Below are 103,945 nucleotides of genomic sequence, written 5' to 3' on the forward strand. Positions count from 1 at the left end.
TTTTATAAGATATTAATTAGATCAACAGAAAACTTTTTTAGAAAAAGGAAAAGAAAAAAAAATGTTTTATTCAGATGACAAGGGGAATGACAGACCACAGGTGTACACATATTTTCCACTATTTGTAGGTATTTGAGTTAATACTTCTCTCATATACGATCTTAGCCTTCCAGCATTTGTCTTAACATAAGATGACCCAAAAGTATTTTCCCACAGTTGTCCTAGATAATTGGCCAGTCTGTACTGAATAATTTGAACAATCTTTCTACATAGAATATACCTAAAAGGCATAAATCCTTCTAATGTATATAAGTTACAAAACATCAACATGGCCAGGTGCCAGTGGCTCATGTCTATAATCCCAGCTACTTGGGAGGCAGAGATCAGGAGGACTATGGTTCAAGGCCAGCTTGGGCAAGCATTTCATGAGACCCGATCTTGAAAATAACCAACACAAAAGAGGGCTGGCAGAGTGGTTCAACTAGTACAGCGCCTGCCTAGCAAACATGAGGCCCTGAATTCAAACCCCAGTCCTGCTAAAAAACCCCAAAACAACAGCAACAAAAAACCCATCAGTATGGGACTTCCCTGCTAAAAACAGAATGGGATTCACAAGAAGCTTGATTGGGGCTATCTTATACATTATTGTATCTTGGGCTATAAGAGATGACAATAATAACATCTTGTATGATGCAGAGTGCAAAATAGGTTCCAATCAATGTGTTAGGATTCACTGAGGTGAAAATTAATGCCTTGCACTTTTCTTGAAATAAAGGGACTTTTAGAATAGCAGTGGCATGTCATTGTACATTTGTATAACATATCTTAGATAATAGAAGAAAAAAATCAGTAAAATTAGATTATCAGGTATTTCTGGTTAAAGAGATAAATTAATTTTCAGATAGGTAATGATAGTTCAAATATTTAACTACTTAAAAACATCCTCCTGAATTGACATACTTTCTTAATTACTTTAAAAATTACATTATAAAATATATAGTAATGAGTGTTGGTAATGTTTATGTACAGTGTTTTTAAGAGAGTAATACAAAAGCCATACTCATTGACTGACCACCTTGCTTTGGAAAGAGAACAGGAACAAAACCTTTGAAGGCTGCTCTGTGCCTGTCTCAGCCCTTAGGTATTCAGTATTATATGGTTTATATCTATCTTTTTAAAAATACTTCATAGATATGTTTTTCCAACAAATATACTATTTATTTTTTCTATATTAAATATGCATGTATCTCTAATTTTTTTTAAATTTTGCCTCTTTTTTTTTGAACTTGAAAATAAATGGAATCATACTGTATATCTATGCTTGCTTTTTTTTTTCCCCTCTTTTTGGTGGGCCTGGGGTTTTAACTCAGGGCTTCACTATTGCAAAACAGGCACTCTTAGTGCTTGAGCCACACCTCAGTCCATTTTGTTCTGGTCATTTTGGAGATGGGGGTCTCATGAACTATTTCTTCAGGCTGGGCTCAAATCCTGATCCTCCTGATCTCAGTCTCCCAAGTAACTAGGATTTTAAGTGTGAGCCAGCATCATCTGGCTTCCTTGGCTTTTTCAAAATTTAAAATTACAATGTAAGTGGTCATTCTTTTATCCATGCTTTCAGTCACCTATGGTCAACTGTGGTCTGAAAATATTAATGGAAAAATTCCAAACATCAACAATTCGTAAAATTTAATCTCTCAATTTTGAAGGCTGGGGATGTATTTTAGTGGTAGAAAGCCTATCTGGAATGTGAGAGGCCTTGTGTTTGAGACAAAGCACTACAAAAAAATTGCAGTTCTGAGTAGTAGGATTTCTGATGAAATCCTATGCCCTCCTGCTCTATTCCACCTGCCATAGAGCAGTGTGTCTGCAACATATACTTTCTGCCTCAAGGCAGTTGAGAGACAGAAAACATATTTATACAACTTTTATTACAGTATATCCTTACAATTGTTTTATTTGATTATTAGTCATTAATAGCTTATTGTGCCTACTTTAGCAATACTCATGTATGTACAGGAAAAAAAAAAACATGTAGGGAGTTCAGGACTGACCTTGGTTTCTGACATCCAATTGAGATGCTGGAAAATATCCCTCTACAGATAAGGGGGACTGCTGTATAAAAATAAAAGTAATTTTAATACCCAGTCTACTGTTCTGATTCCATTTTTTCCTTTTGTTACTGCTACTTTGGCACCAAAGTTGCCACAGACATTCTTGGATATGAATATGTGTATATTACAAGGGAGCAATAGTTTATCTAGGTATATACCTGGCCAAGGCTGGGTCGTGGGATACACACATCTTTTGTTTGCTTGTTTTGGTCAGATTGGAGCTTGAACTCAGGGTTTCACACTTGCAAAGCAGGTGCTCTATCACTTGAGCCACACCTCCAGTCCATTTTGCTCTGGTTATTTTGGAGATGGGGTCTAGCGAACTCTTTGCCAGGCTGACCTTAAACTGCGATCCTCCCAATCTCAGCCTCCCAAGTAGCTAGGATTACAGGCATGAGCCACCAGCACCCAGCTAGGATATATACATCTTATAAGCAATACTGAATTCTTGGTCAAATTGATCATGCAGGTTTACATTCTCACTAGCAGTGGGAATGCTATGACTCTATCTTTGCCAATTCAATTTTTACTGATAAGGTGAGGACATACTAGTATCTCATTGCAGTTTTAGTTAGCATTTCCCGGTCATTGTGGTTAAGCCATCTCTTCATTGGTGAAGTTTTTAATTTAGTCATTGGTGGGTTTTTAATTTTTTTTTTCCTGGGTATTGAACACAGGACCTTAGAAATGTTAGGCAAGCACTCTACCACATAAGCCACACCCTCAGCCTTTTTTTTTTTTTTGAGATAGGGTCTTGTCTCCCTAAATTTCCCTGGGGTTGGTCTCCAACTCCTGATTCTCTTGGCTCTGCCTCCTGAGTAGCTAGGATTACATGCCTGCACTGCCATTCTCGGCTGTATTTTGTTTTTTGTAAAAACATATTCAGGTGTTTGCATATTTTTCTATTGGGTTGTTTGACTTTTTCATTGATTCATAGGGTTAATTATATATTCTGGATACCAACCCTTTGTTGGTTATCCGTGCTACAGGCATCTTCGTGACTCATGAATTTAATTATAGAACTTTGATGAAGAAAAGTTTAATATAATCAAATTTATCTTTCCTGGCTGGAGGCATGGCTCAAATGGTAGCGCACCTGTGTAGCAAGTACAAGGCCCTGAGTTCAAAGTCCAGTACTGCAAAAAAAAAAAAAAAAAAAAAACCCAAAAAACAAAAAAACCCACCTTTTCTGTCATGGTTAATGTTTGCTGTGTCTCACTTCTAAAAAAAAATCCTTCCCATGCCAGGCACGTGGTCCACACCTGTAATCCTAGCTATTCAGGAGGCAGAGATCAGGAGGACCATGGTTTAAAGCCAGCCAGCCCCTGGCAAATAGTTCTCAAGATCATGTCTTGGAAAAAACCCAACACAAAAAAGGTCTGGTGGAGTGGCTCAAGTGGTAGAGCTCCTGTAGAAGCCTTGAGTTCAAATTCCAGTACCACAAAAAAAATAGAATATTACCATTTTTATAAAATAGAACTGTCTTTAAACCTTCCAGAGGCAGATGATCATCTCACTATTTTAAGAAAGTAGAAAAAGCACATCAATTTAAAACCAAGAACGGATGGAAATTATATAACGCTGAAACTGACACAAAAAGAAAAACCTATAATGTGAGAAAAGCATGCAAGGCTAATAAAATTGACCAACCTCTGATGAGACTACGAAACCGAGAGGAGGCACAAACAACCCGCATGAGAAATGAAAAAAGAACCATGACTACAGAGCCCGCAGACATTAAAAAAAAAAAAAAAAACTACAGTGTTACAGAAAGTTTGGATTAAAGGGAGCCCAGAAAATAGAAAAATGATGTAAGGGGTGCGGTGAAGGTTAGCTGTAAAAGAAGGTCATGATATTTTCAGAAAATGGGCAATCTGAACACTGGTGGTATTTGACCATATTAAATGACTGTTTTAAAGTCTAGTAATGTCATCGTGGTTTTTTTTTAAGTCTACATTTTCTGGTGATTCAAAGAGAACCATTTGTAGATCAAATGATAAAGTTTCACTTTATTACTTGATGCTACAAAGCTTGCTCCCATGCCTGTGGTGAAAACCCCCTAGCTCAAGCCCCCTTCCTCCTCCTCTGCGATCCTCTTCCCCCTTGGCTGAGGCTTTTCCCGCCTTTTCCTCTTGGGAGCCAATCATCGAGCTCGGCCTCGGACCTGGGACCAATCACTGATCCGGCTCAGCTCCAGGCTCTTCCCCCCCACCAGGACGTCCTCGCGTCCTCGCTAGGCGGCGCCATGTTTCGAGGGCAGCGGGGCTGGTTCTGTGGTAGCGTCGGCCAGGACTTGAGACGGTTCTGGGGTACGAGGCTCGGCAGAAAGGGTGCATGATCCGGGGAGGGGAGCACCCCTCTTCCCTCGGGTGCTGCCGCCCCAGGGTGCTGCCGGGCCACCCTGTGCTCTTTTGCCTCCACAGTGGCGGAAGGCGGGACGATCAGCGATTCGCGGGCCGCGGACTTCTTGTTCAGCTGTGACGCCTCGCACCCTGACACGCTGAGGTACCCAAGGGCCACCTGCAGAGCCTCAAGGGTCACACACGCCCAGAATCAGGGATGGAAGTTGCAGTCCGCTTATTAAAAAAAAAAAAAATAGTGATAGGATAGGGTTAGACTGGAGACATGCAGGTTTTCAGGTCTAGATGGGGCCGGGATAGATCACCTTTCACCTTCCCTTTCTGCTGCAGTGACCTGGCCATCTACCTGGTCCTCCCACCCCAGCAGGTGTTTCCCGCTGTCTTTCCTCTCGGATCCTTGTAGGCCTCTGCTACTCAGTATGTCCAACCCAAATCTGATCACCCCATGCCTGAGCAAGTCCTGTGCCCCCCACACCTCAACCCTTCCTAACACCTTGTTTGCTTTTTGTTTTCTCTGAGACAGGGTCTTGCTGTTCAGCCCAGGCTGGCCTGGAACTCACCATCCACTTGCTTCTGCATCCCCGATGCTGGGATCACCGTGCACCAAGCCCAGCTTCACAGCATCTTTTCAATATCAAACTCTACCTCTCATGAATCTGTCGGTGGCCAGATACCATGGATCAGGACTCCATAATTGTTGCTATTTTATTAATTAATGTGTTTATGTGTTGCCAGCACTGGGGTTTGAACTCAGTGTCTCCCACTTGCTAGGCAAACGCTCTACCACTTGAGTCATGCCCCCATCCCTTTTTGTGTTGGTTATTATTGAGTTAGGATCTTGTATTTTTGCCCTGTCCGGCTACAGGACTGATCCTTCTTCCTGTGCCTCTTGAGTGATAGAGTTAGCTTGGAAACACGCAGGGTTGAGGACTACAGGTGTGAGCCACCTGTCAGGCTAATTGTTGAACCTTAACAATTACCCTCTGCTCAGATTGTCATGGTAACTTTCTAAGAGATTGCTCTGCCTGGAATCTGCCCACTGCCATTTCCCTTCACCCTCCTCTTCAGATTATGTTAAAAACAGATCTGCTCATGGCCCATCATCACTCTATCTATCTCTCTCCCCTCCTGATTTAGATCTTGGCTAGAGCCTAGCCAAGATTCATTTTCCCGTTTTTCTCATGCCTCCCATAGTTCAGTGAACTTGAACTGTGATTATTGTACCTTCATGTATGGCTTTTTCTCCGATCTCAACTTTTTGTTTGTTTTTTAAGTGTTCTCTTTGCTTCTTTATTTTTTAAATGATTTTATTAGCATATAATAGCTGTACATGGGGATACATGTGATATATACATATGTGTTTAAAATATATCTTAATTGCATTTACCTCCTCTATTGTTCTCCCTCTACCCCTACCCCTTCTTAGAATGATTTCAGCATGTTTTATTCTTCTAGATTCATATTCCTTTCACTTTTTTTTAAAGGTCTAGAAGTGATGTTTTCTGTATGTGAATGCATCCCTGGTTGTATACCCACTCCCTACTTCAGAATTAATTGATCTCTCTTAATGACAGTGACTGTGAGTATAACTCATAGGCTGCTGGTTTTCAATCTATGATGATGTCCAGCTAACTGGTGTTTTAGGTCAAGTTTTCAAATTCATATAATCATTTGCCAACTCTCTGAAACTCAGATATTTTTAGATTTAAACTCCTGAACTAAGGAATGTCTTATGGCAAAAGTTTTTATTCTTGAGTTGGGTTTGTAGCTCAGTGGTAGAATGCTTGCCTATCATGTTCAGGCCCTGAACATCCCCAGTGCATCCCCAGCACTGCAAAAAAAAAAAGTACCATAAATTTATTCTTGCTGGTCACCAGTGGCTCACGTCTGTAATCCTAGCTATCAGGAGGTAGAGATCAGGAGGATTGCAGTTTGAAACCAGCCTGGGCAAATAGTTCACAAGACCTTATCTCAAAAAACACCATCACTTTTGTGAGATTGGTGTAGTGGCTCAAAATGAAGACACTGAGTTCAAGCCCTAGTACTGCAAAAAACAAAAAGTGTAAAAAACAAAAAGTGTATTATGTAACCGTCCCCTACTTCCAGTTATTTATTCTTCCTTTTGAAAGGTTGAATGCACTCTTGTTTACTTCATAATCTAAAAGATTTCTGTTTTTTCTCCTAGGATCTATCAGAGCCTTGATTACATAGAAGATAATGCTACAGTTTTTCATGCCTGCTATCTCTCTACAGTAGCCAATGCTGAAATAAAAAGCTCTGTGGCTTTAGGTCATTTCATTCTTCCTCCTGCTTGTCTGCAAAACGGTTAGTAAAGATCGACCAACCAATCTCAGTTTGCCAGATTCAGCTAATCCTTGTTAGATATCCAAATCCAATTTTATTACAAACTTTTGTTCTCAACCAGAATTTAAGTTTTGCTTAATTTGATAAAGCAAGGACTTTGGGTCAGATTACCTTGAGTGTCTATCCTGGCTTTGTTTATTCATTCACACATTCATTATACTCTTTCTGTATGCCAGGTTCTAATCTAGATGCTAGGAATTTAATGGTGAATAAGACAGATGTAATCTTATCCAGCTAGGATCCAATACTTGTTATGTTTTGTAATCTTTAGTGAGTTATTAAGTGTCTTCCAAGTTGTTTTTAGGATAAAATGAGGTAATATATTGATTGTAGTGTAGTGACTGATAATAAGATTGGTTTCTTCCATAATTGATGTATCAGCAGAACTTAGTTATAACTTATTAAATTATTTTAAGAGGTTATACAAATTAATGACTAGATGAGAAAATTAATTTATTCAATACTTTTTTTTGGATACATACAGTCTGGTCTCAACTCTATTCAAAATACATTTGTGCCAATTTGTGAATACCCACCTTCAAGAAGTTTATAGTGGGCTGGCGGAGTGGCTCAAGTGGTAGAGCGCCTGCCTAGCAAGCATGACACTCTGGGTTCAAACCCCAGTACTACCAACAAAATAAACAAGTAGATTAAAAAAGTTTTTAAAAAGATAGAGACGGAAAATATTTTTAGTCAAGGAAATAAATTATTTATCTGGGTGCTAATGGCTCATGAAAAACCCTTCACAAAAATAGAGCTGGTGGAGTGGCTCAAGGTGAAAGCCCTGAGTTCAGGCCCCAGTACTGCAAAAATAAGTAAGTTTATATTGTAGAATAACTATCTGATCTGGTTTTATTTTATTTTTTATTATTCATTTATTCACATGTGCATACATTGTTTGGGTCATTTCTCCCTTCTGCCCCCACACCCACTCTCTCCCTTTCTCCTCCTTCCCTTCCAGGCAGAACCTGTCTGTGCTTTTCTCCAGTTCTGTTGAGAAGTAGAAATAAGCAATAATAAGAAAGACATAGCATTTTTGCTAGTTGAGATAAGGACAGCTATACAGAGAGATTCTTAGCATTGCTTTCATGTACAAATGTGTTACAACCCAGGTTGATTCATCTCTAACTGATCTTTACACTGGTTCCTGATCCCTTTCTCGTATTGACCTCTGTTGCTGTAAGGTTTCTGTATTAATTCCTCTGGAGTGGGGACATCAAATGCTTTCATGTTTTGGGTTTTCTATCTAACCCCATACCTCCTGTATAGGTTTTCCCCTTGTCATGTAACCCAAGTCTTACAACATTGCTGTATTTGCCCTAGATCTAAAGACCACATGTGAGGGAGAACATACGATTTTTGGCCTTCTGAGTCTGGCTAATCTCGATCAGAATGATGTTTTCCAGTTCCATCTATTTTCTTGCAAGTGATAAGATTTCGTTTTTCTTCATGGCTGAGTAAAATTCCATTGTGTATAAATACCACATTTTCTTGATCCATTTGTCAGTAGTGGGGCATCTTGGTTGTTTCCATAACTTGGCTATTGTGAATAGTGCTGCAATAAACATGAGTGTGCAGGTGCCTTTGGAGTAACCTGTGTCACATTCCTTTGGATATATCCTGATCTGATTTTAAATGATCACTTTGAATGTAGCATCTTATATTAACATGTATTTAAACAAAGTTTTTGGTGGTACTGGCCTTTTTTACTGTGGTTATTTTGGAGATAAAGTCTTGCTTTTTGTGATCCTCTTGGTTTACACTTCCCACTGTTGTTCCTGAGATGATAGGCATGCCACCACACCCAGCTTTTTTCCATTTAGATGGAGTTTCCTTGTTTTGCCTGGCTGGCCTTGAATCATGATCCTCCCAATCTCAGCTTCTCAAGGAGCTAGGATTACAGAATTGAACTATAGGCTTCCAGCTTAAATTTTGAAAAAAAAAAAACAACTTTAAAATGAGGCATATTCCTTTCTTTGTTTTTCTTTTTTTGGGTTAGACTATAGTTTAAACTCTGGGCTTCATGCTTGCAAAACAGGGGTTCCACCACTTGAGCCACACATCCCATCTGGCCCTTTTTACTCTGTTTTGGAGAACTACTTTCCCTGGCTGGTCTTGAACTGTAATCCTCCCAATATTAGCCTCCCAAGTGGCTGAGATTACAGACATGAGCCACCAGTGCCCAACTGAAACATGCTCCTTTTAAAAATAAAGTGTAGGGCTGGTGAAGTGGCTCAAGTGGTAGAGTGCTTGCCTAAGAAGAGTGAGTCCCTGAGTTCAAACTCACATACCACCAAAAAATAGGCAAAATTAAGTTTAAGAACACATTTTAATCTAATATATCCAAATTGTTATCATTTCAATGTATAATCTATGAAATTGAGATATTTTATATCCTTTTTTGATACTAAATATTCAAAATCCAGTGTTTATTTTACACTTAAAAGTACATCCATTTTGTACTAGCCATCTTTTTTTTTTTTTTTTTTGTGGTACTGGGGTTTGAACTCAGGGCCTATACCTTGAGCTGCTTCACCAGCCTTTTTTTTGTGATGAGTTTTTTTCTAGATAGGGTTTCTCTATTTTCCTGGGCTGACCTCAAACCATGATCCTCCTGACCTCTGCCTCCTGAGTAGCTAGGATTACAGGTGTGAGCCACCACTGCCTGGCTAGTCATCCTTTTAAAGTGCTCAGTTCCTATACTTAGCTAATTGCTACCATATTGGACAGCAAAGGTCTAAAGTAATGCTATCCATTTTGTCTTCTAGTGGGCTAGTGTGGAAACTTGAGATCTGAAGTTAGAATGATGAGAGTCATTTGACATATTTATCTTCTTTTTAGCAAAGAAATTAATTCTTGAGAACCTCTGCTTTATAAATTCATCAGTTTTATAATTGTTATTGTGACTAGATAATTTTCCTCTTCATTAATATTTCGCCTAGGGCTGAAGGCATGGCAAGTACAAGGCTTCCTGAGTTCACGCTCCATTACTGCCAAAATAAAAAAAATAAAATAAAAACAAGCAAACAAAAAACTAAAAAATAATAGAAAAATGTACTATGATCTTATAATATATTGGAATAACTGGGAGTTTGTTAGAAATACAAATTCTTAGCTCCTACTCAGTGTCTATTTCAGTAGAAGTTTGTGTTTTTAGCAAGTGTGTTAGGGTTTTTTTTTTCCTGGTTTTAGTTTAGGTTTTTTTTTGGTGGTACTGGGGTTTGAACTCAGGACTTCATGCTTGCAAAGCAGGTGCTTTATCTCTTGAGCCACATCTCCAGACTTTCAGAGGTAAATTTGATTCAAGTGGAATAAGACAGGCCTAGAAATTTCAGATGTCATGCAAAAGCCCATACTTGTTAAAAAAAAGTATTGGATTTGTTTTTCTCACCACAGAGATAAGAAGAAGAATTGGTAGTTTTATTTGGGAACAAGACCAACATTTTCTGATAGAAAAGGTAAGAATAAATTAAAATACTTGATTAGAACCTAACTTTAAAAATTTTCTGAAAGCAATATAATCTTAAAAATGTTTACTATACCCAGGCCCCCATGACTTCCTCTAAAAAATAACCATAGCAAAATGGACTAGAGGTGTGTGTGGCTCAAGCAGTAGAGCATGTTTTACAAGCTAGAAGCCCTGAGTTCAAACTCTGATCCCACCAAAAACCAAAAAGTTTTCTTGTGACCTGTTAGCACTAATGAGCCAGACTAGGGAATTTAAAGGACATACTGTATTGAATATCTTCTGGTTTGACATTGTTTTTACAGTAGTACATTGGTAAAACAGATATTTTTATATAAATGAGACTATTCACATAAGAAACTTAAATTTTTTCCTCAGTAGTAATAATAATAGCTACATGGTATTTACCAGTACTTTTATGCTATTAAAGATCCTTGATTCCTATGGTATATAGTTTCTTAAATGTTTTGAGTAACACTCCTCAATAAATGTATACAATATGCTTGCTAGTTTTTGTCATCTTGGTCAAATTTACCTATACTTTTGACTTCAAAAATCTTTATGCAATAGCCAAATGTGGCTAATTTTAGCATCAAAAATAATGACAGTAATAGATTATGATACCTTAAATAAAAAAGAATCCATTAGTTCATAGTGATAATCCAAAAGCAGAAAGAAAGAAGAAAAAGAAAGAATGGAAGGAAGAAAAGAAGGAAAGGTGGTTCAATTCCTAATACCGAGAAAGAGAGAGAGAGAGAGAGAGAGAGAGGTGGGATAAAGAAGACTTTACATTATAGGAATCATGATAGGATAGAAAAATCCCCAGTATAATAATTGATTTAGGCAAGGGCCATTAATAGATGCTCAAACCATGATCTCAAATTATCAATCACGTATTACTTATTAATTACAAAGACAACCAATATATCTTTACAAATGGACAGACTTGGAAAACACCACTTTAACCAACTGATCAACATTGGAATAACCTCTCATTATGTTCAGTCCAATGGCGTGTAATAAGTATACAATATTATTTATGTAACATTCTTTTTGTTTGTTTTCTTTTTTATTTACATAATATTCTTGTTTAAGATATTTAACCTGACCCTAAATATGAGTTAATCAGATAAATGCAGATTATGGATTATACCACAAGTTAGCTAACTGGCCTTAATGCTGCATATCAATGTCATTAAAATAAAAAAAGGAAAGAGGACTTGTAGCTTGAGACATAACAACCAAATATGATATATGAAACTTGGTTGAATTCTGTATTTTTAAAACAACAAAAAAGATATAAAAGACATTTTGAGGACATTTGGGAAAAATTTTTGATGGGTTATATATTAAGTGATAGTGAATTAATGTTAATTTTCTTATGGTGATAACTGTACTATAAATTTTTTTGGCAGTGCTAGGGTTTGAACTCAGCACGTTGCACTTGTTATTGCTAGGCAGATGCTCTACCACTTGAACCACAACCCCAAGCCTAAATAATGTGTTTTTTAAAGAAAATTCATGCTAGGTATCAAGGAATGGAAATGTCATGACATACTAGTTTTCAAATGGTCCAACAAAACTAAAGAGTGGGTACTTGAGGTGGCAAAAATGTAAATCTAAATGAGAGATATATGTAGTATTTATTGTACTATTTTTATACTTTTCAATGTGTTTAAATTTTTCACATTAAAAAGTTAGGGAGAAAAATCTTTGTGCTGTGTTCAAAGCCAAGCAATTATTGATATATTTTGTATTTGTTTCTTTGTTTTTATTTCTCAGAGTATCATCATTGAAAATAATAATTCTTTCAGTATCTTTGGCTAAGAGTTAATAATTTATTGCATGAAGGATGAAAATAGCTAATCTTTGACTTGTCACAATGTTTTCAAGGGACATGAGTGATAATGAATGGTTATTACTTGGTAAATTATTAAGTATGCCAGAACTGTAGAGTTTAAAAGAAACTTAAAGGTCATTAATTTAATCCTTTAGTTTAAATTTGAAAACTGAGGTAAACAGAAGGAAAAGACCTGTCTTCGTTCTAATATTTGCAAAGTAGAACCAAATTGTCTTAGCTCCAACCTAACCCAATGTTTTTTCTACTAAAACATTAGTATAACATGCTTGTACTATTGACTAAAAATTGTACCATTATGTAATAAAGGATTTTGTCAATCATTTCAAAGTACTGATCGATATTGAATATTAGCTAATTATAATAACATATAAGTAGAAGGTACTTTATCAAATGGGAGTATCAAGGATTAAATCTGGGAAGTAATTTAGGGAGCATTATTATTGTTTGGAGTAGATTTATTACCTAAATATAAAAATTTCCTGGTGACATATTAGGTAAATATATTATGTGACAGGTACCAGTATCTGAGTCACTTTTACAAAATCTTTTAGAAAAAGCTTAATATACTTTTAGTTCTTTCACAACTTCGCAGCTATATACTTTACTGTCACTTTGAAGTGGAACCACAATTTGTTCAGGTTCTTTTATATTTTTTGATTTGTAGCTCACAGGAAGCTTAGGAATCCTTAAATCAAGATTACAACCCAAGCGTTGTATGCACATATAAATAATAAAACAAAAAAATTTAAATAAACACTTTGTTTCCTTTTTCTTTTCTTTCTTTTTTTTGAGACAGAGTCTTGCTATGTATCTCAAACTAGACTGGCCTCAAACTAGTGATCCTCCTACCTCAATCTCTTAAGTGCTAGGATTATTGTCATAAACCACAGTGTCTGGCTGTTTCCTTATTTTTTATGAATAAAAAGTAATATGACCATCTTAAAGGAAATTCTAGTCTTCTTTATGTATCACAAGAAATATATAGTATAGTTATATGAGTGTGTATACAAGTTTGTAAGTTTCCCTACCAAACTAGATTGGATGGATCTAAAAGTATAAACATTTTTATGACTTTTGATATATATATATATATTTATATTCATATATTGTCAATTTAATTTTCCTTTAAAAATTATTGATTAGATTATTACTGTGCTGAATTTTAAAAATGCGATTTCTTTTGCTATCTGCAGCATGGTGAAGTAACATCAAATGAAATAAAGACGCTTAGGGAAAACAGTGAACTAGCAACAGAGCATAAAAAAGAATTATCCAAAAGGTATTAAATTTATATACTTTGTCACTATTCAATGTTGATATCTTTGAGCACCATTTTTCTATGATATTGATACCATTCCCATTTATAGAAAAAGAGATCTAGGATTAAGAAGATTAATTAATTTGCCCTAAATCATACAAACTTTTGTTGAGTGGGGTAGAAGTAGTATTTGACTGGGTGAGTCTAATTTGATGGCCCCTGCATTTAACCACTATGTTGTACTTTCCTTGCAGAAAGGATCTAGGGACTTTATGAATGTTAAAACAGTTTGTTACAATATTTTTACGATTCGTATTTGAAATATGAACTACTCTAAATATTAGTAGTAATTTGAAAATTGTAAGTGATTTTCTTTATCCTTTCCAAATTGTATGTAATGTTGTTTTATCTTAAGTTTTAAAAGATAAGCATGGATTTGCCACTGTGTTAGGACAAATCTATGAGGGTTCTCATCAAGGCAGACTTACTCATGATTCAGTCCTAATCCCATAATTTCTACTTCTGTTGTTTTTAAATATTCATAGGAAATTTAGTTATTCAGAAGTCTGGTATTTGGTTGCTGAAATAAAAATGACTAAATAGCACTCTTTCTTCCTATGAAAACTAATGGCTTAATTTATGTAATTTTTTAAGTTTTCCCCCTGAAGGCTAATTTTCTTAATTTTTAGGGAGTCTTGCAAATCTGATAAAAATATGTCCAATCCAATAACAACAAAACATGAACAAAATTCTGGGCACCCTGGTGCATGCCTGTAGTCTCAGCACTTGGGAGGCTGAGACAGGAGGATTGTGAATTCAAGGCCATCCTGGGCTATATTACAGAGAGAGAGAGAGAGAAGGAGACAAAAGGAAGGAAGGAAGGGAGAGAGGGAGAAAGAGAAGGAGAGAAGGAAGGAAGAAAGGGGAAAAAAGGACAAAGTGTGTGACTATACCATAGGTAGGTGTCTACCTAGTCTTTTCTTCATGGAACCACCAGAGGGTGTATGGTGAACATAAATAAAATATGCCCTGAACCTACCTATGGAGCATTTATTTTATTGGCATATGACTAATGAGATTGAACACTTATTATTAACTGGTAATCTATTCTTGAGTACTTGCTAAGTACAAGATAGTTGTGAGTTAAGCAGTTCACAGTTTTTGATTCTCTATGAGATAGGATTAACTCCATTTTACAACTGAGGAAAGATGTTCAGAGAACTAAATTATTTACTCAGTATTATTCAAGAACTGGAACTGAACTTGAAGAGAAGTGTAGCTGCTTAACTGTGCTGTTTTTCCTTCCCCAGATCTTCCCCAAATCTTTTGAAGTTACATGATCTTTTATTTATTTATTTAGGTGAGACTGGGGTTTGAACTCAGGGTTTCACACTTGCAAAGCACTCTATTCCTTGAGCCACACATCTAGCTCTTTTTGCTCTGGCTATTTTGGAGATGGGGCCTCACAAACTATTTGCTGGGGCTAACCTTGAACCTCGATCCTCCCAATCTCAGTCTCCCAAGTAGCTAGGATTACATCCCAAAGTAGGTAGGATTACAGATATGAGCAACCAGCATCTTACTGAGCTTTTATTGTTTTTTAAAAAATTTAGTTATCATACATGTATTGCATGTTATTTGTCAAAGTGGGAAATGTAGAAAAGAATAAAGAAAAATTTAAATTAGAAGCAATCCCACAGTCACCAGCATGTTTCTCTCCAGTTTTATACAATTATACAAAGTTGAGGTCATCTTTTAGTCTGTCTCTTGATTCTATATTTAATATTCTGTGGGCAGTTCTTCATGTTGAAAAACCTTATTCTGTATTATGATTTAGAATGGCTGCATATGATATTTCATCTTGTTTGTTTAGCTATCTTTTGTTATTTATTTTAATTATTTATAATTTGTTATTCTTATGACACCTTCATGAACATCTCTTTAAAATAAATCTTGCTCTTTCACTTTGTACCAAATAAAATTGTCAGTTAAAAATAAAATAAAGCTAAAACATAAATTTTGTTCTACTTTTTAGATAATTTCTTCACATAAATTCTTAGATGTGAAATTTATGATATAAAGAGATATGAATATTTTTAAGACCATGATGAATATTGCCAATTGCTTCTTACAAAAGTACAAATTTAAACTACCACCAGTGTTGGTCTCACCCCATCTGTACTAGTATTGTGCATTTTTTTGGAGACAGGATCTCACTGTGTAGCATAAGGTGATCTTGAACTTTTGATTCTCTTGCTTCAACCTCCCGATAGTCCAAACTCAGCACTCTTGAGTCCTGAGATTAAGTATTGAGTATCAATAAGAAGGTTTATGCTAATTTAGTAGATGAAAATGGCATCTTGTTTTAATTTGTATCTTTCTGCGGGGTGCCAGTGGCTCATGCCTATAATCCTAGCTATTCAGGAGGCAGAGATCAGGAGCATCATGATTCGAAGCCAGCCTTCGAATGAGCTGGGCAAACAGCTCATGAGACCCTGTATCAAAAAGCACCCAACCCAAAAAGGGCTGGTGGAATGGCTTAAGTGGTAGAATGCCTGCCTAGTAAGCATAAGGCCCTGAGTTTGAACTCTACTACCACAAAATGATTAAATAAATAAAAGCGGTGCTTCAGTGAATAATCTTGTAAGGTTATTTTGTTTATGTATCTATAAGGTAATTTCTTAGAAGGGAATTACTAGGTCAATAGGTAGGTATATTTGTATCTTTGATAGCTCTTATCAAATTGCTTTCAGTAGAGGTCAAACCAATTTACATTCCTTTTCATGTGTACAAGTAGATTTAGTTTCAAACTTTTTTGAGAACACCATTTTTATTTTTTGTAGTTATCCTCTAACTAACTAATATATAGTTTCTTTTGGGAGAATTTAAATGAAATCTAGCTGGTAGAATGGCTCAAGTGGTAGAATGCCTGCCTAGTTAGCATGAAGCCTGAGTTCAAACCCCAGTGCAGCCCAAAACAACAACAACAACAAAAAATGCCAAAAAAAAAAAAAAAAAAGAAAAAGAAATCTAATTGAAAAAATGAAAATAGAGCCTTTCTTTTCCTCAGTGTAATTTTAGGAAAATAATAAATTTAAAGATGACTCCATTTTTTATTACTGATGTCATTTTCCCTTCTTATTTTTATATAATTTTGATACAGTTATGTTAGTTACTGTTTATAGGTAGTTTTAGTGTAGTAAATGCTGTTATTTGTACAGCTGGAAAATAGAATGTTTGCTGGGCAAGCTTTTTTGAACTCAGAAATCCTTGCAATCTTATTGTACTTCATAGTTTTCCCAGACATTGTTTTTTCATTTGTTATGGTAAAGTATGAAAGCACTAGTTACTAGAGTTTCAAGTATTTGAACTATGAATACAAAAGTGCTATCTAGTATCTACTATGCTTTTCTTTAGTATACACATATGTATATCTCTATATATACACACACATATTTTTTGACAGTACTGGGGTTTGAATTCAGGGCTTCATGCTTGCTAGGCAGGTACTCTACCATTGAGCCACTCTATCAACCCATTTTGTGTTGGGTATTTTTGAGATAGGGTCTTTTGAACTATTTGCCCAGGGCTGGCTTTGAACTGCAATCTTCCTGATCAATGCCTCCTGAGTAGCTAGGATTACAGGTGTGAGCCTGGTGCTTGGCACCCGGCTCTTTGGTATATTTAAGATTACATGTATATGTATTTTATCTAACAATAAAGTATCATTGAATTATTATTGTGCTTTCAGGGATACTGAGAAAAATGACCTGGGCTTCTTACATGCTCAATAAACGTTTAGCTGTGAATATTTGGTTTGTGAAGTGGCAGTGGCCAAGAAAATAAAAAATATTTCTGTGGGCTCTTATCTTACTTAGCACAAAAGAGGCTTACAGTTAACTTTGTCACCCAGTAAGACTAAAGTCTAATCAAAGAGACATTAAATTAGTAGATAGTCTAGAATAAGTCCTCATTTGTAATATAAATTTAATGTGAATTAAATGTGATTTTTGGGGAATGGTTTGTTTCACTTTACAGCACAGAAAAGCATTTTATAAGGACTCCAGTTGTAGAAAAGCAGATGTACTTCCCTCTTCAGAACTATCCAGTGAACAACATGGTAACAGGTAACTTAAAATAAAATTTAGAGTAAACCTAGCCAGGTAAGAAACAAAGGAAGAGTGTGTAGAATAAAGCTACTAGTGTACTTTAAATGCCTAATAAGTTGAGCCCCCTATATTATCTATGATAATGGGAGAAACATCATTTATATGTTAAAAATTTACCTGCAGAATTGACTTAAAGATGGGCCTCATTTTCTCTGCTATAACTGTGGTCTTTAGGTAGGGTGAACAGTTACACCTGTTTAAATGAGACTGTTTCAACTTATGTCTATTGTTCTGACATCAGTTTTTTGTTTTTTTGTTCCTAGCGCACTTGCATGCACACAGGCCTAACAGATGAACTTTATGTGTAATTTATGGATACTAAACAGTTTCCTACATGAGTGCCCCACATAAGGAAACTGAAGTTGAGAAGGTAGAACTAAGGAAAACAATTGAAAAGTGGCCACTGGCATTTGGATAATTCTAAGCGAGGTAGATATTTGGGTAGTTTGATCTGTGTAGTATTCAGTGAGGTCACTGATAACTATTTTAAAAATAGGGATTTAAAATTAGTTTTAAAACAGCAATTTAAAAAGTATATGTTTATGAAAATGCATTAAAATAATTGGTATATTCACCATTTTCTTATTCAGCAGTGTCAAAACTGCATCTGACAATTAATCCATAAATTCCCAAAAGGCTGCTATCATATGTCTTCTATTCATTTCTTCTAGTGATTTGTTTATTTTTCTTCTTTTTCATTTGAGCAATAGAAAATGGCCTCTGTAATGCACTTTATGTCTTTTTTTTTTTAAACTTCTGCTTTCACGCCACAATTGCCACTGACACATATGTGGGAGTTTCCTCACAAATCAAACTATCAATTCTGAAGTAGTCACCAGCTAGATATCATCTAATCTGACTCAGTTCTGACACTGTCTCCCTGAGGTGGCATCAGATCCTACAGGTCGAGGGCTCAGTCCCCAAGGAAGCCCCCTCTTCAGATGCCAATTACAAGCCCCAGATTTCTTATCTGTACTTCTAACTGACTAAACATAAACTGGGGTTCCTCCAGCCCCCTCCTTGGGCCACTCACAGAACTCAAGGAAACGTTTACTTTTATTGACTGGTTTATTACAAAGGATATGGATGAAGAGATGCACAGGGTGAGGTATGGGAAAAGGGGTGAGGAACATCTATTCCCTCCCCGAGAGTGCACCTTCTAGGTACTTCCATGTGCTCAGCAGTCTGAAAGCTCTCTGAACTCTATCCTTTTGAATTTTTATGGAGACTTCATTCCAGGGCATAACTGAAGAATAAACAAATGTGTTGAAATGTGATTGGACAAAAAGAGTATGGTCAAATGCTAATAGACTGGTTAGAGACTAGGTGGCCTGACTGCTCTAGCATTCTTCTTAGCCTCTCTGTGCAGCACTCCTTTCTCCAGAATAGGGGGCAGTATCCTTCCAGAATGAGGAGAGTATTAGGACCTATCATCTGAAAGTGTAGATGAAAGAATTTCTTTATGGACAGATCCAAGGCAGAAAGGCAGGGGAAAATTAGAATTTTTATGACCTGTTTTGGGGAAGAGAAATTCTAGTTTTCATGGCCTGCTTTGGGGAGGGAATTATAAGCCAGGAACTGTGGATGAAAATCAAACAATATATATTATAATATCACACTTAATCTTATAGGAATATTTTTACTAACCTGATTTTTTATTCCTTTCCTTGCTTATCTTTAGAAACTTCAATGTACATGTGCAAGTAACTAAACAATATTTTTCTTCACTAGTTTATTTTACACAGATACTACGCCATTAGCCAAAGATCATGAACTCATATGGAGTATAGCAATGGTGCTTCAAACGCACTAATAAAGTAAATGACCATTATTAAAATATTTTTAAAGATACTAATCAATTTTATGTGGTTGTATTCATTAATTTTTAAAATATGAATTCATTTTTTATTATGAAAACAAACTATATACATAGATATCCTATTGTTATTGATTATAGTGCTAAATTCAATCATATTTGAGCTTTATTAGAATTTTTTCATAATGTTTACTTTTAAATTAGATTTCAATTTTTTTTGTCAGTGGGAGTTGAACTCAGGGCTTTGTGCTTACTAGACCACTCTACCAGTAGATTTAAATTTTTGTATAAACCACAAACATTTGCATAACACCTAAAATATAATCATTCAAATAGTAAGCAATTCCTATCAAGTTATTGCGTAAAATCAATGAGTTAAGGGCTCCATTTGGGTAGGGTTTCTTTTTTGATATTCATATCTATTTCAGATTATTAATGACATCAGAATCACTCACACCCGTAACCTTTGTTGACTAAGCAATAATATAGATTTTCTCATTAATTTTTCACTAAAGACTGTTATCCCAGTGTTTGTAGTACAGTAAAGTGTTGCCTGCTCTACTCTACTAGGGCAGAGAAGCTGTTTGTACTATTAGTAGATCGTTGGAGAGATACTTCAAAGTGGTTAGCCTCTAAGCCAGTTTTCCCAATTACTTTGTTCTAGGTACTTTTATGTTACAGCCCTAATCTGAACATCACACTCCCAATATTTAAAGTGGCTAATCAACTACCTGTGTTTTAAAATGTAGGAGGTTGTAGGGAGTAGGGAAGGAGAGTGTTCTTCAATGATCATCAGGTTTCATGGAGAATCTTCTCACTGGTATTATTTCTTCCTTTTATTTCTTTTCTAAAAAATATCCCTTAAAAATCTTAGCTCTAATAAATCAAGGACACTAAAAAAGAAGTAGTATGATAGGATTTCAAATATATATTTTTTCTTATATGTATAGGTTATATATCAATTGATGCCATGAAGAAATTCCTTGGGGAGCTATATGACTTCATTCCTGGAAGCTCAGGATACTTGGCATATCATGTTCAAGATGAAATTAACATGTCTGCTATAAAAAACAAAATGAAGAGGAAATATTAAGTTAAATTGTCCTTATATATTGGCATTTTATACAATATTATCAAATATGTGTGTAGTTTAAATGCTCCCCTTTGGGATTGGGAATGGGAAAAGTGAGGAAGAATTCTTCCTTTCCACAACATGTATCTTTAGGAAATTCAGAATAATTTTGGCTCTCTTTTTTGACTTTGGGCTGGACTTTTTCCCCAGCTTGTAATATGTTCACAATTTCTGAGTAAATAGTCATTACAGAATGATTGTCACTGAAACATATTTCATATGTTCTCTCTCTCTCTTTCTCTCTCTTTCTCTCTGTGTCTCTCTCTCAAATGATCATTTGGTTTTAATAGTCCATTATATTTTTTCTAGGTTCAATATGTGAATGTTTTATGATTCTGGCATTCTTATTTTGATTTAACAAAATTTACATTGCTATAGTTCTGAATTTCTGTTTCTAATTTGAAACATAGGGTGTAAGACATTTTAATAATTTGTTCTTCATGTGAATAGTTTCTGATAATAAATATATTGGAAGTGACAATATAAACAGACTATAAGTGCTTTGTCATTTGTGATGAACTTGCAACACACTTAGAATCACTGTACTAGAAAGGACCTTAGAGAAAGAGAACAATCTATTTACTGTTTTTTATGAGGAAATGAAGAGGGTGTCCTGCCATTGTGACTAAATGGGGCCTAACTCAAACTGGAACATGATTTTTCCTAGGCAGTACTTCCTTACTCTCCACCCCAAATGTCATATGCTGTAGTCTCTGTATCAGTTTCTCTGTATCTTTTTTTAATTAAATGTTTTTATTAGTATATGATGGTTATTCAGGGTGTTTTGTTGTGACATTTCCATACATAAATATAATACACCTGGGTTTGGTTCGTCCTCTCCATTATTCTGCCTCTTCCCACACCCCGCCCCCTTTTTTTTCTGTTTTTGCAGTGCTGGGGTGGAACTCAGGGCATCACACTTGCTAGGCTCTACCACTTGACCCATGCCTCTGGGCCTTTTTTTGTGTTGGGTATTTTCATGATAGGGTCTCATGAACTATTTACCCGAGCTGGCCTTGAGCTGCGATATTCCTGATCTCTGCCTCTCAGTAGCTAAAATTACAGGCATGAGCCACTGACGCCTGGCAGTCCCCACTCCCCTTCTTAAAATGATTTCAACAGGTTTCAGTGTTCCCTATTTATACATGTATAGGAAGTACCTCGACCATATTCATCCTCCTTTACACTCTTCATTTACCTCCCCCTCCTGCTAATACCCTCCTCTTAACATGACCTGTTTTACATTCCTCGCTCTCATTGTTTAAGTGTCTGTTCATTGTTCAGTGTGTCTTTTTTGGGAAAGAGTCTTGGCTGTATAGGCCAGTATACAGTATAGTAACTGTGACTATAGGCATGTAGCACTGTACCTGACTTGTCAGTGTCTTCTAGACAAGTATTGAGATGTAGTGATTTCAGGAAGGCAACTTCTTATCTTTATCCGTGTGGTCAAGCTATATAGAGTCTGGTGGGCTTATAACATTTTGGAGATTTAAATGACACTTTTGAAGCTATCATCTTGATAGAACCATTCCTCCTTCTGGAATTGCGTAACAGCTGTGGAATTATCTAAGGACACTGCATGCTTTCTAAAGTGCTTGGTTATTTGGAAGTGTGTGGGCCCTATCTTTCTCCCATGACTCAAATTTCATAATACAAAGTTCTGTCGCTTCTCAGCCTTTTGGCTAAGATCAAGTGTAGTATCTGTTCTTATTAGTTTAATATCTGATACATCCTCTATATGAGGACAATATATTAAATGGATTTTTGGAACAGGGAGATGGAATAGGAGCTTGCTCTGTCCACTCCATGTGTCGACCTGGGATTTCAGTACCTCCAGGAACAGTGCACCAAAAAAAAAGTTCTAACAGCACTCTCCACATCAGCATTTGAGAATTATACTTTTTCCATTTGGTAACTTTCTGTATTTATATTTGCTATATCTTTTTGTCAGTGCTAGGTTTTGAACTCAGGGCCTTGCACTTGCTAGGCAGATGTTCTACCACTTGAGCCATGCCTCCAGTCCTTCCTTATTTATATTTGTATCTGTGGTTCAGCCCTTCTGAACCTGTAAATTAAAAAGAAAGCTGCATGTTAATTATCTTCTTAAAACATATGAAATATTACCTCTCCTGAACACTATATCTTAGTCTAGTCATATTCTATTGATTCTTTCTTGTATTGAAACCAAGCCTGTCTGTAGACTTTAAATTAATTATTAAAAGGATTGCGTAAATTTAGACTAAGTTGTTTACATTGGGATTTCTTGGAAGAGTATTCAGCATTTTTCCAATATATGCATGTGTTAACATATCAGATAAAAAGTACAACAAGACAGAAGTGTTTCACAAATAAAAGTGATTATATTTTTGAGGTATGTGTATATATATATATATATATATATATATATATATATATATATATAAAAAGCCAAAGGCAATATATATATCCTTGAAATACTGCCAGAGACAATAAAATCACTTGATAACATAAACTTTTCAGGAATTGGAAACACATGAAGAAATAAAATGGACAAAGAAAAACTGTTTTGTTAAAAGTTTATTATCTTAATTAGAAATAAAAAAACAGTATGTTTTTAGTTACTGCTCATGTAGCCTATTTCTTTTCATTTGCCTTTGTATATTTGATGGATATTGCCTCTGGTTGTCATCTTATAAAAATCATCCTCCACCTTTGTAACTTTTGGCTATTTCTCCACTCTTTCAAGTATGTCTCCTCTAATGTTTTCAATTATTAAACATAGATACCTCTTATCCTGCTTACTTTAGTGTGTAGTTCTTATTTCATCTGGTTTCTTTCATCTTTTGCAATGCATTATTTTTCTTTCTAGATTTAAGTAGGGTTTTGCATAAATAAGTTATTGGCCAAGTCTGCTACTTATTTTCAAGTGTGTGTTTCCCTTTTTTCTATGATGAGAGAACCCCTTGTTTCTAGCTGAGAACATGCTACCAAGAATACAGACCATATTTTCAGTCTCACTGGAAACTAAGTATGGCTGCCAGGCACTGGTGTCTCACACCTGTAATCCTAGCTACTCAGGAGGTAGAGATCAGGAAGATCAAGGTTTGAAGCCAATTGGCCCCAGGCAAATAGTTTTTGAGACCCTATCTCCAAAAACCCCATCACAAAAAAAGATCTGGCAGAATGGCTCAAGTGGTGGAGTACTTGCCTAGTAAGCAAGAATCCCTAGGTTCAAACCCCAATACCACCCAAAAAAAAAAAAAAAGAAAGAAAAAAATTAAATATGGCTATGCCACAGTATTTTGACCAGCAGTTGTACAACAGATATGACTTCTAGGAACTTCTCTTAAAGCTATTTGGCATCTACAGTTTGTCTCTCTTTCCTTCCACTGCTACCCTTTCTGTCTGCTTGTAGTTTGTTGCTTGAAATGGTGTTGCAGTATCTACTGTTTTGAACCGTAAGCACAAGAACCATACCGTAGGCTTGATAAAGAAGTGATTGAAAGGAGCGTGCAAGATCCCAAGGACATTGTGAAGAAATCTGCCCTGAGTTATCTACCTCTATGCTTTGTGTGACTGTATTTTATGTCTATTACAATCAAACTACTCATTATTGAGGCTTAAGGCAGGCTTTTGGCCTTGTCTGATGGAAGAGAATTATGAGGAAGGTACCATTTATTTGCATCTGTAAAGTATTAACAACAACAAAAAAAGTATTAACAGATCTATGACCTTGAAGTTATGTAGATAGCCTTAGTGATATCACATGTTCAACAGATTTATAGCAGATATATTAAAGAATAATTCTATGAAATGGAGCACTTGGTTATGCTATTTAGGAGGGAGAAAAATTTGAAAATAACTTCAGTGTTTAACAATGAATAGAGTTGTGTCTTAAATCATGTTACATCAATTTAATGGAATGATTTTTGTCTTAACAGGTTTTAAATTATTATATAATTACATACCATACAATTTACCCCTATAAAGTATAAAGTACAATGGTTTTTTAGTATATTGACAGAGTTATACAACTATCACAACAATCTAGTTTTGTTTTGGGTTCCAGAAATTGAACCTAAAGCCTGTGCATTTCACAATTTAATTTTAGAACATTTTCATAAATGTTCTAAAGGAGGGGGAGGGAAGAAGAAAGAAAAGGAAGAAGGAGGAGAAGCCTATGAAATCTAATTTATCTGTATTTTCTTTTGTTGGTTGTAGTTTTGATTTTGTACCTAAGAAGCCTTGGCCCAATTCAAGATCATGTGGATTTAATTTACTCCTACAGTTTCTTCTAAGAGTTTTATAGTTTTAATTCTTACATTTAGGTCTTTGATTACTTTTGAGTTAGTTTATGTATTTGGTGTGAGGAGTCCAAATTCTGGGTTTTTTTTTTGGCAATATGGGGTTTGAACTCAGGGCCTACACCTTGAGCCACTCCACCAGCCCTATTTTTGTGATGTGTTTTTTCAAGATAGGGTCTCGAGAACTATTTGCCTGGGGAGCTTTGAACTGTGATCCTTCTGATCTCTGCCTCCTGAGTGGCTAGGATTACCAGCGTGAGCCACCAGAGCCCAGCTCAGATTCAACACCATTCACTGAAAAGACTATTATTTCCCCTATTAAAATTTAAGCATAATCATTAAAAAAGTGTTTTTCTGGAGGCTGGGAGTATAGCTCAGTGGTAGGATATGTGCTCAGCATGTGAAAGGCCCTGAGTTCAATCCTCAGCACCCCCAAAAATGTATTTTTCTGATTATGTATGATGTTTTAATATAAAAAATTAAACATTATTTACCTATATAATATATAAAAAGTAATGGTGTCCAGGCATGATGGCACACAAGTGTCCACTCAGGAGCCTGGGACAGGAGGAGCATGAGTTCAAGGCCAGCCAAGGCTATATAGTGGCTACATAGCCACCCAAGTCTCAAAAAAAAAAAAAAAAATTGGTGATACTATGAATAAGTGGTCTAGAATAATTGATCTCTGAGGTAACTTCTAGACTTATGAATCTATAAAATTTTACAAGGCAAAAATAATTCCCAGAAATACTATTTAGCATAAAATCCTATTTAGTGTGAATAGTTCCCCCAAAGTACTTAAATGAAAGGCCTAGTGGACCAGTGATAGATTTATCATCCTGTCACTACTGAATAGTAGGAAAAATGACCTGAAAATTTTAATAATTTTATTAAAATCCACAAACCTTTTTTAGAGTACTTATTTTTTGTTTACTTTGCTTCTACATTATACCAAAGCCAATATATAATCATAAATGATACCAGGGTCCTACCCTATGCATTAGAGAGGGCATCACATCTCAGAAGCAGTGTAAGGCAGTAGCTAAGAGCCAGGCTATTTTGGATTAAGTACAGCATTTTACCTAGTCTGTGGCGTTACATGTTTCTTAATCTGTCTGTGTCTCAGTCGTTTGATAAATGGAGATCCTGATGCCAAAACTGTGGGCAAATTGTGAGGATTAAGTGAGGTAGTATATATGAAGTGCTTAGGACAATACGTAATAATAAGTGCTCAATTCCATTTCATCACTACAGTAAGCCTGCCTTATTTGCAAACTTATTATGGTTTTGGTAGTACTGGGGTTTGAACTCAGGGCACTTGCTAGGCTCAACCACTTGAACCATGCATCCTACACACAGTTTTAACCAAATGCAGTCAAAATAAATAAATAAATAAGTAATCAGCTGAGCACCAGTGGCTCAGGCCTGTAGTCCTAGCTACACAGGAGATAGAGACCACAGTTCAAAGCCAGCCTGGGCAAATAGTTCTTGTGAGTATACCTCAAAAAAACCCTCATCACATAAAAAGGGCTGGTGGAGTGGCTCAAGGTGTAAGCCCTGAGTTCAAAACCCCAGGAATGCAAAAATGAATGAATAAATAAAATAATCAAAATAAATTCAAAAACAAAAATTTAAATTCCTGTGTGTGTGGGCGTTTACAGCTCTGAATGTTTATTACTGAGGGCAAAATGTATGTTTTTCAGGCAGCCTTGTATGAATGCTCTGAAAGGTAAAAGAGCCTGGTCTGTCTTCGTTCTTAAGTAAACATTTTGGGGGCAATAGGTGAAACTGAAATTTAAAAATAAAATGAGGCTGGCGCAATGGGTCACATCTATAATCCTGGCTACTTGGGAAGCTGAAATCAGGAAGATCATAGTTTGAGGCCAGCCAAGCAAAAAGTTCACAAGAACTTTTTCATTGGTTATTTCAACCAATGGCTGAGGGTGGTGGTGCATGTCTGTCATCCCAGCTGTGGGAAGTATGGTCCAGGTCAGCCCAGGCATAAATGTGAGATTCTATTTGAAAAATAACTAAAGCAAAAAGAGCTGGAGGTGTGACTCACATGGTACTGTGCCTGCCTAGCAAGTGAAGGCCTTGAGATCAAACCCCAGTACTGCCCAAAATAAAATTAAATAAAAAACAAAATCTGTTTTGTTTTTGAATCGGGTTCTCTCTGCTTTCCTTTTATACCCCAGCCCCAGTGCCAGTGTGGTTGCAACTTTTGTGATGGATACAGAGCCACCTACACAATTCAGGCCTGGAGTGGTTTAGAAAAAGCTATTATGTGTAATTTATACTCCAGCCCTGACAATCCCTGTGTCTGTGCTCCTTCCATCTCCCTACTCTGGGTGGATTTCCCAGCTGGTTGATTTCCATGAAGTACTAACTAGGCAGAACATTGCCCAAGACTCCTGTGTAACATAAAGTTCTTTCTAACATACTGAGCTCATGCTTTCTGTGCCACTCTAGGGCTTTGCTCAAATCTGATGTCACATTCTTTTTAAAAAAAATCATTTTTATTATACATATCAGTTGTACAGGGAGTTTCATTGTGACGTTTCCATATATACATATAATGTACCCTGGTTAAGTTCATGCCCTCCATTCTCTCTCTTTCTCCTCCCCCTTCTTTTTTTTTTAGCATAAAGATATGAAGTTTATTTAAGCAAAAGAGAAAAGAGACATAAGAAGCTCCTGCAGGGCAAGAGGAAACCAAATATATATATAGGGTTGCCTCCTCCCCCGCTTGTTTTTTTATTCTATTTACTTTTTGGGTTTGAACTCAGGGCCTCACACTTGCTAGGCAGGTCCTCTACCACTTGAGCCACTCCACCAGTCCTTTTTAGTGTTGAATATTTTCAAAACAGAGTCTCATTAACTATTTGCCCAGCTGGTTTCAAACTGTAAGCCTCCTGATCTCTGCCTGCTGAATAGCTAGGATTATAGGTGTGAAACCACCAGCCACGGGTTCTTGTCCCCCTTCTTAAGTCACATTCTTTAGGAGATTCCGACTTCCTTGACCTTCATTCCTCTAGTCCTTGCCACCATGAGCTTGTGACCTGGACCTACCTCACCTCCTTCTGGAATTCCCAATTTGAAGAGCTCTTCTTGGTTGTGGTAATGACTTACCAGGGTGCCTGCCAGCTGCTCTGAATGGGGTTTGTTCCCCTGTCACTCTTGTCCTTTTTTCTATGGTTCTTATCTTTATAGTCCATTCATTTCCTTGTCCTATTTAGTCTCTTCACCACACCTACTCTGTATTATTTCTTCCTCATTTGTCAAATTCTTAAAAGCTGTTTCTTTTCCTCCCTTCTTTCCCTCCTGTTTAAATCCTGACCTTCCTTCAGGCACCATCTCAGGATATTCCTGAATAAAGCTTCTTCTGCAATCCCCTTTTCTTATTTCCTTCTCCCACATGCCTCTATTCTCCTTATGGCACTTAGGTTACTCAACCTAAAACTATTATTTGTATATGCCTGTCAAAGTCCCTAGTACATTCTTTGGAACCTGACGGCAGGAATTATTTCTAACTAAAAAAAAAAAAATAATAAGCCAGGTGCCGGTCACTCATGCCTGTAAATCCTAGCTACTCAGGAGGCAGAGATCAGGAGGAGTGGTTATGAAGCCAGCTCGGGAAAACAGTTCTGAGAGATCCTATCTTTAAAAAACCCTTCGCAATAAAAGGGCTGGCAGAGTGGTTCAAAGTGTAGGCCCTGAGTTCAAGCCCCAATACTGCAAAATAAATAAATAAGACTAGAGATGTGGCTCAAGTGGTAGAGCACCTGCCTAGCAAGGTGAATCTGAGTTCAAACCCTAGTACCATGAAAAAAAGAAAAGAATTATTTGAAGCTCTCACAGCACTGTGCATAGTGCCTGGAGTATGGGAGTTATTCAGAAACAATTTGCTGAATTGAATTCATAAACATGAGAACTTAGAGGATAAAGGAAATAAAATATTTCCTTTAGCTCTCTGGATGGGACCCAATGGTGCCCTGACAGACTTCACTGTTTATTAGGAAGAGCTTGTGTGGACCTGGAGGTGCTAGATAAAACGAAGGTTTTCACAACACATTCATCAACTTTGTGGGTTGTCTCACTCATTCATTTAAGAAACATTTATTGATGACTAAATGCTAATCTCATAGTTGTTTTTCCCCTATGAAGAGAGAACAGGGAGTGGGACCCTACCATTAAGGCATTTGTAGTCCAATTTGGGAGTCTGAAGCATAAGAACTGACTGTAACGCAAAGCAAAGTACATGCCATAATAAATATAAGGCAAATTCTCTGAGGGCACTAGTCCTTGGTTCAGGAGGGGAGAGAAGAGGAATATTGGAATGAAAGTAGATCATGAGAAGAGCAATTTTAGCCAGGTGCCAGTGGCTCACATCTGTTATCTTAGCTGTTTGAGATTCTGAGATCGAGAGGATCATAGTTCAAGGCCAGTCCAGGCAAATGGTTCACAAGACCCCATCTCCAAAATAACCAGAGCAAAATGGTTCTGGGTAGAGAGTGTGGCTCAAGAGGTAGAGGCCTGCTTTGTGAGCGTGAAGCCCTGAGTTCAAACCTCAGTCCCTTAAAAAAAAAAAAAGCAATTTTAGTTTTTACAGTGGATTCAGTATCATCATGACAACAAAAAATGACCCTAAATTTTTCTGGTCTACCCCTCAAATCCTTGCCACCATCTCTGTGCCTGATACAAAGTGGCAGGTAGACTAGGAAGAAGGTAAATCATTAGTGTAGACGTGTGCTGTCCATTACAGAAGCCAGATGTCGCTATTGGGCACTTGAAACATGGCTGGTCTGAATTGAACCAGATATAAGTACGAAATACACATTGGATTGTGAAGGTTTACTTAGAAAAGAAACACTTTATATTAATGACATGTTCAAATAATATTTTGGATGTATTGGGTTTAATAAAATGTATTATTAAAATTAATTTCATCTGTTTCTTTTTACTTTTTTGTGAGTATATTAATCGTATAAGGGGGGTTCTTTTCAGTATTTCCATAGATCCGTACACTACAATTTGAAGAAGCTCATCTCCTCTAATACACTCCCTTAATTTCCTTCCTACCTCTCCACTTTTTAAAACAGTATTTAGTGCATTCTATTATGCTATCTATATGTATAATATACATATATGTGTGTGCATATATATGTAAAATACTTTGATCCTGCTCACCCTCTCTTTTCCCTCTCCACTACTGATTTCCTCCCTTCAGACAGTCTTCCCTTTGTACTCAGGTCTCATTACTATTATTATTATTATTATTATTATTAGGTCTAGGTTCCGCATATGAGTGAAGCATGTGACATTCGGCCTTTTGAGCTTGGCTTATCTTGATCAAAGTGATTTATGGCTGTATAATACTGCAATGTGTTTGCATACCATGTTTTCTTTATCCATTCATCAATTGTTGGACACCTAGGCTGCTTTTAAAGCTTGGCTATTGTGAACAGTGCTGCAGTAAACATTGGGTGTGCTCTCTTGTATGTTGATTTATACTTCTTTGGAAATATGCCCAAGAGTGGTATGATGGGGTCATAAGGTAGGTCTATTTTTAGTTATTTGATGAATGTCCATACTGATTTCCAAAGTGAGTATACTAGTTTACATTCCCACCAACAATATATGAGGGTCAAAAATCAGATGCCAGTAGTTATGTGGATTTATTTCTGGGTCTTATTCTATTCCATTGGTCTACATGTTTGTTTTCATGCCAGCACCACACTGCTTTTGTTAGTAAGGCTTTGTAGTATAATTTGAAGTCCAGTATTGTGATACCTCCAGCATTGCTCTTTTTGCTTCGCATTTCCCAGGCTTACCTGGAACTTACTACATAGCCCAGGCTGGCATCTAACTCACCATCCTCTGCCTTAGCCTCCTGAGTGCTGGAATTACAAACATATGCCACCAAGCTGGCTTCTTTTACTTTTTTGTGGGGGGAGGAGTTGTACTGGGGTTTGCTAGGCAGATACTCTACCACTTGAATCACTCCGCCAGCCCTCCTTTTACTTTTTTAACATGGCTACTTGACTATTTATTTTTGAAGACAGGATCTTTAAAAGGAGACAAGGCCCAGACTGGCCTTGTACTCACAACCCTCCTGCCTCTGCTACCCACGTGTTAGGATTATAGACAGGTGCTTCTACACTCAGCTACAATATAAAATTATATGGGGCTCATGTTATACATCTATTGGACAGTGCTGTTCTAAAGGCTGTTTCCCAAGTTGAGGTAGCCTAGAATCTTTAGAAAAGTCTTGGGGGAATACAGATAACTCTTAACATTGAGCCAGGACTCAGGCCCAATAGTATTTACCAGTCCTGACCTGAATCCAAATTCCAGGGACCCATCACTTGGGTCTGTGCTGGGGCAGAATGAAGTTACAGAAAGAAAACTTAACTTTCTTCTTCTGTGCTTCCCTGTGACTCAGACCACGGGGACAATATGACAGAATGTTGGTGTATTCTCTGTGTTTCTTTCAAGCAGCTTCTTTAAGAACATAATAGCTTCTAGGCAGGTGCTCTTACTGCTTGACTCACTCACCAGCCCAACATCATAGCTTCTGAATGGCAAATTTTTGGAGCCGATCTGGTGGAATCTTCCATAATAGCAACTAGGCTTTTGATCAATAGTCAGTATACTGCTTGCCTAGGTAACTTTTTTTTTTTTATCAATTTTTAGGTCAAATTACTAAAGACATTAGAGATAACATCTATTAGCCAGGCACTGGTGGCTCACACATGTAGTCCTAGCTACTTGGGAGGCAGAGATCAGGAGGATTAGGGTTCAAAGCCAGCCTGGGCAAACAGTTCATGAGACCCTGTCTCATACCCATCACAAAAAAAAAAAAAAAGGGGTTGGCAGAGTGGCTTAAGGTTAAGGCCCTGAGTTCAAGCCCCAGTACTGCAAAAAGAGAAAAAAAAAAAAAAGATAACATATATTACTAAAGTAAAACCCTGAGAGTATGAGGATAGCAAAATGTTGGAGCAGCTCTAGCCCTTGATAACTCAGCAAAGCTCCTCCATTTTTGGGTATCCAGTTTCCTCATCAGCTCTACTCTGCTACCTTCCTTTTTGGTTCTGGGCTTATATAGCCCTCTAACTAATGCTGTCAGATTCTAACTGCCCCTGATACCCTAACACCCTCCTGCCTCAAAGCCTTAACTCCTGATAATCTCCTTTGCCAATAATATTCTTCCGCTTCCTTTATGCCATAGTGTTTCATTATCCATTTAAAAAGTATGTATTAATTAAAGTCTTTTGCAAGGATCAAGGATCTGGGTGCTGGTGACTCATGCCTGTAATCCTAGCTACTTGAAGGCTGAGATTGGGAGGGTCAGGATTTGAAGTCAGCCCTGACAAACAGTTCGAGAGACCCCCCCATCTCCAAAATTGACTGGAGGTGTGGCTCAAGCAGTAGAGTACCTACTTTTCCAGTGTGTAGCCCTGAGTTCAAACCCCAGTCCCATTGGGAAGAAAGAAAAAAAAAAAAGAATCAAGGATTAATAGACTAACTTCAAGTAACAGGAGTGTATTTTAAGACTGTACTGGCAATAAAGAGTACAGGCAAACTATGGAAATCCACAAGTAGGAACTCTTCTGGGTCTGAGATTGCTCTAGGAATTTCAGTGGCAGAAACTCATGGATCTTCACTGTACTGCTCTGCCATTTATAAATGCCTCAACTACTCAGACTGCTTATAGGGAGACTTCTCTGTAGTTCCTGGTTTTTCTAACATCTATATTTTTTCTTAATCTCATCACTTTAGCTTATTCATAGTTCCTGTTTCCTCATAACTTGCTTCTGGCCTCATCTCTTCCTCCCTTTTTACATCTTTTTAGCCTTAGTTCTTGTCACTAATTGCCTGATTTCTCCCCTCCACTACTTATTGTCCATTTCAGATTCTTGCTGTTACTTTACCTTTATTTTAAAATATATTTATTTACTTTATTTTGAGAGAGGGGTTAGCTATGTAGGCAAGGCTGGCCTTGAACTAGTGATCCTATTGCCTCAGCCTCTCAACTGCTGGGATTACAGGCAAGTACTTTTTAGGCAGAACTTTCTCGACTAAGTTGCATTGTTAGTTACCGATCAGTTTACAGATTTGGCCATCTTTGGGATAGCAGGTGTTCACCCATGATTCAATCAACTGTGGACCAACATGGCTGCCCAACTTCCCTCTCAGCAGGGGCTGTGGACATGCCAGGCCCATGGCACCTCCTAGCTACTTTCACGTATGTCATCTCATTTTAATCCTTGTAACAATCCTGATAACAGTTATCATTCTATTTTCTGCAGATGAAGAAACTGAGGGAAAGGGGATACCCAGCATGCAATTCCAAATCTGCCATTAGAAATCACCATATACAGCAGGGCACGGGTGGCTCATGCCTGTAATCCCAGCTACTCAGGAGGCACAGATCAGGAGGATCTTGGTTTGAAGCCAGCCTGGGCAAATAGTTCAAGAGATCCTAACTTGAAAATACCCATCACAAAAAAGGGTTGGTGGAGTGGCTCAAGGTGAAGGCCTTGAGTTCAAGCCCCAGTACTGAAAAAAAAAAAAATCACCATATAGCAGCCTGGTTAGTACTTGATTGGGAGAAATCACCATGAAGCAGCCTCAGTGAAGCATTTTAATGAATTCTCTTGAAACAGAATTAGAGGAAGAGAACTGTCAGACATCAAAGAATACCACCCTTTGTTCCTTTCACAAATATATAAAGGACAGTTTTGCTAAAAGAGCTTGCTCTTGGTGTGTGTGTGTGTGTGTGTGTGTGTGTGTGTGTGTGTGTGTGTGTGTGTGTGTTCATGTTCTGTGGGTTCATACCAGGGTTAATACTTACAATAGAGTCTGATAGATAAACTTTAAGGCAGATCCATCTTTTACCATGATTTTTACCATGATCCAACTTAAGGTAAATATAGGTGCATTGTGATGGTTAATCTTGATTGCCAACATGACTGGGTTGAGACCTGCCTAGGAGATGAGTGTATCTGTGAGGGCATTTTTCAGAGGGTTAACTAAGGCAGAGAAGACCTGCCCTTCATGTGGATGCACCATCCAATAGGCTGGGGTCCAGGTGGAATAAAAGGGAAAGAGGGGATTGTTACTGTGCTATTCCTGACAATGCGGCTCAGAAACCTTTGGAACTGGTTTGTGGTAGGGGTTTGAAAAAGTTTGGAGGAGTGGGGTAGAGAAAGCAGAGAATGCTGTAAGCACAGCATTGTGATGGGAGCTCAAAATGCACAATGTGGAAAGGAATCCAGACAGTAAAGACTGTGCTCATGTTACACTGTGGCAAGGGACTTATCTACATTTTGTCCTGAGACCTTGTGGGTGGCTGAACTGTAATCCTAGCTACTTGGGCGACAGATCAGGAGGATCTCAGTTGGAGACTAGCCTAGGCAAATAGTTTGAGAGACAACCCCCTTTTCCCAATCTTCAAAATAACCAGAGCAAAATGGACTGGAGGTGTGGCTCAAAATACCCTGAGTTCAAGCCCCGCCCCCCCCCCCCCCCCCCCCCCCCGCAAAGTGATGGACTAATGTACTTAGAGAAGATTTCAAGGCAGCCCCCTAGTCAGGATGTCACATTGGTATGACTGACTTCTTTACCAGGTTGATATAATTATGAGCAAAAAAGCATAGCAGATTTGGAAAAACTTATAGTTTTCCCAGAAAAAAGTTGGGTCCAAGAAAGGCTTGGATTTAGAAAAGATAAGCGCCATTAAAAAGAAACCATGTACTTTGCACAGAACAATTGGGAAGATGTGTTGAGGACATTTTAGGACTTTTTTGGTCCCCATCCATCAGGCTCCTGGGTGTAAAAATGTAGACTTACTAAAAAGATTTCCTTGAGAAGAAAACACCACCAGGGCACCCTATGAGCACAGGATAGCCTAGAAAGTTGTTTCTCCAAGATTCATTTCACCATGGTTGCCCACCCAGGCACTCAGAAGCTGCTGAAGCTGTGGCACAAGGGGGCCCAGCTACTGTTCAGACCTTGGTGTTATCTATGTGATGTGGGTTTTGCAGGCATGCTGAATGCAAGAGTTGTGGGGTCCTTTCATAGCAAAGCCTGGGAGACCAGGCAATATGTAGCAGGCTAGAGTCTCTGCATGAACCACCACTCCCCGACGCCCAGAGGCTGATACTATAAGAGTGAAGCTGAAGATGCTTCAGAGACCCCAGGAGGAGGTTGGAAATGCCTAGAATGTGGAACATCTGCAGAGGAAAGTTGCAGGCTATGAGTGCAGTCAGCACAAGAGAGAGGCCACGCAGACAAATGACAAGGCCATAGAGGCATGGCTACTCAGGACCTCTGGGGCGCACGTCCCCTACCACAGTGTGTCCTAGATTGTGGACATAGAGCTACAGGGTTTAATGTTTGTCCTACTGGATTTTGGTCTTGTTTTAATCCAGTCCTTCCTTTCTATGCTCCCATCCTACCCTTTTGGAATGGGAGTGTTTACTTTGGGTCATTGCATGTTGGGAGTATGTAAATTTCTAAAAATAAATTTTTACAGGAGGTCATAGTGAAGAGATTGCTTGAGTCTTAGCACACATTTTGAACTTGAACTTTTTTTTTTTTTCCATCCTGCTCCCTCTGGACTTGGACTTTTGAGCAGTGTGACACTTTAGAGACTTTGGGGAAGGAATTAATGGATTTTCAGTTGTACACAGGATAGTTATATCATGTTAGGTAGAATTATGACCTGTTATGATCTTTATTTGGAGATTATGTATGGTATAAGGAGTTGTGTTTAGGTGTCAAGTTGACAAGAAGTAGACTTGGAGTGATCATCTTGACTGGATTGAAAGCTGCCCAAGAGATTAGTAACACACACTTGTGGGTGTGTCTGTGAGGGTGTTTTCAGAGAGGATTACTAAGGGGCAAACTGTCCCTGAATTAGGGGAGACACCATTCAATAGGCACTCTCTCTTCTCTCTTCTCTCTCTCTCTCCTCTCACTTCCTGACTGCTATGATGTGAGTTGCTCTGCCTTGCCACACCTTCCCTACAATGATGGACTGAGACCTCTGAAACTGTAAGACAAAATAAATCCTTTCTCCCGTAAATTGTTTTCTTTCAGGTATTTGTCACAGTGATTAAAAAAAAAAACAAACCAAAAAACAACAACAAAAAAACCCCCACTAAAACATGCACCATCCTCAACCAATATAAAAATGTGCACTTACAAGTCAATGAAAGTATATTTTTTAACCTGTTGCAATTTCTTTCACTCTGGACCTTGGGATATGGGATTGGTGGAGAAATAGTTTGGGGGAAAGTCATGACTTAAGGCTCTTCAGATCTCTTCTTGGCCAAGAACAAAGTGGGTCAGGAAGGTTTTGCACATGTGGGTATAGGGTACATGTGGTGGGGCCAACTAAGCATAGTAGATTAGTATGATCCCTGAATACACCTCACCACTGTCATTGAGGAGACTGGAAAAGGTGAGAGTTACAAAAAATAATACAAGGGAAGCCTGTAGAATAGTGCCTGGCTGTATTCATTTCTTCTGGCTGCTGTAACAAATTACCAGAAAGATAGTAACTTAAAACAATACACATTCATTCCATTTTCTTGCTGTTCTGGAGGTCAAAGTCTGAAATTAGTTTCACTGGTCAAAATAAAAGTATTTGCAAGACCGAGCTGTCTCAGAGGCACCAGGGGAAAACCTATTTCCTTTTCTTTTCCAGTATCTAGTGCTACATTCTTGCATAGCGTCTGTTATCACACTGCTGTCTTCTTCTGTAGTAAAATCTTCCTCTACCTCCCTCTTCTAAGGACACTTGTGATTACTTTTAGACAGCCCAGGATAACTTTTTCCACAGTAGAAAGCATTCACAAGTTCCAGCGATTAGCACCTGGATGTCTTTGGGGGCCATTATTCAGCTGGGGTAGATACTATTATGTGCTAAGCACTTCATATGTGCTCTTTAATTCTCACTACAGCCCCATGAAGCAGGAGCTGCCTCATAGAGGTAGGTATAGTTATCCCTATGCTAAAGAGAAAGGCTTAGAGAAGCATCTGCTTAAAATCAATGGTAGGTGAACTTCCAACCAAGAGACCAACTCCAGAGCCCATGAGCTTAGCTTATATCACATGCTGGTTTTGGGGAGAACACCTATGAGTACACCTGCAGTAAAGGTGGTGCTCCTCCTATTTTTCTACTTGAATTATTTGGGTTGCTGTATGTTTTCTTGGGGAGGGGCTGCCCTTCCCCCATAGAAAGTCATCTCCTTCAGTACAAGGAGTCTGTAATGCATTTTTTTTGTGGTTTGATCTACATATTGAAAATGAAATCGATATTGTTGATTTAACTGCCCAAACTGGAGAGCACAGGACAATTTAATGTAAAGAATGTTGACCAGCCAGGCACCAGTGGCTCACATCTGTAATCCTAGCTACTCAGGCAGCAGAGATCAGGAGGATTGTGGTTTGAGGTCAGCCCAGGCAAATAGTTCACCAGACCCTATCTCAAAATTACACAACATAAAAGGACTACAGGAGTGACTCAAGTGGTAGAGTGCATGCTTAGCAAGTATGAGACCTTGAATCCAAGCACCAGTGCTGCAAAAAAAAAGAATAAAATTCATCCTTACTTTGTCAATCCATAGAGGCGATGTAGTGAGAAGGATGAACTTCTAAAGGTCAGCTAGTTTTCTAGTGGCCTGGAACAGATAAAGAAAAAAACAAGAACCCTTCAGGAAACATCCTTTCATTTTGTTCTATGAAGAATAAATAGTGTTTTTTGTTTTGTTTTTTGTGAGACTGGGGTTTGAATCCAGGTCTTCAAGCTTGCAAAGCAGGTGTTCTACTGCTTGAGCCATACCTCCAGTCTACTTTGCTCTGGTTATTTTGGAGATAGGGTCTCAAGAAATATTTCCCTGGGCTGGCCTCAAATCAAGATCTTCCTGAGCCCAGCCTCCCAAGTAGCTAGTATTGCAGGTATAAACCAGTGGTGCCCTGCATACAGTGTTTGTTCACACAGCGCATTCTAGTCTTTCTGGCACAATGGGACTGGGATTAAATTCAGAATATTCTCAGAATAGATATCTTGCAATAGAAGAAAGAAAATCCAGGAAATGGATTGTGAAGAAAGAGATTCCACAAGGTCAAAGTGATACACATTGTAAGTGATGGTGGGAAAAAGCGCAGTGTGAAGGAAAAGGAAGAAGTGGAAGTATGAGACCTTGGAACTGCATTCCCAGAAGACAATAGAATGTGATGAAAGAACAGAAAGGAGGGTATGGCAAGGAGAAGAAGTTTCATTAATATAAAACTTTCTCTAAAACATGAGCAAAAGAACCAGAAATGACCATGAGAAATTTAAGTCATCTCATAATGGACCTGTTTTCCTTTGGAAGGGGGAAAGTACTAGTATTTGATAAGTCTGAGAAATCACAGTCTTGTCATTGGTGAATCCTGTAGCAGCTACTCCAGAAACATGAGTCACCAACATTTCCTTTTCCTTCCTCATTGCTATATAACTTGACTAGAATGGGTGAGAGAAAAAGATGGAAGTTGGAAACATCGTTGTCAGTGTCTCTAAGGCAATAGGGGGCAGTGAGGTGGCTAAGGTACCAGTCCTAGAGCTTTTAGATTTCCACTGATACAGCTCTAAGGGGATTGGATGGATGTGCTTGTTGGTTTATCAGTACTTCCCCTTCCTGACAGCAAATTTGTGTGAAGTCAAAATGTCACCAGAAGGTTACCCAGTAGCTGGTGTGGCGGTAATCTTCCAGTTAATCAGGAAGATAGAGACTTCAAGGCCAGCCTGGGCACTTTAGTGAGGCTCTGTCTCAAAAAATAAAAATTAAAAAAGGGGGAGTGTATAGCTCAGTGGTAGCATGCTTGCCTAGCATGTGTGATTCCCTGGTTTCAAAGGAGGAGGAGGAGTAAGAAGTAAGAGAGAGGAGGAGGAGAAGGGGGAAAAGGAGGAGGAGGAGGAGGAGGAAGTTGCTGATTAAGTATGAAACCTTGGAGGATGTGGTATGTTTGAGGCTTCCAATGGCTAACACCACCCTACTTCAGTGGCCTGATTCCTCCATGGCTGTTACTGAGATGTCCCTACTGTGGGGACTGGATCCTCATGCCCTTTATCAGGGAACTATCTCTCCAGGATGGTTTGGAGACAAAGTATCCCTTCTGCTAGCACATTTATTTTTCTTCCCGCTGTTGTACAATTGATTAAATTAAGCTTAACCCAATCCTGGAAATAATATACCCAGGCCACTTTAATGTGATCTGGGTGTTCCTGAGACTCCTCTATTATATGTTCACAAACAATCCCTTTGGCTGTTGTGTTAGTCACCTGTCTGGTACTAGAACAAGTACCTGATGTAGTCTACTTACAAATAGAAAAGGTTAACGTTTGCTCACAGTTTTGGAGGTTAATCCATGGTTGGCTGGCCTGGTTGCTTTGGGCCTGTGGGAAGCACATAATGGAGAGTACAGGGTGGGTAAAATCTCTCACCCATGGCTGGAAAGCAGAAGGGAGAAAGAGGGCAGGACCAGAGTCCCACTGTCCCCTTCAAGGATACACTTCTAATGATCCAACGATCTCCCACTAGGCCCACCTCTTAAAGTTTCCACCACCTCCTAACAGTGCCTCTAACCCATGGGTCTTTGGGTGACACTAGACATCCAAACCACAGTAGCTGTGTCATATTTTACTAGTGTCTGACCTCATCCTTTTTATTTGAGTCTTATTATTTATTCTAAGTTTTGGGACTACTTTGAGGTGTCATTCCAACATACTATTTGAATAAATACTGTCTTATTAATTCCACAAATGAACGTTATAGAGTAGTTGGTATTATTTTTATCTTAAAGCTAAAAAAAACTTGTCACTAAGAACTTGGATAACTTGTCCAAAGTTACAGAACTGTTAAATTATAAGAATTGTGGCTGGGTGTGGTGCTGCATGCCTGTAATTCCAACACTTGGGAGGCTGAGGCAGGAGGATTGGAAATTCAAGGGCAAGTTCCAGGCTAGCCTGACCAAAATAGCAAGATCCTATCTCAAACAACAACAACAAGGCAAAACAAAAACAGAAGAAAACAAAAGTGATTCCATCCGAGATCAGTCTGATTTCAAAGTTCGGTCTCTTTCTATATACCTGAAATGACTGTCAAAAACCAAGCTTCTAAACAGACCTTTTGATTGGGAATTTACTGTTATGTTTTTGATGATGATGTTTTATACCATGTACAACAGTGGTTCAAAACTGATCGCACATCAAATAATGTTGTTGAACTAATAAACACTACACATGCTTCTTTTTTTTTTTTTTTTGCAGTGCTGGGGTTTGAACTCAGGGCTTACACCTTGAGCCACTCCACCAGCCCTTTTTTTGTGTTAGATATTTTCAAGATAGGGTCTTGCGGAATTATTTGCCTGGGCTGGCTTCAAACCTCAATCCTCCTGATTGCTGCTTCCTGAATAGATAGGATTACAGGCGTGAGCCACCAGCGCCCAGCTACACATGCTTCTTTTTTTTTTTTTTTAGAACACATGCTTCTTAATATACAACTGCAATTCAATTTGCTAGTTTTTACACGTTAATTTTTTTTTTTTTTTTTTGCGATTCTGGGGCTTGAACTCAGGGCCTTCACCTTGAGACATTCTGCCAGTCCTTTTTGAGAAGGGTTTTTTGAGATAGGGTCTTGTGAACTATTTGCCAGGGTTTGCTTCGAACCTTGATCCTCCTGATCTCTGTCTCCTGAGTAGCTAGGATTATTACAGGAGTGAGCCACCAGCATCCGGCCTATTAAAAAAATTTTTTTTGAGACAGGATCTCTCTATATAGCCCAGGCTGGCCTCGAATTTGTGATCTTCCTGCCTCAGCTTTCTAAGTGCTGGGATTACAGATATGCACAGTTTTCCTAGGCATTATCATCAGTCATGCACAAATAATGAAACTGGTATGTTTTGTCTTCTCCCTTTGCCGTAGCTTCCCCATCATCTGTTAGTTGGTGTAAGTTCCTACTAGTTTCTCCAAGGAAGGCTCGTGGAAACAATATTTCTTGAGTTTCTGCATGTTTAAAACTGTCTTACTGTGCCTTTTCAGATACGTCAAGTTTGGCTGGGTATAAATGGTGTATGGCACTTACTGTCCTCGAGGATTTGCTAGGCATTGTTTCTAGCAAAGAATGTTGTATGGAGAATTCCAAGATAGGTCTAAATGCATTTTTTCCTCTTTCAAGTGACTTGATCATTTGCCCAGTTTCCGAAGGACTCTTTTAGCTTTGACATTAAGTAGTTGCTTCTCAGTGTTGCTACATTAACTTTTCCTTGGACACTGGGGACCTTTTGGACTTTAGATTAAAATATTATTTTATATTTCTGGAAATTTTTTTTTACTTATATATTGAAATTGGTTTTCTTCATCAGGGTATCCCTTATAAAATATTGAATCTTCTTTTTTGTCTGTCTTCCATGTGCATCATTTTCTCTCTAATCCTTTTAAACTTGTTCATTTCCATTTAATTTTGCTGACTTTTCTTAAGCCTCTCCTCTAGTCCTTTACTGTAGTTTTTGCAGTGTCGCTACAGTTTTGTGAAACTTCCAATTTTGCTTTCACTTATTTGATGGTTTTTATTCCACTGTCCTTCTTGAGGTCACATTTCTTTTTTTTCCTTTCTTTTATTTTATCATTTTTACATTTGCTTACATGTGTATACACCTCCCCTTTCCTTCTACCCTCCTCCCCCCACTTGAGGTCACATTTCATTTCTTTCTAATAATTCATCATCACTTCTTTTAACTTTTTCTTCTCTCCTTTATGCTATTTCTCTTTTTTATGCTATATCTTATAAAGGCAAATGAATTATTGAAATTTTCCTTCATATTTATTTTCAAATTTTATTTACAAAAAAATTTGCAAGTATAATGTAAAGAACTTTATTTTGTAATCCACTGAGAATAAGTTACCAATGTTATGTCCCATCAAAATCAGGAAATTAACATTGATTTATACATATTTATTGTCAGCCAAACCTCAAATCTCATTCAAGTTTACCATTTGCCACAATATTTGTGACAGCAAAAGGATTCAGTTCAGAATCAACTGTTGTATTCAGCTGTCCTTTTTATTTCCTTCCATCTGAAACAGCTCCTCAGGATTTCTTTGACTTATATGACATTGACACCTTTAAAGATTATAGACACTAATTGTAGTATGTCCTCAATTTGGGCTTGTCTAATGTTTTCTCCCGATCATATTCACTTATCATTTTTGTCATGAATATCTCTGTAGTAATGCTGTTTTCTTCTCAATGCATACTAACAAGCAGTGCATAATTATAATTTGATCAGAGTTACTAACTGGTAACTTGATTAAGGTGGCACATGACAGACTTCTCTGCTATACAGTTACTCTTTTTCCTTGTGTAAGTGATACATATTTTGTGAGGGGGTGCTTTTAGATTATATTACTACTTGTTCTTTGTCAAACTTTTAATTTACTAATTTTTTTTTAGTATTTTTGAGACAGGGTCTCATTATGTATCCCAGGCTGGCCTTGAACTCAAAATCCTCCTGCTTCATGTCACAAGTGCTGAGATTACAGGTATGTATTACCATGTCTGCTGCTACTAATTAATTTTTTTATCAACATGGACTTGTGCTTTCCTATTTCATTAGGTTATTATCTGGTCTGTTACTATCATGATCTTCTAATGTATTTTTAAACATTTTTTGTGTTGTTGTTGCTAGGGATCAGACCCAGGACCTCATTCATTCGAGACAAGTGTTCTTCCACTGGATTACACCCCTCTATCCCACTATCAATATTTTTATGCTCTGAATGTTTGATTTTGCCAAAATAGAAGACTCTAGAAGCTGGTTTCTGTGTCTTTTGATACGTCCCATTGTTCTGGTACAAGATGCTCCAGGTTCACCTTGTACTTTTCCTATTCCAACTGTAGATTCAGGTGTTTTTTCAAGGAGTCCTAGTTTGGTGAGGAATGGCATTTTGAAACCAAGCTGTGGTTTCTAGATGTACTTTTTGCAATCAGTGTCACTGTTCCCAAGCTCTTTGGTTAGACAAAGCTATGGAGAGAGAAAGAAAAAATGAGAGAGAGAGAGGGTAGGGAGATATCGGGCTCCTATTACAGCAAATATTTATTTCCCATGGTTCTGTACCTTGGAAGTCCAAGATCAAGGTACTGGTAGATTTAGTGCCTGGTGAGAGCCAATTCCCCATAGGCAGCATTTCTCCTGCACCCTTAAGCAACAGAAGGGAGCAGAAGAGTTTCTTGGGCCTCTTTTTATGAGTATTAATTCTATTCATAAATATTCTGCCCTCATGATCACATCACCTTCCAAAGATCCCACCTCCTAATTCTGTCACTTTGGGAGCTAGAATTTCAGCATATAAATTTTGGGGAACAAAGCATTCAGATCATAACAGTATGTATATATGTGTATACAGATATTTTGATGTCTACCTACCCATAACGATAACTGTGAGTTCATGCTGATCCTCCAATTTTATCCAGCACCATACAGGGTTAATCCTGTCTTCTCTCTTTCCATACTCACACCTCCCTTCTCCAACAGTGAGAAACCTCACTCCCATTACCCTTGATATATCTACTTATTTTATCAGTCTCCTTGTATGTGCCAATCTCCCATATTTGTGACAGACTCCACATCTGAGGGAGGAAAAACAAAAAAGACTAACTTACCCAGACTCCAATACCCCCCACCAGCAGCCCCTCTAACTCATCCTGTTCCTACTCAACAACTTTCACCACACTGAGGTGTGACCCTCCACATGTATGTCTTTTCACCCTCTGGACTTTGACACCCATGTTACAACCATTCCCCTGTAAGCATGCCCTTCTCATCACACTCAGGCTCCCACACCTGTATTGCCCCACCCTCATTCCCACCTAGACCCCCTGGCTGAACTGTCTCCACACTTGGATGCCTTCTTCAGTTTTATGGCAAACTGTTCCATTACAAAATTCATTTGCTTCTCAGCAAACTTTTTCTGATGAATGTCTTTGTGTTTTCTTTTCCTCTCTTTTTTTCCTTTTATTTCTTGTAGCATATTAGCACAGTTCCTATTCTTGTTCTTTACTAATTTCTGAATGAAGTGAGTTGTTTCTGGATCAGCTATTTTTCAGGTACAAAATGAAGACAAGAAGATAAGGTTGGAGCTGGTGGAATGGCTTGAGTGGTAGAGCACCTTCTTAGCAAACATGAGGACTGGAGTTCAAACCCCAGTACCACAAAAAAAAAAAAAAAAAAGATAAGGCTGGGTTCTGGGATAATAGGAAATTTCCCTATGACACAGGGGTTTTGCTTGTTGGTTTTTATAACAGCTTTTACCTTCTGCTTCTCATACCTGCAAAAATAGTCATAGCATTTCCCCACTGAACAAATCATCAGAGAAGATAATCAAATAATCAGTTCTGTCTTATTCATTGTATCCCCGAGCACCTCATAGATACTTATTGCATGTTTGCTGAATGAATGGATAATAACTCCATTTGAATACAGGTCCAAACCCAAACTCCTTTTCCATGATCACCAATTACCTCCTTCTAGTAGTTATCTCTTAGACTATAATGGCTGGGGCAAATATGAGAGTTTATCTGACAAACTATAAGCAAAAGGACTGGAGACACATGGCTCAAGTGGTAGAGCACTTGCTTGGAGGCCTTGAATTCAGTAACCAGTACTGCCAAAATATTTCACAACTGTTCTGACCTTTGGAAAACCAAAGACCGGTGGCACACAATTTTTCTTGTTAGTACACTATATAATCCAGATGTGCTGCTCTCTCTTCTTCTAGAGATGGGCCCAAGGAATAGGATCCTGAGTTTTAATCTTTAAATTCCAAGAAGTTTTCACAGCAGAAACTTATCAACTTGTTAAAGCTATATTAAGTGGAGTGTCTCATGGTGCTGGGATGTTTGGGGAATTAAGCAGAGGTCCAGAGAACCTGTCCAAGCAGACAGGCCACCACAAAGGCAAAACCAGCAGTTTATGAATTATTCAGTAGAATGTCTGAGAAAGTCATTCCTCACCATTATGAATGCTGATGTCTGTTGGGAAATTGTGTAGAACTGTTACAAGAAGTTGTTTACATTCTATAGCTTTAATAATTTTTAAAAAATATGGAATGTTTCACAAATTTGCATGTCATCCTTGTACAGGGGCCATGCTAATCTCTGTATCATTCCAATTTTAGTATATGTGCTGCCAAAGCGAGCATCTATAACTTTAATTTTTAAATCATCAGTTTTTTAAATTTACTTAGAGTGAAATACTTTAAGCCAAAAAACCCACACCCTTTTCTTTAAAATAGGGGTTTTGAGATGGGCATAACACTAATCCCAGTACTTGGGAGGCTGAAATGGTAGGAACCAGAGTTCAAGGCCAGCCTGAGCTACTTAGTGAGACAAAACAGGGCTGTGGGTGTGGCTCAAATGGTAGAGCACCTGCCTAGCAAGTCCAAGGCCCTGAGTTCAAACTCCAGTACCATAAAAAAACCAAAACCAAAAACCCATAAAACACCCAAAACTGGGGCTTAATTTTTGACACTAAATGCTGCTACCTGTTCCCAGAGATTTTTTTTCTTTACTTTGTCTCATTTGAGTCTTAGCACCCACTTAAGTAATGCTTCTAGTTTTGTGTGGTATGTAAGCTTGCTCAGAAATAAGATCATTGTTGAACTAACATAAAAGAATGTTTTATTTATTTATTTATTATGGTGCTGGGAATTGAGCCCAGGTTCCTGAACATGCTAGGCAAACTCTCTACCACTGAGCCACCTCCCCAGCCCCAAAAGAACATATATATTTTTATTGTGCTGGGAGTGCATTGTGGCATTTACAAAAGTTTGTATAATATATCAAATTTATCATATATGAATTCAACCCCTCTATCATTCTCCTTCAACCCCCTCACCCCCCCATTCCTGGAATAGTTTCAACAAATCTCATTTTTCCATTTACATACATGTGTACACAGTATTTGTACCATATTCACCCTCCTACGCTTTTTCCCCACATCCTCCTCCCTCCCACTGGTACCAACCCCCTAGACAGGACCTGTTCTGCCCTCCTGGTTCTCTAATTTTGTAAAAGAAAAAAAATGGCATTTTTGTTTGTTTAAGATAGCTACACAGGGAGTTTCCTCTTGACATTTCCATGTATATATGAATTATAACCTGAATTGGTTCATCTTCTGTATTTTTCTTCTTTTTACCTTTGTTCCCTTCTTACGGTGATTTCAACAGGTTTAAAATTCTATATTTGCATCAGGCACCAGTGCTCATGCCTGTAATCTTAGCTACTCAGGAGGCAGAGATCAGGAGGATCAAGGTTTGAAGGCAGCCTGGGCAAATAGTTCATGAGACCCTATCTCAAAAATACCCATCACAAAAAAATGTAAAGGCCCCGATTTCAAGCCCCAGTAGTGCAAAACAAAAAAAAGCAACAACAACAAAAAACCCCCAGGAAACAAAAACAACAAAAAACTGTATTAGTTCTTGTATGGGAAGTACATCAACTATATTCACCTTCTTAACTTCCTTCTTTAACCCTCCCTCTCTCTAGGGGACCTCCCCTTAGAGTGACCTGTTTCTCAAATATTGCTGTATTTGTATTAGGTCTATATTTGACATATAAGAGAAAACATGCCACCTTTGGCTTTCTGAACCTGGCTAACTTCACTTAAGATGATGTTCTCCAGTTCCAACTATTTATCTGGAAATGACAAAATTTTATTTTCTTTATGGCTGAATTCCACTGTGTATAAATACCACCTATTCTTAATCCATTCGTCAGTAGTGGGGCATCTTGGCTATTTCCATAGCTTAGGTATTGTGAATAGTGCTGCAGTAAACATGGATGTGCAGGCCTTTATTGTGACCTCACTTACATTCCTATGTCCCTAGGAGTGGTATTGCTGGATCATATGGCAGTTCTAGTTTTAGTTTTTTGAGGAGCCTCCATACCATTTTACATAGTGGTTGTACTAATTTACATTCCCACCAACCAAAAGAATATATTTGCAGTACTGGGGCTTGAACTCAGGGCCTTCACTTTGAGCCACTAAACCAGCCCTATTTTTGTGAAGGGTTTTTTGAGATAGGGTCTCAAGAACTATTTACTTGGGCTAGCTTCAAACTGCAATCCTCCTGATCTCTGCCTCCTGAGTAGCTAGGATTATAGGAAATGAGCCACTGGCACCTGACTCCAAAAGAATATATTAATGCCATACTTTTTCTTGTTGCCATGGAGCCTCTGCTGAAATAAATCAGGATTCGAGTTCAAGAATGAAGCAGAGGGTTGGGCACAGTGGCTCACTTCTGTAATCCCAACTATTCAGGAGGTAGAGATGGGAGGATCACAGTTCAAGGCCAGCCTAGGTTAAATAGTTGTCAAGAATATCTCAAAAAACAATCTGTGTGTGGTGGTGGTCCATGTTTGTAATCCCAGCTAGGCAGGAGGTAAGAGGATTATGGTGTGAGGCTAGCCCCTGGCAAAAAGTGTGAGATCCCATATGAAAAATAAAGCAATTATTTACCACTTAAAAAAAAGAGAGAGAGGAAAAAAAGAATGAGACAGAAAAATGATAGAATGTTGTTTGCAGGACACTGTGGCTTTACACTAATATTTAGCAGGTTAAATTGGAACCCTGGAATTCAATTCCAGTTTACTAGTTTAACAATTCTTCTGGTTGTGTTTTGTTTTTCTTTTGTAAATGCAATCAACTGCTTCCAGGAAAGGTGCTTAAGTTATATAAAATTATTTTTTATGAAATGTCATAACTCAATTTATATTTTTTTCTTGTTCGTCCAATTGGTTGTATACATAACTTTCAGAGCTCTTGTATTTGGAAGGCTTAAAGAGCCCACACTTTGAAATGCTGTCTTGGTTTCACTGTTTTTGTTTTAACTAAAGTTATATAAAACTTACGGATTAAATACATTTCTAAATTTAAAAATGATAATTCCAATTCCTGCAGAAGTAGAGGTAGCAGGATCTCAGTTCTAGGCCAGCAAAGGTACTTAGTGTGAGACCCTATCTGCGAAAGAAACTAAAAATAAAATGACTGAGGGCAAAGCTCAAGTGGTAGAATACAGTGGGGAGACCCTCAGTTCAAACCCCAGTGCTGCCAAAAAAAAAAAAAAAAGTCAGTTTAAGACTCCTTATCAGCTTATACATTTACATTTCCAATAAAGAGTTATAGTCTTAAGAGTGTTTTATCTATCAGCCCATCAACTCTCTTTGCCCCCAGCCAACCTTTAAGGTAGTTTCAAGGTGTTACTGCTGGGGAGAAAACATACACCACTCCACGTGTGGGCCTTGTGTCCTTATTTCAGTGGCAATTGTTTTGTTTCTGATTGTTCTGTTTTCATAATTTAAAAATCAAGAAGTATCTATTTCAAGTGGTCCTCAGCTCTTATGGCCATTCCTGGACCTTCTCCTTCAGCTTCACCCATTAGAAAGACACACTTGGGAGACTAAGGAAGCCCCACAAGGTGAGGAGGGGAAGCTGGGTCTTAAATTCAGCAAATGAGTGAAAACTGGAGCCTCATTTCTCTAAGTGAAGTCTGCTTAGCTGCTAAGTGCAGGAGCTGCTGGAGGATCCAGTCAAGCACAACTGAGGCTTGTAGGAAGTGTTTCAAAGCCAATGACCACCTCTCCAGATGGGCAAGATGCCAAAAGGAAAAAAAGACCACTAGGAAGAAGATGGCCCCAGCTCCTGCTATCGTGAAGCAGCAAGAGGCCAAGAAGGTGGTAAGTCCTCTGAAAAAAGGCCTAAGAACTGTGGCATTGGACAGGACATCCAGCCCTAAAGCTACCTCATCTGTTTTGTAAAATGAGTCTGCTGTAACTGGCTACAGGGGATAGGGCTATCTTCCATATGCCCTAAAAGTGTCTTCTGCGATTAACCAGTTCACCCTGACCTTGGACTGCCAAACAGCTACACAGCTGCTTAAGCTTGCCCACAAGAATCCACCAAAGATGAAGCCAGAGGCAGTAGAAGCTGCTGGTTGGGGTTGAGAAGAAAGCTTCTGGCAAAGGAGACATCTCCACTAAGTGACTGTGGTCCTTTGAGCAGGGGTCAATACTGTCACTGCAGTGGAGAACAAGAAGGCTCAACTGGTGGTGATTGTCCACGACATGGAATACAACCATCAAACTGATTGTATTCTAGCGTGCCCTGTGTGGAAAGATGGGGGTCCCCTGCTTCATCACCAAGGGGAAGGCCAGGCTGGGACAGCTAGTCCACAGGAAGGCATGTACCATGGTTGCCTTTACACAGGTTAACTCACAAGGCAGAGGAGATCTGACTAAGCTCTGGAGGCAGTCAGAGCCAAGTACAATGACAGATAGGATGAAATCTGCCATTCACGGGGGAGGCGACATCCTGGGTCCAAAATCTGGCTCTCGTTTCCCTGCTGGAAGAGACAAAGGCTAAAGAGTTAGACTTTAAACCGGGTTAAATGTGATGTTGAGTTCTCTGTACATGAAGATAATAAAAAGAAAACCCTATCCTTCCTCAAAACAAAAACACGAAGGACTTGACTGCCTCTATAAGTGTCCCCCTTAAAAATCCACCTCATTGCCTCGTTAAACCTTGTAACACCCTGTACGCTGCTCCCCAAGCCCCAATTTCCTTTGTCATTATTGGGGCACAAGAGCTTGATCCATCTTCATCACCATTTTTTTTTCCCGGTACTGGGGTTTTTCGAGTTAGGGTCTCGAGAACTATTTGCTTGGGCTGGCTTTGAACGGCGACCCTCCTGATCTTTGCCTCCTGAGTAGCTAGGATTTCAGGCGTGAGCCACCGGCGCCCAGCACCAAAAAAATTTCTTTGCGCTCCTGCGCTGTACAGAACAGTTTAGCAGGTTCTGGTCAAGAAATAAGGCCTGCCCTCAGTGGACTTCCAGTGCATCTGGGGAGTAATCACAGGTGAAAGTACAAGCTGCGTCCCATGGGTTGGGCATGCAGGCTTTGCCACAGGGCTGGGGACTGGGAAAGTCCCCTGGAAGAAGTTAGAGGCTCGGGAGTGTGGTCGGGGGAGGGGCAGAGGATCTGGGAAGTCAAATCCTGAGCGTAGTCCTCAAAGGAGGGAGGAGCCCGTATAGGCCGACCTGTCGGATAAGCAGCTCCCTCCCCAAAGGGAAAAATTTCACTCTTTCTGAGAGAGGCTGAAGGAAGAATTTGGGCAGAACCCCTGCTTCCAACAGAAATTTCATTTCACAGCTTCTTTATACTGATGCATCGGCCTACTGGATGATACACGATTCATTCATTCATTTTGTATTCGGGACAGGCGTTTTGCAGGCTACTGGGGACCCCGACGCCAACTTAGACACCGCATCAGGATAAAACACACGGTGTCCCACCCGCAGCCTCGGCATTGCCATCCTAATAATACAGATCCTTGGGCCTCACCTCGGACCAGAATGTCGGTGCTGGTCCTGAGAATATGCATTCTCAGCAGCGTCCCACATTTCCCCATACCCATTCTTCTGCAGCCTTAGCTTGCGAAAACGCTGATTTGCTGACTGTGGTTTTGCTAACCTTGCGCCAGCCTCTCGACGCAAGCCCCGCCCCCCCACGCAAGCCCCGCCCACCGGATTCCCGCCCTGGCTGTCAAGAAACAGAAGGCCCCGCCCCTGGCTTGAGCTTGCGCCGCAGAGTCCAGGCCCCGCCTTCGCCCGGTACCCTCGACCCTCAGCCAGGCGGCTACTAGAACCAACTCCGGTCCAGCAGACTCCAACCTCCACCCGAAAGCGAGAGAGAGAGCGACATGGCGGCAGCAGATAAGGCCGAGAACCTCTCGCTGGTGGTGCACGGACCCGGGGACATTCGCTTGGTAAAAGGGAAAGGAGGGTGGGGAGCCTACCCGACCCTGCCTCCTTCTCCTCTGAGCCGGGCAGCGGTCAGGGATCCCCAGTTCCAGTCCCACAGGGCTCCAGAAGGGGGTCCCTCACCTTGCAACGCCCTGGTTGCTCAGATGAGCTGATTACCAGGCGGTGGGGGTGGGGTTGGGGTGGCGGTTAGCGGTTATCGCCAAACGAAGAATCTTTCCGTGTGCCTTCGTTACCTAGCCCTGCGCCTGGCACATGACCTGCGCCCAGGATTGTTGAAAACAGATTGAAACCTTCTCCCTCCTTTACTGGCAGCAAATTCTAGTCGTTGCATTTTGCAGAAGCGCTACCGAGAGTCTGCTTGGACCTATCCTGAACTTCTGTGGGCAGACAGTGCAGGGCAGAAAGGGGGCCAGAGGACATTTGAAGCAGTGAAACTTGTATTTAATCTCCTTTGCAGGAACATTATGATCTCGAGAGTACCCAGCACTTAATATCAGCTTTGGCTGAGGATGTAACTTATCATTTACCTCCCTTAGTTCATATGAGGTTCACTTTTCAGCCATTTTCCATTCTAATCTGGTTTCTCTGATCTTGCGGGAGCATTCTCTAATGTCTGACTTAGACTTTGCCTTTGCCCCCTGGCTAGGGAAGCCAAAGTTCAGGGAACTGCTGAATTGTTCCTGTGGTCATGCAAGAGTTCCCTTGACAAAGTTCATTTCAGATGAGCCTGGGATGGCATTCAGAATGTGGGGCAGGTACCAGCTACTTCTGTTGTTCCCCAGCAGCTACTTCACCTTCAGAGATCATGCACCAGGATCTGAATTGGAGAGGCTCTCATCCAGATTAACAGTTGTTGTCTATTTAAGAAATCTGTGGTTGGTCATCTCTCTCTACACAGACTGCAAACAAACTGAGCAATTTCAGATTGTTCAAGACTCCCTTTAATCCCCTCTGTAACACTTTTCTGTCTGTGGACACTGGATTAAGAACGCTTGATCAGAGCAGACCCTCCACTTTCTTGGTTGAAGAAAATGCCATCATCCACAATGTGATAGGCTTCATTAGTTACCAGAGCCAAGGCAAGAACTTAGAAGTTCAAACTCCCATTCTAGTGTTGTTCCCATTCACCTTAGAGTCTCTGCCCAAGGTCCTGAATTAAAACAACACAATCATTGTTTATTGCAGTAAACACCAGGTGCTATTATGTGGAAAAGAAAGTAGTACAGCTTTACCCAGCTTACAGAGTGATTCCGAGCTCAGTCCTTCACAAACATTTACTAAATGAGAGGGTGCCTGCCGTGTGCCAAGCACTGGGCTGGGGGCCCAGAGAGGAGGACACAACCCCGTCCCTAAGTTTCCTGAAGCAGATAGACACATAAGGTAAACAATTACAGCAATGTTCTGCACAACAAAGAATTATCCTGTCCCAAATAGTGCTCTGTGTGGAAATTGTAGATGACTAAACTTGCTTGTGCTAAGCGGAGCATGTAGAGGGAGAAGGAAGAAGTGGGAGACATTACCTGAAAAGGGAAGAGCATAAGAGCTGTCTATCCTGGGCTACCCTAGGGCTATTGCAATCCAACACAGACCTCCTGGGTCCTCACATTCTTTCTCAGGCATGGTCTTCCCCACACCCCTCCATTCCCTTTCTTAAGGCAATAGGTTCAGTGGTTTGGATTGGTTTGATGATATCAGCAGCGAGCCAGAGAGAGCAGCAGGGAAAGTCCTAGGAGAGCTATGAGGGAAGGGGCCTGTTATCTCTGTGGGAAGACCAAAATGAAACCCAGGGTGTCCTGGTCTTAAGAGAGAAAGCCGGTAGTGGCATTTGAAAAACCGTAGGCTAGGATGAAGTACAAAAGACAGGAGGAGGAAGAACTGGAATGTTTTTCCCTTTTGAAATAAGACCACCAAACCACAAATGAAAGACTCTTCGACTTCTGGCTGGGTGGGCAACTGAGGCCAACTACTCATTTGGGTAGAGCAGGGGCAGGGCCCACTAATAAAAATGGTCCTTGCTTTAGGAACTCATGTGAAGGGAGTTGTTTGGGGAAATGCCCATTCCTGAAATCCAAAGCAGAATTTGGAAGGGTTCAGAAGGAAGCAGGAAGGAAGGCTCAGCCCTTCTCAGAGCTGCCTTCCTGCTTCAGGTAAGGACAGGAATTCTGGCATTGCTCTGTGGGAAAATGCAAGCTGGGCCACTTTTCTTTAACCAAAAGGAAGGAGACCTGCCACCCTAAACCTAACAGGAGGGATCCTGCCTGTGGAGAAGACATGATTTCCTTTTCTTTCTTGATGCAGCAACTGCAGGGAACAAAAAAATTAAACTCTTTCCATGCTAGGTAGTTGGTGGTCACTTCGACCATGGCAGGGAGGGAGCATTTATAAACTGGATGGTAGATCAGTGTGTGTGTGTGTACACATTAGAAGAGACTGGTGGTTTTCTTTCATAATGAGGGAAACAAAACAAAAATCTGAGATTTAAGCGTTTTTTTTCTGCTTCCTCTCCCTATTTCATTGTTGTTGTTGTTATTATTATTATTATTATTATTATTTGTGGTACTGGGGTTTGAACTCAGGGCCTACACCTTGAGCCACTCCGCCAGCCCTTTTTGCAATGGGTTTTTTTGAGATAAGGTCTTACAAACTATTTGCCACACTGGCTTCAAACCATGATCCTCCTGATTTCTGCCTCCTGAGTAGCTAGGATTACAGGTGTGAGTTACCAGCACCTCTCCCTATTTTACATATAGAAAGTTTGGGACTTTGAGGGAGCAAGAGGGAGAGACGTGATCAAGCTGATGCATTAAGAAGCAAACAGGAGGCTGGAGCCATAGGTCAGTGGTAAAGTACTTGCCTCAAATGTAAAGAGAGCAGGCCCTGGGTTCAAGACCCAACACTACAAAAAAAAAGAAGAAGAAGAAGAAGAAGCACTGTCTAATACTTCAACTACCTTTGTCAACCTGGGGATCTCCCACTCTTGCTAAAAAAAAAAAGAAGAAGCAAACAGCCCATCAGCAACCAGTGTCAGCTCACCAAAGACTTTAAATGGAAACAGTATGGGGAAACAGTAATAAGGTCAAAGCCAATAAAGCCAAGAGGGGGCGGGTCGGGGGGCGGGGTGGCTGGAGTGGGGTTTAATCCCACTTCACTGCTGCTAGTTGTGTGACTCAGCCAATTTTTTTTCTGCTCCAGTTTCCTCATTTTGAAAAAGGGATAAGATTAGCATTCATTTGATGGCATCATGCACAGAAAAGGCCAGGCACAACATCCCACACAATTGTCAGTGGTGTGTACTAACTGCAGAGTTAGGAAGGAGACCAGGGCTCATGAGAATTGGGCACTTAAACCATTTTACCATAAAAAGAGATGAATAAAAATTAAGACCTTCAAACATGTGCAGTTCTTAGCCAAGTTACTATAACGTAGGCCACAAAAAACCTTGTATTTGGCTGTAAACAGTTTAATTACTTTATGCCTTTTTGTTTAGTCTTAAGAAATCCAAAAGTTGTGCTTTCCCCCCACCCCCATTGGGAAATAAATCACTGGTTCATGAAGGTGGCATATAAAATAGTCAGCTTATTTTTTTCTACACGGGATCTTTGTTTGGGAGTGAGGGTAGGAGATGGATTTTTTTTTTAATTGCTCTAAAATTAGCTAGTATGATAAGAGAATTAACTACTTAACTACATCCCAGCCACAATCTGGGTATTTAATAAAGTGCTTACGAAGCTATCTGAGATGAAAGACTGATTTTATTTTTATTTCCCACCAACCATGGACTGATACTTGCACTGTTGCATTTGGATGTTGCAGCAATGTCGGAATGTTAATCATTCCTTCCTCCTCTTCCTTCTCCTCCTCCTGCTCCTTCTCCAGTTGTTAGGTAGCTCAGCTCACTGTGTAAACTAGGCTGGCCTTGAATTTGTTATTCTACCACCTCTGCCTCCAGATTGCTGGAATTACAGTGTGTATCACCACACCTAGCTGAGAATGTTAACCATTCCTAAATGTTTCTCTCAATTTCTTTACATATTGTATCACAAATCAATAACAGGCCAGAGGTCATCCTTAGAGAGCCCATTATCTCCTTTCTTCCTGACAACTAGCTCTTCTAGATTTCAGGCATGAGCATCTGGACAAAGAACAAAGCAGCCGCTAAGTCCATTGAGCTGTGATCCCTATGGGCGAGGTAGTGAGATTTTTGTTTTACAATAGGCTGTATAAACAGACAACAAGGCAAAGGGAAGATAGTCATTTTAAAGTGGTGGGTTGATGTTGTTTAATTATAAAACTTGGTGCCTGTAGCTCACATTTGTAATCTTAGCTACTCAGAAGAGATCGTGGTTTGAAGCCAGCTCTAGGCAGAGTTTGTGAGACCCTATCTCAAAAATATCCAACACAAAAAAGGGCTGGTGGAATAGCTCAAGTGATAGAGTACCTAATTAGCAAGTGCAAGGCCTTGAGTTCAAATTCCAGTGCTGCCAAAAGAAACGAGAATGAATTTTGTGTGAGGAACTGGGCACAGAGGCTCGTGCCTGTAATCCTAGCTTCTCAGGAGGTGGAGATCAGAGGATCTCAGTTTGATGCCAACCTGGCAAGATCTCATCTTAACCCATTATAGAATAGGGCTTGGTGGTGTGCCTGTCTTCCCAGCTACATAGGAAGCACATAGGTAGGAGTATTTCAGTCCAGGCCTGCCAGGATGTAAATACAAGACTCTTATCTAAAAAAATATCTAAAGCAAAAGGACTGGGGGTGTGGCTGAAGGATAGAACACCTGCCTAACAAATGCAAGGCCCTGATTTCAAAAACCCAATACTGGGAAAAAAAAAAAAAAGATTGTAGGAGGAGAAAAGGGACTGCATAATGAAGTATCACGAATACCTGGCAGCTAAAATGGTCCTGGGTGTTTTGTCTCTTTCCCTGATTGGTTTTGTCACCACCCGCTTCTACATGATTAGATTAAAGGGCCCTATAATCATTAATGAACAGCTGGATTCAAGGGGCCAGATCACTCAGAGTGAAGGGTGCAGGCTTCTTAGCCTTTTAGTAGCTGAACTAGATTTATTAGTCAGAGGTACCTGAGAGTGAAAACAGAATCCCAAACTCCTTCAGAAAAAGGGGAATTGGGTAATAACAAGTAGACCAAAGAAAAATCCTTCCTTCTCTTTATGTAAATTATATTTTCACAGCAAAACAAAACCCAACGCAGATAAACCATTTCAAATTCAGAACCTGAAATTAAATCCAGCATACTTGCATCTGTGCCAGCTGCTGTAGAAAGGCAATGCTTTTGTCTGTAAAGGTGAAGAGGCCCAGAGCTAATGGGTTCCCATCAAAAGGGCAGGAGCAGCAAATGGCCTCACCAACAGGATTTTTACATTCTGTAAAAGTAACTCTGTTCTCAGGAGAGAAACTGGAATTATGGCTGTGAGACAAATTTCTCTTTTGAAATTGCATGACAGAGAAATTAAGAGGGACAAATATGTGCACGTGTCCAGTATTGGCTTCCAGTTTAAAAGTCTTTCAGTATGACTGTTAAAACTGGCAGTTTCCCCAAAACCAGATTTACACTAAGAACATTAATTACTGGGGAAAATATGTTCAAATTTAGCAAAGTGATATTAAGCTCAGTAACTTAAAAAAATTCATGCAAATATCCAATCACATAGACCTGAGCACAGTGAGCTCAATCTTGCTAGCTGGCTAGAGCAACCAACAGAGCGCAGAGACTTCATCATTTTGCTTAATGCAAAGACTCATCTAATAAGTTAACGTATGATTATGTTCTTACATCTTGAATTAGGAGGAAATTTTACATGTTTATTACTGCTGAGAATTAAATGGTCCTGTAACTATCCTGCATGGGTTCAGTGCTAGAGCACAGGAAAGTGCAAGAGAAGAAGGGGTCACCCAGTCTGGTAATAACAGGGAAGACATGGCCTGAAATATAACCACCTGTTGGACAACCCTAGCTGGATGTTCCCAGAGACCTCAGTCCCAGCACACCTAGCCTGAGTGTCCCCAAGTTCTCACAGGAGTTAGGATGCCTCACTTTCCTTCCCATATGGTATCTTGCAGAAGGACGGGGGAAAATGCCACCCTGTGAGGGTGAGCAAGTGCAGGGTGTTTGGCATGGTGGAGGAGGTGAGATGGAGGCATAGTGACCACTGTGTAAGGGGTATGGGATTTTCCAGGGCTACTGCAGACTATAGACATTTGCATTATAGAAAGATTGTTTTCGGCAGAACAAAGGGCAGATGGAATACGGAGAGCCTGGGCAGGGAACCAGCTCAGTGGACTTTGGGAGAGTGTCCAACCCTTTACTTTGACTGTGAGTGTGCCAGGACCAATGACTAGAACAAACCCTCTGTGACAAAATGGCCAATTGGGAACCTTTTGAAGTTTCCTCCCATCCTCAATACACCCTTCAAGTACTCAAGGGAAAAGAAAATGGAGAGGGAAGGGAAGCAAAAATAGGGTCTCCTCTTTTCTGTAAGTATGCAGGACAGCCTCTACAGGGTCACAGAAGGCCTGGCAGGTGGAGCAAGTGGCAAAGATGTCTGCTGAGATCCTGGGGCCTTTCCCTATATCTTGTCCTGCTTACTGTTGCTCAGGAGTGTAGGAGTGGCTTTATCTTCCCACAACTGACAGAAACAAGCCTAAAAACACTGCTCAAATCTTAACTGTACTTTCTTCCAAATCTCAGCCTTTTAAAGAGCAATTGGATGAAAACAATGGAAATACAACTTTTCCCCAAAACAGTTTTAAGTACCTTGCCCTTTTCAAAAGGACAAGGTTGTCCAGAGCTGCTTCTACCATAGTGTGAGGTAATTATGGACACAGGACTTCGATTTTATTATTTTTGTAATAACAGCAAACTTATTTACTGAGTCGGCACTCCCTTTTATGATTATCCTTGCTTTACAGGAGAGGAAGTTGAGGACACGGAGGTTATATAACTGCCCAAGGCACACAGTAGTTTGGAAAGAGCCCGGTTTTCACCTGGACAGGCTGTTGTAGAGTCTGCCTTCTGCATGGTCATGCTCAGGTTAACTGGAGAAGGGAAAAGCATCTTCCCCTGATTTCTCCTGGCTGCAATCCATCAGGACATATTGAAGGCGTGAACTTGGGTATATAGGTGAAAGTGGAGGAAAGGGGCCAATGAAGGTGTATTTAGGAAATATGTATTTAGTCTAATTTGAGAACATACATTCAGGGAGGGCAAGGTAGCATTTATTGTGAGAGTGACACCTGAAACAACCCCAGCTGAGGTGGCTGAGCTCTCCCCAGAGTGTTTCCATGACTTACTGCAGGGATGGGTGGGTTTGCCATCGGGGCTAGAAGGCAGAATATGTATGTGATCAGGCAGGTATTTCTGAGTTGAAGTGAAAAGTGCTGGATATAACTACACTGAAGAAGAGTGATTCAGTTCCTCTTTACCCCCTGTTACTCTTTCATAGAAAGAAGAAATTCTGTTTAGGAAATCTTGAATGTGTCTGAGACTACAAAACCTTTGGGGATGAAGAAAGGGGCTATTGGAATACAAGTGAAAACCCAGGATCTCTGAGGAGCTAAGAAGTGTGTGTGTGTGTGTTTGTGTTTGTGTTACTGGCAACTAAACCTGGGTCCTCACACATGCTAAGCAGGCTCTCTTTCCAAGCCACATCGCCAGCCCGAAGAAGCCTTGGGAGATGAAAGGAGGATAAATGAAAGCATATCACCATGGAAATCTGAGACAGAAAAGGAGATTAAGTAAACAGTATTGTAGCCAAAGTCATACCAAGAAAACACAATCCAAAAGCAAAGGTTTGGGGACTGGAGGAGTCGCTCAAGTGGTAGAGTACTTTGCCTAGTAATTGCAAGGGCCGAAGTTCAAACCCCAATACCACCACCAAAAAAAAAAAAAAAAAAAAAAAGAAAGAAAAAGAAAAAGGACAAACATAAGGTTTCAGCCAGGTTCTGGCTCACACATGTAATCCTAGCTATTGGGAGATTGCCATCCAGACTGGCCTGGGCAAAAAGCTAGACCCTGTCTCAAAAATAACCAGAGCAAAAGGGCTGGAGGTGTGTGGTGGGGGGGTTGGAGAGAAAGCAGTGATAACTTTGTAAAATATTGTGGGCTCCATAGTGGTGCTTAGAACAATATTTACAACGGGCTGATTTTTAATTCCCAGTGGACTTTGCGTATGCTAGCTCGCTACCACTTGAGCCATGCCTCCAGTTCTTTTTTTTTTTTTTTGAGATAGGATCTCGATTTGTAGCCCAGAAACTTTGAACTCAGGATCTTCCTGCCTCAGTCTCCCAAGTGCTGGAATTACAGACATGTGCCACCACAACTTGAGGGTTGATCTTAAGATGGTTTTGTGCCTCCAGTGGCATGTCTCCTGCAGAGAGAGGAAGCAAGAGCAGAGTCTGAGTTGTAAGCGTTATTAGAGTCAGCAAGAAAGAAAAGGTGGTGTGCAGAGAGAGGTATTTGAAGTTCTCCTTAAAGCGTTTTCTGCTATGGAGTTAAAACCAGACTATCAGCATAGCGCCCTCTAGAGTCTGAGCGAGTCACTGTGGCTTTGCCTATGGTTTAAGAGCAAAGATTTTTTTTTTTTTTAAGAGGTTTCAGTAGTAATCTGTGATCCAGGATTTACCTGGTGCACTAGACTGTTGCTCTGACCTTGAATCTCACCACCACCTTGTCCCCAAATGGGGTGTTCAGACTTGACCCACCTTAGGTCATATGGGATTATCTGTGCGTGCTTGGGAATTTTCCTAATGCCATTGAGGAGAAGATTTGGTACTGTTCCTTGTTTGAAATAAAAGTCATAGTCTTTAGTTTCAATTTAACTTGCAGCTTAAAATTTTACCAGTATAACAGAAACATAACTTTACACAGCAGTCCCTGATGTTGTATGATGCCAGGTGTGCCAGTGACTTTCCTTAAAGTGGCCATTTCTAGATGGATTCTCTTTCTCCCTTTCCTCCTTTAAATTACTGAGGTTAAAAAAAAAAAAACCAAACTGCCCGAAGCTCTTTTCTCCTAGGAAGGCAGCTATGCTCACCACTATACCACCAATGCTCTTTTCTTCTATATCAGGATTAAGACCCTCCTTCCCCCCTTCCCTGCCTCCTTTCCTTCTTTCCCTCCTTCCTTCCTATTATTATTATTATTCGTTTTGGTGGTACTGGGGTTTGAACACAGGCCTTTACTTTGAGCCACTCCACCAGCCCTATTTTTGTGAAGGGTTTTTCTTGATAGGGTCTTGAGAACTTTTTTTGCCTGGGCTGGCTTTGAACCTCGATCCTCCTGATCTCTGCCTCCTGAGTAGCTAGGATTACAGGCATGGGCCACCAGTGCCCGGCATTATTATTATGAACCATAGGCGTTCACTGTGTTGCTCAGGCCTTGAACTCTTGGGCTCAAGTGATCCTACTGCCTCGGCCTGTGGAAAATGGGATAATAGAATGTAGCACCTGGGTTTAAATGAGATGATGCCCATTAAGCACTTAGCATAAAGCACCTGACATCTACAACTTTGCTCAGTCCCAGCTAATCAGCATTAGCATAATCATTTTTGTTCACAAGAGCACCTAGTTTCCTCCGAAGGAGGGACTAGGGAAGAAAACCTCAGACTTTATGTGGAAGCACTGATTTGGAAAGTGGTTATTCAACAAGTTAGTACCACCTGTGTTTGAATCCGTGCACTGTACCTGGTGCTTGGAGAGATTCTGAAGGCATGATCTTTGGTGTCAGAGTGTTTATTATCTTTTTTTTTTTGGGGGGTACTAGGGTTTGAACTCAAGGTCTCATGCTTGCTACTGCATCTGAGCCATGCCTCCAGCCCAAAGTGTATATTATCTTGTTAGCAAAAAATTGTGATAGTGATGACTACGTGGGAGCTAGTGGTGGTGCTCTATGGTGTTGGTGTGATTAATGCTATGTTACTGCCTAGGTAAAGCTTCTTGGGAAGCTTTTGGAAGGTGGAAAGCTTTGATCAGTGCCTCCTCTCTGTGGGGCCCACCTGTCAATGTTCTCACTTTATTGACAGCTCTCTACATCAACCCTGAAGGAGAAAAGACACTACACCTTAGGCATGCAGTGGAAGCTGATATGGGAGTCAGATACACATGGCTTGAGCCCTGGCTAATCCACTTTCAGGCGATATGACGTTAGCCAAATTATGTAACCTCCTAGCTTCAGGTCTCTTCTAAGTCTCAGTGTTGTGGCTGGTGCACTGGGTATCAAAGATTTCAGGAAGGCCAGAGTTAAAGCAGAAACGAAGTTAATTTACTTTCCAAGGGTGGAAAGAGTCAGCTGTCATAAAAAGTATCCATGCTGTGAGCTTTTGTGAGGCGCAGGGGTTGTAGGAACATGGGTGGGGAGTGGAACAGACTTTTGACAGGAGGTGGGATGGGTATCCTGACTTGATCAGCATGTTAACTAAGGTGTGGTTTGGCCTGGAGACATGTCTCTGAAGTTTCTCAGTACTGTGGTTTCTTATAATAGAATAGACAGGTTACTAGCTGGTCTGGTCTGAAAAGGTTAAGAAAAGTTAGGTGAGAGCCTATAAAAAATAGAATTACTCATTCCCATTTGTTAGCTTTGTAGAGACAACAAAGTCCAGTGTGATGTCTGGACCACATTACATGCTGTGAACACTTTATATTCCTTCTTCCTCTGCTTCTTGACTGCCCTCCAAGAATTAATAAAATTAACACCTAGATTTGATCACTCAGTGGCCTTCCTCCTTGTCACCAGGACTTTACTTACCCCTGCCAACTGGCAATAGGAAAAAAGCTTAGTAAGCAAATTCTTCTCTACTATTAACTGTGAACACCAGAATAGTTCAGATTACTTTTTGAAACCATGAGAGTGGCCAAAGTGCAGGTCCTATGTGTTTCCTTGGAGCACCTAAAACTCAAATAGGAGGTTTTAGAAGAGAGGTCTGGGTATTAGTCTGTGTGCTGATATAAGGGGAAAGGAGAGATTACAGTCCTCACAGGCACCTACTAGAAACTCCCTCAATTCTTTCTCTGTGGGAGTTTGCCAGAACAAACAAATCTGTGTCTGAGAACATGTTTTTTCAGGATGGAAGGATCTGATATAGCAGGCAGATCTAGAGATCCAGAGGCAGCCCAGACATCCTTTCTCCTAGGGGCTTATCTAACCAACTTTTTTCTTAGTCTGGGAAAGTTGCACCAGTGGATGGGATGGGGTTGCAACTATTTCTGGACCTGAAGTTCTGCTCTAGGATTGGGCTCTGGCTTATAGGGCAGTTGGCTGTTTCATTAGAGCTTTATCCCACCCTGTAACAAGTCACTAGTGACTAGTGACTAGTGTTGTCTATGTCATTGTTTGGGTCATTTGCTCTGTTGTTCAGGAGTGTGGTAAAGAGCTGGACAGGCTATTTCAGCATGCCTTCAGTACTCATGGAGAGCAGTATGGTCTGAGCTTGTGTTAGTTCTAGGAAGAAATATTTAAATGAAACTCTGTTTAAAAAGATGGGAAGTATTCACAAGGCTAAGTTATTATTGCATGCTAAAAACTTTTTCTGTTTTGTTTCTTTTAGGAGAACTATCCAATCCCTGAGCCAGGCCCAAATGGTAGGTCCTTGAGAAACTGAGCTGGTATTTTATTTCCTGTTGTTTATGTTGGAGACATGTATTCATTACTTTTGCATAACTGTGACCAAAATACCTGACAGAAGCAACCTAAGGGAGGAGGGATTTATTTGGCTCATGGTTTGAGAGATTTCAGACCATTGTTCCATCAACTCTGGACCCATGGAAAGGCAGAACATCATGGCAGCAGAAGTGTGTGAAGGAGGAAACTGTTCTCCTCATGGAAGACAGGAAGCAGAGAGTGAGGAAGGGACTGGGGATCAGGTGTAACTTCAAAGGAGTGTCTCAAGTGACCTGCTTCTCCAGCTAGGTCCCACCCCCTGAAGTTTCCAAGGACCAAGCCTAGAACACGTGAGCCTTTTGTGGGGGGACACTTCAAATCTATGCCACGGCCCATGTGTATTATTCCCCTACTCCACTTTACCTACTGTTTATTATTTTTGCCTCCATTAATAAAACAAACTAAGAATGCTTTTGTTAGGTTGAAATCTAGTCCACTCTCTGCAACATACAAGGCGGATAAGTTTACTATTTATATTGGCTGCTATATGAAGTAAAACAAAGAGTGATAGAACCAGTACTGTGGCCTGCAATCCCAGCACTTGGGAAGCTAAGGCAGAAAGATCATGAGTTCAAGGTCAGCCTGGGCTACATAGCTAGGTCAAGGCTATCTTGAGCTACATAAAGAAATTTTGAAACTCCATCTCAAAAAACCAAGGGCTGAGGATGTAGCTCAGTGGTAGGGCTTGCCTAGCATCTGGAAGGCTCTGAGTTTGATCCCCAACACTACACAACAAAACAACAGAAAAATTACAATATCAGACTGTTGATTTATCCCAGCAAGATTTGTTCTTTTTTTTTTTTTTTTTTTTTAAATCTAATGTGAGATAGGGTTTCTGAATATAACCCAGTCTGGCCTCAAACTCTAGATCCTCCTACCTCAACCTCCCAAGTGCTAGAATTACAGTCATGTACCACCATGCCCAGCAGAATTATCCCTTTTTGACCTAACAACTGAGTACCCTATCTCCCATATTGGAGTTTCCAAACATATCCTAATCCTAACCCAAACATTAAAAAGGAGTGAGTTTGCAGACTTTAATCTTTCAAGTAGCAAAGGGGAGCATCATGCTAGCACACCCAGGACGGCTAGTTATGGGGACAGCCCAGGACTTTCTGTCCAGTAGAGTGGGAGGGGCTACAGGGAGCCCTATCCCCTGCACTAATCATCTAAGCACAGAAAGTGAGTGAGCACACTTGGGGAAGGGCTTCTGACACCTTTGCTGTACTCCTTCAAGCCTCTCACTGGGCAGGCCTGCCAGACTAAATGACATGCATGCTTATGCTTCTTGGAATCTATACCTGGGGAGATTAGCCACCCTGAGGGCTAAGGCAGATTCCTACTGATGATTTTCTAATCCTTCCCATCTCCAGAATCTGACTTCTTCATAATCTATTGACCCCAAGGGCAATGGACAGAGTATCTCTAGATAGAGACCCAGTCGCTGAGGTCTCCTTTCTGTCCTTGATGAGCTGGAATATTGTCCCCTACTCTGCCATACCTCAGCCCAGAATCTCAGCTTCTTTGAAGAGTGTCAGATTAAAGGCAGCCTTCCTCATGGCTCTGGCTTTGCTACTCAAAGGTCACTTGAGTTACTGACTTACAGTGATAAGATACAGACAGTAGCTCTATCAGTGTTTAGTAAGCAGTGTATACTTAGGATACTTAAATATCCAAAATAGAACATTCAGAGAAAGGAAGGAGGCACTCACTAGGTCCTGAAAAGCTGGTGTTGATTCCAGAGGTAACCAGACAAGGGCTAGCTTGGCCTCAGAAGGATCCTCTCTAACTGGGCATTGTGCTCTCATTTTCTTATCTCTTGTGTTTGAACTGGAAGGGAGAAAATATATTTCAGTGAACATTCTAGCAAGCTAGAGCTCCTCTCTTGCTGCAAGTTGGTAACTTCAAGAGACAAAACTTAGAGACAGTTTTCCTAATTCAAATGATTTTCCCCTACTTTTGATCGCAGAATTCACCCTGCCAGTTCTTACTCTGGTCACCAAAACCAAGGACAAAGAAAAGTTCTGCCGAGCTTCAATGTGTAAGACAAGTAATGCCCAGCAGAGCTTTTGGGTCTCTTTGTCTTTCTAAGATGGAGCTTTTTCTCACATTTGTGATATGGACATCTCAGTCAGACTAAGTCAGCAATTCTTAGACTTGTTTCAGCTGAGAGGCTCAGAAGCATCATTATTTTAAACTTATGAAATTGACAACAGTACAATCAAATCTCACTTTCTTCAAACCCTTGGAGGGGATCTTTGGATGGCTTAAGTAAAGCTACACCTTTTCAGAAAACAATAAGCATGAAGAACTCAGCCTGATAGCTCACCCTGCTTTGGCAGGCTGAAATTCTCCCAGGCTTGTTCTCACGAATAAATAAAAATCAGGTACAGCATAGTAATTGTTTGGAAACAGTTATCTCCTGGAAAACAGTTTGTTTGCTTAAGTGGTTGGTACATTGCTTCCTCCTAATATCTTGCTTACACCATGATTGGGTAAGGTTCTCCAGACAAAAAAGACAAATAAGATATGTATGTATATATATGCATGTGCGTATATAGAGAGGTGGGGGAGAGGAAGAGGGAAGTTTATTTTAAAGAATTGGTGATTATGGGGGCTAGTAAGTTTGAAATGTGCAGGGACAGGGTAGCAGAGCGCAAACTCAGGGTTTCTGTATCACAGTCTTAAGAATTCCTTCTTCAGGAAAGTTCAGTTTTTGCTCTTAAGCCTTTACCTGATTGGCTGATGCCCACCCACATCATAGAGCGTAATCTGGTCTACTCAAAATCTACTGATTTAGCCAGGTGTAGTGGTACATGCCTGTAGTCCTAACTATGCAGGAGGTGGAGATGAGAGGATTGCTAGTAGAGACCAGCTCAGGCAAAAAAAAAAGTTAGCAAGACTCTACCTCAAAAAGCAAGCAGGTATCTTGGCACCGATCAAGGGTTTCAGTCGAAGGCTGGCACAAAGTTCTAAGTTCAAACTGCAGTATCTCCTCCTCCCACACACAAAAATCTACTGGTTAAGATGTTAATTGTACCTAGGAGCCTTCACAGCAACATCTATACTGCTGTTTGACCAAACAGCTGGGCACCACAGCCTAGCCAAGGTGACACATGAAGTGAACAGTCACAGCAGTTCAGGGCTGTAAGCTACTCTGCTGCTACACTTCATCAGGCTTGCTGTGTAGCTTGTTTTTCTCTATAGTCTAAATTTCGTACCTGACCTTGAGATTCCTGAAGGGAAATCACTGGGATTTCCCAGAATGATTGGGGCGCTATCCCCTCCCTCGCTAGTTTTAACCTTCTCCTTTATCTTATCAGAGGTGCTGCTGAAGATGCATTCTGTTGGAATCTGTGGCTCAGACGTCCACTACTGGCAGCATGGCCGAATTGGAGATTTTGTTGTGAAAAAACCAATGGTGCTGGGGCATGAAGCTGCAGGAACAGTTGTAAAATTGGGGTCATCGGTAAAGCACCTAAAACCAGGTCAGCAAAGTCTTTCAGGAACTGATACATGTTCAGCATAAATGTTTGTGCTTGCTTTCTCTGGGCCAGGCCCACCATGGAGCACTGGGACACAGCAATACACAAGAAGTCTGAATCTTACCTTCTACAGGGGAGATGGACTTAGACAGACAGGTACCTAGTCACATGCATTCAGGGCAGTGGAGGAGAATGCAGAGAGTTATAGGCTTGTCTTATCTAGACCCAGGATCCTTTGAGAAAGGGACAATTTATCTACTACCTGAAGGCAAGTGAGAAATAATCCAGGTAGAGAAATAAAGTGAGAAATAAAGGGGTAGAGAAAATGTGCCAGGCACAGAAGTCACAACATAACCTCAATAGATTGGCTTAATTTGTTCTCTCAGAGAGAGGAATTCTCAGTGTGGCAGCCTATATTTTTCCCTGACACAATGAATTAAATCTAAGCTGACACAATGAATTAAATCCAAGCTGACAGAGTGAATTAAATCCAAGCTGTCTCCACATAGCTGGCTGTTGGCTTTAACTTTTCTTTGCTAATGTGGCCACTGTAGGGCCTGGAGATGATGTCAGACTATTTGAAAGAAGGTAGGGGTTGGCAGGAGGTGCCGTCTTGTGATAGTCATAAAACTCTCTTCATCTGGCCACATGGAGAGGGCTTGGCAAGCTCAGAAGATGTTAAATATGTGTTTAATTTGGGATTAAGTCTGTACCTCCATTCATCATTAGTGGAAGCTGGGAAAGCTCCCATAGTGTTATAGGGGGATCCCAAAGTCAAAGGTTTGTAGCTTCCAACAACCACTGATGATTGGGTCTTACTTGTGGAACCAGGTCTCTAAATATAACTTACAACATGGAGTGGGGTTCTCTAAATGTAAATTCTAACAAATGCTTAATCAGTATCTATTATGTGTTGGGTCTTGTGCCAGATGCTTTAAGAAAAAATAGCCAGGCATGGTGGCATATGGGAGGTAGTGGCAGGAGGGTTGTGAATTTGAGGCCTGCTGGAGCAAAGTTATCAATACCCTGTCTCAAAAACAAAATAAAAACAGAAACGAGTAGGGGCCTAGTTCAAGTGGTAGAATGCTTGCCTAGAGAGCATGAGGCCCTGGGCTCAATCCCTAGTACTGCCCCAAAAAAGAAAAGATAGGATCCCTGGATGCTTGGATTTATTTAGACATTAGGATCTTGATCAACACTAGCAATTAGAGAATAAGATTCAAGACTCTGTACATGTTCTCAAGTATAGAAAGTGCATTTGTTTTGAGCAGAAGTGGCTAAGGAAGTTGCATGGAAGGAGATAGGTATTGGTGTTGAACGTGTGACAGTAATAATAGGAAGAAGACTTGTATTTATTGACTTGCTACTCATTAGCTTCCACGTTAAAACTTTATAATTATTGGTAATTGTTTATTTCATTCTTGAAACAGCTTTATGAGATAGGCGTTATTATCCTCATTGATAGATGACGACATTGGAGCCTGGTTTTTGTCCAGGGTCACAAACTGCTTAGTCTCAGCTGGAATGCCCACCCTGTTCTTTCTGGTCTAGAGCAGGTGCTTAGAACCACTGGGCTGCCCAGCATCTTTAGATTTGAGGAAGGTCTTGTGTTTGAGGTAGTAAAGAGGTCAAGCTAACATTCTGTCTAATTAAGGGGGACAGATTACATTCTGGCTGGTTAAGAGAGATGAACTAAGATTATAGAGGCTATGGTAACATATGGGTTGCTTATCCATCTGTACTTCTCAGGGCAGATGTTCTGTTTGGGGAGTTAGTAGAGTTGGTAAAAGTGCAGTCTTTACTAAGCCACTCTTTAAAAAATACTGTACAACTGTACATTGTATTATTATAATGTAATAATGATTAGAAGATAAAACTAAATAGTATAAAACTCCACCTGATTATGAAAGATCTTAAATGTCAAGTTGAAGATATCATCCTTAATGGTAGAAGGATAATTTGCATAAAGGTCATTAGTAGCAGAGAAGGCAGAGAAGATAGAAGAGAGAGACATACTGGGGAAGAAACACATTTTGGTGGTCATAGACATTTCTGCAGGTACTTTGATTATATAGAATTCAATTTGGGGGACTGGAGGTGTGGCTCAAGCAGTGGAGTACCTGCCTAGCAAGTGTGAGACTGGGTGTGGTGGTGCATGCTTATAACCTTAGCACTTGGGAGGCTGAAGCAAGAGGATCTCAAGTTCCAGGCCAGTCTAAGCTACACAGCAAGTTCCCAGATGAAAAAAAAAAAAGCAACAACAAACAAATAAACAAGAAGATGGGTTGATGGCTGGAGCAGAGGAGAGATGGAGAGGTGGGTAAGGAGATGTAGTGAACATAGCTACATGCTCCTTGAGGAGTCAAGGTGGAGGGTGTCTGGGTGTTCACTGTAAAATTCTTTGAACTTTGACATATGTCTGAAATTTTTCATAAAAAAAGGAGGAAAAAAGCAATTAGAGAGCGATTCTTGGGCTGGGTTTCCAAGCAGGGTAGTAAGACATAGATTACAGTTCCTTTCACAATCCTGCAGTGTTACTCTCCACTGTACTCTACAGGTCCTTGTCTTTTGCAGTTCTGCTAACCAAAATCAGTTAACTCCTAGTTCTTTATTTGTTTGTCTACCTTTGATGATACTAGAGTTTGAATGCAGGGCCTCATGCTTGCTAGGCAGGCACTCTACCACTTGAACCACTCCACCAGCCCCCAACTCCTAGTTGTTGTCAGAACATAAAATCAGGTGATAATTACAGCTCTTATGTTTGTAAAGGCCTTGCCTCATATTTTCAAAATAAGTGAAGAAAAAATATCTGCACACCCCATGCACTAGATATTCCTTTTGCAGCAGTTTGAGATGGGAGCCATCCTGGTTTCCCAAGAATAGTAATAGCTGTGGAGGTGCAGGGACAGGTTGGCTTTTTGCAAGGGCAGGCCAAACCAGTCTGTGGAGAAGTAGGCTGGCCCTTTTCTCCCAACTGTGTCTTTGCTGCACCCTTTTGTTCCCTTTCAGAAGCTCTAATGGGCTGGACTTGCTTAAGGAACTGTGGGTCCTTAGGGAGAAGCGTGGTTCATTAGGCTTGCTTCTCCCATCTGGCACCATGCCTTCACAACATCTCTGCCTCTGCTCTTGTTTTCAAAGGTTGGAAAATTGATCCAGGCCCAGGCTCAGCTTCTGTTGTTGGACACAGCATCGTCTTTTTTTTTCCTCCACAGGTGATCGTGTTGCCATTGAGCCTGGTTATCCCCGAGAAACAGATGAATTCTGCAAGATTGGCCGATACAATCTGACACCATCTATTTTCTTCTGTGCCACACCCCCGGATGATGGGAATCTTTGCCGGTTCTATAAGCACAATGCTGACTTCTGCTACAAGTTAGTGCCCGTGGCCTACCTGTACTTGCTGGGACATCTTTCCCTCTGGTGTATTTATTTATTGTGTGTGTGTGTGAGAGAGATCTAATTCCCTATGGTGAGTTCTTTATTATCTTTATCCTATAATTCTAAACATGAGGCATTCCCCTGGTAGGGATGGTATTGAGAAAGGGTAGCCTCACTGGAGCTAAGATTGATTAAAAAATGGGTGATTTTAATCTTTCAGTTTAACTTCCCATCACCTGGAACAACAGTAGAAAATTGTTGTTTCAGCCATACTGGAGAGAACTTATGGTTCATTCTCCATTTTGGTTTCCACTGCAAAGGAAAAGCCAATTACAGTAAGTAAGGGAAAAGGAAACTATAACGATAACCTTGACAACAATAAACAATAAGAGCAACAACTGGTATTTGCTGAGGAGGCATAGCGTGGTGCTGGGCCATGAGTCTTAGCATGCGGGGTCCACTTTCTTTGTGAGTGACTTTAGGGGGGATTTAGCTTCCTCTGTTTTGTTTAATCACCTAGAAGATTAAATTAGATGTAAAAATCATGCTTATTATTCTTACTCTATACCTGCCCTTGTATATAATAACTGCTTTGTGTGCCTCGTAATGGTGAGCTGGGCACCATTATTGTAGCTTTGTGAAAGGGTTAATGGAAGCTAATGAACTCCAGCACAGAGTAGAGCCTTCAATCCTATCCCAAGTCTTTGCTGAAGCAGTCTTGGGTTGAGAGGCTGTGTCCGAGAGAAGCAAAGGGCTGCATATTGCACGTGCGGCCCCCTCCATGGAGCGCTGGGGTGTTGGAGTGTGGCTTCCTCTCTGAACCAACCCAAGCGTGGTTTCCTTCCAGCCTAGCCTAACCCTAGTGGTGGTCTCAGCTGGTATGGGGCTTGTCTGGTGGAGGCTAGGAGCCAGTTTACGAGCCTTGAGAGGAGTCATAGGCCAGAGACTTTGTGGTGAGTTTAAGTCAACACCTGAGTCTGCTCTAGAAGAAAGCAGGTTGTGTGGGCTGAGGCCACCTTTTAGCAAGTGCTTCCTGGATCAGCCCATCTTTTTCTGGTCCCTTTCCAAGTCAAGGCGCAAGCAACATTTTCATGGAAGGCAGAACATAGTGGTAAAGCTCAGGACTACCCACTCATCTGTGGTTTACTCACTAACTCCTTGACCAAGTTCCTTGTTTATAGCCTCAATATCCTGGCTTGTGAAGTCATAGCACCTCTTTCACAGAAGAATTGATGAGAATCAATGAGACAGTGTACCAAGTACTCAGTATGAATCTGAGTACATAGACCAGGCACATAGAGACCAGGTGTTCAATAAATGGTACTAAGAGATGTCTTAGCCATGGTCTTGTAGTCTGGAGGATGGAAGTCCAGAATTAGGTTTGAGAGGGAATCTCGTACTGGGAATGGGAGTGGGGTGGTTTGTATACAGTGGTATGTGGGGTAGTGCACTGTTGGCAATGACTAAGGGAGAGCTACAGAGAGTCTCTGTAATTCTCAGCTTTCCTCTCCTCCAGGAATACTTTCTGCCTCTGTCCCCAGTTATAGCCCTGGGCCCTAGCCTTCCTCTCTGATTTCTGTTTGAGAGGATTTATTCCTACCCTACCACTGCCTTTTTATTTCCCTAACCTCTTGTCTTCTATCTTCCTGCTTCCCCCTGGCTTGTTGGTCATCCTTTACCCACTTTGTCTGTTTCCTGAACTCTGTTGTAAAAACCACCAAGTTGATTTGTTGAACTGTGGTGTTCATAAAGTTTGAAAGGTCAGGGCTGGAAACATGAGTCCTCTCATGTCCATTCTCTGTCAGCCCCCACTGGACAGGGTTAGGGAGGGAAGGCCTTGTGATCTTCCCCTGGTCAGTGGCTGAGGGACCAGCTCCAGGAGCCTCGTCCAGTCCATGCTTCTGTCTCTAAGGCAGGAGGCTTGCTCACACAGTTGGCTGTGTTTGATCAGTTGTGAGGAGGCAACACCTGCCTGATGGCTGGAATACTCAACCAGGTAACAGTCCTCCCTCACCTCTTCCCATCCCAATCCTATTTCTCTTTGGTGTTCTGATTCCAAGGAGTTAGAGGAGGGTGAAGAGGCACTCAGCTTAGAGCCATTAGAGCCCTGTGGGAGGCTGGATGTGAAGGGCAGGCTGCTGTGTCTAGAGCCTGTAGTGGAGGTTCTTGAGAGAGTTTGGGTATCTTCATTATTTCATTTTAAGCCTTTTCTCCTTATATGGAATTGATGCCTATAGGGTGAGTCTGGTGTGGGTTGGAGTGGAGAAGATGACGTGAGAGAAGCTGAGGGAAGGGGAGGCTGTTGACCACAGGCTTGCAATTTACTTTGTTGAGGATTGGGAACAGTGACAGGATGACCAGGAGGATGAGCACAAGATTTGGCTGCCATGTTTCTTTCTTTGTGGAAAGTTTTTGTGTTCCTGCATGCGCAGGTTTGGAGGATACTAGGTAAATACTGGATAACAAGGATCTAGCAGAATTTAGATATTAGCCACAGAGCTGCTTGTACCAAGAGGCAGCTGATATGGGTCAGGCAGAGGATATGGAATCAGGACATACTGATTCAAGTCTTGCCTGGAACCAGCCTTGTAACCTTAGGCCAGCTTCAATTTCCTATTCTGTAGAATAAAGGCAAAAGTGAAGCCTGTCCTGCCTGCCTGACAGGGTTATCCTGAGGATTAGATGAGATAATGGGTGAGAAAGCTGCCTAACCTGTAAAACCTTTACTGTCATCATCTGTGGGATTGTGGACAGGGTTGAGATGCCAGTGGACTCAGAAGTGAAAACCAAGAACCCAGTGGTGAAAGTGACACAGCATTTATTGGCTTTGTAGAACAAATCCTGTTCCCTTCTTAACCAGTTCTGGGGCAGCCAGGCGACTGCTGTCCCCAGATGTGGTTTTTCTGGAACATATAATCTAGGGACAAATAACAGAGTGGTGCCTGCTGTTAAACCTCTGTTCTGCAAAGATGCTGATAATCAGGATTGTTTGCTAAAGTGAAATCAGAAATGCTGTCAGTTTGAGAAGCTGATGAGATGCTGGAATGTGGTTATGTTAACCCCTTGTTAAATGAACTATTTTTTTATTTATTGGCAGTTCTGGGGTTTGAACCCTGGGTCTCCTGCTTGCTAGGCAGGCACTCTACCACTTGAGCCACTCCACCAGCCCTTTTATGTGATGAGTTTTTTTCAAGATAGGGTCTTGTGAACTATTTGGCTGGACGGGCTTTGAACCACGATCCTCCTGATCTCTGCCTCCTGAGTTGCTAGGATTACAGGCATGCACCATGGTGCCTGGCCAAACTTTATTAATGACAACCACACTCTACCTTCACTTGGATAGTACGTTAAAGAAAATATAACATGGATTAGGGATGTAGCTTAGTGGTAGAGTTGTCTTACCTAGCATGCACAAAACCACAGAAACAAAATGCTCCAGAAAACATATGGGAAACAAACAACAGACTGATTTCCCCTGTTAAATCACTGTTCTGCAAAGTTGATGATAGTCAAGAAAATATAATGTGTTCACTGAACTCTGAAGTGATTTCTCCATTTCATAAGTGCCAGTGTGGCCTGGGTCCTGGAATCAGTCACATCTGGCTTCTAATTTGAACCCTGTGAGCCCCTCATTAGCTTTGAACCTTTGGGGCAAGCCATTTAACCCTCAAAGCCTCAGTTTCCTCATCTGTAAAATGGGAATAATAGTACCTACCACAGAGCTGTTCCAAGATTGGCATGAGCAAATGTGTGTAAAGTGCTTGGCACATTGTGCTACAGTAAATAAATGCTGAGTAAATGTTAGCTATTATTGTTGTTATAGTAACCTTGGGTATGTACATATCATACTATTGTTAGCGTAGTTAAGCCGAGGATCTAATTGTGCATGTTGGATGACTCCTTAGGCTTCCTGATGGTGTCACCTTTGAGGAAGGGGCCTTGATTGAGCCACTCTCTGTTGGAATCTATGCCTGCCGGCGAGGAGGAATCTCTTTAGGGAACAAGGTCCTTGTTTGTGGAGCTGGTAAGAAACAGAAGGCACCCTGGTTATGGGCTTACTGACTGGGAATGTGGAAACCCCTTGCCCATCTCGTTCCTCCTCCAAGGGCTGGGATTGGTTCCAGAAACTTTCTGGGTAGGGGAGGATTACACTGTCTCATTCCCTCAATGACCAGCACTTTACTAAATAAAATGAAGTGTCTACAGACATGATAGTAACTATGTTAGATTTCTTAGGCAACGCAACCCTTTTATTCACTTTGAGAATGAATCTTGTGATTATTTTTGAACCATTCACAGAAACTAGGGGAATATTTTTTGGTAGTAAGGGGAAGGGTAACTTTTGGAACTTTCAAATCACACCAGAAAACTCACATGAATAAAGAAGAACCTGTTCTCAGCCAGGGTGGGATATGGAGTCCAGATCACCACGTACCAGCACGTACCAGGTAGCTGCCTTGTCTTATTGCCTGCCTCCAGCCACTGGGAACATGCCCTAGTGGCCTCAGTCCCAACCATTCTAGGCTTTTAGTTACTGGTGGTCTGATGGGGACATCAGCCTGAGAGAGCCACTATTAATATTTTGGTTTAAAATAATTTAATTTTTATTTTTGTTCTAGTTTTTGTTTTCTGAGACTGTGGTTCATTATGTAGCCCAACTTTCAATCCTCATGCCTCAGCTTCCCGAGTGCTGGTATCATACGTGTGGGTCACCACACCTACTCTGTTTTTAACAAATCAATATTCTGTGAACATTTTCCCATGTCAATAGATACAGAGTTAGGGATAATTTTTAATAGTTGTATAGTACTCCCACTGTAGTGTATTTGACTAATCACCCTTTGTTGGAGTGATTAGTTATTATTTTCCAGTGTTTTGCTTCCTGGGGGAGATGTACGAAGTTGTTTTCAAGGGGTGTTTATAAAAAGTAAACTCAAATGATACTCTTCATTGCTCCATTGTTTGGGTCTGACTTTTCTATGGAAACCAGTGTCTTCCAACATACAGATACTTGGGGAAACAGGTGATCCTGGGTTAGTTCTAGCTCTGAGGTATGAGAGGATAAAAGAGAACCTAGAATGAGGTGCATGTTTCATGTAGAAAACAAGTCTTCATCCATTCATTCATGCCTGTATCCATGAAAAGTTGTCAAGTGCTGGAATAAATGCTAGTGACACAGAAGATACAGTCTCTGTGTGTAGTTTAGATAAGAGGAAGAACTGATATTTAATAATACACAAATATCTCTCATTTTCTGTTTTGTTTAGGGCCAATTGGGCTGGTCAGTTTGCTTGTGGCCAAGGCAATGGGAGCAGCTCAAGTAGTGGTGACTGGTAAGAAGGTTTTCTTCTTTTAAAATCTTGGTGGGGGTGGGTGGAACAGCTGGGCTTACAATTTAGGGCAGAAGCATGATACCCATTCTCTTCCAGTAAATAGTCTGTTTACTGTTGTTGTAACAAAATACCTGAGGCTGGTCATTATTAAAGAAAAGAGGTTTATTTACCTCACTGTTTCAGAAGCTAAAAGTCCAGGATTGGGTAGCCCCATTGGTTTGGCCATTAGTGAGGGCCCCCATAGCAAATGGCAGGAGCAAGTGCAGAAGAGATTACATGTCAAAAAAGGAAGCCAGAGAAATTCATATTCACCACTCTCAGGAACACTAACTCACTCTTCAAGACCGGCATTAATCCCTTCCATGAGCAGCATTCCCAATGACTACCACACTAGAAACCACACCTCCAACACATGAGCCTGTAGGGGACAAACCACAGTTCTTCCTAAGGTACTGGGTTCTTAAAGGGGCTCCACTCCTTTCTCTTGGGTTCTAGGGCTGAGGAGCCCACCCAGGGATGACAATTCAGGGCTCAAGATGAAACTCTTTTGTGAAGGGAGGGGTGTTAGCCCTGGGGAAGAGGATGTGACTCTTTATGTGTGGACTTCATACTCCTTAGTCCTGAGAGGAGGCTCAGCCCTTAGTCTGTTTGTCTAAGCATAGGAGGCAAATAGGGTGTATTTGTGAGTGTGTATGGAGTTGGTGGAGTGTCTCATATATTATAAATGTGTGTGGGGGGGATGTATATAAGAAGTTTGGAAGTGTGCAATGATGTAGAGCTGTGTGGAGTGTATGGGGCTCTGTGGAGATGTAGAAGGGTGTCAGTATGTGTTTTGTGTGAGGAAAGGGTCTATGGACATGTGTATGTGTAGCCATGTGGAGTGAGGCAGTGTGTAAGGGTGCAGAGAGGGTGTGCTGGGCTCAGCAGCAGCCCCCTACCACACTGGAACTTTGTTGCCATCAGATCTTGCACCTCCATTTTATTTTCTTCCTAATCAGTCATCTGGTTTCTCAGTTTGAAAGAAACTTTTGCTCACTTTTAGATCTATCTGCACCTCGGTTGTCCAAAGCCAAGGAAGTCGGAGCTGATTTCATTCTCCAGATCGCTAAGGAGAGCCCTAAGGAAGTTGCCAGTAAAGTGGAGGAGCTGTTGGGGTGCAAGCCAGATGTCACCATCGAGTGCACAGGGGTGGAGTCCTCGGTCCAAACAGGCATCTATGTGAGTGGGCTGCAAGCAGCTTCTGGGAATCATTGTAGGAAAGTGAAGGGAGCAGAAGTCAGGAACCTGACATCAAACTTTTCCTCCAACTTGCTGAATTAGTTAATCTCTTGGCATTTTGTTTTCTTCTGTCTGCAGTGGGGATTGTTAACACTTACTTTACATCCTCATTGAGTCAGGATGAGGTCCAAACACAAAAACAGATAACAAGGACCTTGAAAAATGTTGAGTGACTCACAACTTTAGGATGGAGTTGCCTTCAAGATAATTCTTCTGTGATTGTAAGAACAGGACTCTTGGTGAAACTGTTGGCAGGAGGAACAGGGAACCATGCCTTAGATGAGTGGGAAATCCCTATATTGTTTTATTGAGAATAACTCATCTTTGAGTCATTGATACAAAGCAACAGCCATTAATTCAGTTAGTCACAAAGGTGAAGTGATTTTTCAGGGCCAAAGCTGGCTATTGTTGTGCTGTTTCCCAGAAATAGGAACAGATAAGCTCCCCATGCCTGATTTGCCCCTCAAGGTCCCACCCCATTAGCAATTTATGGGAAATGGGCAAGTTGTTGAGGAGCAGGGAGGGAGTAGCATTAACAGATCAAAGTACGAGGAAAAGAGAGGGAAAAGCATAGCTTCTAGGAATTCCAGGCCCTCTGCTGGGTACTTTGTAGACTTGATACCTAATCTGCACAATAGCCCAGAAGATCAGTTAACATTTTATGTTGAGAGTTATGTTGGTGACTTAGCTTCAAACTTACAACTATAAGTGAGCTGTACGTGACCTGAGTCCAGGTCAAGCCCCACTCTGCCTAGCCTCCATGCCTGAGCTTTCCCCACTCTGTGCTGCTTTGAAAAGGAAGAGAAGGAGTAGAGGAGGAACTGTGTGCTAGGATGGGAAGGGCTGGGCTGGGAAGGGCAGCTGACAAAGGACTCCAGACCCTGACCCCCCTCTCCAGACTGCTTCCCCACAGCAGCTTGGGCCTCTACCTTCCGTCTGAGTCACAGCTGGTTCACGTGCAGGGCACTTTGCAGCACGTGAGGTATTCTGAGAAGGCTCCAGCTGTGGCACACCCTCGGGCTGGAACTGTGATAGAGACTCAGACTGGTAGAGACTCACCTTCAGACTTTGGCACTCCTATCAAAATGCCCATTGGCACTGGAGACAGAGGAAGTGGTAGGAAGGGAGGAGCAGATGCAAAGAGAAACCAAAATTCATAGGAATGGTGAGTCTGTGTGTGATAGGTCTACCTGTAACATGTCTTGGGTACCTGCTGGGTGCCAGGCTCTATGTTAGGTACTTTGAGGGCTATGATAGCAGGGAAGGTGTACCTACTGTCTTCATTAGAGCACTGGCAGACCAGTGCTCCACAAAGAGGCAGTAGAACCTGCGTGACTTAAAGGACCTGGCTTTCCTTCCTCTTCTGCCCTGCCATAGTACATTTGGGAACAGATGTCATTTCCAGTTGTTGAGGATTGAAACCCAGTTGGCAGGCTACCTGAAGGTGAACATGACCCAAGGACCTCACCAGGCCTGAAGTAGTATCTCTCTTGATGTATCAAGTGGAGTTACCATGCCATAGCATGCTCGGCCCCTTGCCTAAGTCAAGCAATGGCACCAAAGATGGGTATATTTGACTGTCACCTTCCTACCCAGTGGTGTCTGGATGGTGTTTGTGAGGAGACATGGTATACACCTTGAGGTAGAATTGGTGTCACTTCCTTGGTAAATCAATTATAGTCACAGTGGTCAGGTAGTAGAAGAATTTTTTTGGCCTGCGATCAGCAAATTGCCAGCCACCTGGCAGCTTGGAATCGCCATTTGGTGCTATCCTCCTTATCACCAGGGAGAGCAACTGCTGATGGGGAAATAACTTTTCCTGGAAATTTTCTCAATCAAGAGTTTTCTGTGGCTCATCTCACCACTTTGACCCCTCACTCCCATTTTTTCCAATGTGGACAGCAGCATTTTACCATTGCATATAGGCTCTCGATGGTTTGTGAGTGACTCTGCACTTCAATAAAAATATAAAGCAGCTGGGTGCCAGAGGCTCACGCCTGTAAGCCTAGCTACTCAGGAGGCAGAGATCAGGAGGATGGTGATTCAAAGCCAGCCCCAGGGAATTGTTTGTGAGACCCTATCTCAAAAAAAAAAAAAATTGGGAAAAAAGGTGCTGGTGGGGTGGCTCAAGTGATAGAACACCTGCCTAGCAAGTGTGAGGCCCTGAGTTCAAGCCCCAGTGCCACCAAATAAATAAAAAAACAAAGCATCTAAACATTGAGCACAGCTGCCATGATTGTTACATACCAGACACTGGCCAAGAGGGCAAACCTAGGGTCCTGCAACTCAGAAGCCACAACACTGGGAGTCACCACTGTGGTGCTCTAGTCCTGAGTCTGCCTCTTGCTTCTGTCACTTTGGGCTTCTTTCCATGGCATATCCCTCAGAGAGAGGCGCTGCACTGTGGGCCTTTTTGTAACTCCACTGTTTAAAGCTTAGAATGGTCCTGGAAAGTGCTTGCTGCCACTTCTATCTACAATGAAAACTTAACATGAATGCGTTGTCCATTTTCCTATGTCTCACAGCATCGAGTAGTGATCCCCCAGGAAACTCTTGAGCCAGCACAATACTTACATGGAGTTACATGGAAATTGTCAGGAGAAATTCTGCCACCTCTGACCCATTCCAAGATGTGGGCGGATCACTAGAGTCTGTAACTCCAGGCTCTTAGCAGAGCATCAGTCTTTCAGATAAATACTCAAGGAAGACGAAATCTATTATGGCTGATACCAATGGGATGAACACCTCTAGAACAAAATGTTGGCCTGCATGTATGAAGCCATTTTTAAACCACAGAATTCCAGTAGCCCATCTGTATGGTAGTTGTGGTTTTCTTGCTGCTGGTGAGCTCAGAGGATGGCTCCCTAGGGGTCTGGTGAAAGTCCTGCCTTGTGGAGGGGCACTCTGGAGGGAGAAATCCGTGCTGAGACAGGGAAGTGACCGACACTAATATCTAGTACTGAACTCTTAAAGCTTCGGAAGGTATTCCCACTGTGCCTGGTTCTCCATCTGTTGCTCAGTTGAATTTGACATATTGAAGGTTTCAGCAAGAGAATTATATTCTCTGAAACTTTTGGATACTCGCCTGATGCAATCAGAAGACATTTGGGTGGGAAGTCCATGTTTTCTTATTTTCTGAGTTTTCCCATTTTTACTTTTTCTTTAGGCTACTGCTTCTGGTGGAACACTGGTGATCGTGGGGATGGGCTCTGAGATGATCAGTATACCCCTAGTGCATGCAGCCGCCCGGGAGGTGGATATCAAGGGCGTGTTTCGATACTGCAACACGTGAGTATGCTGTGTGTGAGCTGGGGTGGCCAGCTGCCAGCAAGACCAGGGCAGGCCCCACATGGCCTCAGAGACCAAGAGTCTCTGCCTGTTTATTCATGAGAGGCACTCCCTGACCACACTGACAGTCACACGATATGATAGGGCTCCAAGGAGAGAACATGTACTTCTTGCACAGAGGGAGGGAGAGACAGGGGGGAAATTTTGAGGCATGCTGTTACTGGGTGTCTGCCACTCATTACCCAGGCCCCCTCTTTTCCATTTCTTTTAAGTGGCCACATCTCCATTTCCTCTTTTTAGAGGGAAGAAGAGAAAGGAGGACAAAAACAAGAAATGAACTCCCTTGCCTCCCATTCCTGAGCCCCAGGACCCATTGTGGGGAAGAGAGGGTTTTATTTTACCCCACCTGCCTTCTACAGCTCTGCTTTGTCCCCTACTAGGGCTCTCTGTCTGGAACTTCCTTCCCCAACTATTTCCCTTACTCCTGCTTAAGGGTCTATAACTCCATGTCCTCAGCAAAGGACCTGTTTTCTAGTAAACTCTGCCCAGCTGAGCTGCTAATAGGTGTGACTGGATTATCCTAGGCTGCCTCCTTGAGGTTAACTGTCCTTTTCACAATGGCTTCCATAGACTACCTTATACCTTTATGCCAAAGGAATTCCAGGCTTCTTGCACATGTTGCAAAATGAGACATTTGAAAGCAGTCTCTATGCCTGCAGACTGTAAGCCATAATGTAATTTCCTCTGTCAGTGTTTTATAAATTTGGTCTTGCAGAAGCACAGTGTTGGAAATAAATATGGTCAGGCTGTTATGGTGCTTGGTATTTTGGGGGACCTGGTTCTTTCTTCCTGAAGGTTGAATGTAATGCTTATGATCTTTTACAGGTGGCCGATGGCGATTTCAATGCTTGCATCCAAGACTATGAATGTAAAACCCTTAGTCACCCACAGGTTTCCTCTGGAGAAAGCTGTGGAGGCCTTTGAAACATCCAAAAAGGGAGTGGGGTTGAAAGTCATGATCAAGTGTGACCCCAATGACCAGAATCCCTGATGTGAATTGGGCTATGCCCTCATCCCACCCTCAGCATCTCAGGGCTTAATGACTGGGCCAGGGTGGGCCTTGATGCCAAACTTTCTTTTGAATGATAAGATTAATTAATGGAATTTATTATAAGCAGAGAGCCTTGTAGAGGAGTTGGTGTACCTTAAAAATGCAAGTACGGGTTGTTTGGGGGAACTGGTACATAGAATGACCTGCTTGTGCTGAGCAAAGTCCAGCAGGTAGAGCAGAATTTGTCAGGCATGCACTGGGAGCTCCCCTTTTCCCTTCTTCTTTGGGTGGGGAGACAAATCTTGCCGTTGGTTTCCTGGTTCCTCTGTGACTGGCCAGGGAATGGGGCTGAATTATGAAGAGACAATTTCATGAAGACTTAACTGGCTCTGGGGCTGATTTTCAGGGTCTGGGATGAGGGGATGCCAGTTGTAGTTCAAAGCAGTGTTTCTAGAGTGAAGTGATAATTGGTTTGATGATAAAAAGAGAATGAGAAAAGGGATTTAACTTCCTGGGTCCAGAAACCAGGAATGAAACCAATCAAATGAATAAAACCAAGACCGCATATGAGGTCACACCATCTTGCATTCCCCAAAATGTGGAAAGAGTGAGGGCACATCTTAAGCCTGCTTGAAGATCACCCCTTCTTCAACTCCTGAGAATTCTGTCATTCCATTTACAAGGCAGATAGCCACCTTCCCAACACTCCCCAGCCCACCTGAAGCAAGGTCCTTGTTGCTAGGCAACCAGGAGATACCCATCTGAGGACAGATGCTGTCTAGCTCATTGGTCAGCCACCTGCGGGCTTGACATCCCCACCCCAAAGGATTAACATCTGCTCCTAGGCTCCCTCACTGATGATTGTTAGACAGTTACGTGCAATTCTGGTCATTGTAGACAGAAATCCCTGCTCACAACCAGTGAAGGCTCTTAGTACCTTCCTGTCTGTTGGAAGGATGTTTCTGACCTGTTTTATTTTAATCATGAGGTTTTTCTATTTAATATTTGAACCTTGATCATACCCTTTGTGACTTTGAGATGATGAATCAAGAGCAAGGATGTAGTAGCTGTGACATAACTTGGGCTGCAGCCTTTGCTCCTCACTTCAGCTGTGGGTAGAGGGTGAGTTTGATGAGACTCTGGCTGCTTAGACTTCTTATAATGGGGAAGGCCATGGCCAGTACCTGAAATTCCTCGAACTGCTTGGGACAATAAATTCTCTTGCTGGTATCTGACTCCTGCTGCCGTTTATGCCTATTTTTGGAGGAGTGGTATTAGGTTACCTGTTTCACAGAAGAAAGAATCTCAGGACTTTTGTGGGGAATGTATTTTCTTTTTTTTTAAAATGTAATTATTTTTTGTGGTACTGGGGTTTGAACTCAGGGCCTCATGCTTGCTAGGCAGGCACTCTACCACTTAAGCCACTCTGCCAGCCCTTTTGGGGACACATTTTCTGCACTAAATATAATTTCATTAACTGCTAGAAATTTACACAAATCATCTGTAATCCACACAGCGAGGCAAATACATAAGGGTTATCTTGCAGATAAGAAAACAGGGAAATATGTTGGATGCCGGTGGCTTACACCTGTAATCTTTGGTATTGGGAGGCTGAGTTCAGGAGGATCTTGGTTCAAGACCAGCCTGGGTAAATAGTTCATGAGACCCCCCCATCTCCAAAATAACCAGAGCAAAACAGATTAGAGGTGTGGCACAAGTGGTAGAATGCCTTCTTTGCAATTGCAAAGCCCTGAGTTCAAACCCCAGTTCTGGAAAAAAAAAGAAAAAATAATTTGGTCACAGCTGCATACCACTTTTCTTCTCTCGTTCAGGACAGTGACCACACACACATTCAGAAACTGTGCAGCCCAGCCCACTTGTGCTTCTTTCTTAGTCCAATTAGGGCTGGACTTAACAGCTTCTCTCAAACTCCTTCCAGCTTGATGCATGAAGTTCTTTTAGCATGGAGTAAGAAGAGTTTTTTCCCATTCTAGATGGAAGACTTCCAGTAGAAATGCCCCTAAGGAAAAGATTTCACTGTGTTAAATTCACAAGTAGCCTCCGTTCTAAGTGTAGTGGGATGGAGGGGAGGCCATTGAACCTAAAAAGGATTTGGGAACTGCAGAGGGGATAGTGAGAAAGGTAAGGCCATGAAAGACAAAGGTGTCACTTTTTTTTCACAATTGTGCTTGAACTTGATCTTTGAAGTCAGTGTCTTAGTGCCTTCATTTTCTGATCTCTCTGAAATGGGGTTCATGATGCCTGTAGAATTCAAATAGGCTGATCAAAAAAAAAAATAGTTCAGAGCTGGGCTTGGTGGTACATTCATTAGACTGAGGCAGGAACATCATGAGTTCAATGCCAGCCTGGGCTACATGGCAAGAACCTGTCTCAAAAACAACCAAATAAAAAAAAACAAAAATAGGATTCTTTCTATTTCCAAGTCCCCCTGCCACTCCCAAGCTATGGCTTCCTGTGCACCTCACTGGGACAGAGTAGCGGGAGCATGGGGGATGGGTGGGCTGAGACAACCTGGCTGCTTAGAGAGTCACTAGTGTGCTGAGAACATTACTGAGCTAATTCAGGATTCCCTCTGCATCCTTAATCCTCCTACTGCTTGGAAAGGACTACTGGAAGTCCAGGAACTCATTCCTTACCACCTCCATGAGTGCTCAGTCAATGTTGATTGATTCAGTGAATCAGTCCCGGAACCAAGAATATGAATTCCCCGCAAGCTCCCCAACCTTGGGAGGCCTGGCGGCCTCTGTATGCCCTGTTACTAGTGCCTAGCACATGTTTACTTTCAGTCAACACTGAGGACCCCACCCGGCCGGCACTCCCAGCACTTGGGTGGTGTGGGGTGTAAGTGTGGAGGCTGGGAAGAAGGACCCTACATGCAAGCTTGAGGGTTAAAGGGGGTTGCTGCCTCATGGACCCCCAAGAAGAAAGGGGTTCATTGGCCCCAGAAACTCCCTTTGGTCATCACCTTTGGTCATAGCAAATACTGGTGTGAATTCACTTCTGGACTCACTCCCTGGGTCTCTGGCTATTGCATTCAAATCTCCTTTGATCCTACCTCTCTTTTCCTGGCTCCTATTTTGCATAAAGAAGGCATGTTGGGGCATTGGTGGAGCCAGAGGTCAGGAGCAGGGGTGATAGACGGCATATATTGGATATTTGCCTTTCTTGAGAACTGTCCCTGGCTCATGATGTCAGTCTAGGTTTAAGGTAGAGGGAAAATGACAGGGAAGCAATGCATGTTTAGCCCCCTGGGCACCAGGCCAGGACTGAGGCTGGGCCTGCCTACAGATGACCAGGCCTGATCAGGACCATATCCCTGGGTGACAGGCAGGTTGCCAGCATCCCCATCCCTCTCCACACCCCAAATTCTTCAGGGACTCAGGAAGAAGCAGGATGGAGAAAGGACAGCAGTTCAGGGGCTTGGGAGGAGCTCATGTCTGGTGGGAAGTGCCTTCCAGACATCAGTAGATGTTCTCTGGCATGGCTGCTGCCATATTGACACTGTCCAGCACCACTCCCACAGCCTCTACCCCTCACTCCCAGCCTCCCTCTCAAAGCCTTGGCTGAGCTCATTCCCTGGGCACCTGAAAATGGCACAGTTTTGTGGATTATGTCAGTGCATCTCCCAACCCATAGGAGCTGCTTGGTGGGAGCAGCGTTTGTCCTCTGGGTCTCGGATCCATCTGAACTGTGAGAGGCAGCATATTTTAAAGGATTTGATGCAAGAATTCCTGGGTTTGATCTAATCCTGGGCCAGCCATTTAACTCACTGTGAATTTACCAAGTCACTCAGCTTCTGTTTTCTCCTGTGTTAACTGAATGGTTGTGCTACCCAATCTTAAGGTCTCCTCAGGCACTGATATTTTATGGTGTCTCCATTACCCAGAGAGCCTGGGGAGTAAGGATGCCTTTGGAGGTATTTATTCCTCAAGATTGAAGAGCCTTCTCCTGTTTCATTTCAAGTCCTGTGTGTGAGTGAAGTGATGGCCTCAGTGAGGGAGGCTGGCTCCTGGTGGTTGTGGGGGAGGGGTCAGCCTGTAGAAGCAGCTGCGTCCTGGGTATCACCTTGTTCTATTTCTTGGTCTCAGTCTCCCAGGTGTGCTCTTAAGGCCTGCACAGCCCAGAGATGGGCTCAGGTGGGTTGGGCTCATCACCAACTTTGCTGCTGTGGTCACTGACTGATCTTTCTATGCCCCATGAAGACTGGAGGCCGAGGCTCAGCCTAGCAGGGGAATAGGGTCCACCAGTCCATTCATTGTGAGGAGGGAGCTGTGGGAAGAAGAAGGTGGGCTTTCAGGTATAGTGAGTCTGTTCTGGGTCCAGGTCCACTGAGGCATGGTGGGGGTGCAGTACCCTTGGGCCAGCCCAGGCAAATAGTGCTGAAGCCCCATGGGCTCTACCTTAACCTCACACACTCTTATGCACTGGACCACAGGCTACCAGCCCACTTTGACCTTCCAGTGCCCGGGGCCTCTCCCATAAGCCTCTTCTTGAGAATCCCAAGAGGCACTTCAAGTCAGCTGTTTGCTGTGCTTGCATCACCCAGAGATAGCATAATCCATCATAACGGAAGTTTGTATATTGTAAGAGCAAAAACAAAGGCAGAAAAGTAAAAAAGAGAGTCAGCATAATCCACTCTCCGAGGATGTTAAGATGTTGAGGTGCCAGGTATGTTGGTACATTCCTGTAATCCCAGCACTCAGGAGGGGGAAAGCAGTAGGATTGAGCGTTCAAGGCTACCCTGGGCTATGTAGCAAGACTGTCTCGAAAAAACAAAAACGAAAATAACACAAAAGGCTATTGGAGTACTTTCTTCCAGCCCTTCCTCAGGCATCACCATATGTACAAAGCATGTTCATTTCCTCATAAACATAATGGAAACGTGCCTTACCTCCTCTTTTCATTTTCACCCATAACAAAACTTCAAAAAACAATCACAATTATTAGACAATTCCCATTATTGTACCTAACAAAATTAATTCCCTCATGTCATCTAATACCCAGTCTATCTTCCCTAATTATCTTTTTAAAAAAGAAAAAGTTTACTTTTTCATACATGGTTTGCTGGACTCAGGTCTGAATAACCTCCTTGCATGTGGTTACTGTTTCTCCTATAATAGATGATTGCTCCCCTCCATTTTGGTTTAAATGCCATTACTATCTTAAGGAAACGGGTTCCTTTGTCCTCTAGATACTGTTTTGCAAACCTGCCTGTTTTCATTTAATAAATAAGTTTCTTCCTATGCAACAATCATTATTTTAAATTGCATCATCATCATTTTAAATCATCATATCTCATATATGGGTATACTATCCTTTAGGAACCAAATCACAGTATTTTGAGAATTTTGATAGTTCATAGGGTTTTGCCCTTAGGATAAAGTTGTGATGATGACTCTGATGCATACATTTTTGTGCTCCTGAATTATTTCCTAAAGTCTTATTTATTTATTTATTTATTTATCTGTTTGTTTTTGAGACAGGGTCTTATTAACTTGCCCTGGGCTCGACTTTAAACTTGCCATCCTCCTGCCTTTGCCTCCCTAGGAGCTAAAATTATAGGAGTGTGCTAAAGCTATGTTTAGAATGAAAGTAACTGAGTTTAAGGATACTTTTTTTTTTTTTTTTTTTAGTGCTAGGGAGAGAACTGAAGGCCTCACACATTCTGGGCCAGTGCTCTACCACTAAGTCACATCCCCAGCTTTGAGTGTATACATTTAAAATTTACATGAATATATACTTATTTTTAATTTTTTTATCTTTGATTTTCAATCCTCTCTCTGTCACTCTATTGTCTGTTCAGTTTACTGTCGATTAGTACACTAACACTCCCTGTTTATACCTTTGAAACTCTCTTGTCTGATACCTTGTTCTGCTTTCTCCCTCTTGTCTGTATATTTGTTTTCCCCTTTTCTTTAACTTCTTGCTTTCCATCTCAGCTCACTCTTCCATTCTCAATATTACCATTGTTATTATTACAAGCTAGAAAATACTTAATTACACACAGTACAGGGACAGTAACAACACCAAGGACAATGACAGGAAGACAGAAAAAACAAGGAAACCAGTTTCCCCACAGCAAAAAATTAGTACAGGAACCAGAGGGGAATGAAGAGAACAGAAACTCAGAGCCAGACTCCAACAAAATGAAGATAAACTATGCCAAAGGACCCAATGAAGCCTACAAGAATAATTTAAAAGAAGACATACTACAAGTACTCAATGAGAATTTTATAGAGATGATACTGGATAGGGTCAACCAAAATGTACAGGAGACACTCAAGAAATTCCAAGACAATAAAAATAGAGAATTTGAAAAAGCAAAAGAAGAAATAAAGGAAACCATAGAAGCACTGTATAAACACCAAAATGAAAGAGAGAACACAATGAATAAATGGATAAATGAACTCAGGACAAAAATAGACAACAATAAAGAAGAAAACAGCCAGGATATGGAAAACCTCAGAAAAAAGAACGAAACAGAACTGCAAAACAAAACGGAAGGCCAATCCAGCAGAATAGAACAAACAGAAGACAGAATCTCAGAACTTGAAGATGAAATGGTAATTAAAGGAAAAACTGAAGAACTATTAATTAAACAACTCAAGACCTGTGAAAAGAAAATGCAAGAACTCACTGACTCCATCAAAAGACCAAACTTGAGAATCATGGGCATCGAAGAAGGAGAAGAGGTGCAAGCGAAGGGAATGCGTAATATATTCAACAAAATAATAACGGAAAATTTCCCAAATCTAGAGAAAGATATTCCCATACAAATGCAAGAGGCCTCCAGGACACCAAACAGACCAGATCAAAATAGAACTACTCCACGACATATCATCATTAAAACAACAAGTTCAGAAACTAAGGAAAGAATATTGAAGGCTGCAAGAGAGAAAAAACAAGTAACATACAAAGGTAAACCCATCAAAATCACAGCAGACTTCTCAACAGAAACATTAAAAGCAAGAAGAGCGTGGGGTGAGATCTTCCGGGCACTGAATGAAAATAACTTCAACCCCAGGATACTCTACCCAGCAAAGCTATCATTCAAAATAGATGGAGCAATAAAAGTCTTCCATGATAAGCAGAAACTAAAACAATATGTGACCACAAAGCCACCATTACAAAAGATTCTGCAAGGGATCCTGCACACAGAAAGTGACACCCAACTTAACCATGAAAAGGCAGGCAGCACCAAACCACAGGATAAGAAAAAGCAAGACAGTAGAGAGTAACATCAAGTTAGGTACACACAATCAAACCTTCAAACAACTAAGATAACTAAATGGCAGGAATCACCACATACCTATCAGTACTAACACTTAATGTTAATGGACTTAATTCACCCATCAAAAGACACCGTTTGACAAAATGGATTAAAAAAGAAGATCCAACAATTTGTTGCTTACAGGAGACTCATCTCACCGACAGAAATAAGCATATGCTTAGGATGAAAGGCTGGAAGAAGATTTACCAAGCCAATGGCCCCCGAAAACAAGCAGGAGTAGCAATACTTATCTCTGACAAAGTAGACTTCAAACCTACATTGATCAAACGAGATAAAGAAGGACATTCCATACTAATAAAAGGGGAAATAGACCAAAAGGAAATAATAATCATCAATCTGTACGCACCCAATGTCAACGCACCCAATTTCATCAAACATACCCTGAAAGACCTAAAAGCATATATAAACGCCAACACAGTGGTTGTGGGAGACTTTAACACTCCATTATCATCAAAACAAAAACTCAATAAAGAAATCCAAGATCTAAAATATGCAATAGATCAAGTGGACCTAGTAGATGTCTACAGAACATTTCATCCAACCTCTACACAATATACATTCTTCTCAGCAGCCCATGGAACCTTCTCCAAAATAGATCATATCCTAGGGCACAAAGCAAGTCTCAGCAAATATAAGAAAATAGAAATAATACCATGCATACTATCTGACCACAATGCAGTAAAAGTAGAACTCAACAACAAAAGTAAAGACAAAAAACATGCAAACAGCTGGAAACTAAATAACTCATTACTTAATGAAGAATGGATCATCGATGCAATAAAAGAGGAAATTAAAATGTTCCTAGAAGTCAATGAAAATGAAAACACAACCTACCGGAACCTATGGGACACAGCTAAGGCAGTCTTGAGAGGAAAGTTTATAGCCATGAGTGCATATATTAAAAAGATTGAAAGATCCCAAATCAATGACCTAATGATACATCTCAAACTCCTAGAAAAACAAGAACAAGCAAATCCCAAAACAAATAGAAGGAGAGAAATAATAAAAATAAGAGCTGAAATCAACGAAATAGAAACCAAAAAAAACATACAAAGAATTAATGAAACAAAAAGTTGGTTCTTTGAAAAAATAAACAAGATCGATAGACCCCTGGCAAACCTGACTAAAATGAGGAGAGAAAAAACCCAAATTAGTAGAATCAGGAATGCAAAAGGGGAGATAACAACAAACACCATGGAAGTCCAGGAAATCATCAGAGACTACTTTGAGAACCTATATTCAAATAAATTTGAAAATCTAAAAGAAATGGACAGATTTCTAGATACATATGATCATCCAAAACTGAACCAAGAGGAAATTAATCACCTGAATAGACCTATAACACAAAATGAAATTGAAGCAGCAATCAAGAGTCTCCCCAAAAAGAAAAGTCCAGGACCTGATGGATTCTCTGCTGAATTCTATCAGACCTTTAAAGAAGAACTGATACCAACCCTCCTTAAACTGTTCCATGAAATAGAAAGGGAAGGAAAACTGCCAAACACATTTTATGAAACCACTATTACACTTATCCCAAAACCAGGCAAAGACACCTCCAAAAAGGAGAACTATAGGCCAATCTCCTTAATGAACATTGATGCAAAAATCCTCAACAAAATAATGGCAAATCGAATTCAGCAACACATCAAAAAGATTATTCACCACGACCAGGTAGGCTTCATCCCAGGGATGCAGGGGTGGTTCAACATACGAAAATCAATAAACGTAATAAACCACATTAACAGAAGCAAAGACAAAAACCACTTGATCATCTCAATAGATGCAGAAAAAGCCTTTGATAAGATCCAACATCATTTCATGATAAAAGCTCTAAGAAAACTAGGAATAGAAGGAAAGTTCCTCAACATTATAAAAGCTATATATGACAAACCTACAGCCAGCATTATACTTAACGGAGAAAAATTAAAACCATTCCCTCTAAAATCAGGAACCAGACAAGGATGCCCACTATCTCCACTCCTATTCAACATAGTACTGGAATTCCTAGCCAGAGCAATTAGGCAAGAAGAAGGAATAAAAGGAATACAAACAGGTAAAGAAACTGTCAAAATATCCCTGTTTGCAGACGACATGATCCTATACCTTAAAGACCCAAAAAACTCTACTCAGAAGCTTCTAGACATCATCAATAGCTATAGCAAAGTAGCAGGATATAAAATCAACATAGAAAAATCATTAGCATTTCTATACACTAACAATGAGCAAACAGAAAAAGAATGTATGAAAACAATTCCATTTACAATAGCCTCAAAAAAAATCAAATACCTAGGTGTAAACCTAACAAAAGATGTGAAAGACCTCTACAAGGAAAATTATACACTTCTGAAGAAAGAGATTGAGGAAGACTATAGAAAGTGGAGAGATCTCCCATGCTCATGGATTGGTAGAATCAACATAGTAAAAATGTCTATACTCCCAAAAGTAATCTACATGTTTAATGCAATTCCCATCAAAATTCCAATGACATTCATCAAAGAGATTGAAAAATCTACTGTTAAATTTATATGGAAAAACAAGAGGCCACGAATAGCCAAGGCAATACTCAGTCAAAAGAACAATGCAGGAGGTATTACAATACCTGACTTCAAACTATATTACAAAGCAATAACAATAAAAACAGCATGGTACTGGCACAAAAACAGACATGAAGACCAGTGGAACAGAATAGAGGATCCAGATATGAAGCCACACAACTATGAGCAACTTATCTTTGACAAAGGAGCTAAAAATATACGATGGAGAAATAGCAGCCTCTTTAACAAAAACTGCTGGGAAAACTGGTTAGCAGTCTGCAAAAAACTGAAACTAGATCCATGTATATCACCCTATACCAAGATTAACTCAAAATGGATCAAGGATCTTAATATCAGACCCCAAACTCTTAAGTTGATACAAGAAAGAGTAGGAAATACTCTGGAGTTAGTAGGTATAGGTAAGAACTTTCTCAATGAAACCCCAGCAGCACAGCAACTAAGAGATAGCATAGATAAATGGGACCTCATAAAACTAAAAAGCTTCTGTTCATCAAAAGAAATGGTCTCTAAACTGAAGAGAACACCCACAGAGTGGGAGAAAATATTTGCCAATTATACATCAGACAAAGGACTGATAACCAGAATATACAGGGAACTTAAAAAGCTAAATTCACCCAAAACTAATGAACCAATAAAGAAATGGGCATGTGAACTAAACAGAACTTTCTCAAAAGAAGAAATTCAAATGGCCAGAAAACACATGAAAAAATGCTCACCATCTCTAGCAATAAAGGAAATGCAAATTAAAACCACACTAAGATTCCACCTCACCCCTGTTAGAATAGCCATCATCAGCAACACCACCAACAACAGGTGTTGGCGAGGATGCGGGGAAAAAGGAACCCTCTTACACTGTTGGTGGGAATGTAGACTAGTACAACCACTCTGGAAAAAAATTTGGAGGCTACTTAAAAAGCTGGACATCGATCTACCATTTGATCCAGCAATACCACTCTTGGGGATATACCCAAAAGACTGTTACTCCAGAGGCACCTGCACATCCATGTTTATTGCGGCACTATTCACAATAGCCAAGTTATGGAAACAGCCAAGATGCCCCACCACTGACGAATGGATTAAGAAAATGTGGTATCTATACACAATGGAATTTTATGCAGCCATGAAGAAGAACGAAATGTTAACATTTGCTGGTAAATGGATGGAATTGGAGAACATCATTCTGAGTGAGGTTAGCCTGGCTCAAAAAACCAAAAATCATATGTTCTCCCTCATATGTGGACATTAGATCAAGGGCAAACACAACAATGGGATTGGACTATGAGCACATGATAAAAGCGAGAGCACACAAGGGAGGGGTGAGGATAGGTAAGACACCTAAAAAACTAAAAAACTAGCTAGCATTTGTTGCCCTTAATGCAGAGAAACTAAAGCAGATACCTTAAAGCAACTGAGGCCAATAGGAAAAGGGGACCAGGTACTAGAGAAAAGGTTAGATCAAAAAGAATTAACCTAGAAGGTAACACCCACGCACAGGAAATCAATGTGAGTCAATGCCCTGTATAGCTATCTTTATCTCAACCAGCGAAACCCCTTGTTCCTTCCTATTATTGCTTATACTCTCTCTACAACAAAATTAGAGATAAGGGCAAAATAGTTTCTGCTGGGTAGTGAGGGGGGGAGCGGGAGGGGGTGGAGTGGGTAGTAAGGGAGGGGGTGGGGGCAGGGGGGAGAAATAAACCAAGCCTTGTATGCACATATGAATAATAAAAGAAAAATGAAAAAAAAAAGAAAAAAGTTAGATAATGAACTGTTCCCATCAAAAAAATACATAAATAAATAAATAAATAAAATTTACATGAATAGACAAGAAAAGAGTATTGATATTTAGACCAGGAAAACCTCTGGAGAGGCGCCACCTAGACCATGCACCATGTGGGAGGAATTGGGTATAGGGGAGTTCTCAGGGGCTGCTGAGGATGGGGCCACAGAGACACTGACTGGCTTCAGGCCAACCTTGGGAAAGCAGGGATTGGGCCTCCACCATCCAAAACTTGGACAGGTCACCATGTCTCCAGGCTTTGTTTCCTTATTGGTATTATCTGTGGTCCCTTCCAGCTCTGGGACCACTGTCAGGATATGACAACAAACAGCTCTGTAAAGGGATGGCATAGGATTCATAGAGAACTGTAGCCTGATTACTGTGGAGCAAGGAGCAGTGGACCACCATCAAGGAACTGTACTGGAAGCCTCCACCTCCCTCCACCATGAGGGAAACACTGGGTGCCATTCACTAAGCTTAATAAGTCACTGGGAAGATATGATGATGGTATATACAGAATGTGCCTTTGCCACTCTGGCCTCTCTTACGTGGACATAAATCTGTGTGGCATAGAATGAATTGGATTAGGTATTAAGATGCAAATCTTAGATTCTTAGGCCCCAAGAAATGTGGCAAATCGTAGCACCCTTAAGGAACTTTGTCTTTTCAGTGATTCAAATACAATTGTCTCATTCCAATTTTATTCTTGACATATATATATTCTTGACATATGTCTCTGTATATGTTTCTCTATATATAGACATGTGTTTCTCTCTCTCTCTCTCTCTCTCTCTCTCTCTCTCTCTCTCTCTCTCTCTCTCTCTGCTGAATTTAGCTAGCTTAACAATGTAGATTTTTAAGAACTGTCTGCCCTCAGGAACGCTAAAGCAAAGCATCTCCCGTGATACCCACCAGGTAGGATTGGATGGGGCTGCCGGCCTTGAGGTTATCGAGGGTTGTTGATTCTGAGGAACTTTCTTGGAAAAGCTGTTATCAGTTAAGCAGGAGGTCAATGTGTGATCTGAGAGAGAGTGAATGAGGAAAAAGCTGAGAGACAGGAACTAGAAATCCAGGGCAGAGTAAAGAAAGTGACTCAGCGGTGGCCTATGGGGCCTGGGAAGCAGCTGGGCATTTAATATAGCACAGGGACAGACAGGCTCCAGCCAGTGCTTCCCTGGGCCAACCCCAACTTAGCTTCCCTTGTACTACATGCTGAATTCCACATTTTGCTGCACACCCAACTAAACTAGGACCTCAGAAAGGCCCTTGCTCTAGCTGTGCTGCCTTCTCCCCACAATAGGGCACCACTGCTGGGATGGTTGGCTGAGAAAGTTCCTGTCATCTGGTCTTGTTGCTGGAGAAAAGCTCCCCTGTACTTGGAAGGAATAGTAAAGGAAGCAACCAGTGGACATTCGGATGTCTTGGGCTCCTCATAGCAAGAAAAGGCAGGAGCACAATAGGCTACTCTACTGCCTCATGATATTGAGCAACTCATTTGCCTTCTTCAAGCCTCAGGTTCCTCATTCTTTAAATGGGAAAAATAATACCTATCTTGGTTTGTCATAGCAATGGATGAAGCCATTTTGAAGTTCTTAGCATCGTGAATGACTCCCTCCGTCAAATCTGATCTCTTTGCTTATTAAATGGTCAGGGTGGATGATCCCCAAGGTTTTTCCAGCTCTGAGGCCTGAGTCTGCCAAAGTGCTTGAAAATATGTTAGAAGTTCCCAGGGTCAGCCTGGCCATGGCCCAGCATGCTCAACTCTTTCATAAATGTGGCAGGCCAAGAGAGATGGCACCAGACCTGGAGGCCAGGCAGTGGGGAGAGTAGAACCCAATAACCACACCCAAGAGCTTCCTCTTACCTGACTGTCCTATTCTGCCCCCTGGCACCACCAAGAGGAGCCCCTAGACTCAGGAGCCCTGGATAGCTGGTCACCACTGCACAGGGATTCCTAGAAGCCATAGACAAGCCTCATGCCACAGTACGGCGGTATGGCACCCAGGCTGGCACAATGCCTGGTATACACAGGAGGAGCTTTGGAAACATATATAGCCTGAGACAGCCCCTCACTCTTGGCTCTGAACCATTCTCCTCCTGCCCACTAGCCTGAGCTAACCCTCGAGTGGCTGCACATCCTCAGGGGGGCAGTCCCTGTGTCTGGTGACTTACTATGTAGAGGGGAAGCTAAGCCCCAAGGACCAGGAAGGGCAGATGCACAGACCACACACAGCAAGAGAAAGGCCCACCCAGGCTAGAGATCCCTGCCCCAGAGACCCATCAGAGACAGCCTGGGATGCAAAGAAGATGACCAACTCACTGAGGGACAGGGAGTTGGACCAGCTGCTCCTTCCAGACTCTGAAGCTTTAAGGGAAATTGTGTGAACCCTGTGGTGTGTTAAAAACACACCAGAGGAAGAGTCCCGAGTTCTAGGCCTGCCCCCAACTAATTTCAGAAGAGCCATTTAATTTGTGGGTGTTCTTGAACATCTGTGATGAGAGTAACTGGGGCCTCTCTCAGTATTGTTGCTATCTATCCATAGAATACCAGCTGCTATGAAAGCTTGGTCTGCAAGGGCCAGACACTCTTCAGAGAGTGCTATATGTCTTAACCCACTCAATCCTCACCATAACTGGATTAGGTTAATGTCTTTACCACATTTTACAGTTAAGAAAATTGAGGTATAGAAAGATGAAATAATTAGCCCCAGATCCCATCCCTCCATCCTTGCATGCATACATACCCTTGAACCTATGTGGAAAATTGTCTACAGGAATGGACACCCAACTATGAGTACTTAATTCTGGAGTATAGGATTGGGGGAGGAGTTGTTTTAGAGCAGGGGAGCAGGGGAGCAGGGGATCAGGGGAGCGGGAGGACTTTTTTTTGGTGGTACTGGGGGGTTGAAAGCAGGGCCTCACACTTGTTAGGCAGGTGCTCTACCGCTCGAGCGACACCTCCAGTTCATTTTGCTCTTGTTGTATTTGGAGATGGGGGTCTCACAAACTATTTGCCTTTGCTGGCCTTGAACCACAACCCTTCCAATCTCAGCCTTCCAAGTAGCTAGGCTTACAGGCATGAGCCACCAGCACCTGGCTTAGTTCTTGGTCTTTTAAGATAATTATTTTCTTTATTTTCTGGGCAGCTGAATAACTATCCACATCAGGGAAGTCCTTGGCACTACCCTCTAGGTTAGTGTGTCTGTATTTTTGGTCTTAGTTTGTGGAACATGTTTCTAAGTTCTTTTTGTTGTTGTTTTGGTAGTATTGGGGCTTTGAACTCAGGGCATTTCTTGAGCCACACCCCCAGCCACACATTGCCTTTTGACTGTTGTTTTTCAAACTTGTCTCCACTGTGTCTCAGTTGGGTGAATGCTGCAGAGCACATCTGGCAGGAAGGATTGGGATGTTCATGTTCGTGGATCCAATCATCACTGAAGTAACTAGGAAACAGCCCAGTAACTCCTCCCACCCCTTCCACTTTGGAACCTTCTCCATGGACTTGCCTTTTTCACTTCCTCCTTTTGCTTTTCTTCCTCCCCTACATGTGGCAGCTTTCAAAACTGTTGTGTGTGTGTGAGTGTGTGTGTGTGTGTGTGTGTGTGTGTGTGTGTGTGAGAGAGAGAGAGAGAGAAAGAGAGAGAGAGAGAGAGAGAGAGAGAAAGAGAGAGAGAGAGAGAGAGAGAGAAACAGGGTCTCACTATGTAGCCCTCAAGCTTATAATTCTCCTATCTCAACCTCCCTTGTGCTGGGATTACAGGTATGTACCAAGAAGCTTTAATAGAATTTTTTAAATCTTGGAGGGCTGGAAGCATGGCTCAAGTGATACAGTGCCTGCCTAGTAAGCATAAGGCCCTGAGTTTAAACTCTAGTTCTGCAAAGTAAAATAAATAAATATATAAATAATCTTCATGATTATTAATTTTTTTTCAATGCTGAGGATGGGATCCAGGGCCTTGTGCATGCCAGGTAAGTGATCTACCATTGAGCTACAAATCAGCCCATTACTACTAATTCCAGTTAACAATTACATGATCTTTTGGTCTTGCTTTAGAGAAATATGCATTTAAAGTTTCCTCTGAGAACCTCACTCACCCCTTGGTGTTATATCTGTCTGAAAACAGCTGTTGAATTTCCCTAGTGTTCCCTTTACTATCTGATACAACATTTAACTAGTCCTTATGCCATTACACATGACTTTAGTGAGCTTTTTTTTTTTTTTTTTTTTTTTTTTGTGGTACTGGGACGTGAACTCAGGGCCTACACCTTGAGCCATTCCACCAACCCTTTTTGGTGATACGTTTTTTAGAGATAGGGTTTTGTGAACTATTTGCCTTAGGCTGGCTTCAAACCTTGATCTCTGCCTCGCAGTAGCTAGGTTTACAGGTGTGAGCTATTGGTGCCCAGCCTTCAGTGAGCCTTTCAGATCACTTCTGTGTGTTCATGTCCCCACTGTTCCTAATAATGACTTATAGGCAAGGCACCCTACCACTTGAGCCACTCCACCAACCCTGTTGCTAATTTCATTTGTTTCAGGTTATGGGCGTTTTCTTTCAAACAATTTGGAAGAAAGCCTTTTTTCAAGGCATTTTAGTTTAGTCTCTTAAAAGTTCTCTTTCATGAAAAGAGCTTGGTTTGCAGGTGATATATCAGGAAGCTTTGGCTTACTTGAAGAGGAGATTTTGGTGGTGTTTTCAATGAGAAATCCAAGATTTATTAGGACACCACTAAAAAGGGAGAGGCAGCTATGCAAAGGACTCTAGTGCCAGATTTTGGTGTTTTAATACTTGGATTTTACAAATCTTTTACTGACATTCCTTAGTGCCATAAAGGAGTCAGGCAGATTGATGTTGATATAAGTTTGGTGTTCTCATTAATTACCAAGGATTTGATAAACAAAGGAAGAGATGTGTGTGTGTGTGTGTGTGTGTGTTGTTTTTTGGTGGGACTGGGGTTGGAATTCAGGACTTCATCTTGCAAAGCAGTTGCTCTACCACTTGAGGCACACTTACAGCCCATTTTTACTCCGGTTACTTTTGGAGAATTATTTGCCCAGCCTGGACATGAACCACAATCCTCCTGATCTCAGCCACTCAAGTACGTAGGATTACAGGCATGAACCACCAGCGCCTGACAAGAAAGGGTTTTAAAGTGCTAAAGCAAGGGCCTCCTCCTCCTCTACTTCCTCTTCCTTCTTTCCTGGACCAGAGTAGCCTCCAGTCTACAAAAGACCATCCAAATTGTTAAAAAAATGATAAACAGGAATATAAGCCCTGCAAGTGACTGGAGAGTCTTGGACTGCTGAGGAAGGGAATAATCACTGCCTGCTGGTCATGACCTTGGCCTGCCACCTGCCAACCCAAGAGAGGGGTCAATTCAGGTAACTTCTGCTTTCAGTCCTGACTATGTGGGGGATACCACATAGTCCATGTCAGTTTGCAGATATTTTATTATACCCCTCCAGGAGAAAGTTTTTTGGCCTAAAAAACTAAGTGAACTCTTCTGCCCTGCCTAGTAGGGTAGGAGCATCATGACTCACAGCCCATGCACTTCTCTATACAAAGAAAGATGGTGTGGGTGCAGGCTAGCCAAGCCTGAGCCCCACCTGTGAGAAATAATAAGTCATCCAACCACCTCCAAGAATCCTAGTAGTGAGCTGGAATGGACTGTCTTGTCAAAGAACAGCTTTTGGTCAAACAACCTGAGCTATAGCTCCCAGGAATTGCTTGGTGGGGAAGGCTGTCCACTGCTCTCTGCTTACTCTCCCCTGTGACCACCTTGGAAAATTTGCCTAGCCAAGCAAGCTGGACTTAACTGCTTCCTCCCCTCAAGAGAAGACTGTGGCTAAATAACCTGAGTGAAGCTCCCCAAACTAGCCCAGTGGAGAAGGCACGACTGATTGCCACTCAGCCCACCATATCTATCCTAAGGAGGGGCAAAGATCCAGAGAATGACCCTGTCTAAAGGGGCACAGGCTTGCATGGCAGGGGAGGAACAGCACCCAGAGGGGACGTGTGAGAACTGCGGACTAAAACCTGACCAGAAATTGGAGGGGATGTCCAGTGTACTCGCTGAACACAGAGGAAACCCACTCCTCCCCACAACCAGGAACAACTTTGGATTTAAACTTTTTTATCCTATTTTTTTCTTTTCTATTTTGTTGAAGTTTTAATTTGCCTATCCTTTTATTCTAAATTTTCTTCTTTTTTTCCTTTTCCTGTCTTCCTTTTCCTTATTTTTTTTCCTACTCCTTCTCGCTTTTCTTTTTTCAAATCACTCAACAAGTGGTTTATTCTACCACTTTCTTATATTACCCCGATTCTTTCTATTCTTCTTCAATCCCTGATAATAGCATCTTCCTTCACAACAACTGAACTACACATCTACGCACATTAAGGTCTTATTACCCTAGTCTCCCACACCTCACATCTCTTTGCTCTTTCCCCCCATCCTCCTTCTTCCATATCTCCTCTTTCACTCCCATTATTTTACTATCTAAGTTTTAATCTCTGTGCAAACAACTTTTATTTAACCATCATCACTCTGTTTATAGACAATAGAGCCAAAGGTTTTATATTTCATATAAATAATTGGTTTGGATTGAATTCATGAACTTGTTATTACTAAGTTAGACACCCATTCCAGTGAACAGAAACAATACAACAACCAATCTGGCCAGAACATAGAAATTAAGTCAAGGGAAAGCTTTCAGGTGACTAAAACTCCCAACCAACTAATTGACAACATATGAGCAAACCTCAAAATAGAAACATGAGAAATAAAAGAATGCAGGGAAATATGACCCCCCAAAAGATAAACAACCACACAAAAGAGGATCTGATGGATAGTGAAGGGGATGAAACATCAGTTTCTAAGTTCAAAAGAAAGATCATAAGAATGTCTAAGGTGTTTAAAGAGGACATACCAAAATAAGTCAATGAATTTCAAGAGAATCTTGATAAAAACTCTAGAAGGCACAGAAACAACTAAATGAACTCAAAGAGGATACAAACATTGGAATGAAATCAAAGAAGGTAGAAAAAATAGATAAATGAAATAAGACAATAGAAGAAGTAGAAGAGATGCTTAATACAGAGCTCCTTAAGTCAAATAAAAAACACAGTTGAAAGCTGCTCCAGCAGACTGGAACAAGTGGAAGACAGAAGACAAAAAGATATATAATGTAAAACAACAACAACAACAACAAAACCCCTAAAAACTAGATGAATACATAGAGAAAAGAATGAAAATTACAAAAGGAATAAGCAAGAACTCTGAAACGCCATTAAAAGACCAAACCTACAAATCATGGGCATTGAAGAAGGAGAAGAGGTACAAGCCAAAAGCATAGGAAACATATTCAACAAAATAATAGCAGAAAACTTCCCAAATCCCTAGAAAGAGACACCCAACTAGATATAGGAGGCTTCTAGGACACCAAACAGACATGACCAAAACAGAACCTCTTCACAGCATATTATAATTAAAATAATAATCACAAAGAACAAGTAAAGAATATTGAAGGCTATAAGGAAAAAGGTCAAATAACCTATAAAGGTAAATCCATCAAAATAACAGCAGATTTCTTAACAGAAATCTTAAAAGCAAGAAGGGCATGGAATGAGGTATTTCAAGCACTAAAAGAAGATAATTGCAAATCTAGAATACTCTACCCAGCAAAGTTATCATTCATATTTGAAGGAGAAATAAAAACTTTTCATGACAAACAGAAACTAAAAAAATATATAACCACTAAACCAGCACTCCAAAAGATATGCAAAGGAATCTTACACAGAGAAGAAAAAAATAAACATAGCCATAAAAGGATGGAAATAATGAAATCTCAGGAGATGATCAGATAAGCAATTATAGAGTAGCAAAGAATCAAATGTGCACATGCGCACATGCACACACATATATTACACCAAAAACTACAAAATGGAAGAATTACCGCATACCACCCAATATTAACACTGAATGTTAATGGTCTCATATCCACCATCAAAAGACATAGAATTGGCAAGTAGGATTAAAAAGGAAGAACCAATGATTTGTTGTTTACAAGAAACACATCTCACTCACAGAAACAAGCATTGGCTTAGGGTGAAAGGGTAGAGAAAAATTTTCCAAGCAAATGACCCCCAAAACAGGCAGGAGTAGCTATACTTACATGATAAAGTAGACTTCAAACCTAAATTAGTCAGAAAAGACAAAGAAGGTCACTTCATACTAGTAAAAAGAACAATACATCAAGAGGAAATATCAATTGTTAACTTACATGCACCTAATGTCAGCACACTTGACTTCATTAAATAAACACCAATGTACTTTAAAACACAGATAAACCTCAACACAATGATAGTGGGAGATTTTAATACTATACTGTCACCAATAGATAGGTATCTAGACCAAAAAAATCAACAAAGAAACTTCAGAATTAAGTGACACCTTAGACCAAATGGATTCAACAGACATCTACAGAGTATTTCATTCAGGAGCAGCACAATACACATTCTTCTCAGCAGCCCATGGAACTTTCTCCAAAATATATCATATTTTAGGACACAAAGCAAGTCTTAACAAATACAATAAAATTGAAATAACTCCCTGCATACTGTCTGAACATGCTGGAATAAAACTAGGTGTCAACAATGAAAGAAACATCAGAAAATATTCAAATATCTAGAGACTGAACAACACTGCTGCATGACCAGTGGGTCAACAAAGAAACAAGGGAGGAAATTAAAAAAAGTTCATGGACTCTAATGAAAGTGAAAACATAACCTATGGGATACAACAAAGGCAGTGCTAAGAGGAAAGTTTATAGTTATGAGTGCTTACATTAAAAACACAGATATCAAATAAATGACCTAATGCTGCATCTCAAATGCCTAGAAAAACAAGAACAAAGTAAACTGAAAACCAGGAAGAGAGTGATAATAGAAATAGGTGCTAAATCCTTAGTAAGCCTGACTAAAATGAGGAGGGGCAAGTCCCAAATTAATAAAATTAGGGGAAAAAAGGGGGATATCACCACAAACACCAATGAAATCCATTAAGGGAATACTTCAAAAACCTATATTCAAATAAACTGGAAAATCTAGAAGACATGGATAACTTTCTAGACCCATATGACCAACTGAAGTTGAACCAAGGGAATATAAGTCACCTAAATAGAGCTATAATAAAATTGAAGCAGCAATAAACAAACCCCAAAAGAGGAAAATCTCAGGACTGGATTCTCTGCTGAATTCTACCAGACCTTTTTGGGGAGAGGTTTTTTTTTTTTTTTTTTGTCTTTTCTTTTTTGGTGCTGGGATCGAACCCAGGGCCTCACGCATGCTAGGCAAGCGCTGTACCACCGAGCTACATCCCAGCCCTCTACCAGACCTTTAAAAACTAATACCAACACCCCTCAAACTTTTCCACGAAATAGAAAGGGAAGGAATGCTACTATATTCATTCTGTGATGTCAGTATTACTCTCATCCCAAAATCAGACAAGGACACAACAAAAAAAGGAGAATTGTAATACAATCTTTTTAATGATCATAAATGCAAAAAATTCTCAATAAAATACTGGCAAACTGAATTCAGCAACATATCAAAAAGATCATATGCCACGATCAAGTTGGTTTCATTCTAGAGATGGAGGGATAGTTAAACATCCCTGGTGTAAATCAAAATTAATACAGCATATAAACAGAAGCAAGGACAGAAATCACACAATATCTCAATAGATACAGAAAAAGCTTTTGACAAAATACAGCATCCTTTCTTGATTAAAAACTCTGATGAAACTAGGAATAGAAGGAATGCACCTCAACATAAAAATGGCTATGTTTGACAACTGTATAGTCAACATCATACTAAATGGGGAAAAACTGGAGCCATTTCTCCTAAAGTCAGGAACAAGATTAGGGTGTCCATGCTCCTAAGAGAAACTAAAAAGTTTCTGTGCAGCAAAAGAAATGGTCACCAGACTGAAGAAGCAGTCCACAGAATGGGAGAAAATCTTGGCCAGCTATATATCTGACAAGGGATTAATAACCATGGTTTTCAGGGAGCTCAGAAAACTAAACTCCCAAAAAGCAATGACCCAATGAAGAAATGAGCAAATTAACTGAGCAGAACTTTTTCAAAGAAGACAAACGGCCAAAACAAACATGAAGAAATGCTCAATATCCTTGCTCATAAAGGAAATACAAATAAAAACCACATTAAGATTCCACCTCACTCCTGTTAGAACACAAACAGCAACAAATGCTGGCGAGGATTCAGTGGAAAAAGGAACCCTTATATTCTGTTGGTGGAAAAGTAAATTAGTACAAACACTATGGAAAACAGTATGGAGGCTCTTTGAAAAACCAAAAATAGATCTACCATATGATACAGCAATACCACTCTGAGGCATTTCCCCCGAAAGAATGTAAGTCAAGTTACAATAAAGACACTTGCACACCTATGTTTTTTTAAATTTCTTTTATTCATATGTGCATACAATGATTGGGTCATTACTACCCCCTTCCCCCTGCCCCCTCCCTTTCTCCCCACCCCCTCCCTCTCGCTTCCAAGCAGATACTGTTTTGCCCTTATCTCTAATTTTGTTGAAGAGAGAGTATAAACATTAATAAGGAGGACCAGGGGTTTTTTGCTAGTTAAGGTAAGGATAGCTATATAGGGAGATTCCTAGTTTTGTTTCCATGTACATATGTGTTACTTTCTAAATTGATTCTTCTTGAACTAACCTTTTCTCAAGTTCCTAGTCCCCTTCTCCTATTAGCCTCTGTTGCTTTAAAGTTTCTGCATTAGTTCCTTTGCACCGAGGACATCAAATGCTATCTTTTTTTTTTTTTTGAGTTACCTACCTATCCTCATACCTCCCTTGTGTGCACTCGCCTTATCATGTGATCAAAGTCCTAGCCCCTTGTTGTGTTTGCCCTTGATCTAAAGTCCGCATATGAGGGAGAACATACAATTTTTGATCTTCTGGGCCAGGCTAACCTCGCTCAGGATGATGTTCTCCAGTTCCATCCATTTGCTTGCAAATGATAAGATTTCATTCTTCTTCATGGCTGCATAAAATTTCATTGTGTATAAATACCACATCTTTTTATTGTTCATATGTGCATACAAGGCTTGGGTCATTTCTCCCCCCTGTCCCCACCCCCTCCCTTACCACCCACTCCGCCCCCTCCCTCTCCCCGCTACCCCCTCAATACCCAGCAGAAACTATTTTGCCCTTATTTCTAATTTTGTTGTAGAGAGAGTATAAGCAATAATAGCAAGGAACAAGGGTTTTTGCTGGTTGAGATAAGGATAGCTATACAGGGCATTGACTCACATTGATTTCCTGTGCGTGTGTGTTACCTTCTAGGTTAATTCTTTTTGATCTAACCTTTTCCTCTAGTTCCTGGTTCCCTTCTCCTATTGGCCTCAGTTGCTTTTAAGGTATCTGCTTTAGTTTCTCTGCGTTAAGGGCAACAAATGCTAGCTAATTTTTTAGGTGTCTTACCTATCCTCACCCCTCCCTTGTGTGCTCTCGCTTTTATCATGTGCTCATAGTCCAATCCCCTTGTTGTGTTTGCCCTTGATCTAATGTCCACATATGAGGGAGAACATACGATTTTTGGTCTTTGGGGCCAGGCTAACCTCACTCAGAATGATGTTCTCCAATTCCATCCATTTACCAGCGAATGATAACATTTCGTTCTTCTTCATGGCTGCATAAAATTCCATTGTGTATAGATACCACATTTTCTTAATCCATTCGTCAGTGGTGGGGCATCTTGGCTGTTTCCATAACTTGGCTATTGTGAATAGTACCGCAATAAATATGGGTGTGCAGGTGCCTCTGGAGTAACCTGTGTCAGTCTTTTGGGTATATCCCCAAGAGTGGTATTGCTGGATCAAATGGTAGATTGATGTCTAGCTTTTTAAGTAGCCTCCAAATTTTTTTCCAGAGTGGTTGTACTAGTTTACATTCCCACCACCAGTGTCAGAGGGTTCCTTTTTCCCTGTATCCTCGCCAACACTTGTTGGTGGTGGTGTTGCTAATGATGGCCATTCTAACAGGGGTGAGGTGGAATCTTAGTGTGGTTTTAATTTGCATTTCCTTTATC

The 103,945-nt window shown here is 40.8% G+C and overlaps 2 protein-coding genes, 2 non-coding genes and 1 pseudogene across 4 annotated transcripts; 4 read left to right on the forward strand and 1 right to left on the reverse strand.

Moving 5' to 3' along the window:
• The first annotated feature begins 4,288 nt into the window (after positions 1–4,288).
• Terb2 (telomere repeat binding bouquet formation protein 2) lies at positions 4,289–21,460 on the forward strand. Its single transcript, XM_074065867.1, has 7 exons — positions 4,289–4,420; positions 4,535–4,616; positions 6,657–6,796; positions 10,232–10,293; positions 13,356–13,441; positions 17,459–17,547; positions 20,356–21,460. The coding sequence occupies exons 1-7, from the start codon at positions 4,357–4,359 to the stop codon at positions 20,496–20,498; spliced, it is 666 nt and encodes a 221-aa protein (XP_073921968.1). The 5' UTR covers positions 4,289–4,356; the 3' UTR covers positions 20,499–21,460.
• A 739-nt stretch (positions 21,461–22,199) lies between these two features.
• On the forward strand, positions 22,200–22,390 carry LOC141420936 (U2 spliceosomal RNA). Its single transcript, XR_012445659.1, has one exon. It is a non-coding gene; the product is annotated as a U2 spliceosomal RNA (small nuclear RNA).
• A 22,574-nt stretch (positions 22,391–44,964) lies between these two features.
• LOC141420993 (U6 spliceosomal RNA) lies at positions 44,965–45,068 on the reverse strand. Its single transcript, XR_012445701.1, has one exon. It is a non-coding gene; the product is annotated as a U6 spliceosomal RNA (small nuclear RNA).
• A 3,310-nt stretch (positions 45,069–48,378) lies between these two features.
• On the forward strand, positions 48,379–49,313 carry LOC141417481 (large ribosomal subunit protein eL8 pseudogene; annotated as a pseudogene).
• A 1,185-nt stretch (positions 49,314–50,498) lies between these two features.
• Positions 50,499–81,412, forward strand: Sord (sorbitol dehydrogenase). Its single transcript, XM_020173506.2, has 9 exons — positions 50,499–50,692; positions 62,252–62,285; positions 65,688–65,852; positions 69,062–69,221; positions 73,133–73,251; positions 74,495–74,560; positions 75,603–75,778; positions 79,005–79,126; positions 80,012–81,412. Exons 1-9 carry the CDS (start codon positions 50,627–50,629, stop codon positions 80,175–80,177), a joined length of 1,074 nt encoding a protein of 357 aa, XP_020029095.1. The 5' UTR covers positions 50,499–50,626; the 3' UTR covers positions 80,178–81,412.
• The last annotated feature ends 22,533 nt before the right edge of the window (positions 81,413–103,945 follow it).

Source organism: Castor canadensis, chromosome 2 (assembly GCF_047511655.1).
Source record: "Castor canadensis chromosome 2, mCasCan1.hap1v2, whole genome shotgun sequence".
In the NCBI taxonomy this organism is placed as follows: domain Eukaryota; kingdom Metazoa; phylum Chordata; class Mammalia; order Rodentia; family Castoridae; genus Castor; species Castor canadensis.

Excerpts from the sequence above, each read along its gene's own strand:
- Terb2 (XM_074065867.1), top strand. The coding sequence starts at position 4,357 with ATGTTTCGAGGGCAGCGGGGCTGGTTCTGTGGTAGCGTCGGCCAGGAC. Across the intron at positions 4,617-6,656 it reads TCGCACCCTGACACGCTGAG|GATCTATCAGAGCCTTGATT; the intron begins GTACCCAAGGGC and ends TTTTTCTCCTAG. Across the intron at positions 10,294-13,355 it reads AACATTTTCTGATAGAAAAG|CATGGTGAAGTAACATCAAA; the intron begins GTAAGAATAAAT and ends TGCTATCTGCAG.
- Sord (XM_020173506.2), top strand. The coding sequence starts at position 50,627 with ATGGCGGCAGCAGATAAGGCCGAGAACCTCTCGCTGGTGGTGCACGGA. Across the intron at positions 69,222-73,132 it reads AATGCTGACTTCTGCTACAA|GCTTCCTGATGGTGTCACCT; the intron begins GTTAGTGCCCGT and ends ATGACTCCTTAG. Across the intron at positions 73,252-74,494 it reads GGTCCTTGTTTGTGGAGCTG|GGCCAATTGGGCTGGTCAGT; the intron begins GTAAGAAACAGA and ends TGTTTTGTTTAG.